This window comes from Equus przewalskii, chromosome 14 (genome assembly GCF_037783145.1).
Source record: "Equus przewalskii isolate Varuska chromosome 14, EquPr2, whole genome shotgun sequence".
Lineage (NCBI taxonomy): Eukaryota > Metazoa > Chordata > Mammalia > Perissodactyla > Equidae > Equus > Equus przewalskii.
Window position 1 is genome coordinate 55,078,904 of NC_091844.1, and position 124,341 is coordinate 55,203,244.

The 124,341-nt window shown below is 48.9% G+C and overlaps 3 protein-coding genes, 3 long non-coding RNA genes and 1 other non-coding gene across 9 annotated transcripts; 3 read left to right on the forward strand and 4 right to left on the reverse strand.

Annotated features, from left to right (window-relative positions):
• Nucleotides 1-35,238: 35,238 nt before the first annotated feature.
• Nucleotides 35,239-37,852, reverse strand: LOC103558401 (uncharacterized). The gene is made up of 2 exons (XR_011526572.1): nt 36,939-37,852; nt 35,239-35,629 (listed from the first exon to the last, which is right to left on the reverse strand). It is a non-coding gene; the product is annotated as an uncharacterized lncRNA (long non-coding RNA).
• A 1,065-nt stretch (nt 37,853-38,917) lies between these two features.
• LOC139073338 (proline-rich protein 2-like) lies at nt 38,918-85,079 on the reverse strand. 2 transcript variants are annotated; one of them, XM_070574022.1, is made up of 4 exons: nt 83,958-85,079; nt 69,596-69,891; nt 69,314-69,497; nt 38,918-39,720 (listed from the first exon to the last, which is right to left on the reverse strand). In XM_070574022.1, exon 1 carries the CDS (start codon nt 84,830-84,832, stop codon nt 84,092-84,094), a length of 741 nt encoding a protein of 246 aa, XP_070430123.1. In that variant the 5' UTR covers nt 84,833-85,079; the 3' UTR covers nt 38,918-39,720; nt 69,314-69,497; nt 69,596-69,891; nt 83,958-84,091. The 2 variants fall into 2 exon arrangements, 1 of the variants encoding a protein (XP_070430123.1); XR_011526570.1 differs by lacking the exon at nt 83,958-85,079 and adding an exon at nt 75,345-75,487 and having other exon boundaries at nt 39,007-41,144.
• On the forward strand, nt 82,865-90,296 carry LOC139075783 (uncharacterized). The gene is made up of 2 exons (XR_011526571.1): nt 82,865-83,977; nt 89,596-90,296. It is a non-coding gene; the product is annotated as an uncharacterized lncRNA (long non-coding RNA).
• Nucleotides 83,970-84,062, reverse strand: TRNAI-UAU (transfer RNA isoleucine (anticodon UAU)). The gene is given in 2 exon segments: nt 83,970-84,005; nt 84,025-84,062. It is a non-coding gene; the product is annotated as a tRNA-Ile (tRNA).
• A 7,349-nt stretch (nt 90,297-97,645) lies between the features above and the next one.
• Nucleotides 97,646-101,574, reverse strand: LOC139075784 (uncharacterized). The gene is made up of 2 exons (XR_011526573.1): nt 101,453-101,574; nt 97,646-98,128 (listed from the first exon to the last, which is right to left on the reverse strand). It is a non-coding gene; the product is annotated as an uncharacterized lncRNA (long non-coding RNA).
• Nucleotides 101,051-116,487, forward strand: HAAO (3-hydroxyanthranilate 3,4-dioxygenase). The gene is made up of 10 exons (XM_008531373.2): nt 101,051-101,408; nt 104,105-104,183; nt 109,746-109,829; nt 110,169-110,275; nt 112,927-113,016; nt 113,339-113,382; nt 113,658-113,803; nt 115,619-115,687; nt 115,875-115,957; nt 116,063-116,487. The coding sequence occupies exons 1-10, from the start codon at nt 101,242-101,244 to the stop codon at nt 116,139-116,141; spliced, it is 948 nt and encodes a 315-aa protein (XP_008529595.2). The 5' UTR covers nt 101,051-101,241; the 3' UTR covers nt 116,142-116,487.
• Nucleotides 116,488-117,854: 1,367 nt separating this feature from the next.
• OXER1 (oxoeicosanoid receptor 1) lies at nt 117,855-119,545 on the forward strand. Of its 2 annotated transcripts, XM_070574021.1 has the most exons (2): nt 117,855-118,459; nt 118,597-119,545. In XM_070574021.1, the coding sequence occupies exons 1-2, from the start codon at nt 117,998-118,000 to the stop codon at nt 119,068-119,070; spliced, it is 936 nt and encodes a 311-aa protein (XP_070430122.1). In that variant the 5' UTR covers nt 117,855-117,997; the 3' UTR covers nt 119,071-119,545. The 2 variants fall into 2 exon arrangements, with proteins under 2 accessions (XP_070430122.1, XP_070430121.1); XM_070574020.1 differs by having other exon boundaries at nt 117,855-119,545.
• Nucleotides 119,546-124,341: the final 4,796 nt, after the last annotated feature.

Genomic DNA, 124,341 nt, shown 5'->3' on the forward strand with positions numbered 1-124,341 from the left:
ATTCCATTTGTTCTTTCCACTTTGCCTGAAGATTGGGCAACAGAGAAAGTTTTGAGTAAGCAGCAATGTCTTGCAGAACTCTTTGATGATCTTCTCAGTAAAATAAGGATAGTCATCACTAGAGCAGAAGATTGGGGCTCCTCTAGTAGGAAACACAAAACTGAATGGCTTGTTTTGATGCTCTTCAACAAGGAAAGTCTTCACCAAACTGAAAACAAACATGCAAAAAAAGCCAACAACAAACAAAAACAAAAACAGCAGAACGTATTCATATTCCATCACAGGGGATAATTGTATAACATTCATTGGGAGGTTTTCCAATGGGCCTTGAGGTCTTGATTCCCATCCAGGCCCCACCTTTACTGTTTTGCCAAGATTATGTTGTTGGCAGGTGAGGTATGTACTAGAGCAGGGTTCAGTAAACTACAGCCCACAGGTTACTTCTGGCCCGTGGACTTTTTTCGTAAATAAGATTTTGCTGGAACATAGTTATACCCATTTGTTTATGTACTGTCTATCGCTGCTTTTGCACCCCAATGGCAGAGTCGAGTAGTTGTAACAGAGACCGTGTAGCCCACAGAGCCTAAAATATTGACTATCTGGCCCTTTACAGAAAAAGTTTGGTGATCCTAGTCTAAGGTACCACTAAGATGGGCCATTTTGGTCATACTGAAAGTTCCCCAAGCTGGCCACGATATTTCCAGACCATTCTTGGTGGAGTTGTGCCATTTTGTAAAATATGGACAAGAATTTGGGTTACAATGAGGATCCTACAAAGGGCCTCCAGCCTGGTGGAGGGGTAGACTTGGACTAAGATGACCCCATACAAGTTGACAATAGTTGGCCAAATGTGTTGCTTCTGCATCTCCCGTCTTGGACTTTCAACCAGAGATTGACTATCTCCAACTGCAGTCCTCGGCCAAAGGGGTTTTTGGAAATTTTGTTTCCCAAATCAATTATCAGGGACTTAAAATCAGGATTGTGGGAAAACAGAGCTTGGAACATTTTCAGATGGTAATCCAAGATAAAAAGTTCATCCTCTAAAGCCTGCCACCCTCGCAAGAACTTAAACTTATTGGTCCTTGGGGCTGGTTTTGGCCATGGACTTATTGGTACTCATCTGTTGACAATTCTATGACCATCTTTGCCCCCTTATAGACAAACAAGTTTACAACAAAACAGAAAACAAAGGCAAGCTTAGATGAGTAACAATTAAATTGCTCAATTAGAAAAAGCTGTTATGATAGAAGTAAAACTGACTTTTATTGACTTAGTGCAGCAAGGGAGAACACTAACTGGACAATTCTTAAATAACTTCTTGTTAGGAGAAATGAGCACATTTTATTTTATTCCTGTGTAGGGCTCAGAAGTTCTCAGGCTAGGATGTCAGAACAAGACAAGCACTTAGACTAGCTAATTTCTTAAGGCAAAGGTGGGTGTATGAGAAGCAAGGTTTGACACAAAAAGGAAGTCTTGTACAAGTCACAAGGCATTCTGCTCTTGTTACAGCACAACTGATGGGGCACTTGTTCTGGCTCTCACTCCCTCATCATTCTAGAATAATAATGGCTGTCACTTATTGGGCCAGGAATTGTAGACGATTTATCTCTGTGTTCCTCTGTGCCAGGCATTGTGCACACTTCATCTCATTTAATCTTGCAACAACGCTATCAAGTTGGCATTATTCTTTTTTTCCATTTGACAGAGGTGGAAATTGAGGCACAGGCTCAAAATGTGGCAGCTAGAAAGTGCCTGAGCCAAAGCTGGCTGTTACCCTGCATCAGCATCTTGCTGCCTCTACTGTTGGTGTGACTCCACGAACACTGAAGCCCTCACTCCCAGGACTCCCCTTCTATTTGGTCCTCAGGTAGCAGAGATGCACCTCTCAAACACTCCCACACTCAACAGTCACACACCTTCATGCTCAGAAGGCCTCTTCCCATTTCTCTCACTCTTTGGTCAAAGTTAAAAGATAAAGCCATGTAAGTGACAAATAATCATAGGAAAAGGTGCTGAATTCCACTAGTCAATCAGGAAAGGCAAATGAAAAGCAAACCATAACGACATACTGTTACACACCCACCAGACAGGATAGCTCAAATTAAAAGTCCTGATAATAGCAAGTGTCAGCAAGAATTTGGAGCAACTGGAACTCATACATTGGTGGGAACGTAAGTTGGTATGACCGCTTTGGAAACTGTTTTGTAGTACCTACTAAAACTAAGTATATATCATCCCTGTTACCCAGCAATTCCACTCCCAGATATATATCCCACAGAACTGCATACATGTTCAAAATGCTCATTTTAGCACTAGTTGTGATAGCTGAAAACTAGATATTATCCAAAATACCCATCAACAGTAAAACGGATGAATAAATTACAGTATTTTCACAAAACAGAATACTATACAGCAATAGAATGAAGGAACCACAACTCACACAACAATGTGGATGAATCTCAAATGTAATTTTGAACTCAGATTCACATACAAGAATATATATGATATGGTTCCATTTATAGTAAGTATCCAAATAGCCAAAACTGTATTGGCACCTGAGCTAACATGTTACCAATCTTTTTGGTTGTTGTTTTTTGTTTTTTTCTTCTTCTTCCCAAAGCCCCCAGTACATAGTTGTATATCCTAGTTGTGGTCCTTCTAGTTCTGCTATGTGGGTCACCACCTCAGCATGGCCTGATGAGCAGTGCCATGTCCGTGCCCAGGATCCGAACTGGGGAAACCCTGGGCTGCCGAAGTAGAGTGCATGAATTTAACCACTTGGCCATGGTGTCGGCCTTCCAAAACTGTTTTGATCAGGATAATGCTTACTCTTGGCAGGAGGATATAAAGGCTGGAAGGGGACAGGAAGGGGGCTTTTGGGGTACCAGTAATGTTCTGTTTCTTGATCTGAGTGCTGAACATAGGTGTGTTCCCTTTATGAGAATTAATTGAGCTGCACTTTACAATTCGTGCACTATTCTGAATGCATATCATACTTAAAAATAAAAGTTTTAAAAAGATAAAGGCACATAGTCTCTCCTTTCCACTCTACCCCATGCCTACTCGGTAAAGTCCATTTTCAAGGAGAAGGAATTACAAATCCAGAGGGCCTGTGTGTGAACTGCCATATTCCTCAGTCTCTAGGATAGAGCCTCCTGGTGTCTGGCCACCCTACCCAGTCTCGCACACACTCTGCAGTGCATGCCTTTGTCTTGCACCATCAAAGTGAGAGACTGAAAGTAACGGGGTTTTAGAGTCAGACAGATCCCGGCTCTGCTACTCATCTACTGTGGGACATTGGGCAAGTCACTTCATCTCTCCAACTCCCATTTCCTTATCTTCAAACAAAATAGTAGCACATGCTGTTTGTTGTCTACCCCCAAGTCATTCCTTCCCACCTCTTTGCTTCCCAGTACAGCTGAGCACGCCAGTTGTGTGACTTCCCAGCCTCTCAGGTTGCTAGAACATGGGCATGTGACCCTTCGAGATGCTAAAGATGGGAAAACAGAAGCATGGGAGGGCACTTGTGTCCTTCGTGACATTGTTGTGCCAACCCTAGAACCCTGACTCTAGACAACTGGAGGGAGAGAGAAGACTTGGGTGGCCTCTCCTGAGAGGCTCGAGGGGTTTGGCTCCTCAACTCCCCCTGTTAAGATTGAGAGATGAGAGAGCTTCTTCTAGGCTGAGGGCAAGTCCCCGGGGGAGGATAAGGAATCAGGCGTATTGGATCCAACTGTGAGTTGTTCAGAAGTGCCTTCATGTGTCATTTTCAACAGGTACTTGTTCAGTGCCTACGAGTGCCAGGTACCACGCTGTGTGCTGTGGACACAGTGGTGGACAAGACAAATAGGAGCCCTGCCTATCGAACGGCTGCAGTTCAAGAAAACTCAGGTGCTATCAGCTTTCTAAGTCACTGTGTGCATATGCCCAACTCTGTATTTTGAAATCCATCAATAATCCAAGGGCACTCCTAGAGCCCCCGGTTTGAGGCTGCCCAAGATGAATTGTTTTGAAGGAAAGCAAATATTTATTGAGTGTCTTGTACATGTAAGACTTGGGTATACAAACACGGGGCCCATTTTCACCCCTTGGGGAGCTTAAATTCTGGAATGGTTGGCACAGGACCAATGTTTGATCTGAGCAGTACATGTTATCATGCCTGAGGGAACCACAGGGAGGGCCCAGAGCAGCTGAGTCCACTTTGGGGATAAGGTGACCCTAAAGGTGGTGGGATTCTGTCAGACATAAAGGACAGGAGATGGCCCACAAGGACAAGTTAAGCAGCACTGCCCAAATGGGGAAGAATGCAAGCTGAGGATGGGGATAGGAGATGAATTTGAGTAAGACTATGCAAATCCTGCTGTGGAAGACCCTTGGTTGCCCAATATCCATTTCCTTTTTAACAAAATCTTGAGTTTGTCTGGGGCAGAAAAATTCCCTGTTAAAAATATTCACCTCCTCTATATCTAGTTAAAGATGTCCATGTAATTCATTTCTGGCCAATGAGGTATATAAAGAATTTTTTAGTGGGGCTTCTGGAAATGTACTGTTTTCTTGACAAAAAGACATAGGTTCAACCAGAACAAACTTTTTTCCCTACCCACTTCTTCCAGTCTGAAACTCAGATGTGATGCCTAAAAGTGGCACAGCCATTTGTGACCACAAGGACTAAAGTTACAAGTCAAGGACGACAGAACAGAAAGATAGCAGGAGTCTTGATTCTTTTTTTTTTTAAACATTTGCAGCTGAGCTAACAACGGATGCCAATCTTTTTTTTTTTTTCTGCTGCTTTTTCTCCCCAAATCCCCCTAGTACACAGTTGCATATTTTAGTTGTGGGTCCTTCTTACTGTGGCGTGTGGGACGCTGCCTCAACATGGCCTGATGAGCAGTGCCATGTCCACGCCCAGGATCTGAAGCAGCAAAACCCTGGGCAGCTGAAGCAGAGGGCACTAACTTAACCACTCGGCCACGGGGCCGACCCCAGGAGTCTTGATTCTTAATGACTCCTTTGAACAGCTGTACCAACATGGACTGCCTAACTCCAGATTTCCTATATGTGAGAAGAATAACCCCTTACTTGTTTATGGTTCATCTTAAGTAGCCAAGTATAATTCCTAACTCATGTACATGGCAACCCTGAATACCTCAGTTTCTCCCTCTTTCCCTGATCTTTCAGCTTGGCCCAGGATTGTGCATCTGCTATGTGCTTTTCAGAGGCAGCCCACAAGAACAGCTGAAGAGGCCCTCAGTCTGTGCCACCCACTTGGTACCAACTCTTTCAACATTGTAGGGCACCCCTGGCTTGCCTGAATCCTCCAGGGACCAGGAGGCAATGCTAGCTGGGACAACCCCTGGGTACCAGAACTCCAGCTCTGAATCCAAGGAGAGAGTCCCAGACCAGCAGTCAGGAGTCCTGGGATCCTGGACCACGTTAGCTCCTAATCAGGGCATGGCCTTGACCCCGTCATTCTCCACTCCCCTGGGCCTCAGTCACCCCATCTTTGGAAGGTGAGCATTGACCTGGGCCAAAGTTTTCACATTTATCAATTAGTTTACATTTAGCTGTAAATAATAAAAGCAAGCCAACAAACAACAAAAATCAAAAACAAAAAACTAAAAATAGCATATTCAAACCAACTTAAACAATAAGGAAATTTACCATCTGATAAAGTCCAGAGACAGGATCACTCCAGGGGTGGTATGGTCAGCTGCTCAGCAATGTCATCAGGCACTCAGCAATTCTCCATGGATTAGCTCTGTCCTCCTTCTGGCTTCCCTCGGGGGCACAGCGTGGGTACCACAGTACCATGCATCACAACCAGGCACACTCCCAGCCAAGAGAGAAGAGAATCCATCTTTCTTGTGTTTCATTTTTAGCATCAGGAAACTTTTCCCACAAACCCCTATCAGACTCCCTTTTACCTCTCATTGGCCAGAAATGCCTATTTCCAACCAATCACTGAAAAGGAAAGTAGGATGGCCATCTTGTGTGAACATACATTGGAGAGCCAACCGTGACCCTCCTTTCTAAAGAAATATCACATGACTCCATGATATGGAACAGATAAAAGGAGAGTTCCTTGGGCTGAAGTTAGAGATGGGAAGAAGGCTGGGGCCCACACCTGCTGTCCTCAGAGTCCTAGACACAGAACCCTGGAACTCTTTACCAGTTTGAAAGCCACTGGGCTTGATCTCTAAGGCAGCTTCCCGCTCCAACACCCCATGGGTCTCCGCTTCTAAGATGAACAGCTCTGGCAGAATAGGGTCAATATGAAAAGGAAAACTATCCACATCCATCAAAGTCACCCTGAAGATAGAACCAGCCACAGGCCTAGGGGCTTCCTCCAGGCTTGCTACAGGTAGGGAAACCATATGGATTTTTCCATACGCTACCCCCGTAATAGCAACACACATTTATACAACATTTTCCTGTTTGCCAGGCTCTTGGGCACACACGACCTCAGCCAGTTTAAGAAGCAGCCCTATAAGTAGCATAAGGCCCAGATGGCTCTACACTAGAGGCATAGAGATGGAGAAACCAAGGCACAAAACAAGGAGGTATTTGTTACACAAAGCCAGGGCCTGGAAGAGCCCAGCCTGGACCACAGGCTGCCAATTTGGCCTAAGAATGAGTAACGCTGCTGGGAAGCTGGGGGTCCAAGGAAAAAAGGCATAGGTATGACATGAGGCTCAGATCATTGTTGTGAAGGCATAGGCTTGCTACCTGGGTGACATGGGTCTCTCAATCTCTCTGAGCCCCACTCCCCCCATCTGTCGAGTGCACCCCCTCAGTGTCATTGGGAGGACTCGGAGAACCCTGTGAAGGCCCCCAGGCTGTTTAAAAGGGCTGTGGAGTCTTCCTGGCTGAGACTGCAGACAGCTTGGGCAGGACGAGTTCTGTTTCCTCCTCATCAGACTATACCAGAAGGAAGACTGGGCCCAAAAAGCCCACTGCCACCCTGTGCCTGGCCACTGCCTACTCCTGGGCGGCCTAGGAGAGGCAGTGGCCCTCGCCCAGCACCTCCCCCACTCCCTGGAGGCAGGCGGCTGCTAATGGCTCTCCCCACAAGCTGGTTCATTAAAGATTTGTTCTGTTGAGTTGCAATCAAAATAAACAGACCAGCCTGAAAGCCAGGGAACTAAAAACCAATTAAGAGGGAATGGAGATGGAAAGAGAGGTGGGGGCAAGGGGGGAAAAGGCCGGGGGGCTTTCCAAAGATTCAGTTCCCATGGCAGCCAGCTTCCAAAATAGTCTGGGAATGAAAAATAATGAAAACCACTGTGGAGAGCAAAGCGATCCTGGCAGGAGAGTCCCGACCTTGGGATTGGCTAAATCCCCTTGCTCGTGGCTCCCAGAGGGTCCCTCCGTGGATGAGAGCACTGGTGGACGACCTGTCCCTCCCCCGACCCTACCCATTCTTATTTCCCTCCCAAGGCTGTGAATGGTTCAGACCCTCTGCAGGGGCCTGCTGCCAGGGCTTCAAGGTGAAGGAGCCACACTCAACCCCTTCCTCATGAGGAAACCAGAGAAATATGATGGAGGCCAGGAGGGTAGGGACAAGACTGGAAGGGGAAGTTCAGGGCACCATGAGGCCCCTAATCCAGCTTCAGAGGGCTTCCTGGAGGAAGTGACATTTGGACTGATATCTAAAATATGAGCTGGCCAGAAATGAACAGAAGGAAGGCCGCTTCAGGAAGAGAGAAGATGAATTGCAAAAACCCAGGGGCCAGAGGAGGGGGACCAGAAGTTCAGTAAGGCTGACAACGATCAAGCTAGACACACTCTGTGCCAAGCTTGGTGCATCCTGAGAGGCAGGGACCCCGGCAGGCCGAGACTCCCAGATGGAACGGTGGTGGAGCCAGGGTCCCAGCTCAAATCTGTGAACCCTGCACCCTCCTCCTTTCCCCTCTGCCTGGACCAGACTTTCTGGGGAGCCCCCAGTTCCCTGCCCCTTCCTTCACCCTGGTGACAGGGGAGCCCAGTGTGGCATTCCTAGCAGTCATTTCCTACTGATCTCTCCGAAGAGGCCCTGCGGCCCACCAGGAGGCATCACCGGTTAACCATCTCCAGACCCCCTTGTGGTCTGGTTTCTGTTTCATTGGTGAGGCAACAGGAAAGCTGAGATCCTATTAAGCTGACTTGCAGATGCCAAAAAGGAATAACAGCCAAAATTAAGTTAACCCTTTCACACCATCCCCGCTTCCCAGGCCACAGAAATAAGAACATCGAACCACACTACCATCAAGGAAGGGCCCCGGGGGAATGGGCTCCCAGGTCAGAAGGACACCTGGCCTCCCCAGCTGGTCTGACGGGTTGGGAGCCGGACCTGCACACACCATGGAAGCAACGGTGCGACAACGGGGCAGTGCCCAGCCCGAAAGCACTTGCCGAGTGGAAGGGCTTCTAGACGGGAAGCAGGAAGCTGCTAACCAGTTCTTCCAAACAGAAGGGGCAAGGCGAAGGCCATGGAGCTAAGCTGCCCCAGTGGCAGCTCTCAGGGCTCTGACTTTTCACTGGCCCGTCTTTCCAAGAAGGGTTCCCAGCACCGACTGGGAACCCACTGGAAATGGGATGTCCAGAGAAGGCAAAAGCACAGCCATCAGCTGCTAACTTAGTGTCCTCTGAAGCCTCTGGGCAGAATGATGGGAATATGGGCCCAGGAAAGAGCACTGGACTGGGAGTCCAGAAGGCTGGCCTTGAGCAGGACCCTTGTCCCATCCTCGGGGTGGGCAGAATGAGCATAGGTTTGCAAGCTGATCTCCCTAGGTATCAATGCCAGCTCCACCTCTGGGAGCTGTGTGACCACAGGCAAGTTACTCCTCTCTGAGCCTCGGTCTTCTCAATAGTAAACGGGTACAAAAACGCTGACCCCACAGAGCCTCTATAAGGATGAAACAAGACACCAGAGTGCCCAGAGCAAGCCGAGCACGCAGTAGGAACTGACTAGCATTCCCTCCTCTAGGCCTCAGCTTCGTCAGCTGTAAAATGGGTGCCAACTATCCTGGGGTAAGTGTGTGAAGCACTTGGCAAACTGCAAAGGCCTATGGATGCATGTAATAGGTGTCCGGTGGGGAGGACATCGAGAAGTCGCTCCCTCTCCAGCAGCCTCTACCCTTAGCGTTTCTCTCAGATGCCATCAGCCATAAGGCCTCCCTCCCCCTGCACAGCCTCTTCCTGGGTGGCCTTGAGGAGTCTCTGTGGCCACAGAGATAAAATGGGATTTGTGGGGCAAGTATAAAGAACTCACAGCGAGTATGAGAAACTGGAATTATGATGCCCCCCCACACCACTCTGACCCTTATAGTTGAAGGAAATGAGGCCCAGGCACAGAGGTGACCCACCTGAGTCACAGCTTGTAAGTGTCTGGGTTTGGAACCCCAGGGCTGCCCACTCCAAGGCCACTGCTCCTGCCCCTGCCGTATCCCCTGCCCCCAGTTCACCAGCAGAATGATTCCCAGGCCTAAGGGGACTCTCCAAGGCCAGCATGAGGAGGCTTCTGAGACCTGGGGTGGGTCTCTCTTCCTGTGGGCGCTGAGAGAGTGGTCACCTCTCTGCCAATGAGAGGAAGTGATACACTGAGTTACCACCAGCTTCCTTGCTGGCCGAGGGCTGCCTGGAAGGAGCCGACAAGGCGGTGGGGAGGGCAGCCTGCCAGGAAGTGGAGATGCTCAGCCCTGGTTTTGAATCTGGGCTCAATTGTGTCAACTTGGACAAGTTCCCCATCCTCTCAGGCTCTCAGTCACCTCATCCGTAAATCCATCCATCCAGGAAGAACACTCCTCCCATCTCACAGGCTGTCAGGAGATTCAAATAAGATGACGGATATGTGTTGAAAACCGTCAAACCTTGTTATCATCAGTAATTAGCACACTCATTATTTGCTGGTGTTTCTAAGCAGCAGATTTGCTAAGTGGGTTAAACAGCTTCTCGCTCCTTGGGCCTCCCCTCCTGTTGACACTTGTCCTGCTTTGTTCACAGACAGTGACAAGGTAAGTCCATGCCCGGCCATCAGAACAGCCCCACATCCTGGGCGAGCACCCGCAGGGATACTGAGCATCAACCGTTTATCTCACGTGCTGGTGGTGTTGGCCTCAGACCAACTGAGCAAAGGGAGGCCAGCGTGGCAGGTGCTTTCTTCCTTTTGATGCTCATAAATGAATAAACCAACACATTAGATCAACAGCCACCTGAGACACTCTTCTGGAGCAGTTACCATGTGTCAGGCACTGTGTTCACCCCTCACGAACAGAATCCCAGGGGCCTCACATCGCACCTCCATCTTCTCCTGTGATGGAGAAGGGACTAACTTCTTTCCTTTCTTCCTTCCCTCAGATTTCCACTTTTGATACCAAAAGCCACATTTCTGGGCAGTCCAGGGCAGTGCCAGGAGAGGGAGAACGACTGGCTTCAGGGTCCCCGTCTTGGGCTGGAGGGAAGGGCCCGGCCATCTGCGAGGACCCAAGGGACGTGACCCAGTCAGAGCAGCAAAAGGGAAGGGGCAAGAGCAGAGATCCTGGGCCCAGGGGAGGGCATTTGCTTGGAGATTTGAGGCACTGGCCTGAGCAGGGAAAACCTTCTCCCTGGGTGTCCAAGGAGTGTTTCCCAACCAGACACCCCAGATCGACACCTCTAAAGCTAATGCCAGAGGCTCCCACGGCAAGGTCTGGAGCACTATAGGCACACAGTAAAGGAGTACCGAATCCAACTAACTGGGAAAGCAGACGAAGTGGGGCTTCCTCCTACATCTGAGGAAAGCAGGAGAAGCCCCTGGATAGCTGGGCCAGGGCTGGAGGAAGGAGCAGGGCAATCAGAGAGAGCCCAGAGCAGCTGAGAGGAAGAGGAGCTCGATTCAGGAGCTGAGGAGAAGCCCCTAATCCTGGGGGCTCTGAGGGAGGCGTGTCTCCTGAGCTGTAGGCAGCTGCACTCCTGAGTTTCCGGGTTCCACAGGGAGATGTAGTTGGCCACGGGGCTCAAGGGGACAGTGTTTTTCTCAAGGGTCATCCATTCAACCCTCACAGCCACCCCCATGAGGCTGGAATTATCACACCCAGTTAAATCTAAAGAACCTGCAGCTCAGAGAGCTTAAATAACTCACTCTGGGTCACACTGTGTCCTCGTCAGGGTCATTTGGCCGCAAAGAATCTACATACTTTTTGTTCGATGGGATAAAATCATTAACCAGTGGTTGTTCCAAGCCTTCCCCTCCCCTTTCCTGCTTCTGACCCAGCTCTTTGCTTCTCCTTCCTACCCTTGAAGATGTTCCTGCCCTACAAGGTGGTTCTTTGGGACTTTGACAAGCAGAACTGGAAGTAAAGGGGAAAGGAGAGAAAGGTCCAAGAGGCACTGGGCTGGCACTGGGGTAGCTTTGAGGTGGAGTCATGTGGTGAGGGGAAAGAATTGTGCCCTGGGGAGGCACAGAGGCCAAGAGAGAAATGAAGGGTGGGCGAGGACGTATCCCCTTTCATGACTGAGCCATGCAGGAAAATAACTGAAGTTATAAGGATGTAACATTTGGCTTCTGAACTCTGTTCTTTTGAACCAACACCCTGAGACAGGAACACGCGAGTCCCAGCTTTGCAGGCCACACATTTGTAAGGACAGATAAGGAGAGGAATGGGACCGGGGGCTGAGGCAAAGCGGAGACCAGCGTCCTGCTCGCAGCATCTTTGCTTTTCCTTGGGTGATGTTCTCTCTGCACTCGCTCCTTGCTTTGTTCACTCTTCGTTTCTGCTTCTTTATGACTGGCTAGCACATGGCCTACCGTGGCCACCTGCAGCCTCACTCTGGCCCTTTTCTAGAATGATGACAATTCTGCTTGAGTTCCCACTGTGAACTGTCTCATTGTATTTATGTTTCCTGGTTCAAAAGTTATTTTCCCACAATTAAGTCTCTTCTGGCAAGTCTTGTTTATCTTTAAAGCTTAGGCATAAGCTGCTCTTGACTCTTCATTGTGGTCTCACTTCTGTGGCTCCATTATCAAATCAAGGGCTTATGAATCTATAGAACGGAATGCTGATCCTTCAAGAATTCGCAAATGTAACTGTGAAGGTTTATTGAAGAGTCTCAGCTTAGTAGGAAATAAATATGAAAATGGTTTTTTCACAACTAGAAGGACCGGCAACTAAGATATACAACTGTGTACATGGGGGGTTGGGGAAATAAAGCAGGGGAAAAAAAAAGAAAGAAAGAAAATGGTTTTATGTCTTCTTTTTAAGTATGCTTTTTGGTGAGGAAGATTGGCCCTGAGCTAACATCTGTTTCTGATCTTCCTCTTTTTTTTTCTTCCCCAAAGCCCCAGTACATAGTGGTATATCCTAGTTGTAAGTCTCTCTAGTTCTTCTATGTGGGACGCCACCACAGCCCGGTTGGTGAGTGGTGTGTATGTCCGCACCCAGGATCCGAACCTGCGAACCCCCAGCCACCAAAGCAGAGTGCACGAACTTAACCACCCAGGCACAGGGCTGGCCCCAACAAATTCCTTTTCCATTGATTAAAGACTCCTTTAACTATAACCTGGTCTAATCCATACTTTTCAATTTCCTTGAATTTCCAGGACAGTCTGGTTCTGTTAATTAAGTCTCAGTTCTGCCTGTTTGTTTGTTTCTTCTCCTCCCCTTCCCAGGAGAGGCCAGCGCTGTGGCTCCAGTTACTTGAGATGGAAAAGAGATCTGATCTGATCTTTCCCCCACCTCTCCTAGGTCCAGGTCATCTGGTGTTTGGGACAAAGAAGAGGGCGAGGGAGAAAGGCACACATCTTCTAACTCAGGGTAAAGTCCTCTCCAGGTTGGTTGCCCTGTGCATTATTTAGTTAAGCCCAATGACCTTTGGTGCCCTCGGTGGAGCATGTGTCCTCTGGCTGGCTTTCCCATGGGATGCATGTCTGGGCTTTTTAGAAGGAACTGCAAGTACCAAAGGCAGTCAACTCTAGGGCCTTTTGCTACTGGTGCTTCTCATTCAACAGGCAGCCTGCTGGGGAGATTGGAAGGGATAGGAAGAAGGAAGGAAGAGGAAGGGAGGAGGGGGTAACCGCAAGGGGACTCAAGTCTAGCTGCCTTATCTGGCATCCACTCAACCACAGGAAGCTCAGGAACCCTGGCTTGACCAAAAGGTGGGAGAGCTGCTGTTCCTTCTCCACTCTTCCAGCTTCCTCGAGTCTTCCTCTCTTCTGCTCAGGTCACACAGGGCAGACCAGAAATTCCACTCTCCCATTTTGTAGCCCCCTTCAAAATATAAAAAGCATTTTTCAGGCACCTGCAAAAGATTTTTTTTTAACTTTCTGAAAAGAGATTTAAATGTGGGAAAGTGATTTTTGAACCATCCAGGATACATGGATTATTAAAAATGGGTGTCTTGGTGTCCCCCTCCATTGGCTTTAAGGAAGACCTCTGTCTTTATGAGAATTGCCCACTCCCCAAAAGGCCACCAACTCCCAGCTCTCCCCAGTCCTCTGATATTGACCGACAGGGTGGGACTTCCATCCAGGAGCCAAGACAACAGCAGGCAGCTCCATTTGTACCCATGGTGAATGTGCCTACACAAGGCACGGCGCATGAGACAAGACTTCCAACCACGTGTGCAGGGCAGGTAGACCTGCCCAAGGAGGTATGTGCTGAATCCCACTGGCATTTTAAACTGGCAGGCCAATTATCTGTTCCTGTCTGGACAGAATGTGCCTTCACGAGGGGCTGTAGATAACTGTGATCACATGAAACCGTCAGACGAGCTGATCTGGACAACCTGGGGCAGGTCAGAGTGAATTATCATGCTTCCAAGTACTTTTGAAGAAAGGCAGCTTTACTGCTTTCAAGTAGATACAGTAACGGGAACCAGGTGTGACCAGGAGCGGTCCTTGGGGAACTGCTTCAAGGACTAGCTAAGAATGAGTTGTACCCAGCAAAGCGGTTGTTTATATGTGGATGGGGAAGCTTCAAATGTGATTCTACATGTCTTGCTTGAATGTCTCTCCTACCATCGTTTTCCCTTTATCTTTTTGTACTTCCATGAAGAATGGGTCGGCTAAGCAAAGGCTAACTTCCAGCCACATTCAAATTATCCCAAAGCTTAAATGACCTTGTCCCCACAATCAAAGACGTTTGCCTGAGTTAATGGTTCGTGAGGAAGCTGGCATTTCACAGCAGGAAGAGGAGTTTAGCCAAAATTTCCACAAGGAGACAACCTTGTTCCCACCCCTAACCCATCTCAAAGTGAGTATCTCCAGACATAGGTGCTCAAAAATACTGGATGAACTTAGCTGAGTTGAAATACTCGGGGGAGAAAGAGGGAAAGCTGAAGGCTCCCCTGTGGGACTGGACCTGTACCAGATCCAGAAAACAGGTACAGAAATCATGAATAATTCAATTCAGTGAGTACTGTGAACCTGATTCTATGAACAAGCCATGGTCCATGTCCTCCAGGAAAACTGAATCTCATAGTTGGGAAGGGACATCTGTACTAACGATGGCACAAGGCAAAGTGAAGGTAATGCAACAGGACAGAAATAAACAGCATTGCACAGTGGGGCAAGAGACCCACAAGAGGCTCTATGAAGACGACTTTTGAGGTAAGCTTTACACCCAAGTTTAAATCAAACATTACACTGATAATGGATATATAAATGAGCGTATTTAGAGGACAGTTATTTGGAGAACAGTTTGGCAATACCTCCCATGGTTGAAGACATGCGTTCCATCACCCAGCAATTACACATCCAGGTATATATGGTGGAAAACTTTCATATGTGAACTAGAGGAGACATGCACAAAGACATTCAATGCCACTTTCTATGTAATGTCAAAAAATTAGCAATGACTTAAATGTCCACTGATACATAAAAAGATGAATAAATTGAGGTATATTCATACAGTGGAATACTATACATAGGTTGAAGTAAATGTACTAGAGTTTCATGTATCAACATGGAAAAACCTAGAAAGCTTTGTCAAAGCATTTAAGGAAATCTCTGACTAATCATTAGTTGACCACTAGGCTGGCCAAGCAGACTTCAATGACACAACTACAGGGAAGACAGACTTTACAGAATTAGTCCAACAAAGTTACTAAACAAATAGCAACAGCACAACAACAAAATCTTTAAGGAGGGAGAATCTGATTTCCAGTCTTGCCACCTTATATTATCTACGTTTACACACATCATAGTCAAAGTGTCAAAAGACAAAGAGAGAATCTTGAAAGCAGCAAGAGAAAAACAACTCATCATATACAAGAGTCTGTCAACCAAGAATTCAATATCCAGCAGGACTAGCCTTCAAAAATGAAGCAATTAAGACATTCCCAGATAAACAAATACAACAGAAGTCACAATAAATGTACATGAGCCAATGTAGCCAGAGATTGTTAAATTGGATGTTTTAAATCTAGCTATATGCTATTTATGAGACACACTAAAATATATGGACCCAGAAAGAGTGAGGAGACGGAATTAGATATAACAGAAAAAAATAACACCCGAAAGAAAGCTGGTAGAATAATACCAATATCAGATAAAATAGATTTTAAGGCAAAAGCCATCATTAGGGATAGAGTTAACACATAATAATTAAAGGAAATTCAGTGGGAAGATATAAAAAATTTTAATGTGTAGACACCTAATAACATGACTTCAAAATATATCAAGTTTGACAGAATCACAAAAAAGGAACTGACAGTTTCATGATCATAGCAGATCTCTTTATACTTGAGAGATCAAGGAGACACTATTAGTAATTATTTAAATTAACAATCTTACACATGTGTATGGTGACAAATAACAGCTAGAATTTTCACAGTGAACATGATGCAGTCTATATAGAAGTTGAAATATTATGATGTACACCTGAAATTTATATAATGTTGTAAACTTATGTTACCTCAATTAAAAAGAATATATATACATACATATATATATAAACTAACAATTTTAGTCTAATGAGCAAATACAGAATGCTTTACTCAGTCATTGTAGTATTCATATTTTTCCCTTCGAACATTTATAAACACTATGTATAATGCATAAAGTAGAAATTAGAAATTGATAGCAAAAAGTAACTTTTAAACATTTTGTAAATTTATTAACACATTCCTAAATGACTCAGTGTTAAAGAAGAAATTATAACAGAAATGAGAAAATATGTAGAACCTAACAATAATTAAAAATAAACTTTCTCAATATCTTGATGCAGCTACAGGGATGTTAGAGAGAAAACTGCATTTTCATTTATGGCTTATGTAAGAAAAGAAGTAAAGGCTACAACTTCAAGAGTTAAGTGTCCAGCTCAAGAAGTTAGGGAGGAGGGAAACCACAAAGTAAACCCAAATAAAGTAGAAGGAAAGAAATACTAAAGATGAGGACAGAGATTAATGAAATAGGAAACAGGCACGGCAAGCACCAACAAAACCAAGACCTGGTTCTTGGAAAAGACTGATAAAGTAGACAAGTCTGTGGCGAAGCTGATCAATGTGAAAAGGGTGAAGGGACAAATGAACACTTTGGTAGCCCCAAGTTGCCACACCAGCCGTGGCCCCCCATCTCCAGAATGTTTTGCGTGAAAGACATAGCCTTCTATCTTGTTTCAGCCATTGTCACTTTGGGGTCTGTTTCTTGCACTCAACCCCAACCCTAACCAACACAGAGGGCTGGGCCAGGCCTGGGCTGGCTCTGGGTATCCTAACTAGGCCAGGCAAGATGGATGGTGGGAGATAGTAAGCAGAGCCTATAACACAGATGATCAGGTGAAAGGGCCCCTGAGAAGCAGAGGTGACAGGTGAGGCCGTAGCAAGGCTGGGCTGAAGTGGCAGCTGGGACAGTGGCCAGCAGGACAAACAGTGACCACTGTAAGTGGCAGACAGCCATGCCTGCTTTCAACAATCTTCTGGCTTCCCAGGTGGGCTCATTCCAGGACTGCCCCTTGAGGGCTAGACCCACTGGGCAGGTCTGGTTCCTCTAGAACAGGGGATGTGTACCAATCTTTTATTTGCAAGTCTCAAGAAGCCCAGTTCAAACCGGTTTAAACAATAAAGACAGTGTATTTGTTCTTCTAGCTTAGCTCGATTGAACAGCTCAAACTATGGTTCCAAAGACCCAGCATGTTGGCCCCACATGGTGCCATGCTACCCTGCCTCCAACAGCTCTAGATTCTTCTCTGGTGAGATAAAAATGGTTTAAGCAGTTCCAGACCTCCCATCCTCACCCCACATCATCCTGGGTGAAAACCAGTTGCCTTCCCAGGACCTCCCTTAAAGTCTAGTGATTAGTGCTCTCTTATTGGCCAAAATTAGGTCATGTGCCTGTCTCTAAACCAATCAACATGCTGATTGATTTCAGCCAATCAGGACCCTCCCCTGGAGCCACGGCTAAATCGAGTGAGTTGGACAGATTACTGAGCCTCCCTCTTCTCATGTATTATAGAGGATGTTAATAATACCTAAGGTAATATTTCCAGAGTACAAATAAAATTTGTATTTAGTCACTTAGCACACTGCCTGGCACATTCTGCATTTGATTAATGGTAACCATTAATAGCTGTTAGCACTAACACTAAAAACTGGGGCTCCGTTCTCATGCCTGGAGTGAGAAAGCAGGGCTGGGGCTGTCAGTTTGAAATGAGTATCAGTCTAGGGCTACTTCCTGAGAAGGAGAGGTATCAACATAAAACTTGACCCCCAGCCCTAGAAGGTAGACTGAGGCAATATGCCCACAATATAGCTGAAAGCACAGGACCCAGGGAGGTTAAGAGTTCCTCCTAATCACCCAGCAAACTCAAAGATAAAGAGGCAGAGGTGACTCTGCCCAAACCTGACTTTCCTAACGGGATCCCTCCCCATTTTGTGACCTCCCCAGGGATCATGCCTGGGCCCCTGGAGTGGGGCTGTCCCATTAAATGGCCACATTCAAAGTAAGAGGAGCAGAAAGGCTGTGGAGTACCCCTCTGGCTCGGCTCACGGCGGGTGACGGGGTCATATGCCCTGACAGGCCTTTACCCATGGAGAAAAATCTTTCTAATAGCCCAGAAGAATGCCCTAATCTGACATCTCGTTTAGCAGATTACTGGACCTGGCTTTGATCTCTACTGGGCATAATGAGCGCGCCTCTTGGGCCAATCAGCAGTCATTAATTAGCAGAACGGCCAGCAGCTGGGCCTGCCCAGGAATGGGGCCCTCTGCTTGCGAATTGGGAGTTGAAGGTGGAGATGTTTGTGAGCAAGTCAGACCCAGAGTGAAGCTGTGGGATGTATCAGGATCTCTCTGGGAAAGTGCTCTAAGCCGGAGCCTTCACATGACACATGTGACATACAATGCCACCCAGGGACTGGGCAGTGAGCAATGGCCTTCACTCCCTGCAGCACATCACCCAACAGTGAGAAATCAGCATGGACCAACACGTAGCAAACAGTGCATGGCACCACGACACAGAGCACCACGATGTGCAGGCAGACAGCAGAAACCGCTCTGTTCTGCATCTGGCCCTCTCCTGGAAGGCCCGACCCTGCCTCTCCGACTTATTGGCTCTTGACTCCCATTTCTCCCTCTTCTTGGGCTCCAGCATCCCCCCATGTGGCTCTTTGGGTCCCTGAGAGCTGATGGACAAGAGAGAGTACGTATTGGGTCCTGTGGTTTCATCATCTCTTAGAGCAGTGGGACCCAGCCTCGCAGTCCTGCATTACGGTTGGGGTTTCAACAGGGACGTGACCAGGGACACAGATGAGAGACCGCACTGGTGTTCCTGGGTCGGAGGAGCCTGAGGCAGTGCAGGGTGGGGACACATGCTATAGACTTAGCACAGGAAGAGCTGGATTTATATGCCATCCTCTGCCACTCACTAAATAGCCATGTGACCTTGGGGTAAGTCCCCTTAACTTCTCCTTGGCATCAGGACAGGGTTATTTTCCATACAGCGATTGCTATGCGGGCTGTACTTAGTTTTTATATAACACTGAAACACAGAGTTAATACATGTATTTTAAGTGTTCAAAATTATTAATCAATTTTTAAGTCAGTGAAACTAAACATCAAATTTATTTTAATTTCAAAAGTTAGTAGACAGATAAAACATTAAGTAAAACATTTGTTTGTAGAAATATAAACATTAAATTTAATATCTCAAAACAAATCATTGAGAAAAAATTTTTAGATAAATTATTATTCAAATAGTTATTCACATGAATTATTATTCAAAAGATAAGAAAATGTAATCAAGTGTGAAAATTAAACATTATTTGATCTTTTTTAGTACAATCCTAAAAAAGATTAAAGATGTCCTTGTCAAGCCAAGGACATGTGTGTGCACATTTTCCCCACTGCTATAAAAGTTCTTTCTGACTCGACACCATTCAGGGGAATAGCACGGAGAGAGTTATAAACCAACACCAAATATCTTCTTTTGATACCATCACATGGGGAAAAAAAAATCTATCTTTTGTTTAATATTTGAGAAAAGTTTTTTAAATTTTTTTTCTGGCAGAGGTGGGCAGAGACTGAAACCTTTTTATTGACAGTAAACATTCATTTTTGTTTGTTTAATAAAAGCCTTCTTTACTCTCATCAGATATTGACAGAGACCCCACACTGTTGTGTATCCATTTCAATACTTGGAAGTAGAACTCGAACTGCCCGAGAAGCTCTGCTGCCTTGATTACCATTTTTTCCTCCTATCGAGAATTACAAAAATGTTAAAAAAAAAAAAAAAAAAAGCTTTCTAAGTTAGTGTCCCTTTGTTCTATTTGGAATTTTAATGTAGCATGTTACTCTCTGGGTGGTTTCAAAACAAATTACTCTGATTTTAGATTTTTTTAAAATATGAACTAATAGTGTTACACTAAAAAACAATTTATGTGTGATACTTTAAAAACACACTCAGAGAGACTAGTAAAAACTGGCTTTGCAATGACTTGTTCTAAATATGTGGTTTCCAACTCTGTTCTACTTTGGGGACTTTTTATTGAGGGACCTGAATGTGGAAAACCAGCCAAAAGCAGGGAAGGGTCCTTGAACCAAGTGGGTGGAAGGGCTCAGAGCCCTGCTCTCCTCCCTCACCGACCCCCCCCGCCACACACACACTCACGCACACTCACACTCACAGTCACACACATTAACATGGGATGGGGGGCAGTGATGCCCGGGATGCCACCAGGGAGAGTAACTGAACATTTCAGGTGAACCCTAAGCTCTTTCTGCCTCTGAACTTGGAGGTCAGGCATGTCCCGACTCATTCACTCCAGCCAGATGGCTGATACCATCTTTTTCAAGACCTCACAGTTCTTCCTGGTTTCCAGGGTTTGGGTTCAGATTTCATGAGAACTGCTAGTTCTCTTATCTTCCTCATCACCTCAACTTCTCTTTCTACCTCTACCACTGTCATCACCTCCACCACACCTTACCCCCGCAACCTTCTCGTTGACCACAATGGCATAGATGTCCCTAAGAAGGACACATCTATGGACACACGTACACGCTCAGACACACACACATATACACGATCTACAAGTCTGGAGAGGGGCTTCTTGGGCTCATGACTTAGAGATGAGAGAATGGCCTGGCAGCCCTGCCTGGCTCCCTCCATCTACCCTCGTGCGTTTATTTATTTATCCCATTCATTCTTTTGATAAGGGTTTATTGAGCACTATTTTATGCCAGCTGCTGTGCTAGGTTCTGGGATTACAGTGGTGAGTGAGACAAACAGGATTTCCGTCCTCCGGGAGCTTGCAGTCTAGCAGGGCAGAAGAACATTAAAGAAATAATCATTTGATAGAAATACTTGATGACAACGCTGTAAGAGTGCCTCTCCACTCTCTGTGGCCTTCCTGTGCTGCCCGCAAACACACACAGAGATTTAAGGGCCTTGAGGATACCAGCACACCCAGCTGCTACCTTCAGGAAGCTCTGACAGCCCGAGGGGCCTTGCAAAGGAGCCCAGCTGTCCCAGCAGGGCCTCCCTGGCCACATGGAGCATGTGGACAGTGGCCAAGTCCCCTAGGCCCCTCCCCAGCCCTGCTCCCTGACTGGGGGTACCCTCAGGGAATCTCAAGCAACTTCCTCTCCCTCACCCCATCGCCACAGACATACGTCAGCAGCACCAAGGTGGGTCAAAGTTTTGTGGGGCATGAAACCTATACAACTTAGGGGGCCCTCTTTAAGAAACCAAACACAGAATTACGAAATTAGGTTAAAAAGTGAATATTTCTTTCTTTAAAATGCTTGAGAATTCTTTTCTGTAAGTCACATCAACTCATTCATTTCTAAAAGCTGACAAATATACAAAAGCTAGGGAAATAATATTTTAATAAATTAACTTGCTGACACACCTTTATAATACTCTACATTTTTGGCTGCGTGTTCTCTTGGGCTGCCTTATTCTATGCCAATGATTTTGTAATATTGTTGTCTATAGAGTATAGAATGGTCTTTTCTCTAACATCGTTGATCAAAATATGTACTTCATAGGGCCCGCCCGGTGGCACAGCAGTTAAGTTCATGTTCTGCTTCGACGGCCCAGGGTTTGCTGGTTTGGATCCCGGGTGCAGACATGGTACTGCTTGGCAAGCCATGCTGTGGTAGGTGTCCCACATATAAAGTAGAGGAAGATGGGCATGATGTTAGCTCAGGGCCAGTCTTCCTCAGCAAAAAGAGGAGGATTGCCTGCAGTTAGCTCAGGGCTAATCTTCCTAAAAAAAAAAATGTACTTTGTTATTCAGAGTTTAGAAAAGTTTACGTCAGCGGCTCAACTAACTTCATGTGAATTTTTGGGGTTGTTGTCAGGGGTAAATCCTTAACAAGTCTCACATACAAGCTGTAAGATTAAAAGAACTTTCCACAGACTAGCTTCTGGCTCTGCACTTTTCAAATCTTGTTTCTCTACCACTTCCCCCGTACTTCCTGTCCTGAGAGCCACAGGACACGTTCATGCTGCATCACACCAGGTGAGTCAGCACCGTGGCTAGTAGGATTCCTGGAGCCCATTCCTCCCCCCATAAGGATATACAGAAGTGACCAAGAGCCATGTTCATGAACTATTACATATGTACACTGCATCCCACATAAGTATATCCCACTCACCCACACTACATGCATCCCCAACTCAAGTTTCCTAAGCTGGATCCCACAAATGTCCACAGTCATTCCAATACCACCCAAAGCGGGGGGAAATGTGGCAGAGGGAAAGTCAGGGTGAAAAGAAACAGCAGACTTCAATGATTATGGTGGAAATAATGTACTTTTTGCAAGTTTTACAAAAACATGAGATGATGTGAAAGCATTGCCAGGGCCCCTCCCAAGGCCTTGGAGGGAACCAAGTAAGTGAGGGGCCCCCGAGAGGCTGTGCAAAGGGGCGTAGCCCTTCGAGATGAAAGAGGCGAGGAGAAGGTAATTACTCGGGGGGGGGGGGGGCCTTGGGGCTGCGGCCTCCGGCACAATTATCTTAACAAGTTAAATTAGCCCCAGATAAACCTATGCCTAATAAACCTGGAGCTTGTGCCTGGAGCCCTTCCGAGGAAAGAAGACTTCAAAGCCTCAAGGCTGGGTCGTCAGAGGTGGTTGTCTCTCCCTCCAGGCCCTAGACCTGTCCCTGGGCTGCAGGCCAAGGCAGGGCCCCAATCTCACCTCTCAAGAGCCCCAGCACTCGGCTCACACAGGAGCACACACACTGACTCATGTTGCCAGACACACCTTTTCCCCCACAGAGCCCTTTCGTCCCGAGCACCTTGTCTGACAGAACACACGCACGCACACCCTTAAGAGCCATTCCCACACTCATGACCAGGGTCTCCCGACCTCAGCAGGGGAGGCGCCCTCCTGTAGGGGTGGGGTGAGCAGGTGACGAAATGGAGAAGGTCCTTCTCTCCTATTGCCCACTCAGGGGGCGGGAGTCACAGTGGAGAACGCTGGCTGCCGCCGTTCTTTTATTTTTTAACTTTATTGAGGAATAATTGACAAATATAATTGTACATATTGAAAGCACAAAATGTGATGATTTGATATGCATATACCTTGTGGAATGATTACCAAGATGAAGATAATTAACACCTCCATCACCTCACGGGGTTGACATAGTTCACTCTGTGTGTGTGTGGCGAGAATGCTTAGGCTCTGCTCTCAGCAACTTTCAAGTACATGGCACCATATTATTAACTACAGTCACCACGCTGTACGTTAGATCTCAGACCTTACTCTTTATAACTGAAAGTTGGTACCCTTTGACCTACATCACCTCATTCCCCCCCTCCCCCCACCCTGCAGTAGAATGGAAACCACCATTCTATTCTCTGTTTCTGTGAAATCCTGCCTTGTTTAAGGCTCCTGCCAGCACCGGGGTCCAAGGCTTTGCAGACCTGGAATGCCCTCTTGCTCTTCCTCTTCTTTCATCCCGCATCTCTCTTCCATCCAAGAAGCAGGGGAGAGCCCTGGAGCAGACAGTGGGACAAGACGCTGACTCTGTTTCTGAGCAGAGTTATACACTGAGCACCAGAACATGCCGACCTCACATGATGCAGGCTGACCCAGCCTCCACCCCAGAAGAGGTGGGGACCAGTGTGGGGGGGAGGTGTGGGGGAGGTTTAAGAGCTTGGAAGTTTCCATGGCTGCAGGGTTCGCCAAAGGTTTGGCTTGTGTCTCTCTGGCCCTGGGGCCCAGAGGCCTGCCCTGTAGCCCTGGCTTCTAGGTTCCAGGACTGCACAAACCCTCAGGTTTTGCCAAGGAGCTTGGCTGATGAGCAAAGGGTCTTCAAAGAACACCAAAGTGGGAGTCAAGACCCTGGGTTCGAATTCCAGGTCTTGAGAGTTTGGGGAGAGTGAGGGAAGATAATGGCCAGAAAAATCCTTGGATGGGTGGGTGAGGGGCTTCATTATCCTGAGTAACAAGAGCCCTGAGCAGGCAGATCGGCCAGAACTAGCTGGTAGTGGGCCAGGTCTTTGAGGCTCTTCCGCTCAGGAAAACCCTGTTCTCTGTCCTAAGCCAGAGGGGGAAGGAAAACAGGAAACACATGTTCTGTAGGGGAGGCTGAGCACCCAGCCCCAAGAAGCCCCCAGGGAGGATCTGCTCCCGAGGTGAGAGTTTCCCAGCCCCACCTGGGGACTAGCTCTGACCAGCCTTGAGAGAGAAACATGCTCATAAATCTTGTACAAAGAACCCAGAGCCGGTAGGCCGACATCTGTGTTCTCACTCACAAACTCCTGTGTAACCTTGGGCCAGGAGCTCAGCCTCTCTGGGCCTCTGCTTCTTCCCCTATCAAATGGAGGTGATTTTCTCTCTCTCCCTCTCTGCCTTGCCTACCTAGCTGACTCTGGAAATGATAAAGCACCACACTCAGGAGAACACTGTTGGGAATCCCAAAGGGTTTCCTCTCTCCCCATCCTTCAAGTCTCAGCCTCCAGGAAGCCTTCACTGATTGCCTGATCAGTGAAAGACTGATTCACTCATGCAAGCCCTCTGGTCTTCACCATTTACCCCTCTTTGAGGTGCCTGACACACACCTGCATCATACAGAAGTTCTGACATCTGATCAACCTATTCACAAAATCATGAGCATGAGCACCTTGAGGCCCAGCGGCCTTGTTATTCTTTGTGTCCTCGCCAGCGGCCAGCAGGTATGTAAGAAGCCCAGGTTGGAGGTACAAGGCCTGGATTAGAGAAGTCATGTCCTACCCTCAATCCCATCCACACATCTCCCCCTTGCTCCAGCCCTGACCCAGGGGGACTTGGGATTTTGCCAGCACAGTAACCGGAGCACTGGGGGAAAGCAGCCCAGAAGACCCCAGGAGATTCCTCTGAGACCCCTCCCAGCTGCCTTTGGCCAGGCCAGGAGGTGCTCTAGGAAACCTTTGCTGGCCCTGCGTCCATCTGCCCACATGCTCCTCAGACCCAAACTTGCAGGCCTGCCTTGGTTCACTGAGCTCTGCGTCTCTAGGAGGCCAGAGCCTGTGTGTGGTTTGAGGGATCTGCGGAGGCCTTTGGAAGCCGGCAGGGCTGCTGACGTGCATGCCCATGGTGTGTGCACCATCTCTTCGAGGGCATCCACCTGTGTCATTCCCTAGACGGTGTCCATGTTCTTTCCCTCTGTTCCTCTTTGGGAGCCCTCTTAGAATCTGGCAGGTGGCATAGGGAAGAGTTGGGGGCCTGGAGGGGAGAAAGGAGGCCAGGCCGCTGGGTCAGCTCTCTGCACAGAGTGGGGACTGGCAGAGACAGCCACCAGAAATTAGTGCTCTCCCTTCCATCATGTCAAGTTGTCATTTCCCGGCCACTCTTGCCTCTGGGTGGGGCCACATGACTCATTCTCATGGCTAGAATGTGAGCAAGAGTGATGGTGGTCACATCCAGGCCAAGGTGGTTAAACAAGTCTGTGTCTTCACCCGTTCTTCCCTGTCTTCCTGCTGATGCAGAGGGTGCTGAGGCCACAAGGGAAGGGAGAGCCATCAGATGCAAGGAGCCTGGATCCCTGAATCACCTCATGGAAGGTTTCCTGCTGGCCAGGAACACCCATCCCAGACTGTTGTGAGTGAGAATTAAAGTCTACTGCATTCAGCCACTGACATTTTGGGATTTATTTGTTTTAGCAACAAGCATTGCCCTAATTCAGTTGCCTTATAGGAGCAAGACTACAAGGAAAAAATGGCTTCAACACCCCAGATCTGCCCATCTAGCCCCAAGTGAGGACTTGGAACATGATCCAGGCCTACCCCTCAGCCTTGCCCAGTAGTTGGGCCCCAGTTGGGGAGATGCTTTGCATTCCAACAGCTGAGAGCAGAATTATCCACTCCCCACTCATCTCCTAGCTCCCCAGCCACCCTCCAGCGAGGACCTCCAGTCTGGCATCCTGACGGGACACCTTTCTGGATCCCAACCTTTGGCACTATGTCCTGGCTAGTACGAGGTCTCTCCACTTGCCTTTGATTTTCCCCAGGATCACACTTCCCACACTTACCTGGTACCTTGGTCCTGCCCCTCCTTTCCTCAGAGGTTGCTGAGCCCTGTGAAAGTCCGGGGGCCAGATCATGCCCATGGCTGTCTGCAGCAGGCTCGCGGTGGAGCTAATGCTTCTGTGCTAAGAGCTTTCTGTGCCTCATTCTAATCCATCCTCACAACGAGCCTGTGAGGTAAACACCCGGATCACCATCCTTTCTGTACTTGGGTGTTGTAATTTCCATTTTACAGATGGGAAGACTAAGGCACGAAGTGGGAAGTCACTCATTCAAGGGCACTAGCTCCTAAGTGGTAGGTCCAGGCCTAGAATCCAGATTGTATAGATTCTGGAGGCTGCACTCTCATGTCACTATGCTACATCGCCTCACAACTAGGTGTTCCAGAAATGCGTGTTGGATGAAGACACAAGGCAGACAGATCATCAGTGGCCAAACAAAGGCCCCTGGGTTGGTAATGTCAGGCGGCCTTGGGACATTCCAAGGAGTCTTCCTGGAGAAGGTGGCATTTGGGGTTGAGTCACATGATCTTACTGGGCCTGGTTTTCCTTCTAAGGTTCTGTCAGTCACCCAGGGATGTGTGTGTGCATGTGTGTGTGTGTGTGTGTGTGAAATTCACATAGACTTGGACATGCAAATACCACAAGGAGATGCTTTAGAGCCGTGCTGTCGGATAGAAATATGACACAGGCCACAAATGCCTTTGTACATCATTTTAAATCTTCTAGTAGCTACATTAAAAAAAGGAAAAAGAACGTGAAATTAACTTTAATAATATATTTTATTTTTATCCATTATATAAGTAATATTATCATTTTGACACATAACCAATGTGAAAAATTATTAATGAGATCTCTTACATTCTTTTTTTCATACTAAGCCTTCAAAATCTGGTATGTATCCTGCACGAACAACACAATTCAGGCTAGCCAGATTTCAAGCGGTCAAGAGCCACAAGTGGCTAGTGGCCACTGTATTGGAGACGGTCTGGGCTTATGAGGTCAGGCTGACCCTGGGAACAAGGCTTAGGTTATGGTGGGCCTCCCAGACCCTGGAGGGCACAAATACTTGGGCCTGGCTTACCAGAGAACTACACAAGTCTGTAAGTAGCATACAAGGTAATAAATGCTGCGTAAACACAAACCACTATGTGTTAAGACTCAGGAAAAGCTGCGGATGGTTTTAATTTGCTGCAAAGTTAGCATGTGTTTATACTTTCCTATTTACAGTAGGCCCTATAAGGAGGCTTATAAACAGCTCAAGGAACATCAAGGAGCCCAGCACTCAATGCAGCTGTTCTGTGTTCCCTGATTACCCCAGACCCCTGGGTTACAAGCAAGCACAGATTAAACCAGAATGTTTTCACGACCGAGGAGCACTGTCTGTGAAATGCGACAAGAAAGAAATCTGAGCAAAGAGCCAGGTTGGGAAATTGTTGCCAGCTGTGGTGTGTGGGAGCCAAGAATGGGGGTAGGACCCCAGAAGGAAGCCTTGAGTCCTGCGGTGGATCATCTGGGGTCTGTGTCTAGACCTGGAGGCATCATCTAAGAGAAGTTTCAAGAACTTAAATTGGCCTGCAGAATGACAGTGATCTTATCTGCCAGAATCACATACTATCTGTGACCTATGTAGTCACACCTGGTCCCTCACTTGGAAGGGTCTGTGCTCGGAAGGGCCCCACTCTTGCTTTAATGCTCCACTGTTGCCTTCTTGAAATTCTTAACAGTTTTTGAACCAGGGATCCCACAAATTATGGGGCTGGTCCTGAGTGGAGGCCACTGCAGGCAACAAGAAGCCCCTTCTGCCCAAGGTCCCCTACTGGGAGAGGGCTCAGCATCTAAGTGGCCTTTCCAGGACCAGTCCCCTTGTCCAGCCCCTTCAAACAGCACAAGGAGGGACCATCTGGAGGAAAGGCCAGAGCCAGCCGGACAAGCACTGCCTGCGACCGCCCTGGAGAACAGCACCAGGATGTCGTGTGTTTTCCAAAGTTTCACTCACAATGGTCTCTTTTCATTTAAAGAAAATACCGCAACCATTTCCTAGCAAAGGTTAAGTCTTTACACTTAAAAAAAAAAATGTTTTTTAACCTGCCAAGGAATGTGCTTTTTTAAGCTGGCTTCCTACCCTTCCTGAAGCCAAGGTTCCCTCCCCCTGCTCACAAGGACAGCCTTGGGGTCCTATGAGAGTGGCAAGTGGCGGAGTGGTCACTGTCCCCAAAAGCAGATCAGGAACACAGTAGAGGGAAGAGGAGCAGAGACCCAGGACCCAGTGGCCATCCCCTTGATTTACCCGGAATCAGCCAATCAGGACAGGAGCTCCTGATGGCAGAAATCCACAGAAAACACCCCAAAGCCCATTTCAGGCTGGGACCTCCACCTCCTGACTGGCTATAAATGTCTCCAGCGCCTTGCCCAAAGGGCACCGGCCTGGCCACTAACTCCTACCTTCGGATCCCTGTCCACCCTTCAGGAAGCAGAGAATCCATTTAATCCACGAACTAGACTGGGAGTGAGAGAGTGTGGGCGTGGGTACCCCGAGTAGGAGGAGGCCTGAGCAACTGTAAAAGAGACACCTCGAGGAGGACTGAGCCTGTGAGCTCCCCACTTCCCCTCCCCATCCTGTCTGCTCCCCTGGGTGGACTGTCTGCCCCTGGAACCTGCCCTCTATGCCTGCAATACATCCCACTCCTTCCCTACTCATGGATGTCACTCCTGTGGTTCTTGCCTCTCCCTCCAGCATCATCAATGCTCTCCTCTTTATTGCATTATCCTCATCAGCATACAAGCATATCTTAATGCCAAAAAAAAATTGAAAAGAAAAAAAATTGCTCTTGACCACTCCCTTCTCATTTTTCCCTTGGGAGCAACACTTTCTGGAAAGAGCTGTCTATACTTCCTATCTCCAGATCACTTTCCCCTGTTTTTTCTCCCTTTTTAATTTTTTATGTAAGCTCAATGGATTTCACAAAGTGGCTGTACCATGTGACCAATGCCTCGATGAAGAAATAAAATGCGGGCAGTACAAACACTCTCCAAGCCCTTTGCAATCAATATCCCCTTCCTCCTTCCCAAGTGTCACCACCATCCTGACCTCTAGCACTGTATATTAATTTTGCCTGGTTTTGAACATTATCTAAACAGAATCACGCAGTGTATACTCTTTTGTGTCTAACCTATTTGCTCAATATTACGTTTGTGGGTTTCATTCATATTGTTGGGTATAGTATATTAATTCCCATTGTGAATAGCATCATTGTATGAGTATGCTAGCATTGGTTTATCCATTTTGCTGACGATGGACATTTGGCTTGTTTCTGATTTAGGGCTACCACATAAAGCTCCTAAGGACATTGTCATGCATGACTTTTGGTGTCATATGAGTGCATTTCTATGGGGTATATACCCAGGAGTGGACTTGCTGGGTCAGAGGAGATGCAGGTGTTCATATAGTTTTCAACTCACGCGGCCACTAGCAATGTGTAAGAATTCTAGCTGCTTCGCATCCTTGCCAAGGCGTGGCATTACTAGTCATGAGGCAACATCAGCTCTTCCCTGGGTCTCCAGCTGCTGGTCTACTTTGCAGATTTTGGACTTGCCCATCTCCATAATTGCATGGGCCAATGGACCAATTTCTTAAAATCTCTCTCTCTCTCTCTCCTCTTTTTTTCAGCCTTTCTTTTCTAATATAAGTGTTTGAGGCTATAAATTTCCTTCTAAGTCTGGCTTTAACTGCATCCTACGTGTTTTGCAATGTAGTCTTTTTGTTGTCATTCAGTTCAACATTTTCTAATTTCTATTGTGATTTCTTCTTTGACCATCAGTTATTTAGAAAAATATTGCTTAATTTCCAAACATTTGAGCATTTTCTAATTGTCTTTTTGTTGCTGATTTTAAGCTTAATTCCAGTGTACTCAGTGAGCATATCCATTTCAATCTTTTGAAACTTGTTGACAGTTGCTTTATGGCCTTCACATAGGGTCAATTTTTGTAAATGTTCCATCTGCACTTACAAAGAATGCACTTGTAAATATGCATTTGACGTTGTTGGAAGCTATGTTCACTGTATATCAATTAATTCAAATTTGGTAATCATCTTGTTCAAATCTTCTGTATCCTTCCTGGGTATTTTTCTGCTTGATCCTTCAGTAACTGAGAGAGGTGTGTAAAAAATCTCCCACCTATGTGATTGTGAATTTTGTATTTCTCCTTTTAGTTCTATAATTTTTCCTTTGTTTACTTTGTGGTGATATTATTAGATTCATTCAACTTTAGAATTGTTTTAGCTTCCTGGTTAACTGAACCTTGTATCATTATGAAGTATCACTAACTCTAGTAACTTTTTTTTGCCTTAAAATCTCTTTCATTTGATATAAATATAGCTACCCCAACTTTCTTTGTACAGTATTTTTTATCATTTTTTCTTCCAGTCTTTCTATATACTTATATTTAAAGCTTGTTTCTTGTAAGCAGAATGTAGTTAGGTTTTGTTCTATTTGCTCTGACAATATTTTAAGTAGACTGTTTAACCCTTCTATATTTATTGTAATTATTGTTATATTGGGTTTTAATCTACCATCTTATTTGCTTTATACTTGGCCTGCCTGTACTATGATCCTTTCTCACTTCCTTTTGGAGTGATTCAAAATTTTTATCGTGCCATTTGACTCACTCTTTTGAGAGTCATACACTTTTGTGTTTCTGCCTTTTTTCCCCCCAATAGTTGCAACATGTACTTTGACTTATCAAAGTCAGATACAGATAAATACTTCTGCCACTTCTTGGATAATGCAAGGAACTTGGACTGCTTTAACTCTTTCTACTGCCCTACTCTAACATATGCTATTATTGTCAGATATTTTAATTCACTATACATTTAAAATCCCACAAGATATCATTGTTGTTGTATATGTAGTCAATGCTTATTTACACTCACACACATATTTACCTTTTCTATTGCTTTCCGTTCCTTCCTGTGTCTCCTAGATTACATGTAAGCTTATTTTCCTTCTGCCTGAAGAACACTCTGGTATTTCCTTTGGCACAGGTCAGCTTGTGATGAGATTTATAAAATTTTGTTCTTCTAAAAGTGTCTTTATTTCCTCTTTATTTTGGAAGGACATTTGTGCTTCCACAGACTTCTGCCTGCTAGTTATTCCTTCAGAGCTCTGAAGATACCATCTCATTGTCTCCTGACTTCCATTGTTCCACTTGAGAAGTCAGTTGTCAGTCTTTTGCATCTTTTCTCTCTGCTTGCTTTTAAGAGTTTATCTTTGTTGTTTGCTCTTCAACATAAAGTCAATTTCCCCAAAAGGGATGAGAAGAAATCTGAGAGGTACGTAGGCAGGGATGCTTCTGTGCCTCAGATCCAAAGATCTCCTTCATATAGGCCAAGGGAAACCCCAAGAGACAGTCACCATATACCTGGGAGCCCTAGGGTGGTGGCCACCAAAACTTGGGGTCTTCTCCAAGGAAGGTCTTGGGTCTGACCACTGAAGATCAGGATAATAACTCCAGGTTAGGGTAGAAGATAATGGAAAGAAGGAAGGGACAGGGAGAGAAGACCCTACCTGAGCCATTTACAACCAACCACAGTGATGAAGTTAATCTTGAAGCCTAAACTCTACAGCCAATGAATGGAGTTGCACACAGCACTAGAAATTCATTTCCATGGGGGCAGTTGTTTTATTCATTGCTGAATCCCCAAAACCTCGAAGAGTGCCTAGTATGTAGCAAGCACTCAGTAAATGTTTTTCAAATGAATTAAAATGGAATGAATCCTGGGTTCTGCCTCAGTGGGCTCCTCTCCCTACCCCACCAGGTAGGTGATGTGTTTGCCAGCAACACTTCTCCATCCCCCAGTGAATTCCCAAGCCCCTTAATCAAAACCCTCTAACTGTGTGATCAGTGTTTCTGAATCCTCCCTGGTAACCCTCTACCCAGCCCTTATGACACGTGCTAAGAGAGAATTCAGTAGCCTTCAATTTCACCTCATATCTGGCCTTTGGGTGAGTATGTTACAGCAACACATGTGGGCATATGTACAGATAGCTGGTAGTGAATGGCATACAGTAATTAGTTAGAAGATTTTTTATTGTAAAATAGAGGAAAACCCTTTGATATGATATTCAGAGGTTGTGCCCTTCCTGTCAAAATCTAAGGCTGCTAGTAGAATTGCACCTACCACAGTGGTGGCAGAAAGAAGGCTCTTGGCACAGCTGGCTTATTTAGCAGAATGTCCCCTGGCTGAGAGACCCACCCATTGTTTCCAGTCTCCAGACAAGCCTGTGGTATGGCAAACAGCAAAGAAATAGAGCTATGAAAATACGCCTGCTGAACTCTGTATTCTAAATCTAAACCTGGGAAATCAGAGAAGCTAAGAGTTCCTAGGCTGTATGCCCTAAGAAGAAAAGGAGAGCTGGCATGGAACCACGGGGGACTCAAAATGGTTTGGATCAAGAGGAGGAACAGAAGACAGGGCAGAACCTGAACACTGCCAGAAACCTGGGCTACAACATGGCCTGGAACATTCCTTCCTCAATCCCCTGTTGAGGAGGAATTGGTAGTTAACACCAGACACAACCTTCTATTGTCTGAGATTGCTGTGGCTATGGCTGTACCTAACCGTTTAGAAAAACATACGTCATTCATCTGTACTAAGGTTAGGTTCTTCCCAACAAACTCCTTGGCTGCCATTACCGAGTTCTGGATAAAGACCTCCCTCAGACACGGTTGAGGAGACGTAGATGAACAAGTGGGCCAACCTAAGCATCTTGGGTGAAGACCCTGGGTCTGGAGTGGGAAGGCACATCAACAGCCACCACCTCACAGCAGAGGGCCAGAACCAGGCCTGCCTGCTCCTATCCGGGGTCGCCTGGCTGTCCCACACAACATGTGCACTGTGGGTTTGTTTCCTCTCTGAAACTGGTCTTTCCCTGTTTTTAGACAAGGATAAACACACCCTGAAAACTCATCTGCTGATTTTTAGAGGGGAAAAAAGAAATTTACAAGATTCTGAACTCCATTTTGCAAATAGCCAGAAAGGTGTCAGTTGAAATGAATAAATATTTCTGGCGAAGAGGACAGGGTACGTTTCTCTGGCATGTCCAGATGGTTGCTCGGTGCTCTCAGGCAGTGATAGCCTAGCCTGACAGAGCTGGGCTGAGATCAGAGCCCCACATTTCAAAGCACTACCAGCATTGGCCTCTGAACAGATGACAAGCGCCGGCCAGGATGCTCCTGGTGGCCCTTGCAGGGCAGTGAGGACTCTGGAAGGCCCCAGCCAAATCCAGGCCTCCAGCAACATCCTCTCCTCTTGGCCTCAGAGAGCAGAAGGGCAGCCGAGGGGAAGCAGAAAAGAGCTTTTGGTTTTTCTGCAACTGCTTTGATTTTTTGTTTTTCAAGAAGAAAACACTCAGCCCGAATCCCAGGGGAAGCGGGGAGGATAGAAGCGAAGGCTATTTCTGAGCCTGCTGCCTCCCCAAAAGGAAGGGTGTGAACAGTGCAGAGAGAGTCCAGCCCTCGCTTCCTGGAATTGAGCCTGTGGGCAGCCTTTTGCAGTTTGCAACTATTCTTCAAGCACATTCTCTCATTTTTGGTCCTCACAGGAATCCTGGTGGATGAGAGTGGACAGGGGTGTTATCCCCGCATTACTAGTGAGCAAGCAGAGGCTCAGAGGCATTAACTACCTTCCGAGGAAGAGACAGTGTTCGGCTCCTAAGGCAGGTCCTCTGATTCCGGACCTCCTGCCTTATCCACCCTCTCCACGCGCCTCCCTGGGCTTCACCCTTTCCACACTCCTGTGCCCAGGCAGAGTCTCTGCAGGCCAGCATTATGGAAAAGACCCAGCTTAGAGTGAAACGCACCAACATCCTGTCCCAGCTCTGCCGCCATCTGGCTGGGTGGCCTTGGACACATCCCTGATCTCTCTGGGCCTCAGTTTCTTCATTTGCAAGTGTTGATAACAGTCCTTTTCTTGACTACCTTTATCAATTGATGGGAGGATCAAATAAGGTACCATATGTGAAATGACTTTGAAAATTCCAGCATATTCTACCAAATATCGGGGCTGACTAGTATTACCTTCACGGTGGGAGTGAGCAAAAAGGCTCCCGGCATCAGGCTGTTCCCCTCCCCTCCCTTCCACTGACAATCCAGCCTCTAGTGAGTCTTTTCTCTTTATCAAAGGGCAGATCCTCCAGGAAGGGCTATGTTTCTAACTAACCATGATCAGTCATGAGTTCCTCAGAGTAAACGAGTTGATCAGCCATCCAGGGCTCAGGGGAAAGCCACAGCAGAGGGTGTCCAGCGCCTAAATTAATAAAAACCACATGACATCTCACAAAAGAGATGGTCAAAATGGTGTCTCCAGGTGCAGGGAGCTTTCCTTTCAGTTCTGCACCCTGAGGGTTCTGAGAATGGGGCCAACTCACAATAGGGAAGAATTCTCTTCCTCCTCAACACCCGCTGACTCACCCATCCCATACAGAGATGCCCAGGCCTCAGCCAGGGCAGGAAGTGTTCCTGGGACCAGGGCCCTCCTCCTTGACCACCCCACCCCCAACAAGGACACCTTATGGGGGCAGGGCAATATGTGACCACTCAGATCCCACCCTTGCACAAGGGCCCACGTAGGAGGAAGGAGACCCAGCGTGTCCCCCAGGTGCTCCCATTCCTCTCCTCCATCCGCCCAGGGACACAAGCCAGACTGATTCGTCCATGTGCCCACTCTGGGCTGCGCCCTCTTCTGCTGCAACTGTAGGGAGCAGCCAACGCCAGCGAGAGACGAAAGCAGAGTTGGTCTCCCCGCTGGGTCCCTCTCACTGCCCCTCTGTGTGCCCTCATCCCACCTCTGAGAACCTCTCCCCATGTTCCAAAGTCCCCAGTCCCTCCCTGCAGCCCTGGCTCTGGTGGTCACAAGGGACAGCTTCAGATGGGACCTTCCCGACATTGGTGTGAGGCCCAAAGGCATGGGGTCCCACTGGTGGAACAGTGTGCACCGCGGAAGGGAGCTGAGGATGGTATGGTGGGGCTACAGGAATGGGGAACGAGGCCTCCGAGGCCCCTCATGGCCACCAACTGTGGCCACCTGCACCTGCCGTGAAATCAGCCCGGCCCAGTGGCCCCAGGACCTGAGAACTGAGTGCCCTGCAGCTTATAAACTAACAAAATTGGCTGAGCAAGAACTTGCCTGAAGGGTTGGGCAGGGGGTGTCCGAGCTCTGGGTGGACGTGGGGCACCTTGTCACTAATTCGTAGCTCGGTCACTTAGGTTCACCCACTGCAGCCCCAACCTACAGCCCGACCCACCCAAAGGAGGAAGAAATAAGAGGGCAAGTGTGAGGAAAGCATTTTACAGCTCTTTAATAACTGTTTTGCTAGGTTCTGTTTCTTCTGTTCAAAGTATGTTATAAAAATATTCTGCAATTAAAGAAAGAAAAAAAAAACAGGAAAGTCCTTTTAAAAACAGGTTTGAGGTAAAGAACAGGTTGATCCTATCAGCTCGGGGAAAACACCTCCCGCAGCAAAAGTCCGTGACCAGCTGTGTTTGCACTCGCTGGGGAGAGGGAGGGGGCAGCGAGGTCACGGGGGATGGCGCCCCGAGGTCTGAGGGCAGCTCTCTGTCCTGTCCCTCCAGCGCTGTCGCTAGGAGCCAGAGTCACTCACACCACAGCTTCCATCCTCCGTGATCTGGTCTGCACAAGCACTCCATCCTGCAGTTAGTCCAGCCCTGCAAACGGAGCCCGAGTCAGGACGGACCCAACCTGGCCTTTCAGGACCCGGCCTCTGCAGGTAAATCCTGCCTTTCACCTCCTGCCACCCTTCTCCAAGATGTCTGTGGGACATGGCTACTGCGAACTCCTGTTGGAGGAGAAATGGCCTAGACATACAGGGGATTCTGTTCTTATCCTCAACTCCTCTCTCCCAACTCCTGAAAGAGGGTGATGGTCCCTGCACAGAGCCCTGGGACCTGCAGTGACTTCTCTGGAGGAGTATCCTTCCCCACCACACTGATTTGGCCACCCAGTGACTTGCCTAGGGCAGCGGCAGGTGGGAGCAGGTGCGTTCAGAGCCAGCGTTGGTTCCTGCCAGCTCTCTCATTCTTTTCCCTTCCCTGAGAAAGGCATGACCCACACTGGGGCTGCTCTCTCAGTCAGGGGCCCAGACTGAGAAGACATGTGGGGCAGAGCCCAGAGGACCACAGCCACCAACATGTAACACACCTGCGGGATAAACTGCTATGTTTTAAGACGCAGAGATGAGGGGCGGTTTGTTCCTGCGGCCTTAACTAGCAAAAGCTGACGGACATAGGCCTTGTCCTCCTCCGAGTCCTCCACAGTAATGTCTCTTCTCCGCTTGCCTCAAGCCTGTAGCCAGAGAATCCTGCTCTGCTCCCCTTGTTTTGGGCAGAGTCCTCGCTTTACCTGCGATCCCGCTCAGGTCCAACTGTGAGTCTTGTCTGTTGCCCAGCTTGGGTGGTCTAGCCTGTGACCCTCAGCAATAGGGCAATTTACCCCTGTAAACCCCACAGCCCCTCAGATAAACTACCCAGTCACACCGTTGGCTAATTTCCCACCTCCCTTGGGCTCATGTGGACACTCCTGGAGCCCATGCACACAGCAGAGACTCCAGGGCAGCTGGAGAAACTGACCTAACACCTTCTTCAGGCTCCACATTTCTTCTGATGTGGCCACCCATAGGCTGGTGCTGGAGTAGACTTCAAGGTGACCGCTCACCCCCCAGGAGGTGGAGCAAGAACCCTCCACCCTCAGCATCCCCTCAGCCAGAGCAGCACGTGGGCCCGGAGAGAAGGAATCCGAGCACACGCCTCTCACCCCCTGCCACCCTTACCCTGCTTCCTCCATGGTCCCTCGTGGGGAAGGAGTGGCTCTGCACTTCCTGTTTGCCATTACCTGAGCCCTTGCCACCTGGGGAGTGATAAACTTTGTGATCTCATCAGCCAAGCCTGGACTTCCATATGCTACCGGAGGATCTCTGTCAACAATCCCCCTATTTCCGCAAAGCCTGGACTTCCATACCATCATCTCCATAAAGAGGTCAAAAAAGTCAGCTTGGAGTCCCGAGGATGACCACTTCCCACCCCTTCCCTGTGGCAATGTCTGATGGCTCATCCTCTGAGACGGCAGCTGCAAGAAAACGTGAATGAAAGGGTGATTTTAAAAAGGAATCCGTTCAAATAGTTAAGATGGTAAATTTTGCTATGTGTTTTTACCACAATTTAAAAAAAAAGAAACCAGTTCAAATTCAATATATTTTGCCAGTTGGTTTCCCCCTCACGTCACCTAAACCCATCTGCAGGGAAGATGCGAAGCAGGGTGGGGGCACCAGTTAGCACCTAAGTATTCTCTTCTCTTCAGGGTCGCTCCTGTGGTGTTCCTGTTTTTCCTTTTTCAAGATTCTCAGAGCTACTACTATCTGCGTTCTCCTGAGGAGGGGAAGGGCGCTTCACTCTACCCAGCCTACTGGGAGAGGGCTTAAGAGTGGCCCTGTCCATCTCATGTGACCTTCTGGCCCCAGACCCCAATAAAATCCTCAAATATTCTCCTTGCCACGGATACATGGAGTTCAAGAGCCTTGACATATACACTAATGTGCTCAGTGTCATTCAGGAACCAGGTTGGCTGCATAGAACAGAAAAACCAAATAACAGTGGCTTAAACAAAATAGGAGCTCATTTGTCTCACATAATGAGGAGATCAAACATTAAAAATTCAGGGCAGTCTAGCATCCCCATGACGTTCTCCAGGTCCCAGGCTCATTCTAGCTTTCTCCTCTGCTACTATAGGATGTTGACTTTAAATTCACGGTCACAAAATAGTTGCTGGAGTCAGCACCATCACACCCACAGTCCAGGCAAGAGGGAGGGCCAAGGGCTTTTGTGTACACACTGGCTGAATGTCCCCACCCTTTCAAGGAGTTTTCATGGAAGCCCAATCTAACTTCTGCATATACCTCATTGTCCAGAACTGCATCATGTGGCTGCCCCTAGCTTCAGATGGGGCTGGGAAATGTAGCATTTTAGCTGGGCCAATTGCCAACCCCCAAGAAAGTCAAGATTCTATGTAGTAAGGAAGAAGGGGAGAGGGGAGAGCTGGTCAGGAATTGGCAGCCCCGTCACTCATTCCTAATACCAAAGGTTCCATTAGAAATCCTGAGGCTGGCGGCTCCACACTTGGTCTTCCCTCTCTCCTGTCTCACTTGTGTCTGGCTCCCCTTCCCCCCCCCCCCCCCCCCCGCCATGATAAACCCCTCTGCAAATAGAGATAGCATTTTATTGCTGTTTTTGCTGCTCTCTCTTCTCCTGCTCCAACCTTCCAATCCTGCTGTGCCAGCTCAATAAATATACCTAAAAAAGAAAAGAAATTGCTCTGGCTATTGGCCACGTAAGCCTGTGACAAGTTTCCCATTCCTTCCTTGAATCCCTATTCTAACCAGGGGTTGTCATTTCACATTTCACAAACGTTTCTAGTAACTCCTTCACTCAGTTGTAACCTCCTGAGAGTCTGGCAGCGCCCCATCTGGTGACCTTCACCAGGGATCACTTAAATGAATTGGGGAGTCTATCTGACCCGGGTTCCAGTGGTTATCAGTAACCACAACAATAGTAATTTGATCTCTGTGATGCTGGAGAGTTTCCATAAGCTCCTTCAGCCACGTTATCTCACTTGGTCTTCTAAATAAGTCTTTTAAGTAAGTGAGCTGCTGTAATTATGCCTTTTTTACAGATGATGAAATGGACGCTCAGTGAAGGTACACGACTTGCCCAAAGGCAGGCGATGAATGTTTGGACTGGCACTGAAATGGAGGTCTTTTGACTTCAAGTCTAGACTTTTCCATTCAACTTTAGGCCTCAATTCCCTCACTTTCAAAATGAAGAAATGAATTTGGATGATTTCTAATGAAGTGCTGTCCAGTAGAAACAGAATCCGTGCCCCATATGTAATTTTACGTTTTCCAGTCTTCACTTTTTTCAAAAAGGAGAAAGCAACAGGTGAAATTGATTTTAATAATAAGATCTTATTTAACTCAAAATATTATAATTTCAACATGCAATCATGATAAAAATTATTAATAAGATATTTCACATTCTTTTTTTCTTTTTTTTTTTTTTGCCTTTGCATTCAGTGTGTTTATCACACTTCGGCACATCTCAATTCAGACCAACCACATTTCAGGTGCTCAAAAACCACATGTGGCCAGTGGCCACCCTATTGGAAAGTTCAGCTTTAATGTTTGAAAGGAAAATTTAGCTTTAAAATTAAGCTCTGAAATTATTTCATGACCAATAATTTTAGAAATTATCTAAAATAACTAACTATTTTCTACACATTCTTGCAGCAAAGAACTGTCTCCAGCGACCATCCCCAGTAGAAAAGTGGTTTTTGCTTCGATCCATCACAAAGCACCACTGCCATCTGGTGGCAGGATCTTGAATTGCAAGCAAATTCCCCAAGATTAAATACGCTCTAGGAAAGTGATTCTCAAAGCGTGTTCTACTGATAGCCTCCAATTTACCATGCGAGCTTCTTTAAAATGCACATTGCTGGGTCCCATTGAATCTGAATCTCCAGGATAGACTACAAACACCCACATTTCAAATAAATTTCCCAAGTGATCTTCATGCATACTCAAATTTGAAAATCATTGATCTAAAGAACATGCCTACATGGTGCAACCACAGAAAACTCGGAGACAGTCAGTATCAAGGGCGGACTCATTTTTCTGTGATGCTGCTCTGATATTTTGAAGACTGCTGCTTTCTCTTTGTAGTCTGATGGGTTCTATGGAGTTGTGTTGTTTCTAAATAGGAAAAAAAAACAACATGCCGTCCACTTAACACACACGGAAGGTTGAAAAACATCCATAAGCCACTTTAAAAAGACTTAAAGAAAGTTTGCATGCCCCCCACATTGAACTCTGTTAATAGATAGACAGATGACAGATGATAGATATCTCACGGCCACACGTGATCCAGCCTTGGTGGCCCCTCCAGCACCTTCTCTCACCCCCACTCCCTTCACACCCTGTGATCCAGCTCGCAGCCCTCCCCTGCCTCTGAGAGTTGACGATGCCATTCCCTCCGTCTGGAACACACTCCCCAGCCTCTGCCCCCCATGACAACTCTCCCCTCAGGATGCAGCATCATCGATTTAGGAACCCACCTGGGGAGCCCTCTAGGCTCAACTAGGTACCCTCACTTTTCCTCCCCAAGTGCCCCTCATAGCAACTGTCTGTTTAGTGTCTGACTTTCCCACATAACTATAAGCTGCTAGAGAGCAAGAGGGTGTCTCTTTTCTCTGTATCTCCACGACCGAGCAAAAACTCTGCCACAAAGCAGGCATTTTTAAGTATTTGCTGAGTGGATAAATGTTTTCTAAGGCAACAAGTAGTCTGATTTTTAAATTCATAATAATAGTGCTAATGCATCTGGAAGAGACCAACAAAGGTAGCCCTCCACAGTGTATGCATCTACCACATTCAAAGGCATGGCAGCTTCACCTGACAGCTGTAATGGTGGCACTTTGGGCCTGTGACTGGCTGAGCAGGAGCCTTGGGGTGGAGTGGTAAGGGGGCAGTGGTTTGGACACTACGAGGGGAGTGAGGCAGGGAGGGGTGCAGGCAGAGGGTAGGAACAGAGCAACCTGGGAATGTCCTCACCACCTCCCAGGAATGGAGCCATTTCCCCAGAGGACAGAGGCCTGTCACATCTCGCCCGGCTAATCTGACAGAAGCCAGCTGCAGCGCTCACTGGGGCTGCCCCCGGGAAGGCATGCTCAGGCTGGGGACCACATGCTGCTGTTTGCCCCCAGGGACAGGGGCACGGGGGGGACGGTAATTGACTTGTCTCCCAAATTTATTTACTAATCCCTAGCTGCACCATTTGATGTGGTTTTCAGGAGGCACGCCGTTGAAATCTGCCTGCTCCCCCCGCCCCAGGCGTGAACATTTGCGCGTGCTCTGTGCTGCCTCCAAGGAGGTGGATGGGCCAGGGCTCCACAGCAGCCCCAAGGAAGACTGCACGCTGGCAGGGGCCTGGAAAGGTGCCCAGCGCACAGGCAAGCAGCCAACTGAGGAGCGGGCTCCCGGCAGAGGGGCTGGCTGCCCCCAGCTCAGGCAGCCAGTGTGTGAGAAGCCCGTGGGACAGCTTGCTCAGGAAGCCTGAGGTCCCAGCCACGTCCTGGGATGATGCAGGGTACACATCGCGACCAGTCTCGGCTTCCCAGCTGTGAAAAGGAGAAGAAGGCGACTGCTGATGGCAGTTCACAAGGCTGTGCAAGAAGATCAAGTGTGACAAGGGGCAGGAAAATGCTGTCACAAAAAGGCTACCCATGACCCGGGGAACTCACACGCAGAGGGGTATTCCTAATGGGCAGTGGTGCGGATCTCAGAGGGCTGGGTTGAAGCCACTGAGATGCTCTACGTTATGCTTTCCCAATTTTCCATGTTTCTTACAATTTAGCATAAGTGAGTTTATAACCTGGGAAACAGTACAATAAACAAAAGATGGGAGGTTCATGGACCAGAGATGGAACATGTGCCTAAACTTGCATCCTGCAGGAGGCAAGCCCTTGTGACTGAATCCCAACAAGCAGGGTGGTTACAGGGTGGAGGGAGGCAGGGGGTCCTCCTTCTACCTTGATGGAGCCAGAAGGGAGCCCCCAAATGGAGGGACAGGGTAGTCTTCAGGGTAAGGAAGGGTAGGGTTGCTCACTCGGACCCCAGCCAGAAGAAACGGGAGTCAGGCCCCCACCATTCTCCGTCATTAACCCACCTTCAGCCTTTGCAGGATCAACACAGGTGACCTCTATTTATCTGGTGTGCAGGGAGCAGTGCGGCTCCCAATCCCCCAGACCCTCTCCAAGGAGAGACTCCACCCCGTTCCAAGACGGAGGAGGGAGGAAGGAGTGACAGCCCCAGAAGAGGGGAGTCGACTGCAGAGGTCAGGCATCCTTGAAGCTCCTTCATACCCACCTGCCCTGGCCCTAGGAATGTGTCTGTGTGCAGCCCAGGCAGGGTTCAGAGCTGAGGATGCAGGCTGGGCCCAGCCGCCCCTGATCCCAAGGAGGCAGGAACAGCTGCTCCAGAGCAGCACGTGCTATCCAGGCCCCAGGCCAGCTGCCCTGGCCCCTCACCACAACCTTGGCTCCCCCGCTCACTCCCATCGCCCCTCTGGAGAGAGAGCTAATAAGGAAGGAAATGTTCAAAGTTCTCAAAGTGGAAGGCAAGCCAGGGTCCTGGGAATCCTCAAACTGAGAAGAGACAGATGCACACGCACAGACACTTGCCCTTTGAAATCTTAGGCGAACTGGCCCAAATCCTGTGCTTAAACTTTCCCTACATGTCTTTGCCTCTGAACGCTGGCTCCCACTGAAGAGTTCAGTGGGCAGATCCGAGGCCCCAGTTCCCCACGGAATCCACCGCTTTCCTCCACTCACCCACCAAAGGACCACTCACACAAGGCAGCTCTGCGTGGAGCAGACCCCGCTGAAGGTCGGGCTGACGGAGGGCTCTGCAGCCCCCTTGGCTCTGCCATCTGCAGCCTTTCAAAGCCTCCCGGCTTCCCATTTTTCAGTCCCATCCCCTCAAGGCTGCCTCCAGAGAAATGGATTCTTTTCACTTTGTTTCCCAGATGACTTTTTTCTTCCTCCATCCCAACTCTGCTTCCTGCATCTCTGTCCACCTTCAAAGTCCACTCTCCTGCTGCGCTAAAGCGTGGGCTGGGCCCTCTCCCCCAGGCCCTGCCCCTCAGCTCCACGGAGACATTAGCAGAAGCTCTGAGACTGCTAAGTCTACCTCTTTCCCCCGCCTCCTCCCACACACCCACACCCGTCAGACTCCGCAAGCCCCTCGGAAGGGAAGAATTCCAGTCAATTTCCAATCATAAGACATTCCAGGCCCACACCAAGGAATCTTTTCTTTTTACATTCACCTCAGGTGCAAAATTCAAGGGACGTCCAGACAAGGACGTCAATGCAGGCAAGACAAATCATATTTTAATGCAATATTTTTAAAAGTCAAAACTAATGTAAAATGTCCATGATGGACGGGTGAAATATCCAATTTTTAAATAAAGATAGGATCAGTATTGCTCATTTTTCCTTTTGCCTCAGGCTCCAAAATGGTGGAGCCCAGCACGGCATTGACTCCACTCCAAGAGGAAATCATCCCAGGCAGGAAGGCACTCCTCGAAAGTGCCAGGAGGATGAAGTAATGCACAGCCCAGAGCAGATCGAAGAAGACTCTGCCACCAGCCACATGATGATTTTTGCAGGGGCTTGAGCAGTCTGTGCCTGGCCATCCAGGGCAGTGGTACTCGTGAAGGAAAGAGCTCGGGTTCCCTCATCAGCCCAGAAAGCATCTAGAATCTGGAACGCCATAGGCCACGTGGCCAGATGAGGGGTGTACACTCCCGCTTCCATGGGCACCCGGAGAGGGAGAGGCAGCAGGCTAGGGGAATGAAAACGGAGGCTGAGGAAGGGGACAGGGAGGGAGAGAATCAGGAGGCAGGGCAGGCAGCAGCTGCCTTTCCTCCCTGCACACCTGCCTGCAGAACCCAGCTGGGCTGGGGCAAATAAGACACTGAGGACTCATGTCAACTGCCAGTGCCACCTCCATTCCCCCAGGGCCATCAGGATGCCTCGGGGAAAGGACACCTGGCTCTGGAGACCATGTTACAGAAGGGGTAGGCACCAGAGGCTGAGCAAGCCATCAGTTAAGGGGACCATGGCTAAGGAGCCCCCACAGTCTGGCCCATGTGGCAGGCTAGGGCCCAGGAGGACAGGAGCCCAGCTCCTGGCCCACATGATTCAGTGAGTCTCAGGCTCCTGCATGCACGGCCTCCCAGGGATCCTATCATCACACCTGCCAGAGAGGTTCACCTTCCCCAGCTTGGAAAAATCCAAGCCAGCTCCTGACTCTGCCTCTCACAGACTGAAATCATCTTTGTCTCTAGAAGGGAAGCCTGTGTCTGCTCAGCCAGACCAGAGAAGAGGCTGGACTCCTGCCCCCCTCACCCCGGGACTTTCCCAAGGGCAAGAGCTGCCCCCATCTCCAGGCCAGGGTCATTTTCCAGGATGTTCTCTCTGCCGTCCCTCACAATTTCAGGCAGCACTGAGGTCAGAAGGGGTCAAGGGGGCTGCAGTTCCAGCCTGCAGAACCCAGGAGACAGTGGAGAGAGATAAGGTGGAGTCATGGCCCCAGCCCCAACCACACTCCAACAGGGCTGCACGGGGTGTGTGGGGGCTTGGGGGGACAGCCAAGCCAGTGTCCACCCAGCCCTACCCCAGCTGATGCGGTCCTCTGGTGAGGACAGTTTCAGCTGGCTATGCAACTGTTTCTGGAGTTCTGTCTGCACCTGAGCTGTGCCTACATTCACATTTATTCACTCAACAACATAGGCGCCCACCACATGCCAGGCCCCAGGCCCATGCAAGCCGGGCTGTGTGCACACTCACACTGGTTATACATACACAGACCACATTGTGCACACCCAGGCTGAGTGGTGTCCCGCATCCCTTTACATGACTGCCCAGAGCTCACACTCACGTTCATGCCCAGCCTGGGCCACATAGACATTCACATACTCACCTAGACTGGCTGTGTTCACACTCAAGGTCTCCCTTGGTCTCCCGCTCTGTCGCTTGGGGTAACACCCACTCCCTGTGACAAATACCACTTTTGGGTACCAGTAGATGAGATACCCAGAGGCCCACTGCAGAGGCCAGGGCCACTCTGGGCAGGGTGGCAAGGGAAGGGCTGGCCCTGGGCTGGGTTGAGTCCTAGCCTCTGTACCCCAGGCCCATCTGCTTCCACTGGCCTGTGGTTGAGGAGCTGTCTCAGGCTGGCAGTGTTCCCAGGTCAGCAGAATCCAAACACAGAAACAAGACCTCAAGAATGGACGAGTGTCACAAAATGCGAAGTCGATTCAGTTCTGCCCCCTTCGCTCCCCAGGCCTCAGCCACTTACCCACTCATAGCCCCAGGCTTCCTCACCCCAATCACCTCCGCCTCCACTCTCTTCTGGTCTCGCAGCCTCTGTCCTCACCCACCTTATGACCTGATCACCTGGGCCCCAAACCCTAAAACTCTCACTTGTATCAGGTCACCCCCCACCCCAAGGATCTTCAATAGCTCCCCACTGCCTAAGGATGAACTCTGGCGGGCATTCAAAGCCACCTTGGACAGGAGCTCACTGCTTCATCTCCCTCTTCTCCCTTCCCAAATTCCCGCTGGACCAGCGTTGGCACTGTCATTCCGTAAAGGCCATACCCTTTTCCATATCTGCATCTTTTACAAAACTTCTCCTCTTCTCAGAATGTCCTGTTTCCCTCCAAATCTTCCCCCCGCTTCGGGGCCCAGTTAAACCTCCGCCTCCTCCAAGAAGCCTTTCCTGATGGCCACAGTCCCCAGGGATCGCTCCTCTCTGCACTATATGCTTCCCCCACGCCCCGTCACCATGATACACTCTCCTTCTTGTCCCCCGTTGGGGATTTGCCCTTCCCTGATAGATTCCAAGCTCCTCTGGGGTCATATCTGGGCCACTTCCTCTTCCCTGCTTGTTGCCCCCTTCTCCCCGGCACAGAGCTGGGCACACCGGCCCGGAGGCTCTGAGGAAGGGCTCTGTCAGCCCTAGCCCACTCCAGTCACACGAGTTGGTGTGATTTTCTGTCCCTGGAATGGTTTGTCCCTGGCCAGCCAAGCTCCCTCTTCCAAAGGCAGCCACTGCCGGCCAGGTCTTCACGGCTCCCTGTCAGGCCAGGGCCTGCTCTGCTGGGCGGGAACCGAGCACATTCCTTCAGAATTAAACAAGGTCCCACGGGCTCCAGGCTCCCCAGCATGATGATGATCCTGTTTGCTTTTGGAAGTAGTTTCCGCCCTGCCCCGGGAGCGAGGCCCACTTGGTTCCAAAGGAAAGTTCTCTGGTCTCCGGGGGCAGAGACCTTGACAGCCACAGGGGAGGGTGAAGGGTCACATCTGGGGCCATATGGAAGCCTGATTCAAGGCCCGAGACTCTACCCTAAGCCACCTCATGCGCAGTGTGCATCCTGCCATTTGTCTGGAGTGCACAGATGTGCACAGACACAAACACACACAAACACACAGGCATAAACACACACACGTGCACAGACATGCAGGTAAACACACATGCAAACACACATGATTCCAGACACAAACTTGCGTGTTAACACGTACCAGACATGAATCGTGCATATGTACACATATGCACAGGCACAAATACATGTGTAGACACAGAGGGGCATATGCGCACAAACGCATGTATAAATACAGACCTGCACAGACACATACACAAGCACACACTGGCAAATATTCTCACACACCTGCTGCGGCCCCAACGGACCCAGAGGTGAGCTGGGTGGCCTGCCCTCCCCTACCCTCGCAGGCAGGGCTGAATCTCCAGCAAAGACTCCTGTCTCCACTCCCAGAACAGTGTCAGGAAGGGGCGAAGACATGATCTGAAGCACAGCAAGACCATTTTCCACAGTTCACCTTCAAACAGCCTCGGCCCCTCTTTAGCAAAGACAACACAAAAGTGTTCCAGGCCTGCTGCGCCCACCTATGGCCCAGTGTAGCGAGAGAAACAGCGGGGGAGGGAGGGAGGGAAGGATAGAGAGGCCCAGCTGCCGCACATCTCCGGGCTTCTGGAACATGGTGACCGCAGCTGTCCTTGTCTGCTAGTTGGATGGCAATGTGGGAAGGCCTTCAAAAGTGTCCCCCCCAAAAATGTGCTCAATACTTGGATGCTGTCTGCCTGCCAGTCTGGGAACTGAGAACGTCAGTGTCCTGCCTTCTGGAACAGTGGGAGGGGGCAGAAGTAGAGGAGAGGTCAGGGGAAGCTCTCATCTACCATCCTGCAGCCCAGCAGGGCCAGCAGGGTCTAGGGTGTAAAGCAAGTAGCCACAGGACAGAGCGACAAGCTCGGGCAGCCACACTCATTGTGTACTCCCTGTGCAGAGCCAAGCAAACAGCCTTACTCTCAGTTTTCAAGTCACATGGGCTTGGTTCCAATCTTGCTTTGCCACTTACCAGCCACAGGACTTGGGGCAAGTCACTTAACCCAGGCCTGTGTTTGCATATCCCTGAAACGAGAGTGACAGTATTTGCCTCACAGGCAAGCTGTGGGGACTGAAGGTGGTGGGCTGGGCAAGGGAGCCTGGCACGAGCATGCATTTCAGCCTAAATTTGATTGAGTCAGAACTTTGGCATCTGGGGAACCATGACTTGGGAGTTAAAAATTCAGCCCTGGGAGACTGCAGGGGAATGGCATCTCTCTGTTTCTAGGTCGTGGGTCCTAAGTGATTCATGTGCTCCTCTGGGACAATCTGAGGTGGCTGAGGAGCCTTGTTAGCTCTCTGCTCTCCCACTACAGGGCCTAGTTCTCAGAAGCCCCCATGGGTCTCACAGGGGAAACAGACAAGCCACGAGGACACTGCCATGCTCTTAGCTCCCAGTGCTCACCCACAGGCTGCAGGTCAGCTCTGGGAGGAAAGGCAGAGTCCCCTTCTCAGCCCCAGCCAGAAGCCCTGACCCCCATGGCCCCAGTGGCCCCTCTGCAACTCTCCTGGCCTCACTGACTCCCCTCCCTCTTACTTCTCTTCACCCAACCTCCCCTGTGCCAGCCGGCCCCTGAATTTGGGGATATCAGGAACCCAGATGGCCCTGTGCACAGACCAATGAGATAGGCAACGAGATAGAGCTCTCTAGCAGAGGTCGTGGGTTCCAGAAGTGTCTTGGGTAGGGAGGAAGATGGGGTGGTCATGCCAGCTTTGGCCTTAGGGCTCCCAGGCTGTTTCTGGGTGATCAGAACAGAAACAGACCACTCGTCCTATTTCCTTCATAGACTGGGCAAGCTTTAAGAGTAGGTTCTATCAATGTTTGAAGGAACATGGTCATTACAAGACCAAGAGAGGCCATAGTCACATGACTAGCCCAGTCTGCAAGGCTGTTGGAGTCACATGACCCCCCTCCCTAAACTCAGTCCACCAAATTATGACAGTCACGTGACCCTGCTAACCCAGGTCACATGCCCCATCCAAGCCAGACCTGAGCCCTGGACAGTCACGTGGCCAGCCACTGCCAGGCCAAATATATGGCGCCTGTGTAGAAAAAGATGTTCCTTTCTTGAGATACTTTCTTTCCTTCAGTCAGGAAATTATCCTAAGATAGTGTTAGAATAAGAACTTTATACTGCCATCTGCAGGAAGTCTGCCATAAGAAATGCACAAATTGCCCACCTTTGGAGTCAACAAAATTGTTATAAAAATACGAAAAAGATTTCCAAATAATAAAAGTACCTATGATATGAATAGCACCTCTTTCAGGGTGGTGCCCTTGTGCAATCCTGTGCGGCCCCACATGTGGCCTCCATCACCCTTGTTACGGGCTGAATTGGGTCCCCTAAAATTCATACGTTGGAGCCCTAACCCCCACCACCTTAGAAAATGACTGGATTTGAAGACAGGGTCTTTAAAAAGGTAATTAAGCTAAAATGCGGCCCTTTGGGTGGGGCCTAACCCAATCCAACTGGTGTCCTTGTGAGAAGAGCTTTGGACCCAGAGAGTCACCAGGGATGCACACGCACAGAGAGGTGACCATGAGAAGAGGCAGCACGAGGCTGGCCACCTGCAAGCCAAGGAGAGAGGCCTCAGAGAAACCAAACCTCTTGGGTGGCACCTTGATCTTGGACTGCTAGCTTCTAGAATCAGGAGAAAATACAGTTCTGCTGTTTAAGCCACCTAGTCAGTGGTACTTTGCTGTGGCAGCCCGAGCTGACTAAGGCAGCCCCTTCCTCAGTACTGTAATTGCCCCATTCCCTCATCTCCAAGACAGACACAGGGCCTCCCTCAAAATAACCCCCTGGGAGAGAGGACCATTGATGGCACATGGAGGGATCATACCTTCATGTTGGACAAGCACTGGGGCGCGTCCCACAGGCCACAGTCCTCTAACAATCCTGGCACAGGGTGATCTGGAAACGTGCGGGGTCCTCCAGGGACAGCTCCCCACCACCCACCTAACACGGAACAATGGCCCCGTGAAGGATGTGCCCCGTGCCTCCAAGCTGGGCCCCGTGCAGAGCAACTCCGGCTGCCCTCCACCTCCAGGAGGCAGGCCATGCACGCAAAGCCTCCATTCACTTGGCCCCCAGGCCCCTGTGATGGGAGGAGAGGCCCACGGAGTCTGAGGCTGAGCGAGGCCATGTCCACCTCCCCTTCAATCAAGCAGGGAAGGTGTCCTGGAGGAGAGAGGGGTCGCAATCTCGGTAAAGGGAGGGTGTGAGAGGCTGCGTGGCAGCCATTAGGGCCATCTTCTCCATCAGCCCCAGCAGGCACAGGGCCCAGGGCCCACGGTTCTTTAAGGGGCTCCCCAAAATGTTTTCATTTCTTTTTAAATGAGAAGATAAAAACAAATATAATAATATAATGAATATATAATAATAAATCCAGCCTCGATTACATTCCTCTTTATACCAGCACAGTCATAAAGCAAGATTTTTAATATTTTTTTATGGAGGAAGAGTCCCACAAAAGCAAAAGTTCCTAGGCCCCCAAAAGTCAGAATGCAGCCCCGGGCACTCAGGGTGCAGCGGGGCATCCAGTGCTGGGGTCTGGACTAGAGTAGGGGCACGCTGTCTCTCTCTTCAAGGGTCTGAAATGTAAGCCTCTCAGGACAGGCTGCCTTCAGCAGGTCCCAGAACCTCACTGCCCCTCCCAAAGCTGGAACGACAACAGCCCTACATTCAGCAAAACCCACCCTGGAGGCCACTGGGCCAAGCAACAGAGAGGTGGGTGGGCCTCAAGCCAGGGTCAATGCAGGGGCTTGGCTAGGGGCTGCGGCTGCCCCAAGTGTCTCCCCTTGGTGCTGGAGAAGGTCTTGCTGGCGTGTCCCTTTCGGAGACTCATGTCCATCTGGAGCGCACAACTCCTTCCTTCCAGGCCAGCCAGTCTGCACTCAGCTGGTTGCAATTGCAGCCCCTTGGGCTGGGGTTTCACTTTCAACGGTTACTTATGGGAAACACAAGGTGGCCTGAAATCCACTCAAATTCCTCCTTCGTGAAGCAATGGTTCTGGGAGGGAGGGGAGGACCCTGGCACCCTAAAGAGGGGTGGGGGAGATGAAGGTGGAGAGCATCCACAGAACCAGAGCCATCCTTGCACAAGAGAGTACCCTCAGTGAGCACAGCCACCCTCTCAGGGGGCCGTGAGGAGCCCTCCTTGGAGAGATGACACAGTCATGCAATGGAATTCTATGCAGCGTCGAAAATAAATGAGCCAGAGTAACACATGTCCACACCCTGGACTCCCATAAACATGTCAAGAGGAAAAAAACTAATTGCACAAGAATACAAATTAGAATTACACTATTTCTACAGTTTAAAAGCATGCAAAACAGCTCTGTAAACACTTCAAGAAAACTTTCATATATAGTAAAAAGTTAAAGCAATTCATGAGATTGAAAAATATCAAGTATAGGACAGCGGTTACCCATGGGAGGGGGTGGGGTGCAGGGGAAGCAAGGTGCTCACGGAGGGCTTTGATGGGATTTGTCATTTTATTTCTCAAATGGTTTGTGTTCATCATATCACTCTTTGTTTCTGCATATCGAATGAGTTTATAATAATAGTATTTTTAGGAGAATGAGAGCTGAAGAGTGTGAAAGATTTCAGAAAATTTTCCAGCTTCACCTCCAGTATGCCCCAGCTCCAAAGTCTTCAAGGAGCTTTCCGATGACTCGGGGGCTCTTGGAGCAACACCCATGGGGAGAGAAAAGCCCCTACAGCCGAGCCTGGGCCCCTCACCTCCCCCTATTGCACGCGGGGATGAGGGTGGGAAGGGCTGGCGAGGCACCCCAGGACACCTCTCGCTGCCCCAGAGCAGGGCTTGGCACTCAGTGAGGGTGACAGCAAGCACCTATGAAGTCTCCACTGTGCTTGAGGCTGGAGTGAGGGGATGTACCCCGAGATTTCTGCCTGAGATCCCAGAGCTCTACTGTCACCCTATAGACAGCCAGCCCAATCCTCACACACCCCAGACCGTCCTTCCCTCCATACAGGTCTCACAGATAAACGAGGGGCTCCATACATCTCTGCTGGCCCAGAACCCAGGCGTGGACCACAGCTACAGCCACAAACCACAAAGCCACCCAGAGTGGGCCAGGGCACAGCCATCGCCTGCTTCTGCTCCAACTCCTCCGAGAACTAGGAGTCTAGGCCTAGGCCCCGCTCCTTTCCTGCCTCCAGCAGCAGAAGTGGTTCCTCAGAGCGGCCTGCTGAAGACTCATTCTCCAACATGCCAGCCTGGCCTGGCCTGGAGCCCAGCTGCTCCCCACAACATCTCCAAAGGTCTGCATTTTTAAAACTTTAAGCATTCAGAGATATCGGGGGACTTATGTTGTCACTGTGGGCAGTTCTGCGAGAAGGTGGGGCAGGACCAGGGGTGGGGGCAGGATTCCAACAGCCCAGCCAACGGCACCCATGAGCCAGGCTATAGAAGATTCTAGGCTAGGAGATGGGCTCCAGCCTCAAGGCTTGAGTGGCCCTTGGCCTGCAGTGCCCTGCCTCTCACCTGCCACCAGAAGCTGGGATGAAGGTACAGCAAGAGTTTCCTTTGCCCCAGGGGTCTTCTGCCTGCCTGGTTCCCTGCTGCCAGGGATTTGGTCTCGCTCATTCATTCAACAAACGTATATTAAACACCTGCTATGTGCCTTGTGCCTTGCCAGTCACCGGGGAGCTGGTAGTGAAGCAACAGTCCCATCCTTGCTCTAAAAGATGTGTCAAACTGAGCTATGGCAGCAGCCAGCAGCAGAGTCATTGTCAGAGAACCTGGAGGCCACTTAGAGGCTAGAGATCAACTGGCCAGACCCTTCTACAGACAAGGGACTGACACCCAGGAGGTGACATCATTGCCTAAGGTCACATGCTAATAAAGTGCAGAGCTGAGATGCAAGCTCTTTCCACATGACTAGATGATCCCTGAAGCCCCAGCCACCCTGAGACCATTGTGAGTGTCCCCCCTGAGCTTGGCGATCATTGCCAGGCTGTCCTTGGGGAGCCAGGCTGAGCCCAGAATCCCAGTGCCACCTGGAGGCTACACATGGGGAGAAGCTGAGCCCATACTCACCATGCCATGTCCCAGGCCCAAAGCTGTGCACCCCCTCCTTCCAGCCTGGGAAAACAGGGCAAACCCCGAGATTTCATGATCTTCCCCCAAAACTCAATGACTCTCTTGTATCCCCTCTCTCTGTGGAGGCCCCACATCCCCGCATTGCACAAACAAGAAACCTGGAAGCTGTCCTGGACATCCATCCATCACCTGCCTGGATAAGGCGCCCTGACCCAGGGCGGCCACTGCCTGTCCTCCCTGGCCAGGCTGCCCGAGGCCAAGAGGCCATCCAGAGGACCATGCTCAGTGAAAGAACAGGGGTATGTGTCCCTCCCTGGAGAAAAAGCAAATCTATGCTACTCCACGACAAGTTAGGCTAAACACCCAGCTATCAGGAAATGGGCTAGGTGTTCGACTTGTTAGCACAGGGGTGAGCCCGCACAGCACCTGATGCACGGATTCCTAAATTTGTTCAGGGCTGAGGGCCCGGAAGTCTTGGTGCACATCTCCAAACATGCAGAACGACAGCTCCACCACATTTCACAACAGCAGAGGAGCAAACTAGCCACAACGGGCCAGCACACATGTTTTGCTTGGCCCACAGCATGTTTTAAATTGGAATTTGTTGCCAACACGTAACATTAGGAGAGTTCACAGAAAAGTCCAGATTTGAAAATAGAAAAACTGGCTTCTCTGGGCTGGCATTCCCCTATTGCAACCCCTTCCTGCCGAGAAGGGGGTCGCCCCTGTGGATGGGATGGAGCACGTGCTCTCCCATAGCCGTGGTCCCCACCACTCCACACTGCTCCCCAACCCTGCAGCCCAGTGCCACTTTCCATCTCTCCTGGGTTCGGCCTCTTCTCTCCTTACATGATGTTCCGGGTCTCTGTGGACAGTGGAGTTTGTGAATCCTCAATTTAGGACCTGAGAACAATTTTGCCAGTGAGAAAATTTGGCTCCATGATGTGTGTGCTCAGCAGGATGGCCCTTTCCCCGGCCTGCAGCAGCCAAGGTGGGAGGTGAGAGCAACATCCTTAGAAAAGAGAGCTTGGGTGTGGAGATAACCCCAAGGCCACAGCGAGAGAAGACTGCTTCGTACAACTTACAGTCAAGCGGGAGGGAAAGGCTATGGGAGCCTAATGTTCAGACAGCTCTGCTGGTTAGAGACGGAGGCAATTGATCATTGAAGCTAGTGAGGGCTGTGAGCTGGCGTTTCTCTTTTTAGACTCTAAAGTAAGTCTCTTTCCATAGTACAAGATCATCCCCTCGGTTCTTCTGTCCCAACCCCCGGACTCAAAGCTGCCCCCTTCTCCCTATTCACAGTGCCACAGGAGAGGGAAGGAATGGCTTGGACTTATGACCCACACGACGACTGAGCCTGCCCCAAAGATTTCCAAGCAGACCTGGCTGGGAGGCTCACTCACCACTGAGGGACAGGACGGCCACCAGCCTAGAAACAAATTCAACTGCAAGAAGGAGTTTGAAAGGCCAGGGTGTCCAGAGGGAGGGAAGAAAGTGGAAAGAGGAGGAACGGAGGGGCTCTGGGGGTGGAGGCCAAGGAAACACCACTCCCAGGCTTGATCTGAATACAGGGCATTCGAAGGAGATCATTAGATCTAAGGGGCAAATCTCGACCTTTCAAATGCCTCTCCTCTCCACCACCCCTGGCTCTGCCCAGTTTGAATTCCCTCACTGGACACCAGAGTATAGAACTGATTGACATCCTCATGCTCATCACCTTCCTCCCACTTGCACACACCCCAGCCAAAGAGAAAAGCAGGCCCCTAGGTCAATTCACTTAGGTCACAGGGAGACAAAGGGTTGACCATGAATGTCACCTGGCCAGAGAAACCTTGAGATTGATGGACGGATGGCTTCCCCTGACTGCCCCACCTCACAGCCAGGTTATGGATGCCCGACAAAATCACCATCTCAATAGCTCCAGTCCATAAACACAAGCTTTCAAGAAAGCACAATTGTCTATTTATCTCTGTTTACACAAATGTCAACTTATAGTTCGGCAGGCAACAATGGCTTAATGAAATCCAGTTGGAGGAAAACTGAAGATGGAGAAACCAAACTCTGAATGTTATCCTGCAAATTGAGACAACGCAGCCAAGATTTGGACTGAGCTCTGTGAAGACATCTTGTTTCAGCTAATAAGTGCCACTGTCCCTCAGGCACTTGGCTTGGGAGCCACCGCCCTAATATGCCATTACTACTGCTGGGCCATTTAGGTATGATAAGAAAGACATCTGCCATCAGGGCTGTCCCCTCCATGCCAGTTGGCCACGGGCACCCGGAGCTTTTCCAACAGTGGGAGGGGTCTGATGGAGGCTTCCAGACTCTCCTGTTCAGCCCAGATTGGTTCATTGACTGGCCAGGGTCAGAGTGACAATCTATGGGGTGAGACTGAGTACCACAGAGACCACCAGGCACTTCCCCAGCCCATCAGGGCCTCTTTTTGCTTCTGGCAGACCCCAAGCACTCAGCCTGACTCCTGACCCCCCTTCCCACCCCCCACTTCTTGGTTCCTTTTCTCAGAAATCTGGTTGTGCAGCAGGAAATGTCTTCTCAGACTCCCGCCTTTCTTACAGCATCCCGAAACAAGCCCACAGAGCATCCTTTTCACTCCAAAGGTTTACTGCCAGTACTGAAGGAAAACAGAGCGGGAACGATAAAATTAACAAGCGCGGACGGGCCGGCTGTGTAGGCAGCCTTCCTCCGCCGGTTTTCAGTTACAGTCCCCGGGCCAGGGCTAAGCCTCCCATTGCCCTGAAGCCAATCACCCCCCTTTTAACCTTTGCCCTCCTCCCCTGCTTCCTCAAATCTCCTCCTCCAGGCCTTTAACTGCCAACAACCTACTTTCCCAACTTTGATTTATCTCCATCAGAGGGAATGCAAAGTTAATCCAGGCCCACCCCCAAGACCTTTTGAAAAAGTAACCCAAACACACCCAGGCAGAACTCTTAGATTCTGGGGCAAACACTTGAACCCACACAGTCTCAGACAGACAGGGGCACAAAGACACACATCCACACACTCAGAGACAAAGCAAGGGCCCACACCAGACACTCTGCACACTCCCTCACACTCAGACAGACCCACTGACCTGTTCAGGCGCACACGCCAGAAGCCTGCCGTGCACCGCGAGCCATTTGGAGTTTCTTTTGAGGAAAGACACTTTGCTCCAAAGAAGGCTCCTGACAGGGCCATTTTTTCAGAGTAGCTGGATAAATTGCTTTTGTGCAAAAATAAACACAAGTGAACTGCATTAGCTGAGCGAGTGACACATTAGTTACAGATGCGGGGCCTGTCAGAACATTGAGGGAACAGCTTTTATTGGGGAAGGGCTGAGAGACTCATAAATAACCGGCTGGCAATCTCACATAAACATTTGTGCGTTCACATAAACACCGCCTACCACAAACGCTGGCCTGGCTGCCAGCACGGCCTGGAAGAGCCCTCTCCCCCTGTCCCCAGAGAGCCAGGGAGGCGGGGGAAGGGTCACAGGCGTCTTTTCTCCCATAGTCCCAACTCCCTGGACTCGTGCTTGCTCGCTAGCTCATGCGCTGTGGGGTGGAGGGAAAGGTCCAGGCTCCATCCTAAACGTCTGCCAGAGAACGAGACTCGAGGTCTAGCCCCAATGGGATGACTGGTTCACTTTCCTTCTTTGACATAGAAAAGGAGAACAGGAGAGAATCGGGGATGTAACTGCACTGGGGGCTGGGTTATTGAATTAAGCCAAGTAAGGAATTTTACAAGAGCTTGGAAATGCCTCCTGGATACAACTCCACTGGTCCCCATCGGAATCATGGGAAAAGTGGGATGAGGGCAGCGCCACCTTCACTCCAAGGACAAAGGCTACAGAAAGTGGCACCAGCCTTGTCCATCTATCCAGGGCACAGGGAGGCTGGGCTTCCTCCCATTGGCTCTTGGGGATGCCCTTGCCTTGAGCTCTGGGATTCTGTCCTCTGAGTCAAACACCTCAGAGCCACATCTAGCTGGTCCCATAAAGAAGGGTAAAGCAGGCGTGTGAGCCGACCCAAGTCTGTCCCCTCTGCTTCTCCTATGGTACCCGCCAAGCTAACAAGAACCTGGTACCCTCATCCGCCAAATCTCTCCCAAGCAAAATCCACTCTCTAGAAAGGATCTGACGCACTTATTTGCCCTGAGGTATTAGAAATAGTGGCAGTATGTGTTTCGTTCTTATCGCTCTTCTTCCTCTCTGTCACAAATGCTTAAGGCCCAGAGACAAAGTATGAAGTGGCAGGATTTAAAGCAAATGGCTAACGCTCAAAACTTTTGTCGAATTTTCGGATCAGCAAAGAGGAGGTAAAAGTTGAGATCATTTCAGAGAAAAGAGTATGGAGAGAAAGGAGAGAATGTTTGCTGGTCCCAAGATCGCATTACGATCATCAGTTTCATAACCAGCTCCATCTCCCACAGCTCAACAACTTTCCATTGGCCTCCACGTTCCACCATACAAAAGGCCAAAATCCTTAAACTGAGTGGCCTTTTCCTATACCCATCATATTTCTTGATCTAGTCCCACTCACCCTTCACCCTGATTTCCCTCACTGCCCCTCAGGCACCTTAGGGTCCATGCACAACGAACTCATTTTTCTCCTGCTCATCCATGCGTTACAATGTTGCACTTTCCCTCACACCAACTCCTCTTCTGAGAAGGCCTTTTCCTTCCCGTTCTGCAGGTCCACATCTAACCCATGCTGCTAGACCCAATTCAAAAACCATTTCATCTCTCCCTCCTTTGAACTCTGGGAGAACTTTTCAGTACTTTGCTGCTGACTTCCCTTCTTGTTCCAAGTTACTTGTATATCTGGTCCATCTCCCTAGAGATTTTAAGCTCTCAGATCTATGTCATGTTAATCTTTCAGGTTCTCCTCCCTCCCAAACCCTAGCCAATATGTGGGAAATGGTAGGTGTGTTGAATCCACAAAGGAAGATGGTGATGGTGTCTGAATTCATGGTTGTGATCGTGGTAAGGACATAGTGGTGGGATGGTGAGGAGGGAGATGGTGGCAGTGGTGGAAACTGGCCAACAAATGTTCCCCTGGGCAGCCTCCCTTTTAGCTTTCACTTTGCAGTTCCACAATAAGCAGAGCTGTTGTTGGTTTGGAAGAGAAATTAAGATGCCAGGCAGGTACAGCCAGCCAAGCACCATAGCTCTATTGAATCAAACTCGGCCGTCTGGGCCCTTGTTTCCCGTCAACAAATGAAACGCTTTAGGAAAAAATACAAAGCACAGCCCTAGATAGAAATATTGAAGGCTCTTTGGCCAGGACATCCCTCAGGAGGGAACACAATGTAGCCATAATTTATTGCATTCGATATTTTCACTTCCAATCTTATTTTTATAGACATTATTTCATAGGCTGCAGCTTAAACACAGACGGAAAAGATTCTGGCTTTGTAATAAGAGAAGGTTTACAGCGGGCCAGCCCAATGCTCTGTGTCTGTGTGTGAGTAAATGCACACTAGCATGTCCTTAGCTGGGGGCAGGGAGATGCCTTTATTATGTGTTTGGACTTTGATCCAACAGTTCTGCCTTCATCTCTCCCCTTGGCCAGGGCCACCGGATGTTCCCAAGGGGAGGAAGTGACAAAGACCATAGTGGGCCAAGGCGGAGGAGCGATGGGCCAGCCTCTGAAATGCATTCCTGGCTCTGGCTGAATCTGCCATTCCTTGGGTCTGCAAAGGGCCTTGACCCAGGGCTAGGGTCTCAACCCCAAAGGGCAGAGTCGAAAGGAAGTGGACACTATTTTGGGGACGGGGGTGAGGGGTGGGAGGAGGAGGCTAGAAACTGAGCTCATACAGCCTGTAAGGCCTTTTGATCTCTCTTCCCTCCACGAAGTATCACAGGTAGTTTCACGTCAATAAACATTCTTAAAAACATGACCTGGCTTTTGATGTTCACAATCTGGATGTACTAAGGTTTGTTTAACCAACCTCATTTAGGTTAGGGAGAGAGAGAGTGTGCGTGTAGGAGTGGAGAGGAGGGGAGAGGGCTATGGAGAGATCTAAGAGGAAAAGGAGAAAGCGAGAGAGAGACAGCGAAGAAGGATGGGAGGAAGCATTGCCCAGACCAGAACAGAGGATCAGCCATGTCTTGGCCCAAGGTGTGGCCCCCACACATCCATAGACTCACTGCGGGTGGGCAGCAGGCCCAGTGGAGCTTGGGGAGGCAGCCTTGAAGACATGCCGTCCTGCCTCCCTCTTCTTGCCTCTTAGGGTTAGTTTTCAGCAGACTCTAAGAAGCCTTGGGAACGTGTGTCAGGACATAGTGGGGACTTGGGCTGATGGGGGAGCGGGAAGAAGGAGCAGCAGCTACATTCAGCGGGGAAGGTCAGTGGAAAGTGAATGCAGGAAGCAGAGAACTGGAGTGGGGCTCCTGTGGGACCTTGGGAAGGTAATCTGTCCTACTTGCCAAGCTTCTGGGGGATTCCACGTGGAGGAGCAGCTGTGTAAAGTGAAATGTTATGAGAGGCCATCCACAGGGGTCCCCAACCACGAAGAGCCTGCCAGTAGAGCTCTGGGGGAGGGGGCTGGCCCCTCTCATTGCCTGGTGGAAATAGTGTCTTTGATGTTTATTGTGCAGACATTTCTATTGTGCCCAATCGCAGTGGTATGATCCTGGGGGAGCTGTCCTTGGGGGATCCCTGAGTGTTCAAATAGACCCGAGAAAATGGTGATCTGCACCTAGAAAGAATTCTGCCTTCATTGGGCCCAATCATTTCTGCCCTGCTGCTGATTGTCACACCTGCACCAGGGTCTTGGCAAGGGACTGAAGGTTTTGAAACAGGAGTGGGTGAAGAATCTGCATCAGGCAGCGGCCAGGATCAGGAAGATAGTGCCTGCCACCTGGGCTGCTTGAGAAATCCGGCCCAGGTGCCCAGCACAATAAACTACGAAACTGAATTTTGCGAAAGGTTGTAACTTGGGGTGGAGGGCATGTTGTGTTCTGGCCACCTCCCTTCCTTGGGGGGACCATGCATGCTTCCCCCACCCCCAAACTCTAGGAGTCCTGGTGGGCCATCTGTCAATCACAAGGATCCCCAACCGTCACCCCTAAAAACAAAGTTTGAGCCTTATATCTCTGCCCTTGGACTTCCCAGTCGTGGGAGCCAATATATTCCCTTTTTGCTTAAGTCTGTTTGAATTGGTCTTCCATCACTTGTAGCTGACAATGTCTCAATGGATACACCAGGCTAACAACCGAGTGAAATATATTTCAAACCAAAGAACTAAATCAGAGTGAGAATGAGTCTTCCAAGGGTCAGAGTTCCGTAGAACTTCAGGAAAGAGGCCTCTGCCAGGTCTGTAAGGACAGCTGGAAACAGTAACGCCCTTAGAAGTAGGCAAGCGGGGCCCCTGCTCTGAGCCCCACACTTTAGACAACCCATGTTTCACACCCACACGCACACGCATGCACATGCACAATTAAAGAACACAAGGATACCTCTGGCCTTCAGCGCTCAGCACTAGCGCATCCACTCTCCCGGGTAACACCAGTCAGAGCCCAAGGAAACGCTTCTCCACAACGTTCATGTCATGTCTTTGAATCAAAAGGAGACTGTGTCTAAACACTATAAAAACTTGTGGATTGTCCCGCTACTGACATCAGAGATGGGCCCTGCTCTGGAGTGTAGTAAGGACTGAGTCGTGGAAGCACGTAGGGAAGAGAAAAGACAGACTAATTAATCAAATTCTTCCTGTCAGCAAGAATGCAACAGAAGTGGCATGTCCCAATAGTGGCCAACACGTACTTTCAGGCTTATCTTTATGGTTCTAGAAGTACTCACAAATTAGCCAAGTAGTTGCTACAATTGTACATGGGAGCTGAGGAACATTTTCCAGTATAAACAATTTATAATTCTCCTACATTTGCACATGTGCAGGTCAAGAGGTAACATGCATGAAGTAGGATACTGATTCTTTAGAGTGGCAACTAGACAGACACGACATAATGCTAGAACTGTGAATGATTTTATTTTTATAAAAATTTTTACTAAGATTTAATTAAATTTTCAAAACAAGTTAAAAATTCAGCATTATGTAAATTTTTTTTGAGGAAGATTGGCCCTGAGCTAACATCTGTTGCCAATCTTCCTCTTTTTGCTTGAGGAAGATTGTCGCTGAGCTAACATCTGTGCCAGTCTTCCTCTACTCTATGTGGGATGCTGCTACAGAGTGGCTTGACAAATGGGCTAGGTCCCCGCCCGGGATCCCAACCTGTGAACGCTGGGCCCCCAAGGCAGAGCGCATAAACTTCACCGCTACGCCACTGGGTGGGCCCTGATTTAAATTTTGTATGTATTAGATACAAAGTATTAGTTATACTGTTAGTTATATTTGCCTTTTAATTTTAAGAGATAATTTAAAATATTTGAAAGAAAAATAAGTTGTTAATTTATATAAAAAGTAATTTGAAATGTTTACCTTTTATAATTTAATTTGCATTTTTTATTAAAATAAATGTAATTTTTGTACTGTTTCAGTTATCTGTTGCTGCATAATAGATCCCAAAACTTAGTGGCTTAAAATAGATTGTTTTTCTCTCTCACAGTTCTGTGGATTGACTGGCTGGGTGGATTGATGTGGTTGGGGTCGGGGGGCTCTCTTGTATGGCTGCAGCTAAATGCTGTCAAGGTCTAGAGTCAAATGCAAGTTTAGCTGGACTGTCCATCCAAGATGGCAGCATCCATGCTTTCACATCTGGTGCTCAGCTGGGACGGCTGGAACAGGTGAAGTCTGGCTGACTGTATTGCTTTCTCCTGTGAGTTTTCCACATGGCTAGCTTGGCCCCCTCATAGCATGGCAGTCTCAAAAGGAGTCAGACTCCTTACACGATGGCTGGCTTTGTATTGGCCAAAAGTGAGTCACAGGGACAGCCCCGACCCAAGAGACAAGACTGTGCCAGGTCATGAATACCGGGAGATGTGGTTCACTGGGGGCTAACTTTGAAGACTAGCTACCATAGTTCTGCCCACTGGCCCCCAATGAATCACGTCCCTCACACCTTCAAAATACACCCACCCTCCAAGACCCCCAAAATCTCATCCGTGAAGTCATCAGGCTTAGGCTCCAAATCTAGGACCCCAACATCTACACCAGATCCCATGCAGAGGAGGCCTCTGAGTGATGGGTGCTTGGAGATGGTTCCTCTCGATTTGAAGACCTGTGGACTAAAGAGACAACTTATCTTCCCACCAAACCCAACACACCACCAGGAGGTAGGCACTGGATAACTGTAATAGACACTCTCACCCAAAAAGGAGGAGAAACATGTGCAAACTAATTCTGAAATCAAGCCAATTCTTTTATTACAGCCTGGTCCTGCTCTCTGGGAGTGGCTGTCCATGGCTGTTGGCTCCACAGTCTGAGTCATCCTTCCTTTTCCAGAAGAAATGGTCAGTGTTTGCAACCAAACTGACTTCTCAGCCTGCTTCTTCATTTTGAACTGTCTCTGTCCCTTTCAACCCAAACTAAAAAAAAATTCCTTAAAAAATTTGTGGGTTTCTTATATATCAAGTTATAATCTATTCCATTAGACAAAAGCCATACCCCCATCTATTTCCAAAAATGTCCTTCTCTCCTTACACCACCTTTGGGGTTGCTGTGGGAGCCTTAGTTCTGTTGTCCAGCAGAGAGGATCCAAGAGGTACACCTTGCACATTCTTATAAGCTCTGTTGTCTATACAAAGGGTCTATGGGGCCGGCCTGGTGGTGCAGTGGTTAAGTGCACACATTCCGCTTCGGCAGCCGGGGGTTCACTTGGCAAGCCATGCTGTGGTAGGCATCCCACATATAAAGGAGAGGAAGATGGGCATGGATGTTAGCTCAGGGCCAGTCTTCCTCAGCAAAAAGAGGAGGATTGGCAGCAGGTGTTAGCTCAGGGCTAATCTTCCTCAAAAAAAAAAAATAGTCTAAAGACATGCCCTTAAATTTTTCCGAGGTCTTAACAAAGGGTCTTACAGCCACACCCTTGACTATACCTGAAACCATATTTTACTGGCAGCCCTGGATTTTATCTTTGCCTTGAGGCCATTTCTTACTTTGAGTCTTCTGCTGGCTGGAACAGGAGACCTGGGCTCTTTAGATTTTCTAAATTCTGCTCCAAACAGACCTGGGCTCCTTAGATTTTCAAAATTCTGCTCCAAACCTTCTTTAGTTCATCTCTCTCTTTCCCTATTTTATCAGAGTCATCTGGAAGAAGCCAATTAGCACTTTCAGCATTCTGCCTGAAAATTGCCTTAGCCAGATCACAGCTTCATTAGGCACCCTATCTATTTTCCCCATTACTGTAGGGGATGGTCTCATACTACTCTTCTTCTTCTGAATATCTCAGGTCCCCTTTCTTTCCAGCCTCCAATGATAGTTTCCTCGCTGTGTTTCAAGCCTGTAGGAATATTCTCTTCAAGGTTCTTCAGCTCACGCCCTCCAATTGTCTCAAAACAAACACCACTGGTTTTCAGTTTTTCTTACAACACTCGCTTCCAGCACCATGGTACTTGGTCTCCAAAGAAGGCCCCAGTGAACAAGACCTCCTGGTATTTCTGCTCTGTGTGGTCCCCCCACACTGAATCTGGGCTGGCCTATGACTCATGCTCACACCTGGAACACAGTGGGTGTGTGTTGCTTAAGTTTTGGATGTAGGCTTTTAAGACAACTGGCAGCTTCCTCTTCCTCCTTTTTGGAGTACTCACTTGTGGGAGTCCTGAGCTTCCATGTAGAAGTCCAGCTACCCTGCCCCATGGAGAGACCATGTGGAGAGAGAGAGGTCCAGAGAGCTTATGGAAAGAAGGAAAGGACCAGCTGGCCCAGCATCCCAGCTGAGCCTCTTGATGGCTCACCAGTCCTCTCACAACACATGAGAATTCCCAAGCAAAGCAGCAGAAGAGATGCTTAGCTCAACCCGGTTGACCCACAGAACCACGACAGACAATAAAATAGTGATTGTTTTACACTACTACGCTTTGGAGTGTTTTGTTACTCAGCAACAGATAACTGAAACAACTCTGAATACAACTGCATTTTATTTTTGATCATTACTGTCAATAGAACACAAATTACAAGTTCTCTATTATAAAAGCACAATTACTAATTTTGCTGAACATAAAGCAAGGAAATAAGTTTTAAAGAATAAGTATATGCTAACATGAATTATAAATGTCTTAATTTTATTATTCATTTAAACATCACTGGCCCCTCAGCAGAACCCCTGATGTCCTCAGTAAGAGTCAATTCAGTTGCCTTCACTATTTTGCAGAACTTCAGTCATATAAAAATCATAACTTTATATGTATTTTCACCTTTATTATTTTGAAGGTAAACTTGTCGGGGTTGAAGAATAGAACATACTTTAACATTTTGTTAACTTGACTTATAACTTTTAAATATTAGACATATGGTCTGTGGGCCTCCATTCATACCCTCCCCGGGAGTGGATTTCACTAGAACTGATAAAATAGGTGCCTGCCCAAGGCAGCCCTGCAGTGGCTGGAAGAGAAGTTGGAGACTCATCAGGGCCAGAAGGAACGCCTGAGGGACAACACCAGACAAGACCAGAGAGGAATTCAGAAGTGGGGTGGGATGCTGAAAAGCCCACCTTCCCCATGGGCAGAGCCAATCACTGCTCCATTGGCCAAATCCAAATGGTCTGGCCTAGGACCAGGAGAGAGATCACAGCAGAGCTAGACTCATCCCCAGAGGCATCCTAATACCTGCCTCATGCTGGAGAGCATCACATCCTTCTGAGGCCACAGGTCCGGCCCAGGGCTTAGTGCGAGGCTGGGAAGGGTCCACAGTCAACCAGAATCAGAGTTTGCTACTGATGAGTATCTGAGATCTATGCTTTCCACATTTATCCATTTCTACAGTTTCAAATGTGCTTCCTTTCCCCATAGTTTCTTCTAAGTATTATTTATGAAAAGTCCTAATCTTTTCTTTGTAAAGTTGAGGTGAAAAGGATCTGTTCACACTTCCGTCAAAAGTGTAGAGTGGGCAGAAGAGAAAGGAGGATGGGGAGGTTGAGTTGAGGAGATGGCAGCTCCCCGAAGACCAGGAAAGCTGGGATGTGTGTGTGGCCAGGATCACATGGATGTCTCAATTCTGCAAGGCTGTGCAGGCAGATGATCTGGATCCTGAGATGGGACATGTCTGGGGCCCATGTGCAACTCTCTGCCTGCCTGGGCTCTCTCCGTACTGGTCACCGTGGCTGAGACTCTCAGAACTTTCTAGGGGAACAGACTGGGATGATGGCTGACCCTTATGCTCAGAGCTCCGGCGTGGAGGGTGCATTGCCTGGATTTGAATCCTCACTCTGCCCCTTTCTAACCTGGGGGCCTCAGACAAGTTGCCTGATCCCTTTGTACCTCAATTTCCTAATCAAAAAAGTGGGGGTGATGATGGTGATGATGATGACGATGGTGCCTGTCCCATTGGACTGTTGGGAGGATTAAATGAGTAACTCAAAGTGCTCAGAACAGAGCCTGGCACGTAGGAAGTGCCAATGCTAATGTCTGCCAGTAGAGAGAACGGACCAGGAGAAAGATGGGGCAAAATGCAGACTCATGCGAGGTCTGTTTCTCAGTTAAATGCAAACACATTAAGGAGGAGTCTTCAGATCTTTTCAGGCCAGAAGTCTTCATGTGGCTCAGAGGATGGGCCTTGGTCAGGAGCAAAGGTGTCTCCTGTGTCACACACATGCAACAGCTAAAGTCCTTTTAAAAAGATCTCCGTGAGTCTGGATTAAAATTTTAGTCAGCCACCCAGGGCAAGGAACTGTGACCTTGGATGCCTGTGTGTCTGGTATGTCCTGAATTTCCATAACCTGTGCACTTAGGAAGCCTTTGTCTCCCCCACGGAGCCAACACACTGAACGTTGGACTCAGAGTTCAGACTTGAGGTTGAAGATTCGCAGAGTGACCTCAGGCACAGCCCTTCCCATCTCAGAGACTCAGCTTTCTAGCCTATAAAACGAGGGGCTGCACTAGATGGTCTCAAAGGCCCCAGCTCGCTCTACCATTCTGAGACCATGATTCCTTGCCATTCACCCAAGCCTGGCCCTGATTAAAGCCCACATCCAGCGCAATGTCCACACAGTCAGGGGCCATGGTGGGCCATCTAGGAAGCCCCTCCAGCTTGGTTGAGCCCCCTTGCCCTGCCCTTTGTGCAGAGACCTCTCCCCCAGGCCCCAGGAAGCCCAGAAGACTTCCCATTTGGGTCCACCTCAAAGCCTCTAGGTGGGGGACTCCTGGTCCTGGGATGGAGGTGAGGAACAAAACCAGGCTTAGGCAAGCACCAACAAGTTAAGACCACGACTACTGGGCAGTATCCTGCACTCACAAAGGACAAGGGAGTGGGAAGAGGCCAGGGATCCTGAGATCTCAGACAAGGCCAAACTCGATTTAGCTTCTGGAGGTGAAGACAAGTCTAGCCTCCTCCTCAAAACCATGCTAAGCCACCCAAAAGAGCAGGGGCTGTGAACCCAACATCCACTACAACAGGCGTAGGACTGGAGCCATTTGAAAGCGCACTCACTGAGAACAAACACGATCGCATTATGCCAGTTAGTCTGAAGGTGTGATTCAGCACGAATGTGGTGGGGACTCCATGCCTTGTGACGTGTCTTATGACTGTGGAAGTGCATCCACTTGTATGTAGACAGTTTCTTCACTTCTGTGTGAAGATCTGTGATGGAGCCCGTGTGCAAGACCATGGGTGTCTGAGAGGAAGACAGCAGAATAGCTGGTGGTTACATGTGCCGGCTCTGAGGCCAGACTGCCTGGGCTTGAATCTCAAGTTTACCAATTACCAGCTTTGTGGCCTTGAGCTGTCACCTCTACGTGACTCAATTCACCTATCTATTAATCGGGATAAATAACAATACCTACTTCATGAAGTCGTTGTAAGGATTCAAGTGCTCGATCCTCTCGTATAGTGTTAGAACAATGCCTGCCGTGTAGTAAATTTCCAATAGGTGTTAGTTATAACTACTATGTGTGACTGCGTTTCCACATCTGTATGTCTTTGAGTATGAGAATGCACACATCTGGGTGTCTGTGTCTCTCGATGTGTGTTTAGGTGTGTTTAGATCTTTCTGTGCATCCAATGATAATAACAACAGGCTTTATTGCATGCTTACCATGTCAGGCGCGACTCTAAGAGTTGTGTAGGTCGAGCGTGCGTCCAGCCACATGTGCCAGGGAGTACCTGTGAGCTGGCCAGTCAGCCCTACCTGGTGAGACCCGCTTCCTGAGTCAGCTGTGTAAAAGATGAAGACTCACCTGCCTGCCCACAGCACTGAAGGGGGGCAGTGAATTATACTCACCCCCTCTCACCCCCTTTCCCAGGCTCCCGGTTAGCTTGAATTGCCTGGGTCCTCTTTTCTCCAATAGGAGAGGGCAAATGAGGAGCCTGAAGAGGAGCCCACCAATCACAGCCTTCCTTTCATCCTCTGACAGCCTCGGTCTTGCCGAGGTTGCTCAGGCTGGATTCCTGGGCTGGGCCATCTTTTGACCCTATGTGCCAATTTTTTGCTCAGTGGCATCTACTTCTGACACACTATGTGTCCTCCTGGAAGGACAGAGTCTAAGACAAGGAAGATAGTGAATTCTCCTCGTGGATAAAGCCTTTACATTTTACCTGCTATGTTTCCTTTGCTTCCATTATTCAATGTTAGGAACACTTCAAGCAGGAAAGGATGATATTTGAAAATGTATGAATGTGCTTCTCTTTCTTGCCTTTGTGAGTACATGACCTTCATGGCCCTTGGCCCTAGGCAGCCATCTCTGCCTGAGGAGAGCCTAGGATGAAGGTCTGACTCAGACAGAATGCACAGAAGAAAAAATGCGGTAATATTTGGCATCTGACACACAAAACAGGATTATGCTGCAGGTCTAAAGTCTTCTAAACCAGGCTATTCTCTTGAGAGCATATTTCCTGGATGCTTTCACCTCTCTCCTGGGGCGTGACTGTGGAGTTTTATGTAACAGATGCCCATGCAAGAAGAGGACATGCTTCGGTACTCTCCTTCCTGCCCAGGGGACAGTGGGAAGGGACTAGAAGGACAGCAACAAGGGGAACTCAGCAGTCGGATCTGGTTTTGCTGCAGAGAGGGAGCCCCGGAGGGAGGGCTCCTGTCCCAGTCTCGTGTCTGGAACCCCGGGAGAAAGTGGCATCGTAGGCTACTCCAGACCAACTGAACCAAACCAGCCTCTGCCTCTGACTACAGTGCTCCGGGGTAAGGCGAGGAGCCTCAGAAGTTCAGATTCACAAGCCAACTCTAATTCCCACAGGCCTGGCTGCCACGTCGTGAGCCAGCAGGGCAGCCGGGGCCACAGCGGTCCAATGAGGAGACCCACAGGAAAGGAGGAGGCACGACTGGGTCGGGGGGAGACCCTCTGGGAGGCAGCCAGGAAGAACCTAGGTACAGTGGGCTGGTCAGCCGCGGGCACCGCGGGAGCTCTGGTCAGAGCAGGAGACCAGACCATGAGTTACACAAACTCAGCTTCAAGTACAATTCGTGGCCAATGGGACAAGGGACCTTGCCAGAAAACCAGAGGACACCACATCCCAGGATCCCAATTCCTTGCTCCTGCCAGATGTCACATAAGCTGCCCTTGTCTGTCCAAATACCTCAACACCACCTTAGTGGGAGACACTGGGGAAAGCAATCTGAGAATTGAGCACTTTTATCCAAGAGAAACTAAACATCACTTAACAGGCTAAACTGTCAGGTCCCGCGACATTCAATTCAAGTAGAACATTTCATTGTTTTTCTCACTAATCATCAGGTAGGGGTTAGAGAAAGGCCGGATTAGTTATAGACTAACACGCAAGGAAATCACTTTTTTCTGCACAGATGAATCAAAGTGTGAGTTAAATTTTCAACCATGTTACACACACAAAAATAGAGGACCCACCCTTGCCCCCACCAAAATGCCGGCTGGCCTTTTCAACTAAAGATAATGACCCTAGCAGTGGACAAGTCCTGGTCTCTGGATCCCAAACTGCCGTCTCCAGGTGGTGTGGGACAGGTCGTGGCAGAGCAGCACACGGTCTCTGCCGTCCAGGCACTCACATCGGCCTTCTTGGGCTCGTGCATACAGGGTCCCTAACTCCTGGCTTATCTGTGCTTTCTTTGAGGGAAAGAATGATGTTTTAATTCTCTTTCCAGGCCCTTCCCATCCAGGGCATTCTGGCTCCCAGCCCTGGACGCTGTCTCAGAGGCCGTTCAGATCCCTCCTTCCCCTGGCAGGTGGGAATGTAGGTTGTGAACTGACTGAGGTCCAAAGTGCTACACACTGTGTGTCTGGGAGGAGGGCTGGGGTGGAGATCAGCACATGCAGAGGGCGATGCTACCACCTGCTGGAGGCCCAGGGAGACACAGCCCAGGTGGGGAACCATGTTCCACTGGCCTTGGGTGCAACCACTTCACAACCTTGCACTCAAATGATTTACTTTCTTTTTCCAGAACAGCATCTCACTATTCCTTCATTTGGTCATCTGGTTTGCTGGTTGGAGAAAGATCATCATCCCATTCTATAGATGAAGAAACTGATACCCAAGAGCTGAATGCTGTCTAAAGTCAAATGACCAGGGATGGCTTGAAGGCAACATTTAGTCTGTTGCCTCCCAGGGAAAGAGATGCGGCCCTCCTCAGTACTCAGACTAGGGTATCCTGGGAAACAACAGGGACCTCCTTACGAACAAGGTTGATAGGGCCATCCCCAATATCCAGGGAGATGGTGTGAGGGGCAGAGGGGGCATCTACATCCTCTTGCTGGGACTGAGGCACCAAGTGGTACTAATGACCCTGTAGCTGGCTCAGGGCCTGATATAGGTCCACAGTGACTTTGTCTCCTAAGGTTTCACCCACAGTACCACATAGGCCATTTCAGTCCCTTGGGTGCCATTTTCTGAAATGCCACAGGGCAGGTTGGCTGCCAGGGAGACCCTGACCAATGCCTGTCCTGAGTCACTGGGCTCCGTCATGACCCAGAGACCTACCACACCCAGGGCCACCTTGGTCTCTGTTCAGAGTTCTCAGTCTTATGGCCTCCTGGTTCCCCAGTCCCCAGGGTCTGTCTTCCAGCTCTGCGTCAGGGTCTGGAGGGCAGGACTCCCCACGTCACTCCCCACTGTCCTCCAGAATTGCCCAGATTCCCCACATTCAGTTCCTCTATGCCCTGGGCCACCTGCATCTTGGACCAGCTGACAAGTCTGCTCCATGCCCATCCCAGGTCCCTACCTCAGGGTGGGTCTCCAGGCCCTCTTCTCCAGAAGGATGGTCCACTTCCAGAGGCTGGTGCCCCTTGGCCTGCTTGTCCTGCCATGAATAACTGCCAGATGGTTCAGAGCAGGGGCTGGGGACTGAGGCCAAGTGGCATCCCAGAGCTGCACCCTCAGGTAGCTACACCAGTCCTCGGCTCCGTCTGGGAATCACATCACCAATAGAAACATCTCTGAGGCACATTAGAGAGCAAACCATGAAGCCACGAAAACCACTGAAGAAGAAGACTGTTTAACTGACCTCAGGATGGGCAATGGCTTTCCAGGCAGCGAAGAGATCATTCAGGGAAAAATACGGCTTAGTAAAGTTGAAACTTCTGTGCATCAAAAACATCTCAAAATGACAGGCAAGCAGGTCTCAGTGGAAGAGTTTTTATAACACTAAGGGTGACATTCTTAACACATTTTTTTCCACAAATTGCCTTTTCATGTCCTTGCTGCTTTTCTGTCGGGAGCATGAGGTTGTTTGTTTACATATTGAACAGGAAAGGTTGTTTATTTTTAAGGCTTTGAATTTTGAACACGTGAGTGTATTACCTGTTGAATAAAAAAAGAAAAAAATGACATTTTAAATACAAATCAGACGAAATATTTTAATTGATTCTATGTGAACAGTTGATGAATGAAAATGTAATATAAAAAAAGGTTTTCTCAGGGCCAGCCCCATGGCTGAGTGGTTAAGTTCGCGCACTCCTCTTTGGCGGCCCAGGGTTTCGATGGTTCGCATCCTGGGGGCGGACATGGCACCACTCATCAGGCCATGTTGAGGCGGCGTCCCACATAGCACAACTAGAAGGACCCACAACTAAACTATACAACTATGTGCCTGGGGGCTTTGGGGAGAAAAAGCAAAAAAAAAATAAAGAAGATTGGCAACAGTTGTTAGCTCAGGCACCAATCTTAGGAAAGAAAAAAGAAGTTTTCTATGGGGAATTTCTGCCACAGGCCCCAGCCCAGAGACCAGGGAAAGGCAGGATTGGAAAGCTGACTGAGTTTGTCTCCAGCAAGCCCATCCTCTGCTTTCTGCTTCCCCATCCCACTTCGAAGCACCAGTCTTTCCCAAAGCCCTCCTCCTCTGTCCCTCCCCGCCCCCCCCATCACACTCTGCTCTCAGATGGGCTTTGCTAAGAGGCTGAGGAGGGCTCGAGAGCTGCCCCCTTGAGGAGCATCAAGGAGCAGGAGCAAAGCCGTAGCCTTCAAGCTCAGATACCATTTTGTATTCTGCATCAACACTGCTGGCCAAGCCTGCTGTTAAGTAGGTGATACCTAGCAAGTCACGATGTGGTGCTGGCATGGGCTTTGAAGAAGAGTTAAAAGTTTGTTCTTGGTGATGTTGTTGTTGGGTGAGAATCTGGAAGGCCCGAGTCCTAGGGCCTCAGATGAGTTCTTACATACAAAACAAGAGGTAACAGAACCAACTCCCAAGGGCCAGCATCCTTGGAGCCATTTTCCCAAACAGCAGGGGAAGCAGGAGTATGGAGGGGGATCTATTCTGTGGCTCCCGCTGAGGATGCTGTGTGGTAAGCAGGGGGCAGACAGGCAGATGACTGGGGGCCGTCTCCTCCCCTGCTTGGGACACCCAGGACTCTTGACTCTCCTCTTTGCCTCCTGGTTCTTCCAGCCCAGGCCTTCACCTGGCCAAAACAGTCTGTAGGACAGACTGTTCCCTGCCCAAGCCCCTTCGCACTGACACCCACTATGGGGAGCAAGGCCACTTTTCCTGATGCATTCTGCGCATGCTTGGAGATGATTTGGGTCAGTGTTATAAGCCCATTATTCCAAGGACAGCAGTCCCTTCCCCTCCTTTTGACAGCTGCCCTCTGCAGTCACCCTCATTGCCAGGACTCTGCATTGGCCCAAGCCTCCTCCTCTCCAGACCTCCTGCCCTTCTCTCTTCTCGGCCTGGCAGAGTTCAGGAAAGGTAGAAAGCTATGGACAGGCCCCAGGTTGATCTGCAGGCTGCAGATAAAATAAGGCTCAATGGCTGGTGCCATGGCTGGCCCTGCACGACTCCAGTGCGGACGAGCCTTCTAAGGCAGAGCCACAGCGCCACCTCGCGGTACAGGGCCATCTGTGCAGCCAGGCCAGAGCCAACCCAAGAAACCACCTGGGTGCCCCTTCCTTAACTATTTCACTGTGTAGCCACTAGGGTCTTCCCTAGATCCCAGGAGAGGCCGTCCCCCAGGGACTGAGGGAAACTGTCAAGCTGAGGTCCCAGCCACATCTCTGACCCCTGCTCCCCAACTATGCCCCCCCATCCCCACCACCGCCAGCAAAACATCTAGAAAAGACCTGGGCTTCTGTGTCAGGTGGGCTTTGTCACTCCCATCTCCTCTGTTTGGCAGATGTCTGAGCCTGTGCCATTACATAACTTATGAGCCTCGGCGTCCTGCCTCTAAAATGGGAGCAATAAAAAGGCTGCTGAAGAACAGATTGAGTAACAAAGGCCCTAGAGCAGTGGCTGGCTCATTGCAGGTGTTCGAGAAACAGTGGTTTCCTTCCCCTTCTGTCTGGTCCAGGTGCCTAAGAAACCCAGACGTACTCCAAGGCAGGGCCGAGGGGACAGTCAAAACCCAGAGCCTAGCATGGGAAACATTTCTACCTCAGCCCCTCCAAGAACCCATTCCAAGCTACTTCATCCGCCTGCCGTCTGCCTCTTTGAACCCCTTCGGTTTAGGGTGACCAACTCACCCTGTTTGCCAGGGACTGAGGGATTTTCAGGGAGTGAGGGGCCATCAGTGCTAAAACTAGGCTGTCCCAGGACAACCCGGATGAGTTGGTCACCCAGTTCTTGCCTTTCCTCACAGTCTGGTTCTAGGACTTCACAGAATCGCTGGGCCCAGGAATATGCATTCTAACACTCCCCAGGTGATTGTTATAGACACCCAGTCCCTGCCCCACACCCTCTGTTTGTGTTTTCTCATTGGCTTCTGATGGGAGCACTGCTCTTCAACTAGGCAAGAAGCCACCTGGGCACCTCACACACTCAGTGATGTGACCTTGGAAAGACTCTGAAGGACTTTCTAAAAACCAGGCTCCAGACCTGAATCTACAAAGCAAACCAGCAGCATCAGGCACATGTTCTCTCTTCAGCTTTAGAGTTTGTGCCCATGTGTTGCTGCTCTATCTTTCTTCCATTCATTTAAGAAGTATTTGCTGAGCACCTATTGGCTTGGCACAGTTGGAATTTATATCCTAATGATGGGAGATAAACAATTGTCACTTGTATAAGCATGATAATTTTAGATAGTAGTAAATACCACTATACTACGTGCAAAGACATCTCTAAAGAGGTGATATTTGACCAAGCCCTGAAGGTTGAGGAGCCAGCCACCCTAAGATTTGGGCAAGGCTGTTCCAGGAGAAAGAATGGCCATTGCAAAGGCCCCAAAGCAGAAACAAAGAATAGAAAGACTACAGCGGCTGGTGCATAGCAAACCAGGACAGAGTGACAGGAGCTGAGGTTGGAGAGGTGGGCAGAGGCTACTGCAATAGTCCAAGCAGGAGGGGACAGAAACTGCAGAAGAAAAGAAGTGCCAGGATTCAGGATACATCCTGGAGGGCATCACAGGATTTGCTGATGGATTAGATGTAGGGGGAGCAAAAGGGTACAATAGAGGCTGCCTGCCAAGCTTTTCACTTAGAACTAAGCGAACGGATGAAAGGACCATTTTGTGGGATGGGAAAGACTAGGGGGGGAGCAGGTTTGGGAGGGGAAAAAAGTCAAGTGTTTTGCTTTGAAAGAGTCCTCCAAGCGGAGATGGCAAGTATGCTGAGGGAGAGGGCTGGGCTTCATAAAAAGGCACAGGGGAGTGTCTAGTATCTTTATCCCCAGGCCAGTTTAATAGTTTGAAAGTTTACAGTAATTTTTAGTTTGGCCAGAAATGGATGCTGCCTTTTCCTTCTGAAAGGAATTCTCATTAAGAAATTTGAAAAATTGGTCATCAGAGTAAAATGATGTTTTGTACAATAACAATTGCATTAGTCAAGACCCCTGTTGATTAGTGACAGAAACCCAAGTCTAACTGGCTAAGGCAAAAGGACACTTCTTTGGCTCACATTATCAGACCACACAAAGAGAATTTGTGAGGCTAGTCTTAAGAATCAGAGACTCACACACTTTCAGACCTCTCTCTCTTGTGCCTGCTTCTCACTAAATGTAGCCTTCATTCTCCCCGGCCACATAGCTCAACTAGAAAGATACGTGCTAGAAAGATACGTGCTGGAAGCTGCAGGAAGCTCTAAATTTATATTCTTTATGTTTCTAAACAGAAAGAAGAAAGAATTCTTCCCAGATAGCTCAAGATAGAAACATCTCATGGAAGGACTCTGGTTAATTTTGAGTCACATGCCCATCTCTGAACAAACAGTGTGTAGTGTGGGCAGGAGGACGATGTGGTGTGACCGCCCTGGGCTGGTCCTGTGCTCCCAGCCTTCAGAGGGGCCTAGTATGTTACCAGAAGAAAGGGGAAATAGAGACTGGGAAGATCATGGCAACATCTGTGGCACAATGTTACTTTTCTGCAAACAGAACGAAGAATCTTACAGCTAAAAGAGATCTTAGAAGCCTCACCAACCTCCCAACCAACACAAGATTCTCTTCTACAATATCCCGGCTTCTGCTCCATCACTTTTAAAGCCGGGAAATATACTCTTTCACCAGTCAGCTCATCCCCTGTCTCAACAGCACTAATCATTTACAAAATAAATTTGCTTCCTTGTCGTCATCACCCACGGGCTCTAGTTCTAAGTTCATGTTCTTTCCTCTAGGTCAACACTGAATACGTCTACTCCTTTCACAAACATCTGAAAGCAGCTCATAGATCCCTCTTTAGCCCACTCTTCTCCAGGATCCATATTCCTTGTAGTTTCTCAACTGTAGTCTCCATGGATGGTGTATTGTTATGGAAAGTAGTGGGGCATCTAGTCCCGTGGACCGTTAAGGTCAGGGTTGTAGTATCAAGGACTAAGTGTGAAAAGGCAAGGAACCAGTGGAAGGAGGAAAACTTCCCCACGTCCCACCCCCCAGGCTTTCCCACAGCATGGACTCCACCCCAGCCGGCGGCCTGTGCTCCCAGAGGGCCAACCAGCCAGCAGGGAGCATAAAAACACTTCAAGAGGATTCAGTTTTACAGTTTAAGTTAAAAAGAAGAAGAAAATAGACAAGACAAAAATAAATTTAGAAGAAAAAGTTAAAAGAAGGCTAAGAGGAAATAAATGAAAAGACTAAGGAGCGAGGAAAAGGTGTAATGAAAGTTTTAAAGGGAAAGAATATACTCATTAACAAAAGAGTGTTTAAAGGAATGAAATGGTTGAGACAACAAAATTTTAAAAAAATAAGTATAATTAGGAAGTATTCAGATAATTAAATAATAATCAGTTAAATAAAATTAAAAGATTCTTTAAACGACTTTAAACATGATAAAACTAAAAAATAAAACAGAAATAGGTTAAGCTGAAGGCAGCAGAGCAGAGCCCAAGGGCCAGAAGCGCCAGGCAGGGCTGCGTGGGGAGCCTCCTGGGCTTTTTCTAAGCCTGGGGTACTCTTCAGGGCTGAGATCCTCAGCCAGCCACGCCTGTGTCAGAGCCTCCAGTAAGTCCTTCCTTAAATATCTCTCCAGAAAAGGCATCAGTGGTGCCTCCCCAGGAACTGGAGGACATGTCATGCCCCATCCAGCATCAGTCAGCCCAGACTCCTCAACCGTGGCTCTTATGATGTGGATTCCAGAGGCCTCATGCTCATGGATTATCACATCAGAAACCCTCTTTAGAGGTGATTTCACACACCTGGAAAATTTCATATATATATAATATTTATATTATATGTTATATATAACGTTATATATATAACGTTATATATGTTATATGTAACATTATAGTTAATATAAACTATTATATACATAATTATATATAATTATATATATTTTGTAGATATGTATCCATCCCGTGGACCAGGAATCCCACATCTAGAATCTATCTCAAAGACATACCAGCAAAATATTCAAAACGAGGGGCCGGCTCTGTGGCCTAGGGGTTAAGTTTGGCTTGCTCCACTTCGGTGGCCGGGGTTTGGTTCCCAGGTGCAGACCTACACCACTCATCAACGGCCATGCCGGGGCAGCAACTCACATACAAAATAGAGGGAGACTGGCACAGATGCTAGCTCAGGGCAAATCTTCCTCAGGAAAACAAAATGACGTGAACAAATTTGCTGCACTATCTACAAAACCAGAAGACTGGAAATAATCCAAGTGTCCCTCAGGAGAAGGATGGTTGACTAAACGGTGGTACACCCACACGACACCCACACGAACAGACTACTCGCAGCTGCGATAAGAAGCGAGGGAGAGCTCCATCTGCGACTTTGAAACAATCTTCAGAACATACTGTGAGTGAAATCAGCAAGGAAGAGAACAACTTTTGGATAAGAAGGAGAGGAAGTGGAATACACACGTGTGTATTCGTGTATATTTTTTAAGATAAACAATAGAAGGATAAACTGAAAAAAGTAATTTTTAAATTATTACCTGTAGAGAGAAGGAGGAAGCGGGATTAGCGGACAAGGATACAAACTGGACTTCTCTGAATAAACCTTGTTTATAGTTTTCACTTAGGAAGCATGTAAATATTTTAAATAAATAAATCAAAAAGAAAAAAAAGGAATCCCTAAAAATGTGAAACAAACTGAATCAAATGACATTCATTGTGTATCGTTGGTAACACAGCCATACATAGAAAAATTACTTTGACTTTAAAACAATACTTTGAATACTGCATTTTGAATATAAACTTAAGAACAAAAGCGATCACAAAGAAATCTTAAACTGCAATCAATAATCTTACTGTTAGAAATAATAATGATGTTATTTTGAAACTATTGTGTGTATAGTAGAATAAATCAAATAAGTTATTAAATAATTATATAAGAATTGTAAAGAACTAGTATTTTTAGAGCAAGAGAAAAGAGATCCAAATGTAAAATTGAAGGGCATGAATTTTGTAATCTTAAATTTGAATTGGAAATATCACTATAAACTCAGGCTTTATTTTTCTCTTTTTGAAAAATATGCATTTCCTAGTTCTGTCCACTGGAAAATCCTTGAAAATATGACAACCACAGAGCAGCAGTAAGAAACTCTATCACACAGATTGTGTTCTCCTAAATAACATTTCCCAAAAAAAAGAACCAGGCTCCTGGGAGAAATGGCTGACTCCAGGGTCAAAGGAAGAAAAGTACAAAGCACATTTTGGAATATCTTGTCTTGCTGGGAACAAGGAGAATATCAAAGATCTAAAATTATGTCAAAATGACCCCAGAGCCAACTTGATGGAACTTTCCCTGGCCAAACACGGGACAAATCGAGCATCAGCAACGATAACAGGATCCAATGAATCAAGAGAACATAACAGTCCCAAACATGTATACAGCCAATAACAGAACTTCAAACTACGTGAAGCAGAAAAAGGTAGAACTAAAAGGAGAAATAGAAAAATCTACCATTGTAGATGGTTATTTTCATACTCTTCTCTCAATGATAGATAGAACAAGTAGGCATAAAATCAAAGATACAGAAGACTTGAACAACGCTATAAACCACCTTGATATAACTGACATTGACAAAACACTCTGCCTGACAACAGCACAGTACGCATTCTCCTTAAGTGCATCAGAATCAAATGGAAAGTGGGAAAACAATAGAGAAAACCAATGAAACCAAAAACTGGATATTTGAAAAGATAGATAAAAGTGAAAAACCTCTTATCAGATTGATCAGGAAAAAAAAAAGAGAAAAGACACAAATTACCAACATCAGAAATTAGACGGGACATCACTATGGATCCTAAAGACAAGAAGGGACTATCACGAATAACTTCATGCCAATAAATTCAACAAATTTAATGAAACAGGCAAATTTCTTGAAAGACACAAAATACCAAAGCTCAGAATACACAGGTAACCTGAATAGCCCAATATCTGTTCAAGAAATTGAAGCTGTAGGGTTTAGAAAAAAATCTTCCCACACAGTGCCTCACTTGTGAATTCTGCCAAATATTTAAGGAAGAAACAGTATGAAACTTATACACTGAAAACTACAAAACATTGCTGAAAGAAATTAAAGGGCTAAGTAAGTGGAGAGACATACCTTGTTTATAGAATGAGAAGTCTCAGAATTGTTAAGGAAGCAATTCTCCTCAAATTGATCAATAAATTCAACAGAATTCTTATAAGCCCAGAATGTTTTTATAGAAATTGGCAAGCTGATCCTAAAGTTTATATGGAAATGTAAAGGACCTAAAATGGCCAAAATAGTTTTGAAAAAGAACAAAGTTGGAGGATTTACACTATCTGATTTCCAGACTTACAGTAATCAACACAGTATGGTGCTGGCATAACACCACACTGCCATACAGGTCAATAAAATAGAAAGAGAGTCCAGCAAAAGACCGACACATTTATGGTCAATTCATTTTTTTTTTTATTGAGTTATTGATAGGTTACAATCTTGTGAAATTTCAATTGTACATTAATGTTTGTCAGTCATGTTGTAGGTGCACCACTTCACCCTTTGTGCCCACCCCCCACCCCACCTTTCCCCTGGTATCCACTAAACTGTTCTTGGTCCATAGTTTTAAATTCCTCATATGAGTGGAGTCATACACAGATTATCTTTCTCTCGCTGGCTTATTTCACTTAACATAATTCTCTCAAGATCCATCCACGTTATTGCAAATGGAATGATTTTGTTCTGTTTTGCAGCTGAGTAGTATTCCATTGTATACATGTACCACATCTTCTTTATCCATTCGTCTGTTGATGGGCACTTAGGTTGCTTCCACGTCTTGGCTATTGTAAACAGTGCTGCAATAAACATTGGGGTGCACAGGACTTTTGGGATTGCTGACTTCAAGCTCTTTGGATAAACACCCAGTAGTGGGATGGCTGGATCGTATGGTAGTTCTATTTTTAGTTTTTTGAGGAATCTCCATACTGTTTTCCATAGTGGCTGCACCAGTTTGCATTCCCACCAGCAGTGTATGAGGGTTCCTTTTTCTCCGCAACCTCTCCAACATTCGTTGCTATTAGTTTTAGATATTTTTGTCATTCTAACGGGTGTAAGGTGATATCTTAGTGTAGTTTTGATTTGCATTTCCCTGATGATCAGCGATGATGAGCATCTTTTCATGTGCCTATTGGCCATCAGTATATCTTCTTTGGAGAAATGTCTGTTCATGTCTCCAGCCCATTTTTTGATTGGGTTGTTTGATGTTTTGTGGTTGAGTTGCGAGAGTTCTTTATATATTAAGGATATTAAGCCTTTGTCAGATATATGACTTGCAAATATTTTTTCCCAGTTAGTGGGTTGTTTTTTTGTTTCAATCCTGTTTTCATTTGCCTTGAAGAAGCTCTTTAATCTGATGAAGTCCCATTTGTTTATTCTTTCTATTGTTTCCCTTCTCTGAGAAGGCATGGTGTCCGAAAAGATCCTTTTAATACTGATGTCAAAGAATGTACTGCCTACGTTTTCTTCCAGAAGCCTATGGTTTCAGGTCTCACCTTTAGGTCTTTGATCCATTTTGAGTTTATTTTGGTGAATGGTGAAAAAGAATGGTCAATTTTCATTCTTTTACATGTGGCTTTCCAGTTTTCCCAGCACCATTTGTTGAAAAGTATGGTCAATTCATTCTTGACAAGGTGTCAAGACAATGCAATCAGGAAAGGATACGCTTTTCAACAAATGGTGCCAGAACTGGATATCCATACACATACATAAAAGTAAGATCTCTACTCCCATCATACACAAAAATTAACTCCTAAATGAGAGAGCTAAAACATAGACTAAAATCATGGTGACTTTGGATTAGGCAAAGATTTCTTAGATATGGCATCAAAGATATTATCCATAAAAGAAAAAAATTATTGATAAATTGAACTTGATCAAAATTTTAAAAGTTTTTTCTTCAACAGACACCATTAAGAAAATGAAAAAGCAAGCCACAAACTGGGAGAAATTATTTACAGAACATATATCCAACAAAGCAATTGTGCATAGAATAAACAAAACTCTTACAACTCAATAATGAAAAGACAAACCACCCAATAAAAAAAAGGTAAAAGATTTGAATGGATAATTCACCAAAGAAGATATATGAATATCTAATAAGCATTCAAAAAGCTACTCAACATCATTGATGCAATTCGTTGTATGTCAACTATAATTCAAAAAAATGTGAAAAATAAAATTAATTGATCACCTTTGGGAGTTGTAAGGGCATCAACTCATCATTCTAAAAATTAGTAGAAAACAAAAAAAGTCAAGCAACATTGTCCAGGCTTTTCTATGTGAATTGTGCTTTAGGAAAACCAAATAGTCAATGGAATAATAGAATTAGAAAACCACTATTGTGTAATCCTTAATAAAATAACAAATCTAACAAAGAGCCTCAATGGCTGCTAAAACCATCAGGTTAGAGGCTGATGTGGAATTTCATAACGGATGTATTAGGCTGACCACATCTGAAATCACCAGTAAAATGAATATCACTAAATGTGGAACAACCAGACACATACTTCCTCTTGTGATGCAATGGTACATAGTACCACCGATAATATATTTTTGGGAAAAAAAACTTTTAATCTGAATTTTATCAAGTTTCTAGATCTAATTGTCAGAGGGGATTGAAGAACATGTTAAAGGATGCCTTGAGGATGCAATTAGCTAAATTATGTGGGAAATTCTACAGATCAACAAATAAATATCATAAAAAGGAGTTGGGAAAAAGGGAACGGGTACAAATTAAAAAGCAACGAAAGCTGTATCGATCAACCGCAATGTGTGGGCCTTGTCTGGATCTGGATTCAAACAAACCAACTGTAAAAATACCTTTCAGAGGTAAGTGTGGAAATTTGAGTACAGACTAGATATTAGATGATGCAGAGGCAATGTTATTAATCTTTTTAAGTGTAATGATGCATGGTTATGCTTTTTTAAAAAGTAGTTACCTGTTGGGTATACATACTGAAGTATTTACAAGTTAGGTTAAACTATATCTGGAACTTCCTTTAAAATATTCCAGTGATGGCGCAGGGGTAGGGGAGAATGCTGTGGGAATGATATCGATGAAACAATGTTGACAATTCTTGAAAATCGTGATGGATGGATACATGGGGGTTAAATATACTATTTTCTCTACTTTGGGGTACGTTTGAAATTTTCCATAATACAGAACTGGGGTTTTGTTTGCTGAATTTTAAGTGGGCTGTGTTCTGACCTGCCAGAGCTCAATAGGAGTATTCCCTCCCTTTAACCACCTAGAGGCCAAGCGCTCAATATCTGCGGGGCGCGCATGCGAGAAATGAGTCAGATTAAGAAAACAGCAAAGCAAGCTGGTGAAGCAGTTGCAGCGGGCACCCGCCTCTGTGTTGGGGATTAACGGAGAGTTGTGGAACAGAAGATCACATGCCCATCCAAACAGGGTAGCCAATGTTGCCATGTGGGAATAAGGGCCCCAGAGGACCAAATCTTCTAATTTTTCATTAGAAACTTGAAATCTGGGCATTTCAGTAAAATCTCCCCATATGTGGGCAAATGATTACAAATTTTTCACACACTTTGCAAGTCAGTGCTAGAAAGCTAAACAAAACCTGTCTAGAGGCTAGATTTGTTCCACAGACTGCTGTGTTGTGATCCCTGACACTACACCATGTAATGCATTTTATAGTAATGCATTAATAATTGGTTGACATTCCTAGCAATTGGGTCATATGGCTGGACAACTGAGGTTGCATCCATCTGAAGTCCCCAAACCCTTTACAAGCAAACAGCTGTCAAGCCAGGCATCCCCCACACTGAACTCTGAACTGAACACAGGCTCACAATCATCTCTATCAAATTGCATCTTGTCGTGTGTCACAAACACTTGTCTCTGGATTGACTCTACTCTTCCTCCAAATTCTACTGAATCTGCACTCCCTTCTGGCTTTGTATCACACAGTGTTCACAGCCATTCTTCATCCACGCCATCTACAAAGCTAACATCCACCTGGGGTGTCAGACTTCTCTCCTGCCAGGTATCTGCAGCTACTCAGCTATAACTTCACCCATCCTTCCAAGTTCGTCCACCTCATGTTTACCCACCTTCCTCCTTGAAGCCACCATACATTATAGACAGGCCTAATCCACGAATCTTGTGGTGACAATAATGCCACCTTACATCTGTATGGTACTTTATGGTTTTTAAAACATTTTTCAAAAATTTTCTGACTTGATCTTTATCACCCATCACAACCTTAAAAAAATCCTATCAATATCACATTGTTAAAATCTGCCAGTAGTCTGTTTGTTTATTTGTAACTCACTAATAATTTCCTAGCTGGGGATTTCTAGATTATGTAGACAAAGGGCAACTAAGTTAGCTTCCTTCCTTCCTATCTCACCATTCCACAAGAAAAATAGTTCTCCAAACCACCACCATTCCAGCAACAGCCAACAGGGACAGAAACAAGATTGAAGAGGAAGAATGTTCTAACTGTGAGAGTTGACAGAAAATGGAATGGTTTGCCTTGTGAAGAAATGAGGTTTTGATGCTGGAAGTTTTCAACTAGGAGCTGGGGTTTTGTAGAAGGGATTCCAACGTGGATAGGCAGTTGGGCAGATGATCTCTCATTCATTTGTTTCCATCCATGTGGGGAAGCTGCTCTGTGCTCAGCTCTCAGGAGTACCTGACCAGTTCTTGTAGTGAGCAGACTCTGAAGGGCAGAAGCCTACACTTGGTGAGGTTTTATTGCTTTGTACATTTTAAAATTAATTCCCTTTTTAAAAGCAGTTCTCAGCAAATTTTCTTTTAAAAATGCCAAACTTTTCTCCATTGTTCAAGAAGAGAGAGAATCCATACAATGGAATATGGTTCAGCCATAAAAAGAAACGAAGTACTGATACCAGGTAGGATATGGGTGAATCTTGAAAACTCAAAGACGCCAGTCACAAAAGACCACGTATTATATGATTCCATTCATATGAAAGTCCAGAATAGGGAAATGTATAGAGACAGAAAGTAGATTAGTGGTTACTTAGGGCTGGGGTGGGGGGCCAGAGGGGTGATAGCTAAATGATACAGGGTTTGTTACTGAGGTGATAAAAATGCTCTAACACTGACTGTGGTGATGGTTGCGCGTATCTGTGGATATGCTAAACTCCATTGAATTGTACACTTTACATGGGCTAATTGTATGGTATGTGAATTATATCTCAATAAAGCTGTTTTTTTTTTTTAATTAAGCGAACTTTTAAAAAATTGGATAGATTTTTGTTCCAGGCTTTGGCTAGATTTCTAAAGGGAGCTCTCCCTGCTGAGGATAAGCCTGTGCGAGAGGCTCTGGTCGGGGGAGGAACTGGCCGCCAGGTTAGGGGAGGGGGGTGGAGTTTCTCACATTTCAGTCGCCTTGAGGCCCCCCCATTCTGAATCCGGGGCTGGGGTTAGTAGCCAAGGGGACAGACAAGGCTCCACCCTCAGCCCACTTTCTCTGAGCTTTCTAGGTCTTGCTTCTCACCACTCCTGGTAGTATTTCCACCCCAGGTTTTAACTACTAGCACTTCCATAAAAACAGCTGAAACCACTCTTTTGGGAGAACACGCCCGGGAGGCCTCTCACCCCAACTAAACTGGTTCCCTGCTTCGTCCACACCTCCTGGGGATGTGATGCACCCCCTCATCCTTGTCAACGCAGCCCCCGCGTCTCCGAGGGGTGTTCCTGTGCTGGCTTCAAAAACCAGCTGGCCACACGGGGGGAGGGAGATTTTCTGGCCCCGGGAGGTCTTCTGAACCTGGGATTTGAGGCATGCATGAAACGACACCCGCCACTCGAACATCACTAGAAGACGTCTGCTCTCCGTTTTGCCAGCGAATTCCACCACTCCAGACTGACACCGGGAGAAGAGGCGCGAAATGGGGAGGGGAAACGCCCTAGGCAATTTCTCAAACTCTGCAAATCCGCCCAGGGAGGCCCGGGTGTCTGGGTATGGGAGAAGGGGGTCTAGGGGTCTCTGCAGATCTGAGGGAGGGGGTAATGACTAGTTATTACTAGTTTAGGAAGGGAGCGGCTGCTGCACTAGCGCCCCCGCGCCGGGCCTCGGGCCCCAAATCCCGCGAGTGGTCGACCGCCCAGCTCGGGCCCCGCCACCCAGCGCGCGCCGCGCTGCACCCTGCCCTGGGCAAGGGGCAGCGACCGGGAACCCGGGCCTGGTCGCGGCGCCAGGAGCTCGGACACGCCCGGTGTTTTCGATTTCGATGCCCAAGCAGGGCCCCATCACCGCTGCAGCGTCTTGGGACCTCCCGTCCGCATCCCCGGGACTGGGTGTCGTTAAAGGAAACGCCTAGGAGGAGAACTAGGAGGGAGCAGTAGGCAAACGTCCGGGTTCGACCGGCTGGATGGTGCGAGAGAGCAACAAGTCGCTTGGAAAGTGGGTAAGAGGCTCCACTGCGAGCTGCTTCCTGCCTGCGGCGGAGCGGGACGTGCGCGCAGAGAACTCAGAGACAGGAACTGAGAAGGCTAAAGAGAGACTAACTCGGTCCCTTGGGCAAGGAGATAAAAGGAAGGTCCGGTACCCAAAAGGGACGTGCTCCAGGTGAGGCTCGAACTCACAACCTCGGCATTGCTCTGCATGTACTGCTGTATAAGTACCGCGCGCTAACCGATTGCGCCACTGGAGCTCCGCTTAGCCGGCCTCGCGATGGTTCTATCAGGGTTCACGCAGGCCCGGTGCGGGCCTTCGCGGAGCATGCGCACCCGTGGCTCCGGGCTCGGCGGGAACGAGCTCCGGCCTCCAGCCTCCTACAGCTTCCAGCCCGGCGGCCCATGCCGAGTGAGCCCGGGCATCCTGCGCGGTCTCTTCGGGGATGGGGGTCCGGCTGGCAGGGCCGTGACAGGCGGGCCACTGGGGCCTTGGAGGAAACGCAGCCCGCCTCCCCGGCAGCGCGGGAGGGGCAGCCCCGGCCGCCCCGTCTGCAGCCGCCTCCGCGTCCTCCGTGGAGCTTCGCCTCCCGGGCGCGGGCCCCGCGAGGAGGGGGCCTGGCCAAGGGACCGGGCGGCGGCCAGCGGGCGGGCTTCGCTGCGGGGGTGCCGCGGGCCGGAGGGTGGGGCCGGGCGGGGCGGCCTCGGCTCTCCGGCCGCAGATGCCACCGCGGGTCCAGGAAGCGGGAGGACGCGGCCCGCACGCCCCGCGCCGCCCTGCAAGTCGGCGGGAGCGGGAAACCCCTCGAATGAGCGAATCCGGCGCCTGCCAATGGGGCGGCCGGGGAGCGCCCGGCCGGGGGCGGACCGAGGGCGGCGACCGAGCTCCACGACCGGACAGGGCGGGGGTTTCAGCAGCAGAGCCTTGCGTACCCCCGTTTTTCCGCGGCCCTTCTTCCGTCGTGAGCGGGGTGCCCGGAGCCCTCCAGGCGGGAGGGGTGTCCCCAAAACCGCGCCAAGCCCCGGGCATTCCGGGGACATCTCGATCGCCCGACCCTTGGGAAGGTTGCAGGCTAAGCCCCTGCGCGTTTTGTTGGGCCACATCGTGTTTGTTTTAATTTTAAAACTAGTTCCTAGTATTTAAAATCAAGAGGTCTCATACAAGTATCTGGATATCCATCTCTTTTTTTATAAACCAGAAAATATAAACACGGTACCCGGGGCCGAATCATGACTGTCCTGTGCTCTAGGCACTTTGTTTTCGTGGGCACCTTCCTCCATTTAAAAAAAAAAAAAATCGTTTTCGTTATATTTTACTACTGCCAAATAAAGGCAGATATAATCCAGGCTGGATTTATTGTTACATTCATTATTACTATATTCATTTTTTCTCCTGATTTGAAAAGAATTTAAAATGTAAACATTTTTGCAGGCTCTAGGCACTGTACTCCCTGTACCTAACTGATAACTCTCCCGGGAGCCTGCATCCCCTGGGAGGGTAGCTGCGGCCACCTCCACACAGTGCCCGCGGCCCCCTCGGTCTCTTCCTCCAGGGTTGCCTCACTCGGTTGTCTCAGGGGCCTCTGTTGGCATGTTGGTCACCCTGTTTGGTGACCTCTGCTTTCCTGGGAGAGCCAGAAGAGCAAATAACAGAACACTGGTAATAGATTAGGGGAACTGGCATGAGCAAGCGATGGGTGCAGAATAAAGATTATGTAGGTAGTCACCTATCCGATGGGCACTTGTCCACAGTAACAGGTTGTGTTAGGGTGACTGGCAGTAGCATTGCAAAAAGCCTTGAAATTTGAGCAGAAAAGATTAGAGTGATGAGGCGGACCATGAGGAGCCAGCGACAGGTTCTGTGTAAGGCAGGGGCCTCCTGAGGGTGGTGTTTTTAGGAAACTCAATGCCACATACAGATTGGGGTTATCCACCCAGCAAAAAGAGGTCCGTGAGATTTTCCGGATGATTTTGTAAACTATGAGAGACACACATCCAGAGCAAGAGTTCAGAAAGAGGATGGTCAACACTCCTGCAAGATCCCATCAGGCACCACCAGCCAGGTGGTGGATGCAGAGCTGTTTACAACCGTGCTAGCACTGGGGCTCCTTGGAACATGCGTGGGTGAGTCCAGGGTAAATCAAGGGCAGCAGAGAGTGAGCCTTTGAAATAAGTCCCTCCCAAAAGTTGGAACCTTTACCTGTAAAGGTAAATGCATGGTTTTCCCCCCTAAATTGAAAGGAGTTAATTTCCTGATAAACAAGAAAGTAAGTTGTGGACCCATACACAGTGTCTTCTCACTCCCAGTAGCATTTGCAGAGTCTGCTCTTCCTCCCTCCTGAGCCCCTCAGGTAGAACCCACCTGGTGAACTATGAGCAGCAAAGTTGGCCCCTGGTGGTCCAGCTTCCTTTCACACTTCCCGCATTCATGGATCTACTCCTTTATTAATTCAGCAGATATTGACTGATCCCTGGTTTCATGGCAGGGGAAGGCAGCACCTCATGAAGCCTTTGGGAACTAAAATAGCTTAGTCCTCAAGGAAATTGGGGCTCTAAAGGAGGAACCTAGTGCGAGCAATGCTCAAGGTGGAGGGGGGCCATGTCAGAACCTCTGCCACCAGAGAGATGTTCCAGCCAAGGAGAAGTCTCCTGAGACCTTCAAATCACAACTTCATATAGACTGACTTCATATAGAGCAGTGAATTAAGAGTCTGAGCTGTGGCCCTCCCTGGCTGTGTGACCTTAAGTAAGTCTCTTACCCTCTCTGGGCCTCAGTGGCCTCATTTATAAATTGAGGGATCTAGACCAGATAAGAGCTTTCTAGCCTATCTCAACTGGAGAGCTCCTTTCACCATGTACACTCTTGCCAACACCTTGAGATTATTTAATCACTTAATAATTTGTGTGATCTGTAATACAGAAGTGATTTTTAAAATAAAAAACTTTAGATACATGTATAATTTTAAAACAATCTTGAGTAATACCCATAATATAAGAAGACTAGCCTCAACCTTTTTCCATTTACCATGTAATGCAAAATGTTTAATTTACTGTAAATTAATTGTGTAGAGGAAAAGCATGCTTTGTTAAATAACTTTTAAAAAAACATATATCATATTTGGTATTGGGACAAATGTATATTAAAATGTATGAAATTTAATGATTCATTGTAGCATCAAAAATAGACAAAAACTGCTTTCCTAAGTGAATGTTTGGAATTTTTGCACTTTGAAAAAAAACCAGTTTATTTTTATTACTCTCATGTTCTTGTGTCTAAATGATAAAACAGAGTTCAGGCTGCTATATGAAGGCACCGTTCTGCAAATAACATCAAGTGGGAATGGCTGGTCTCTAGTCTTATTAATGAAAGGCTGCATTGGACATAATGGTCGCTGTATTTTGTCTTTTTAGCTTTGGTTTCTGACATACAAGAGACATCAGGGTGAGCCAGATGAACATTTTGATTAGCTGAATGCAATTTGCACATCTAGTGACTGATCATCTTGAGTCAAATTTGTAGAATTTTCATTTTATGGTCTTCCTTTACTTCATTTCAGCAAACATTTTATATTTTCTATCTCTAGCCAGCATTCCATTATGGGTACATATTAAGCAGTATATGGCTAAAAAATGTTGCTATAGAGCAGTCAAAACCCACATAGGAACCACCTGAGCAGCTGAGTCACACACGTGCGCGCGCACGCGCGCACACACACACACACACCCCCCCCTGTGTTCAGGGACTGCGGCAGATGCTGGTCAACATGCAGTCAGACACTCCCAGAGTGATCCTATTTTAATGGGCAAGAGGTTGTCTGAAGAATTATCTTAATTATTATTTTTCTAAATAGAAGTCTAAAAGATGTCACTGCCACCTGTAGCAGTTCAGACCATCTTGAATGCCTCTCAAAACCCCTGGGATTAAGCAGCGTCTAAGATCCCTTCCTACCCTAATAAACCACGATCCTCGCCAGCCCCATGTGGGGAAATGATCCTTTATTTTCCCTTAGGAGGAGAAAGATGTGTGGGTCCCAAGGTCCAAGTTCTAGGGAAGTGTGATGCAGATTTGAACCAATTACACCTGAGAGGAGAGCATGATAATAACTCTGGGAAGCACAGGTCCCTTCGCTCTCGACTGAAGCTGAAATGAAGACATGCCGAGAGCCTATCAGATGTGAAAAAATGTTAAAAATCGGTAACATCCAACGTCGGTAAGATGTGTGGGGAAATGAACACTGTTCATTTTTGTTTTGTTTTTAAGACAGTTTAGCAGAATCTATCAAATGCATATATCCTTTGATCCAGCAGTTCCCTTTCCAGGAATCTCTCCTATAGAGACACTCACACATGTGAACGAATATACCATATTTCATCAAATCTAAGACGCCTGAAGCCGTAAAATGTACTGTTACTTTCTGTACCCTTAAGAAAGAAAAAATGCTGCCATTTTAACTATGACACCATGCTTTCATATCACTTAGACTTTTCATTTGATACTTATTAAAAGACCTCTTTTAGACAGAGACATACTCTTTTTTTTTTTTTTTTAATCATATGTTACCCTTGAAAACTACTACTTTCTGCTCAGTTTTTCAGCCTCTCAGTTTCTTCCACTTATAAACCAGCCGGTGCCTCAAGGAGGGGAGGAGCTCAGCGGGTCCGCCTCACCGCCACGCATGTCTCTCTCCCTGGAATCTTGGCCGCTCAGCCCCTGGACTGTCCGGGGAGCTCTTTCTTTCCTTCAGGCAGATCGGTGCGTCTGTATATACTGTATTTCTAGCTACCATCAGTGGGAGAAGTTTGATAGAAAATGAAACGTCAAGAGCTAGCGTGATCACGTAATTCATCCTCCAAATCTGAACATTTCTGAGGGTGATAGGGGTATGGTTAATAATACTGCATCCATGAGCCTAACTTGTGACTGTCACAGACAGCCAGGAACACATGGCCTCCCTAATCATCACCCCCTTTGTACTGCTATAAATACATAAAACAGAAACAGGACAGATTCCCCATTAAATCTTTTTTAATTATGAGAACATGGATGGAGTGTGTGCCAGTTATTAATTGAGTGCTTCTCTGCTCCAAATACAGCCTTCTTTGCCCTGCTCTGTGATCCCGTCGGCTAGTGCCAACGGTTAGGCCTTGTCGGTGGAAGGTGCTAGAGGAACTCTGAAGAGGCTTCTCTTTGGGCGCTTCCAGCACAGCTGCCAGTGGGCGGCTTCCCTGTGAGATTTCGCCATCACCCAGCACAGTTCTGTGCTTGCCAACCCCAGCCTGCAGCCCCTCAGCAAACTTCTTGGCCATCCGGTGGGCCACCACCACGCCCTCACTGAGGAGTTCTGAGTCTCAGCTTGGGCGGGGAAGGAGGGCCTTTTCCAAGTTTATTCCTTCCGTGGGTTTTCTGTGTCATCTCTGGAGGTAGTGCTGCTCCCTTTATCCGTTATTCCTGTATTCGTTAGCGTTCCATTTACCCTACTTAGTAGTTAAGCCCGTTTACTAGTTTCTAGTTCTTTATACTGAATTTTCCCTGTTCAAATTACTGGTGTGGTTTCTGCCTCCTGACTGGATCCTGGCGGATACAGGATGCATTAATTATTTCTTTTACTTGTCATTTGAGAGCAAAATCTTTCAAAGAATATGGAGAACATGGTGGTAGGTGGGTAAAAATAACACACTTAGACAGTGCTTACCGTGTGCTGGGCACTGTTCTAGGAACTTTACGTCCTACTAACTAATTGAATCCTCGTGTCCACCCTATGAAGTAAGTAGCATTATTATTTCCTTTTACAGGTGAGCGAACTGCGGCAGAGCTGAGGTTACCTAAGTAAGCGGTAGAGCTGGGAGTTCTCCATGCCCGCCACTCTATACAGAGTCGAGTGCTCAATTTGCCACTGGAGAAGGAGACCCTGGAGAATGCCTGGCATTTAGACTGTGCCTCTCATGGGTTACCCTCAAGAGAGGCACTAGTCAGGCTCACTTGCATGATGGTGGCCAAAGGGCCTTAACTTGAAACCTGGGAAAGACCGGACAGAACTAGGACCAGGAGGGAGAGGTGAAAACCAGCACCCAGGTATGGTGGGCACCTGAATGCCCGAAGCCCTCCCGCTGAGAAGATGGGGTAGTTCCTGTGTCTCTTAAGGCAAGCGTTGAACCTGAACCTACTGGACCAGGTACAGGATGGCAGGTCTTAGAGACGAAGCACGGAAAATGATGGGGTCTCCCTTTAAGAGGAGGAAGGAAGAGTCTTAACGGAGACAGCCATGGAACTCTGGGGTTTCAGTGACACTCAGGGCGTTCTTTGGGTCAAAATTTTAGTGTGAGTAAGACAGGTCACCTTTGATCATGTCTCTGTTCAGCCAACAACTGACTGAGTGGCTTCAATAATATTCCTTTGCACGGACACACCACAGTTAATTTAGTCGTTCTCCTATTAATGGACATCTTGGATTATTTCTTGTTTGGAGCTATTATAAATACAACTGCTAAGAGCATTCTTGCACAAGTGTTTTTGTTTTTTTTTACAGTAAATACAGGAGTGGAATTGCTGGTCATAAGGTAGGTTGGTGTATAGTTTTTTTTAAGTGTTTTTTATTGTGGTAAAATATACATAAAATAAATTTACTACTTTAACCATTTTAAGTGTACAATTCAGTGGCATTAGGTACATTTACATTATTGTGCAACCATCACTGCTACCCATCTCTAGAACTTTTTCATCACCCCAAACTGAAAATCTGTACCCATTAAACACTAACTCCCAACCCCCCCTCCCCCAGACCCAGATAACCACTATTCTACTTTCTGTCTCTACAGATTTGACTATTCTAGCTGCCTCATATAAGTGGACTCATACAATATTTGTCCTCTTGTGTCTGGCTTATTTAAGTTAGCATAAAGTTTTCAAGGTTTATCCGTGTTATAGCATGTGTCAAAATCTCGTTCCTTTTTAAGGTTGAATAATATTCCATTGTATGTACATACCACATTTTGTTTATTCATTCATCAGTCAGTGGACACTTAGGTTGCTTACGTCTTTTGGCTCTTATGAATAGTGCTGCTATGAACGTGAGTGTACAAATATCTGTTCGAGTTCCTGCTTTCACTTCTTTTGGATATATACCCAGAAGTGGAATTGCTGGATCATGTGAAATTCTGTTTAATTTTTTGAGGAACCACCATACTGTTTTTCACAGCAGCTGCACCATTTTACATTCCCCCCAGTAATGTGCAAGGATTCCAGTTTCTCCCCATCTTCACCAACACTTGTTTCTATTTGTTTGGGGGGTTTTTTTTGTAGTAATAGTCATCCTAATGAGTGTGAGGTAGTATCCCATTGTGGTTTTGATTTGCATTTCCCTAATAATTAGTGATGTTGAACATCTTTTCATGTGGTTATTGGCCGTTTGTTTATCTTCTTTGGAGAAATGTCTATTCAGATCCTTTGCCCATTTTTTAATTAGGTTGTTTGGTTGTTTTGTTGTTGAGTTTTAGGAGTGCTTCATATAATCTGGATATTAATCCCTTATTAGATATGTGATTTGCAAATATTTTCTCCCATTTGGTGAGTTGCCTTTTCACTCTCTTGATAGTGTCCTTTGATGATCAAAATTTTTTAATGTTAGAGAAGTTCTATGTTTAGTTTTATAAGAAACTGCTAAACCTTTATTTCCAAACTAGTTGTGTCATTTTATACTCCTGCCAGCAATGTTGAGTGTTCCAATTGCTCTACATCCTTGTTAACGCTTGGTGTTGTCAGCCTTTTTAATCGTAGCCATTATACTGGTTAAACCAGGGTGTGTAATAGCATCTCATTGTAGATTTAATTTGTATATCCCTGATGACTAATGGTATCGAGCATTTTTTGACATACTTATCGGCTATTTGTACGTCTTTATGAAATGTTTGTTCAAATCTTTCACCCATCATTTGGTTGCTTTTTTCAGTTTGTTTTGTCTTTTTTGTTTTTGGGGTTTTGGTCACTTTTTTTTTTACTAACTTGTAGGAATGGCTGATATTTCTCAGTTTCCTCATCTGTAGATAGCAGGTATGAATTCCTTCATGACACCTGGGTTATAAGAAAAGCCAAGCTCGGCCGCTGTCCACAGTGCCCTGGCCTCATAAGAGCCCACATATGTCCACTCCCATCTGAGGAATGTGGGATCCATGCCAGGAAGAATGAGGGGAATGTCACAGGATGTTGGGGGTTGGGCATGGGGAGCATCTAACACAGAATGATTTGAAGGGCGGTAGTGTTCAGTGGCTCCTGGCAAAGAGAGGAAAGAGGACCAGCGAGCAATAGACTATGTCCTCAGGAGGAAGGAGAGAAGAAAGGGAGCGAGCAAGAGCCCCCTGGTCCTGGAGCCAGAGAAAACGGAAATGCAGCAGATGTATAAACTCAACTGAAAGCTCATAGCAGAGCTGGCCCGTGAATGTCTCCCGGAGGACCTTCCATCTGTGAGGTGACAGGGAGACACAAACTTCCTGTTCTATTCATTTCTATTCAGAGTTCTAGAGAGCCCTGAAAAGCTGGCAGTGACCGCAGTGCAGACGAAGGGCTTTCTCCTCGCTGCCCTGCCCTGTCCCATCGGGTCTTAGCTGAGGTTGCAGGCTCCATCCCAGGACCAACAACCACCTTGGATCACGTTAGAGAGGCCATGTATTGGAGGGCTGACCACTTTTATTATTTGATGCCCCGATCTTAGAACCTAACCCTCCCTGAGTTGCAAATCACAACTATCAACACATCTTTTAATGTACAGAATTAAGCTTTAAAACGTATGTCAGTCAGGAGATGGAAACCATGCCAGCTATTTAACAAAGAGAGTATAATACAGAGAACTGTTAACCAGGTTTAAAGTTGTTAACTAGGTAACTGAAAAAAAAACTTTTGCAGTATCACAGAAGTAGCAACGGTAAGAAGCAGCTACCACCTCTAGGGCAGAGGGGAGCAGAGGAGAAACTGAATTACTAAAACTTGGAAGTTGGAGGACGACTCCTGCAGCATTGAAATGGAAACGCAGACCTCTGAGAGGGCACGCCACCTTCTGGTATTGGTATCTCTGATGGGGTCACTTTAAAGCTGATTTTTGCAAGACCTGGGAAAACTGCAAATTGGATTTAGAAATTGCTAAGGGAAGAGGCCAAGCTGATTAGCCCAGGAACCACAGGGGACAGACAGGAAGCAATCAGGAAGGAGCGAGTCCCTTCTTCCTCTGCCATCCTTGCCATCTCCCTCCATTACCTCCATTTTGCAGGATCTAATAGAACCAGCTGGCAAAGCATAAATGGAGTTTGCAGAATCCCAGCCCCTGCATCATATTGCAGAGTGTAGAAAGTGAGTTTGGAGCTGAGAGACAATAACTTCAAAACTGGCACAAGGGGATAATATCATACAGAATGCAGTAACCCTGCAGGCACACAGGAGTGTTTTGAGAATAACCTACTCATCCTCTATTCACCCAGAAACGTGAGAGATATCTGAGAGCAGAATAGACCAAATGTCCAAGAATTTGCCATGTGGACTTTTCTTTTGTTACTTCCTTTGGTCGTTCTAGCTCAGCGGTTCCCAAGCTTTCATGTCTAAGAATTGTTGCTTTATAAGTGAAATAAAGAATTTTCTAATTTGACTTGAACTATATGCAACTTTTGCCTTACTAACTTTAGGACCAGTCCCTAGCCCCCAACACCGCCATACACTGCAACCCCACTGGACTCAACGGGGGCAGAATTCTTTAAGAAGAAAAACTGTATCAGTAGGAAAAGCACAGGCCTTGATGCCAGTCCCGCACAAGGTGTTGATATTCTGGTGCCACTACTTACCAGCTCTAGACCCTTGGGGGCGCCAGTTAATACTCTGAGCTTTAGTTTCTGTTTGCTAATCTGTAAATGGAGATTAAATAAGAAAGCGTGTGGCGAGTAGCAGAGTGGGCCACGGAATCATTCAGTAAGTGGTAACCAGAGAGGGTGTTATTGCTGTTGTTGCAATTAGTTAGGCTCCTCAGACCTCACACCGCACTCGGATCCCGGGCAGAAATTGTTTCTCGCTGATTACTTGAAGGGGGCACTGGCGAAGGGAAGCAGTGGTCAGTAGCAGCAGGTCCAAATGGCGACAGTTTCTCAAGTTTCCACTGAGTTCCCAGAGAAGGGAGTATGGGATTGAGAGTATAAGAGTGCTGGGGCCCAAAAAGGGAGACAAGAGCAAATGCTGGTGAGGCTGCGGAGAAAGCAGAACCCTCACACGCTGTTCATGGGAATGTAAAATGGTGCAGCCACTTTGGGAAACAGTCGAGCAGTTTTTCGAAATGTTAAACACCAAATCTAGCAAATGAAAGATATAAATATAAAATAAATAAATACAGTAAATATGCTAAAACACCGGAAAAGGACCTCTCAATACACTTGAAACTGAACCTGCAAGGAATGACTAAAAGAGGGCAAAATTAGACTGAAGAAGGAAACCTCAGCCCATGGTGCGTAGGGGAGCCAAGAGGAGATTCTCTCAGGCTACTGGGAGCAGCCATATGGATGATTCAGACCCAAGAGGGATGAAGATGTGGGAGGAAATCCAGGGGCCACTGCTGGGGTAATTTGTTGGGACACTGAAGCAGGAGCAAGCAGCATAGTGACTCCCACGCACCCCTGTCATAGTCTGTGATGGGAGGTGTTTTCTAGGTGGGAGAGAGCAAGGGATGAGAGAGTTTACAACAGAGAGACAGCGCAGTACCTGAGGTGGCTGGGATACCCCAGGAGAAAGTGGGAGTGCCTAAGCCCAGAAGACCAGCTGCTGAGATGCCTTACCTGGTGGCAGATCTTGCCTCTCCCCTGCTCTCAATAGCACCCAGTGAGATTCTTGCCTCTTCCCCCCAGTGGGCTGTGCAAACAGAGACAGCCAATGGTCTAATGGAGAATGTCAGCCATAAAAGTGACTTGCACAAGGATCACTAAACATTTGAGAAAAGTCAGTATCATCAAAGAGAGACAAGCTAGAACCTTTCCCAGACTCCCTTGAGGTTAGGTGAGACGACTGACTGAGTTTCAGCCAGTGGAATGTGAACAGAAGTGTGCACACCACTTTTAGCTAGGTCTGGCCTCCACTCTCTCTTTTCCTCTTTCTGCCAGCTGGATTTCAATGCCCAGCATGATACTGGAAGTTACATAATGAGGGAAACAAGATCCTGTGTCAAGTTCTGTGAAATCATGTCCCTAAATTTGCACTTTGTAAAAATGAGAAGTGAACTTCCATTGTATTAAACCACTGAGTTTGGAGTGGGGTGGTTTTTTTTTCCTGTTACATCAGCTAATATTACCTTCCCTGATAAACAGTTTACATTTTAAAACAGTTTCCTTGAAGAAATAAGGGAGTGTATCACATCCATGAAATGAAGAAAGCCAGTTGTAGAAGGGAACCAATTAAACACTTTGTAAATAAAAATATGAAACCATTGAAATTTAAAACTCAGTAGATGAGCTGAATAGTAGAATACATCAACTAAACAGAAAAAGAGTAAAATGGAAGACCAGGCAGAAGAATATTCCCAGAATGCAGAACAAAGGAAGATGGGGGATAAGAAAGTTAAATGACATGCAGAGAAGATCTAAAAATTGTAACATTCATTGAAAAAAATTCTGGAAGTTGATAATAGAGAGAATAGATGAGAAACAACTTTTTTTCTTTTTGAGGAAGATTAGCCCTGAGCTAACTACTGCCAGTCCCTCTCTTTTTGCTGAGGAAGCCTGGCCCTGAGCTAACATCCGTGCCCATCTTCCTCTACTTTATATGTGGGACACCTACCACAGCATGGTGTGCCAAGCAGTGCCATGTCCGCACCCGAGATTCGAACTGGTGAACCCCGGGCCACCAAGAAGCGGAACATGCGCACTTAACCACTGTGCCACCGGGCTGGCCCCACAATTTTTTTTTTAAAGTCAAGAATTTTCCAGATCTGACGAAAGATAGACACACACACATATACACGAATACACAAATGATTCCAGAAAAAAGTATGGAATATAAGAAGCAATAGCAAGTTAATACATTAGGAAAACGTATTAAGACATCTAAGTATTGCCTGTATAAAATTTTAAAATAATAATCTAAAAAATATCAACACAGAAGTTGTCAATAGGGAATTCCAGAAGGAAGTTAAAGCTTGCCCAAATTCCTTTGTTCTTGCCTTGTTCTAGGGGTGGATATCGATGCTGATTAACTATACACATTATTAGAAATCTACAAGTTTAAATATGTATGTATTTAAAGAATAACCACTAGACACATAGGAATAGAATGTAGAAGGGGAAATGGATCAAAGAAAACTTAATCAAAAGCCAGGTGTAGTGGGCATGGTTGACTACCTCCCAAGCATCGTTTCCCACCTCCAGGCAGGAGCCAGAGTTTCCTGTGAGTATCGCAGCGCCCCCCCCTGCCCCCCCCCCACCTCATGGCCACTGACCTTGGGGAAGCCGACTCCATCTCCGGCTTCAGGTACAAATCTTAATTTGACTAAATCAATCAGAGTATCCCACTCCCTTTGCCCCAGTAATTGTTTTGGGTGTGGGCATGTGAGCCTCATATTGCCAGGAAACACACCTGGTTCTCACCTGGGGGTACTTTTGCCCCCTAGGGACATTTAGCAATGTCTGGAGACACTTTTGGTTGTCCCAGCTGAGGGAAAGCTACTGGCATCTAGTGGAGAGAAGCCATGGATGTGCTAAACATCCTACAATGCAAAGGACAGCCCCCCCACAACAATTATCCAGCCCAAAATGTCAGTGGTGGCAAGTTTGAGAACCTCTGGTCTAAAGGAAAAGCTGTGGACAGTATACATGCCTTGATCCCTCAGGGATCCAGCCTTGAGGTGAAGCTGATGCTGCAGATGGCAGATCTGAAGGATGGAAAGAACCAGGGTCCATGATGACACTACTGGGACACAGGCTCATTCTCCCTCTGGGTATACAGTTACATGACCTTTTAACTTTAACTTTCTCTTGGCTAGGCCACTGTTTACCTGGGGTCTCCGTTACTTGCAGCCATGAGCATCCTGATAAACTAGGAAAGAGAGAAAGAGAAACAAAAGAAAAAACAAGAAGGTGTATGTGGTAGACAATGTCCCATTCTCCCATCCACTCCCCCTACCAAAGACCCCCATGTGCTAATCCCCAGAATCTGACAGTATGTCACCTTACATGATGAAAAGGACTTTTGCAGATGTGATTACATTAAGGAGTTTGAGATGGAGAGATTATCCTGGATTATCTGAGTGGGTCCAATGTTCTCACAAAGGCTTTTATGAGGAAAAGAGGGAAGCAGGAGAGTCACAGAAAGAGGAGAGCAGAGGTGGGAGTGATGCTCTTCAGCAATGGAGGAAGGGGCCCTGAGCCAAGGAATGCAGGTGACTTCTAGAAGATGGGAAGGGCAAGGATACAGGTTCTCTCCTAGAGCCCCAGAAAAAATGCAGCTCTGACAATAGTTTGAATTTAGCCCGTAAGACCCATTCAGACTTCTGACCTCTAGAACTATAAGAGACTAAAGGTGTGTCATTTTAAGACATTAAGTTTGTAATAATTTGTAAGAGCAGCAATGGGAAACAAACACAGCATGGAGATTAGAAAACCCAAAACAAGATGTCAGGAGTAAGTACAAACATACCAATAATCACACAAATATGAAAGAGTTGAATCCACCTGTTAAGTAATGGAGGCTCTCGGATTCTATATTTTTAAACTCCTGCTATGTGCTATTCATGAGCAGTATACCTAAAAGAAAATGACAGAAAACGACACAAATAACTTGGTGTCTCAGTTATCTACTGCAGTCTAACCACCACCCCCAAAATTTAATGACTTGAAATAACGACCATTTTATTTGCTCTGTGGGTCTGTAATTTGACCTGTGCTCAGCTAGTCAGGTCCTCTGCTGGTCTCCTCTGGGATCACTCATGCAGCTGCCATCATCCAGCAGCTCAAGTCAGGCTGGAGGGTCGAAAATGGTGTCACGCAGATGGGGCTGCCTGTTGGCCGACCCCACTCTCCACTCAGCCTCTCACCCTCAAGGAGGCCAGCCCAGGCTTCTGCGTGTGGTGGCAGTGGCATTCAGGTGATGAGCGCAGCTGCTGCGAGACCTAGCGAGGACTCCACTCAGATGTCCCAAAGCATCAGTTCTGCGGCCTTCTATATTCAAAGCAGGTCACAATGGCAACCATGAATCAAACATGTGGGGAAACAGACTCCACCTTAGATGGGAAGAATGGCAAAGTCACATTGCAAGAGGTATGGTTTCGAGAAGGGAAGGAGTTATTCTGGCATCTTTTCAATCAACTTACCATGCCTGGAAAATACACAAACACACAAAAGCAGGTATAGCAATATCAGTATCAGACAAAGATGACAAGAAACTAAGAGGAAGTATTTCATATTGATAAAAGAAACACTACAACAAGAAAATAAAATAGTCATGAGCCTTTTTACATCTAACAACATAGACTCAAAATATGTAAAGCAAAATCTGCTCAAAGCATTAGGAGAAACTGACCAAAAATTACAATGGGAGACTTTAACATGCTTCTCTCAGAAACTAAAATATTAAGCAATTAGAAAAATAAGGATAATGATTACTAGGGTAACCTAACAGGTTGATCTAATAGAAGCATTTAGAAATGTATTCTCAGCGGAGAATACACATTCACAAAAAATGACCATAGGCTCAGCTGTGAAGGAAATCTTAACACATCCTCCCACCCCAAAATAATACACAGACCATCTTCACTCACCACAATGCAATAAAATTAGAAGTGAAAAACAAATGATGGCCTAAACCCCCCCCCCCAAAAATAAATCAATTATGTATTTAGAAATTTTAAAACAGACTTGTAAATAACCCCAGTTAAAAAGATAGCAGGCCCAGAACCCAGATTCCCAAATAACCAATACAGTTCATGATCTAGCCCTTTTATTCACATAAAGCTATTTATTCTTAAGTATTTACTGAATTATGTGAAAAGGTGGGAAAGTGGGAGAGGCAGAGAGGCAGAGAGAGGCCAAGGTGGGCTGGAAAACGGATTGGCCGGAGCAACTAGTTCTGTCCACTGAGAGACTGAAGGGATGTGGCAGTTATCACCAGCCAGGTTCAGCAAAGCTTAGGAGCATCTACTGGACTCAGTGGCCTGGGCGGGCACACACCATGCAGGGGAGCCAGAGCAATGCCCCAGCAAGTGGGACAGGCTCTGATGATCTCTGATCCCAGGCAGATGCTGTTTGCTTCTGATTCCGCAGTGCAAATCAGCTCCTGTGTACAGTGGGGAAGGGTGGCTACTTCGAGCAGGTAAGATCCAAAATCTAGAAGGAGCCCACAGGTCAATACCCAGAAGGATTCTGGATGGCTGTGACTACATGATGCCAGACCACCCAGAGAAAATGGGAACTGTCAGTTTTCTGAACATTGGAGTTAAATGGTGCCCAATATCCAAGCTAGGCAGGCAGCTTACCAATGGAATAGACATGGTGTTTTCTCCACACAGCACAAACCAGAGAGAACAGATTATTTAGCCTGTGTTTAGGATTCATCTGGATAATTCAGATCCCAAACATTCTACTTGTGGCCTCAATTATTCATGTTAACTATATAGATTAAAATACAAGGTAACTATCATTGTTTCCTTTTTAGTAGTAACAGAACATCTGTTAGAATGAAATCATTTTTTTCCTATTGGTGTGAATTCATTCATGCCTAATCCACCCACCCAGTCATCCATCCATCCGTTTAACAAACATCCAAAGCAAACCTAACACATCATAGATCCTTGGTGTTTATGTGTCACTGTTTACATCTCCTCTGATTACTTGTAGATGAGAAAGATAAAGAATATGGTTTGAGTTATTTTGGTGCCAAACAATATTCTAGAAGGAAATGCTCAGCAAAAAAGTTCTACATAAATAATTAAAAAGAAAAAGGAGGGAGAAAGGGAAAAAAAAGGGGGTGGAGGTGGAGAAGGAACAGGAGGGTTCCAGCGGAGGTGGGTGGGAATTTTTTTTCCTTTCTGACTGGGTTTTGATTTGCATAGGGGAGTCTCTGTGTCTGAAGGTGCTGAGAAAACCAGCCCACTCTAGGCAGCAGGGAGGGGGCAAGACGGCCGGGAGGCAGGAGCCGCAAGGGAGAGTTCTGACTTTCTTACACCCTATACCCTCTCTGGATTCTGGTGTCAGAGCCTGAGCTATTTTCCTTCTCCCCCACCTTCCACCTCCCCACTCCACCCTCCTCCAACACACACCCCCAATTTTCCTAAGAATTCTGAGTCCGGAAGAAAGAAAGAGAAAAGCAGGTGTCCAATTGTCCTTACCCTCCTCCGAATCCCCACCCACACACAGAGGTACCAAGTCTCCCCAGCGCCCCCGAGGATGACTGGGTGAGAGCCTGCCACACCGGGCTGTAATATTAGCACAGGTTTGCCCGCCCTCCCCACCCCCAGGCCCCGAGATTCCTGAGGGCTAGGACACCGAGTGTCCAATTCTTCATCTGTAAAACTCCGCATATGATTGTCACGTGACTTGAGCATGTCCCTAAGACTTGGAGTGTGCTCAGAACAGTGCTGGGCTCTTGACGTGCTCTACCTCCTCGGGCGAACGCAGCGGAGGAGACAGCGCCCTCCAGCCCGGGTCCTGCGGATCCCTATCGTGCGCCGGGGGCTCGAGAGCATCGCGCCCGCAGGCGCTCCTCCCATCCTTTCCCGGACGGCTTCCCTCCCCCAGCCAAAGGCAGCGCCCAGCGAGCGGCACTAAGTAAATCTGGGGACTCTGGCCTGACCTCCGTCCTCGCGAGAGACAAAAAACTAACATGACGTTGGGCCTGTGGTGGCCGCTGTGCAACCCGGAGAGGGCTGTGTAGGCATTCCCATTTTCCAGATGAGAAAGTGAGGCTTCAATCCAGTGCTAGCGCCCCTGTATCAGGCGCTCGGATTTCCAAACCCGCCTCCTCCCCATTACAGTATTTCTTTCGGCCTCCCTGGGGCCCAAGAGGAAAGTCTGGGGACAAGGGACCAGGAAGGTTCTAGATCGTATGTCTTCTGCCTGTATCAGGCTCCCAGCCCCGCGCGGGTGTGCGGGGAGCCCAGGATGTGCGGCCCAGGCCAAGCCGGTGCCTGCAGGGACGCAGGGGAGGCGCGTGGCGGTGTCCCCCTATCCCCCCCCACCTCCCCCACCTCCCCCACCTCCCCCACCTCCCCCACCTCCCCCACCTCCCCCACCTCCATCTCCCACACCCGCCACTCCACCCCCGCGCGGAGGCTGCAGGGCTTGGCAAGGGCAGGCCAGGGGCGGCGCGGAGGGCAGGCGAGCTCCAGACCAAAGTCCGAGAGGGGCCAGAGCACTAGACCCCTGCCCCAGCCACAGAGGTATCCTGGGGAAAGGGGGAGTTGCCCCGCCCTTTGACCCCCGGGATGCTGATTAATGAGGCGGCCCATAGGCGGCTGGGCGGAGCCGCGCCCCTCCGACGGTGCTAGGCACACGCTCCAGAGCGCGGCTCCCCGGGCGGCCATGGAGCGTCTGGTGAGAGTGAAAACTTGGGTGGAGGAGAACCGGGCCTCCTTCCTGCCCCCGGTCTGCAACAAGCTCCTGTGAGTCCCAGGCACGCCCCGGTGCTCCTGCCCTCTGTCCTCACCTCCTCCTCCATCTGCACCCCTCATCTCTCACCCTCCAGCTCCACGTTTCCTGACCCAGAAGCCTGCAGAAAGGGGACTGTCATCCTCACGGTGCCTTCAGGGGAGGGTGAGGGCTGGCTGTTCCGGGTTCCCCTACCCTCCTCTGTTCCTCTTTCTGGTTACTCTGCGTGCAGATTGTGACTTTGCCTTCTGAGGATGGTTGGGTGACTCTAAGGCTAGGAGAGATGCAGGTGGCAGGTCCCAGCCCTGACCCCCAGGGCTGAGAAACAGCTCTCCAACCCCCAGTGGCTCTCAGTTTGGGGAGGGAGGTTTTCAATGCTCTAGAATTACAGCAGAGCCCAGGTCTGGGGACAGCCCAATCATACACCCCACTCTGTCCTGGAAGCCACAGGCAGAGATGAAATCAGGGGATCCACTCCTGTAGGAGGATCTTGATATATTTGCTCTTCCCAGGTCTCCTCTTTGCGGGCAGCACACACACTCCCACCAGGCCCTCCCTAGCCACCTCTGCCCACAGCACCCAACAGGGCTGATCACCGTCCCCTGTGGACCCTTCACCCCACTCCCCTTCACTCAGCTCTGCGGCCTAGCCTGGTGTGCTCCCCAGCTCCAGGCTCACAGTCTCATGTTTGCTGTGTCCACAGAACATCTCCAACAGGGTGGCCCCTCAAACCACACAGCTACAATCACTAACACTTTGACAAGCCAGACACCGTACCAAGTGTTTTTACCTCATCTCGTTTAGTTCTCACAGTAGCCCCATGAGATTTTAATAAGTAACTTTCCGAATGTCACAGAGCTAGTGCAGGACAGGGTCCAGACTCAAGCCCACAGAAGAGTTTGACTCCAAAGTCCACACTCTTGGTCACTGTGCAATACCGCCACGGTTAACAGTCAATATCTCCCCCAAAAGCCTCGTCTCTTCTACCACTGTTGTCGCCTTCAGCTCTTTCCTCCACTTCATGCCCGGCCACAGTCTCATTCTCAGTCCTCCAGTTTCTCTCCTAACGGTGTTTCAGATCCGTCTGCTCTTCTCCAGCCCTATAAGAGTACTGCTCTGGTTCTACCCTTGTCACCTCCAGCCTGGGCAGTAACGGGCTGCTTCTGCCTCCCAGCCCGTTTCAGGCTCCCAGCCCCGCGTGGGCCCTCCCCAGGCAGCCCCCCACCCAGCCCTCCAGTGCTGCCCCGATATTAACAATCACAAAATGCAAACCCTCCCTTTGTTCATTCAGTACATGGCCACTGAGCACCTGCTCCATCCCAGGCACTGTTCGGGACGCTGGAGATACAGCAGGAAACCGCTTGACCGAAGTCCCTTCCTCAGGGGGCTGACCTTGCAGTGGGAGGAGGCAGCAAAGAGAAGCCAGCAGGAGGTGGGAGCAGGCAGGCAGACATGGCAGCCACAGGGCAAAGGAGGGCTGTGACTTTTCCCCCTTTGGCTGTGAGGGCTGTGAGCCAGAGTCTGCTTCTGGCCTCTCCCAGCTCCTGCGGGTTTGGTGGCAATCTCTGCATTCCTTGGCGTCTGCTGCGTCACCTCCGTCTCTGCCTCACCCTCACGGGGCATTCTCCCTGTGAGTGTGTCTGTGTCTGAGTCTCCCCGTTCCATAAGGACACCGGTTGTACTGGACTAGGGGCCACCCTACGCCAGTATGACCTCAGCATAGCTTAACTGATTACATCTGCAATGACCCTATTTCCAAAAGAGGTCACATTCCGAGGTACAGGGGGGTTAGGACTTCAATATATGGATTTGGAGTTGGGGGGGGACATATGAAGCTGCTGGAGGGTTTTGAGCAGAGGAAGGACGTGGTCTGGCTTACGCATTTTGACTGATGGGTTGAAATAGTTCTTGAGTGGGCTCATTCAAGAACTTTCTGTATGTACCTAAATTCTATCTTAGTAAAGTTGATTTAAAGAAAAAAAAAAATTCCGAGGCTCCCTGGCTCTCCTCAGGCCAAGACCAAACTGCTTGGCTGAGCTCTTGAGGCCTTGGGTGGCCTGGTCCCCCATCCAGATCCAGCCTTCTCACCACCGCTCCCCAGGACCCCTCACACACCACCAGGACACCAGTGCTGGCAGTCTCGGGGCTCTGCACCTCCACTTCCTTCCCCAAGTCCTCACAGCTTTAAGCCCAGCAGTTTTGGGGGCACGGAGAGCCTCATAATCAGACAGCTCTAGGGGGTGGGGGAGAGAAAGGTCATTTTACCCCTGCACTGCCCCCAGCCCCAGGAGGTCGGGCCTCCAGTTTGCTCTCCTGTATTTGGAGATCTTGAGCACAGCGCAGGAATCCCAGTTGATGAAGAGATAGATCCACCACCACGCTGTTCCCCCTCCTGGGTCAGACGATGTGGGGGACACATGCACACACACACAAATACACCGAGACACAGAAACAGAGAGACACAGGCGTGCACACAGTTGCAGACAGACACATAGACACACAGACTCTTGGATGTACACAGGCACACTGGGATGAGACTGGAGGGGGTCCACGTCAGAGACTGGCAGGGACAGTGGACAGTGATGCAGAAACAGCCCTGTTACCTCTCCCAGGTGTACCCAGGCTCCCTCCGGCCCCCCCACAGGCCCTGCACCCCTCCTGTCGTCTCCCACCAGCTGGTTCAGGACCTCTCCCTGCTCATCCATTGCAGGCACCAGAAACAGCTCAAAATCATGTTCGTCGGGGGCCCCAACACGAGGAAGGACTACCACATCGAGGAGGGTGAGGAGGTAGGCCTGCGGACTGCCCCCTCCCAGACCCAGCCCTGGGGGTAGGGGACACTTCCCATGCAAGGGCTAGAGCCTGTGGACAGGAGCTGGGGGTGGTCAGATGGCTGAGGGGTGAAGGAGCACAACCGAAATCACGGGGCAGCACTGCTGCCTGGAAGCTGTGGGCACACAGTGACAGCTTTGACAGCTCCCTGCTCCAAGGAACTCTGCTGGGGGAGCCCCAGGAAAGAGCCCAGACTCTGTGGTGTGAGAGGCTCTAGCTGTTGGGCATCGCCCCCTGGACACAGGGGCCATCCATGCTCCAGGTGGAGTGTCCTGGTCCCCTCCCCCCAAAACCCAAATATGCAAGATTGGCCTCCAAAATGAAACCCAAATGCTGAGAGGGACCTGGACACTATACTCTGGTCCCAGGAGCTAAGTTCTCCAGGAAGGGTGGGGGCTGGGAGGCCCCCTCCTTATCTAGAGGCACAAGGCACCCCAGTCACTTAGGAGCTGTTTGATGGGCAGTGGGATTTGCACTGAATACCCTTTTGTACCTTGACTTTTGAACTGTGTTTCTGCACTACCTACCCCAAAGTAAATAAACAAAAGTAAAAGAAAAAGATTGGCCCCCTTAAGGAGGGACACAGCTGGGTTCCCAGCTATCAGAATCTCTGGAGGCAAAGGATCAGTATGCCCCCCCCATCATCCTGGGGAGCCTGACGCTGGGGTTCGAGGTCCAGAGTCCATCTTGGTTACCAGCCTCCACCCCCATCACTGGCATCTCAGTCACAGCTGGGCACTGGGGGGAGCACAGGAGAATCACTCACTCAACAAATATTTACTGAGCACCCGATATGGGGGCGGGGGGCAGAGCGGGTGAGGACCCCCGGCCAGCACGGAGCTGCCTGGGCAGAGCAGAGCTGCCAACCCCTCACCTCTCCCACTTCCAGGGCCCCACACCTCTCCAGGCCGCCCGCTTCTCACAACCCACCTCACTGGAGACCGTTTTCCTCTGTGGGAAAAATCAGCAGGAAAATCCAAAATGACAGAGAGAAGACAGGATTGGATTGGGAATGGCCGCAGTAGGGGAGACAAGGCTGGTTGCAGGGTCTCTACTGCCTGTCTCAGTCAGCCTCAGGGCCCCATCTGTCTTCCGGAGGCTTCTACTCTGTTTGCCCTGGTCTCAGTGCCCACAGCTCCTGTCTCCCTCCCTCCTTCCTTCCCTTCTTGCCCCCTACCACCTCTGCCCCATGACCCTCCTCAGGATCTCCCCAAGCTGCTCTGTTGGTGGGGTGTCCACTTAGGGCCCAGGCTAAGCCCTGACTCAGCTGGGTGGCTGACAGATGAGGAGGTCTGGCCTGAGCAGATGTCCCCACTCTGGAGGGACACGCAGGTGGTTGGGAGAAATTTGGCTAGAGGGAGGTAGTGACAGCTTGGTACCACCCTGAGGTAGAGAAGAGTACCAGCCTCAGGCCCTGAGAAGACACAAGGCTGAGGGTCAGCATCCTCTCTGCCTCTACCTGTCGTCACTCAGCTGGAGCCTGGGGACACTTCAGGCTGGGGGTCGGAGCCGCCCTAGCCCCAGGGTCCAGGCTCTTCTCTGGTGAGAGAAGGGGAGTCACTGAGCCCGATTTTCCTCCTGGCTGGGCTCAGGCCTCTGCAACAGCCCTTCCGGTGCCCGGCTCCACCCACCACACACACTCCACTTGCCCCACTCCTTCCCTTGGGGGGCACAGGTGCCAGGGGGCCTGGGCTGGGAGCCAGCGGGATCTGGGTTGGAGTCTCTGCCTCTTACTAAGCGTGTGATCTTGGACAGGTCCCATCAGATCACCTCTTGGAGCCTGTCTCTTTACCCTGCCTGGTGGAAGGATTAAATGTGTGTAGAGTATGTGCACAGAGCTGGTGCAGAGTAGGGCCTAACATGCATTGGTTCTCTGCACCACCAGCCCCCTCTGGCCTTTCCTGCCCGGCAGGCCTTTCCAGGCTGAGGAGGCCAGATTCAATTCAATATCTGCCTGAGCCGTACAGTTAATCCTCTAGCTAGCCCCAGGCTCCAAACGTCATTTACTTCCAAACAGAACATAATTCTTTTTGGATTGCCCGTGGCTGTTTGGGATTTTCTGCTGTTCAGGATCTGGACCTCTGCTCCAGGCCAGGCCTGTCCCTCATCACGGGGAAGGCCTCTGGGCAGAGAGACAAGACTGAAGAAAAACCATTCCTTTCTCTGGTTTTGTTTGATGGCCACTCATACCTTATGGCCTGCCCAGAAAGGGTTTGAATTTGGCCCAGACCATCACTCCAGACCCTGCTCCCGCCCCAGCTCTCCCGGGTTATTTTCAGGGCCTAAGGACTGTGGCCCCCTCCCTAGAAATCTCTAGGCCCTTCCTCCTCTCTCCCCAACCATGGAAGGAACCCTGCCACCACCACCAACACACACACCCAGGGACTTCCTCCCAGCTAGGGGAGGGGATGGGGTGGGTTTGCAGAATTACTCCCTGGTAAGTTTTTTCTTACTTGTTTTAAATAACTTGCATGGGTTATTTATTCATTTTTGATGAGGAAGATTGCCCCTGAGCTAACGTCTGTGTCAGTCTTCCTCTATTTTGTATGTGGGACACTGCCACAGCATGGCTTGATGAGTGGTGCATAGGTCCACACCTGGGATCTGAACCCTTGAACCCTGGGCTGCTGAAGCAGAGCACTAGAACCTAACCACTAAGCCACCAGGCCAGCCCAATGTATGCATTATTTTTAATAATAAAAGTAAATATTGTTTATTGTAGAAAACATGAGAAATATAGAAAAGACAAATGTATACCTCATTCATAATCCCACCACTCAGGGGAACCACTGTGAACACTGCTTGTATTTATACACGTGTCGCTATGTGATTAGAATCCTCCTGGTGTAGTTTTGAAGCTTGCTGTAACATGATAATCACAAACATAGTTTTTAATGGCTGCATAATGTTCCATATTTACCCCATCATAAAAGTGACATTTTCCCTATTATTATTATTAGGGTTATTTTTGCTATTCCTCTTATCACTAATATTAGTTGCTAGGGGTTTATTCAGTGCTGACTATGTGCTGGGTACGTTAATGTACAGCATCCCAGACAGACTTCACAGCAACGTTCTTAGTAGATACTGTCATTTTATAGATGAGGAAATGGAAGAACAGAAAGGCTGAGTTAACCAAGGGTGCATGGCCACTTGGCCGATGCTGGAATCTATGCTTTTAACTACCATGTGCTATGATAAACACCCATTCATGGGCACCACGAGGCAGGTGCATTTCTTTCTTTCTTTTTTTTTTTCTTTTGAGGAAGATTAGCCCTGAGCTAACTGCTGCCAATCCTCCTCTTTTTGCTGAGGAAGACTGGCCCTGAGCTCACATCCATGCCCATTCTCCTCTACTTTATATGTGGGACGCCTGCCACAGCATGGCTTGCTGAGCACTGCCATGTCTGCACCCAGGATCCGAACAGGTGAAGCCCGGGCTGCTGAAGCGGAACATGTGCACTTAACTGTTGCACCACTGGGCCGGCCCTGGTGCATTTCTGATTCACTGCAGCCACCTTCCTAGAGATGGAATTACTAGTCAAGAGTGTAAGGTAGCCAACTGTCCTGGTCTGCCCTGGACTTCCCTGGTTTCAGCACTGAAGATCCTGCATCCCAAGAAAGCCCTCAGGCCGTCCTGCAGGGGTGTGAGCTGTGAAGGCTCTGCCTGCCCACTGCCAAATTGCCCTTCAGAGGGGCTGTGTCAACTTGCCCTTCATGGCAGACTGTAAGGCCACATTTCTCTAGTTTCTCTGAGCTCAGCTTGATTTCTGTTAGTACGTACAGTCATGCATCACTTACTGATGGGGATTTGTTCTGAGAAACGCGTCATTAGACAATTTTGTGATTGTGCGAACATTCTAGAGTGAAATGAAGGGGAATAAAATTTGCCACCCCAAAATGTGTCTCTTCAACCTGAGAATTATTTTAGGCTGATTATTTTTAAGAAAAGAAAGACAAAGTTTTTCTTATTATTTCTCCCTTAACTGCTTAAAAAAATTCAGATGAAAAAACCTGTCTCAGGAAGCAAGCTATCACCTTTGCATAACATGAGCTAGGTGGTAGACAGGAGGAACCTAGAAAAGCCTGTTTGCTGGGCTCCCCTCTGTGTTCTTCTGTTTCTGTGTGGCCAAACAAACACTTGTTTTCCAAACATTTGCTCCTTTTCACCTACGTGTGAATTGCCTTCTTTACCTTTGAAGTCCCTGACTCTCCCCATCCCCGTCTTCTTTTGTCTTTAGCTGAGGATGGTATTTAAGGTGAGGGCTTCAGCCATTCTGGCAAGTTACTCGGTTTTCCTGGGCTTCTCCCATGTATACATGTTATTAAACTTTTGTTTGTTTTTCTCCTGTTAATCTGTCTCATGTCAATTTAATTCTTAGACCAGCCAGAAGAATCTAGAAGAGTAGAGGAAAATTTCTTTCTTACACAGTACTTCTTTCTACGGTGTTTACTTACACAAACCTAGATGGTATAGCCTGCTATAGACCTAGGCTATATGGTACTAATCTCATGGGACCATGGGTCTGACATGATTGAAACGTCGTTTTGTGGTGCATGACTGTAGATGCTGTGACAAGAACCTCTATCTCTAACTCCTTACATGATAATGATAATTATTATTATTAATAACACTCCTTCAATTATTTGGCTGGGGCTTTTAATACCCAGGCAATGTGTGACTGGTGGAGAGAACAATGTGTCTGCCTCCTTGGCCTCCCAGCTCCATGGAGTGATCTCAGTAAACATGTAAACACATTAATTAGGGACTTAAGATGCAATAGGAAAAACGCAGTAGGGGCCCCACCCAACCCCACCCTAGGGAGATAGCAGGAGGCAAGGGCTGCCATCCTTCACAGCCCTCAGGCCACCCCAGCTTCCAGCATCGAGTCCACCATTTACTGGCTGACCTCCAAAGGGATTTGGACAGGCGCAGCCCCACCCCATGCCAGGGCGTCACCGTGGCCAGAGGAGCCAGCACAGGCTCCAGAGCTACACACAGACTCGGGCCCAAACTGCAGCTCTAGGACTAACTAAATGTGTGACCTTGAACAAGTTGCTTTACTCTCTGAGCCTCAGTCTTCATTTTTGCTTTTTGCAGAATGAGGCTAATAATACCTTTGGAGGTTGTTGTAAAGACTTCTGACCATGTATAAGAAAGTGCCTGCATAGCCCCTGAGACACAACAAATGGGTGATTCTCCTTACCTGGCTGAAGGGTCACTGGATTCTCCAGTGAGCATCTCAGCCAGCCTCCTGCCCCTAAGCCAGACACCAACTTTTGTGTCCTGGGTACCTTGGTCATCACTTATGCGTCAAGATGCGATCCTTGTGTGTCCCCAGCCCTCCTGTCTGTAGCATGTATCAGAGGAGGCTGGGGCCTCAGGGCAGGAGTGACGGAGCTGCTAATACACTCTGAGGCATCCAGGAATTTTCTCAGGTTTCCTGGTCAGAATTCAGGCCAAGGACCTGGAAGAGGGAGTTCGGAGAGTCCGAGCTTGTCTCCTGTCCTGTTCACAGGTGTTTTACCAGTTGGAGGGTGACATGGTTCTCCGAGTCCTGGAGCGAGGGAAGCACCGGGATGTGATCATTCGGCAGGGAGAGGTGAGGAGCAGGGGGCCCCAGGGGTGGGGGCAAAGGGCCACCAGAGAGGAATCCACTGTGTCCACTCATCCTGGCTTTGGTGGAGGCCTTGTCCTCCCCGCTTTTCCCTGCCCTCCTGCCCCCCCAGCCTGCCCTGGCCCCATCCTTGGGCACTGCCTCCTCTAGGCTGCCCATCCTCACACAGCCCGACCTTCCCTGCAGTTCCGGGGATGGAGGCTGGGCAGAGAGGTGGGCTGGAGGGGATCCTGTGGGTCAGCTGGGGAGGCCCAGGACGCTGCAGGCACTGAGGTCTCTGTCAAGGATTACAGCGTTGCTGGCATCTGTCCCCACCCACTGCAGATATTCCTCTTGCCTGCCAGGGTCCCCCACTCTCCACAGAGGTTTGCCAACACCGTGGGGCTGGTGATTGAGCGGAAGCGGCTGAAAACGGAGTTAGATGGGCTCAGGTAAATGAGCCTTGTCTGGGGGTCTGGGGCAGAGAGACAGGGGCAAACAGTGGAGGGACGGATCCAAGATACACCCAAGAAAGTGCTTCCTGGCCACTGAAAGGGTTGGAGGCAATGGAAATCCTGTATTTGCTGGCTGATGGGGAGGGGTTAGGGTAGGTGGTGGAGTTGGTTTGATGGTGGGGGTGGCGAGGATGTTCTTTGTGAGCCCTTGGGAGCCCACTCATCCTAAAGACCTTCTGGCTGGGACCAGAACCTATGCTTTCCACACTGAGGTCTGCTGGGGGGTGTGGGTGGAGCCAAAGTCAGATGTTCCTGGCCTAGGGCAGCGGGGGACACTCCTGCTCCCCCAGCCTCCAACCCTAGAGCTTATTCAGTCTCCGCCAGCGCACGCCTCTGCTTGTTTCCCTTCTCCAGCTCACTCAACCAGCACTAACATTTGTATAACACTTGCTGTGTGCCGGGATGGGCTAAGCGCATTGTGCGTATTTATTCATTCCATCCTCAACATGATCCTTTGGGGTAGGTACTGTTTTCATCTGTGCTTTACAGATGAAGAAATTGGACACAGGGAAGTTGAGTTTGCCAGAAAGTGGCAGAGCTGGCATTGCAGAGAAACATGAAGTTGGGGCCAGGACAGTCTCGTTAGGAGAGTGAGTCCGCACCAGGGAGGGGACGAACACTGGGGCAGAGACAGCGCTCTGTTCTGTAGCTGAGTCCCTATTTGCTTCCAATCAGTCACCTGATTTTCATCCCCGAAAGGAGGATGCAGCCTGTGGCTCAGGGGGACACAGATTTTTCCAAAAGCTAAACTATTTTTAAGAAAATTAAAATTTCCCAACAAGTTACTGGGGTCAGGATACTCTGCCTCACATCTTCTGTTATGATGGACATTTTTTAATGCTTCCCTTTTTTCTAATTACCAAGGTCATACACATTCAGTCTTGAAATCTGGAAAAGTACAAGAAAGCAAAATGAACAAAATTAAAATGATTTGTCAGGAAAAGGGTGAATTTTATGGTACGAATATGATAGCTCAATAAAACGAAATAAACAATAATAAAGAGAAAAAAATTGTCGTTCCCACCAATTAAACCTAACGAAACACTTTAACTTGCATCTTGTCTTTTTCCTGTGCATATCTATGCCTTATAGCATTGCAGTCTTATTGCAAGTATGGATTTGAGTTCTGCTTTTTTAATATTAAAAACTCATGAGTAATTCTTATACTATAAATCCTTTTCAAAAAATACAATGTTAGGGGCTCCACTTCGGCAGCCTGGGGTTCGCCAGTTCAGATCCCAGGTGCGGACATGGCACCGCTTGGCAAGCCATGCTGTGGTAGGCATGCCACATATAAAGTAGAGGAAGATGGGCACAGATCTTAGCTCAGGGCCAGTCTTCCTCAGCAAAAAGAGGAGGACTGGCGGCAGATGTTAGCTCAGGGCTAATCTTCTTCTTCAAAATAAATGTTAATGACTATATACTCATCTACTGCATAATAGTTTATTGTAGAGACAGTTGCTTGGCCTTAAATTCTAAAAGAAATTTTTCACATGGGGTTTTATAGGGAGAGTCTTTAATGATGGAGAGGAAGGAGTCCTCAATAACATTTTTATAGTAAATTCAATAACAGATTTTGTCTGGCTGCTCTTGACCTTTAATAAAAGCCAGGACTCGACATTAAAATGCCACTCTGAGGGCAATTCCTAGAGGACACTGCCTTCCAGTTATGAAGCTTTCTGGTGGCCTGCTCCATCCCAGGATAGGACTTAGGATGCCAGGCAGGGTGGATGCACTGTGTGTGTGTGTAAACCATCTTCCATAAGCAGGACCACTTCTCTTTTTGGGGAGGAGTTGAAGAGCAGACAGAGCTGGCCTGGCCCCTGGAGCTGAGCCCGGGGATTAGGTGTTCAGTCAGCAGATGTGCTGCACACACTGGGGCCTGAGGCATGGCCCAGTCTGCCAGGCACTCCTCGGACCAGAGGAGGAGCTCACAGAGTCGCGCTGGGGGTTTGGGAATCTACTAGAAGCTTATGTGTACATGCATAGGGACCTTCCTCCAGAGAAGATGCCCAGCGCTTTGCTCCAGTCTCAAAGGTACCCATGACCCTGAAGGGAGAAGGACCCCTCATCTGGGGGCGTCTTTCCCAGGTTGGTTCCTTAGGGTTGCACATGTTTTGACCTGGCAGAGCCTAGCTGCAGGTGCTGGATTCAGACTCAGCCTTGGCTTCCCCTTTGGGAAAAATAAAGACGCTTGTCATTGATGCTGTCTACGCTTCTCAGACTGTCTCGACTCTATCCTGCTTCTGCCACTCACAGGCTGTGTAATTCCTCCCAAGTTGCCCGGCTTCCCTGCGCCTCAGAGTTCCATCCCCTTTGTAAGTGGTCAAGTTTCAGGAACCAGGAAGCACCGTGCCGATGGAGTCAATGATAGCCTTCCCACCTTGGGGGCACACCTGTGCTTCTGGGAGAGCCAGGAGTGGCTGTGCCGGCACTGACCACTAGGTTGCGCTAACAGGGGGAAGCAGGCAGCCAGCCCTGCGGGGCTGGCCAGGGCCCAGCCGTCCACAAGCAGAGCCAGGCCTGAGCCAGGCTGCTCTGAGGCCGCCCAGGTGGGGAGCTGGGTTGCCCGTGCTTTGCTCTGACAGGTACTACGTGGGGGACACCACAGACGTCCTGTTTGAGAAGTGGTTCTACTGCGAGGACCTTGGCACACAGTTGGCTCCCATCATCCAGGAGTGAGCCCCCAGCCCAGCCCCTGCCCCTGCCCCTCGCTCTCCTGAGGCCCCATGCTCTGGCCGGGGAGGGTAGACCCATCCCAGCAGTGTTTCACAGCAGCACCTGCTGCAAACCATCACACTTGGGATTTAGGGAGAAAGTCTGCCCCTCCCTGAGTGGGAGGGTCCCGGCTGGAGTGCCCCTGGGGAGGATCTGGGAGGGAGGGGATGACACATATACAATGAATCATGTGTGGGCCCCATCTCTGTGTGTGTGTGTGTCTCACTAGCCGCTCATTTGGGAATGCTGGCCACTCCTCCTCCTCCCCATTTGTCCCTGCAGGTTCTTCAGCTCTGAGCAGCACAGAACGGGAAAGCCAAACCCCGGTAAGGGCACTGGGAACCATGTCTCCCCCTCTTTCCCTCCTTTCCCAGAGTAGGATGAGTCTTGGCCCAGAGTACTCTGCCCAGTACTCAGGGTACAAGAAAATGCCACCAAATAGTACCCCGCCCCCACCCCACACTCCCTATGGCTGCATGGTCCTTGAGCTGGATCCAGAGCCCATTCTGGTGATTGAGAGCTGGGGCCCCTGGGAACTGGGCCCGCTGGGGCTGGGCAGGCTGGGCCAGAGGACACTGACCGTGCTGTGCTCTGGGTGCAGACCAGCTGCTCAAGGAACCGCCGTTCTCGCTGAGCACACGATCCGTCATGGAGCCCATGTCCCTGGAGGCCTGGCTGGATGGCCACCACAGGGAGCTGCAGGCTGGCACACCCCTCAGCCTGTTTGGGGACACCTATGAGACCCAGGTAATGCAGCCCTGGGCCACCACGGGCATCCACCCAGAAGCCCCAGGAAATGGGAACTAATCACGCACGCGTGCAAACACACACACCAGTTTCAGAGGTTGTGGATGTGGACGTAGGTCTTCCTGCTTCCTCCCTGACTCAGAGAATGATGACTTCACTATGAGTGGAAGCACGTGTCCCAAGCGATCTTTTTGCCTTCAGAGTAGGGGGTTGCCCCTCCACTGACAGGTTCCTGACGGTCTGGGATTATCCCTTTGCTAGGAATTCCTGGGCTTTTGGCTAGTCACAGCCTTGGGAGCTGGAAGAGAGAGGTGTTTGGGGTGAGGGTTGGGTGGAGAGGTGCCCAGAGAGAGACTCAAACAAAGCCAGCCCTCTTCCATTCGACATTTATTGAGTGCCTATTATGTTTCAGGCTCTGGTAGGAAAATAAGATAGAGTCACTGCCTCAAAGAATGTAAGGTTTAGTAAACCGACAAGTTAATCAACAGTCACAATCATGTGATATCTTATTTGGTAGAGAAGCTTTAGGAAGCTGTAGGAGGATAAAGGAGGAACACAGCCTGGGAGGGAAGTCAGGGAAGGCTTCCTGGAGGAGGTGATGTGTAAGATGCCTTTTAAGGTGAACGTAGGAGTTTGCAAAAGGAAGAAAGGGCGATGGAGACAGCATTGTAGGTGAGGGACAAGCATAAGCAAAGGCATGGAAGCTTGAGACAGCCTGGAAGTACAAGTAGCTGAGGTTGGCTGGAGCCAGGGCACGCAAGTAGGGCAGCAGGTACAATTGCTAGAAGGCCAGAGTGGCAGGCAGAGTCCAGGTCCTGGTGGGTCTCCTGCGCTCGGCAAGGTGCAAGGACTTATCCTGAAGACAGCAGAGCTTCACCCAAGCATTGAAGCAGTAGCATGAGGAGGCCAGAGTGGTGTTTCAGAAAGATCAGTGTACTGTGTGTGGGGACGGGATCAGGAGGGCAAGGAGACCTGCCAGGAGGCTCGTGTTCTCTTGTGCTTTTGTGTTCTCTTGTGCTTTACAGTTTGTCACTGGCACATCCCTTGTAGTCTGAATTCGACACTCCCATGAAGGGATGCTCACTGGATACAGACCCACCCTTAGAGGCCCGACCAGCAGACCCCGAGAGCTTTCACAGGGCTGTGAGAGCTGGCACACACCACAAAGCCCCTCCCACCCCATCAGGCAACGTCATTCAGCACCCAGCTGGCCTCATGTCCCTGCCTTCCACCTCCTTCACACCCCTGCTCCTACCTGCTTCAGTTTACACCCACGACTCTCTACTGAGTCCCACTCTGGGCCAGCGGGAGCGCGGCCTGCACAGTAGCTGTGGGCTTCTGGGCTGACGCAGGTCAGAGAGGGACAGCCTCCCTCTTGCTCATCCCCTCCCATCTCCCTTCTCCTCCTCCTTAGACCAGAATCTCACAGAGGAAGGGGGTGGCACCCTTTGGGGAAACGCGTGTGTGCACTACATGGAGCTGCACTATGCCGTGTACACATGTGTGTGTGTGTCCCTGGTGTGCCCCTGGCAGGCATGCCTTCATACGGGTCAGCAACAGTTGTGACATGTGTAAGATGCATGTGCAGTTGTGACGTGTAACAGATGTGCACATGCATATGAAGGGCAGGCACCTGTGATCCCGAAGGCAGGTGGGCAGCCCCCGTCGTGATGAAGGCAGCTTTCCTCTCCAAGTCCTGGTTGCGTTGCGGGCCCCACCCTGCCTCACATAGGCCTGGTGACTGGGGGCCAGGTTCAAGGCCATCTCCTACGTGGGGCACGAAGCACCAGGAAGATCTGTGTCACTTCCTACCAGGTGATCGTCCACGGACAAGGCAGCAGCAAAGACCTGAGACAGGACGTGGACGTGTGGCTGTGGCAGCTGGCAAGTGGGGCCTGTGGCAGAGGGTGGCACAACCTCCTGCGCACGGGGACCGGGCTGCTCCTGGGCCTTGGACTCCCATAGCCCACACTGGCCCCCAGGGCCTCCTTGCCAAGGCAGACTCAGGGATGCTTGGACAGGTGCTGAGGACCAACAGCCTCCATTGGATTCCCTTGCTCCTCTTTCCCAGGAGGGCTCCTCTGTGGTGACAATAAGGGGACAACACCTGAGCCTGACCCCCGATGATAGCCTCCTGGTGCCAGCCGGGACTGTGTGCGTACACGGGGAGGACTTTCCCCCAGCAGTGGGACCACCCTCCTTTCCCTGGGGTCCTCAGGGCCAGCCTTGTCTGAGCCCTGCCCACCTGTGTCTCCACAGGTATGCCTGGGAACGAGGGCAAGGCTCTGCAGCCCTGGCCGTGACCCAGGACCCTGCCTGCAAGAAACCCCTGGGGTGACCCTCTTTCTGTGGGCCCAACGCAGCCACAGGGTGTGCCCAAGGACCACCCTTGCCAAATAAGTCTCCCAACCCCACTGCTTCTACCTGTACTGCTGCTGAGCGACTCAGCATCCTACACGCTGGGCCCTGGACATCATTGTCACCCATTCTCCTCCTGTTCCTCTGAGTTGACAGGTTCCTGGGGGGCTGGTTGCTCCCCTCCCCCTCTAACAGCCTTCTTCCCTGAACGGTTCTGCCTGGTGGTCTGCCCCCTGAGGCTGGGCTGCCTCTCCATCCCTCTTTTGCCAGCACGGCACTTGCCTGCCACCAAAAATTCCCTCAATAAAGGCTTCCTGGTGGATGAACACCTTTGGGTCTGATGCATACAGGCTGTCGCCGATGGCAGCCCCCATGTGCCTATGACTGTGTGTGTCTGGGGTGCCAGGGGCACTGGGTGACCGTGGACGTGTGGAGGGTCTGTTCTTCGGGGGTGCCTGCTTGTGGAGGGGCTCTCATCACTGTGTTTTTACGTACGTTATCTCATTTAATCCTCACGACTCTCCAGCAGGTGGTAGCACCCCATTTTACAGATGAGGCTCAGAGAGGGTTGGAAAGCAGGCAGCTGTGTTTCCAACCCAGGTCTGTCTGCATTCAAACTGCAGGCTGGTGGTCTTACCACCCTGCACCCTGTGATCGCAGCCTATCTGCCCTCAGCCTTGGCCAGATGGGAGCCCAAGGCAGAGAAAAGACCTGGAGATCTGTGGGAGAGGGGCCAACGGCCACGTGCCTGAAACCCAGAGGCCTAGGCAGAGTTGGAAGCACAGGGCACACTGCTGACCACAGCCAGATGGCAAGGGGTGGGCGTCAGGTCCTGGAGCTTGGAGCCACGGCCTCTCTTGGTACTGTCCTAGCTATCAGAAGCCGAGGCCCTCACCTCTGCCCACAAGCCTGGCCCCATGGGCTCATGAGAACACCACACAATGGGAGAGCAGGACTTGTACCTCGTCTGAAGCCAGCCCCAGCCCCCTGCTCCCCTCTCTGCGGTGAATACAGGGTGATGGCAGGCTGGGGTGGACAGTGGCAGGGAGACTTGAGGATTCTCAGGATGGTATTGTCTGGGGGAGAAGCCCCCAGGTCCCCAGGTCATGGCAGTAGAAACTTGGCAAGGGAGCCCTCTGCCTGTGGGCTATACTTCATCATGTACGTGGACTTGGGACCATCACAGACTTTGGAACCATCAGGAATGTGGGAGTAAGTACAGGAGCCTGGTGGTCAAGGTGTTGACTGGACTCCCCACCTCCCTCTCCACAGTCCCAGTTGCCAGAGCTGGTGGGAGCAGGGAGGCAGCCACCCAGCCTGTATATAGAATGGAGGGCGGGGGGTGGCGGGGGTGTCCAGGGTGGTCTGTGTGATCCTGAGAGCTGTGGGTTGCCAGGACCAGCTCCTGCCTTCAGGCAAACAAATGTCTGATGACTTAGGGCTGCAAACACTCTCCCCCACCTCACCCCAGCTGGGCCTTCCTCCCACTTCAGGGTCTCTCTGGGCCTCCATCTCACCCCTTCTGCGGGGGGGGGGCAGGCGCGGCCAGATTGCACAGATTGCATCCCCCAGGCTGGGTTCAGAGACCTCATGGGCAGGTTGCTCAGTACCTGAGGGAGGCGAGGAGGTGGGGAGGAACGAGGGCAGGCTGTAGGCTTCCCCTTGGCGTGCAAACAGGAACACTGGTGTTTCTCAGTGGCTGTGAGCATGCTGATGAAAACCCCAGGATATTGAGTCATTGTGGTGGCCAGCTGATTGTGAGCACTCATCCCTGAACACTCATGCAGGGGCAAAAGACTCTAGAAACTTGTCTCAGGTCTCCGGCCCAAGCAGTCCATGGAATTTCATAACCTGAGCTCTCCCTCTCTCCTTCCTCCTCTCTCTCTCTCTACTCTCCCTCCATCCCCCTCCCCCTCTGCCTTCACCACTGCCTTGGGGTCACCTGGAGAGCCCTCGAAGGCCCCGTGCCACCCAGCCTCTTCCCCTACAGTGTCTGCCTTCCTGGCTCCCATCCTGTGCGTGGAGTTTGTCCTGGGCCTGGTGGGGAACAGCTTGGCACTCTTCATCTTCTGCTGCCGAACGCGGCCCTGGACGTCCAACACGGTGTTCCTGGTCAGCCTGGTCATCGCGGACTTTCTCCTGATCATCAACCTGCCCCTCCGCGTGGACTACTACTTCCGCCACGAGATTTGGCGCTTTAAGGCCGCTGCCTGCAAAATCAACCTCTTCATGCTGTCCACCAACCGCACAGCCAGCGTGGTCTTCCTCACGGCCATCGCGCTCAACCGCTACCTGAAGGTGGTGCGGCCCCACCACCCGCTGAGCCGGGCCTCAGTGCAGGCGGCCGCCTGGGTGGCGGGAGGACTCTGGGGGGGCATCCTGCTCCTCAACGGGCACCTGCTCCTGACCACCTATTCCAACTCCTCCTGCCTTAGTTACCGGCTGGGCACGAGCCCCTCGGCCTCACTCCGCTGGCACCAGGCGCTGTATGTGTTGGAATTCTTCCTGCCGCTGGCGCTCATCCTCTTTGCCATCGTGAGCATCGGGCTCACCATCCGGCGCCGCAGCCTGGGAGGGCAGGCGGGCCCGCGGAGGGCCATGCGCGTGCTGGCCGTGGTGGTGGCCGTCTACACCATCTGCTTCTTGCCCAGCGTCATCTTTGGCTTGGCTTCCATGGTGGCCTTCCGCCTGCGTGCCTGCTCCACCCTCGACATCTGCTCGCAGCTCTTCCACAGCTCCCTGGCCTTCACCTACCTCAACAGCGTCCTGGACCCGGTCCTCTACTGCTTCTCCAGCCCCAAATTCCTCCGCCAGGCTCGCGCCCTGCTGGGCCTCTCCCAGAGCCGGGAGGACCCAGCCAAAGACGAGAGCTCCTACGAGCCGTCCACCCGGCGCCGGACGACCGCTAGGAAGGTGGGGACCGCAGGAAAGCTACAGAAGGAGGTCTCGTTGGAGGTCTCCCTGGAGTAAGGAGGACCCCTTGCAGGCCTGCTGCAGTGCCACGGGAGTGAGGACGCCAGGCCCTGGGCTGGAGGGACAAGGTCACTCCCTGCACTGTTGCCAGCACAGGTACCTCAACCAACTGGGCAAGGGACGTCTGCAGGAGCCAGGTGGGTGGCAGGGAGAGAAAAGAGTCTTGGGTTTACAGAGTAGTGTGCCCAGGACTATGTCCCCAGAGCACCGGAAAGAGCATGAGGGCAGCAGAGACAGGCAGGGGCTGTGGGGGCTCCAGCTCAGACAAGGGGCCACACAGCTGCCCAGTCCCGGGGCCAGAGCGTGGTTACTGTGAAATCAGAAGTCTTGCTTTAGAAATCAACAGCCGCATTTTCTGTGATCTCCAGTTTGCCCCTTTCAATACTAATAAACTTCCTTTTGAAAATGCAAGCCTATCTCAGCTGTTCTAAGGAAAACCAAACAAATGACTTTGGATCCTTCCAGCCCTGATGTCATAGGGTTCAAAGTGAGGGTCCCAAGATGAAGGGACACTCTGAGGACAGAGTGAGTGGGGGAGCTGTCAAAGGCACCGTCCTCCCACATTGCTCCCGGAGCCCTGGAGTGTCCTTAAGGAGGCAGAACGCCTCCCTGGGTGAAGTCCTCAGGCTCAAGGGATGGGTGGCCTGCCTGAATCCCTGGGAGGCGCCTGCTCCTCTCTGGCCTTCAGCTCCCCTTCTGCAGTCCCCCCAAGGTCCTGCCCAAGGCACCAAGGACCCTGCCCTGCTCTTGCCTGGGACGACGGGGGGATCTTCAGCCTTGGTGGTTACTGCTTCCATCCAGTTCAGGCTCCTGGCTCAGCTCGGCTCCCTCCAATAGCTTCCCTCTGCCCCAAGTATCCTTCCCTGACCCTGGAACCAGGACAGGGCCCTCAGGGTCACCAGAGCTGGCTCATAGCCCTCCCTCAGGACTAAAGCCATCGTGCTCGCCTCTACTCCCTTCTGTTCTTTCCAGTGTGCCTCTGGTCAGTGTCTGAGACTGCTGGGCTAACCCACCCATTGACAGGAGTCAGGGGTTTCTTTTGGTGTGGGGGTGGGGTAGTGTTGGCCCTACTGTCCATAGGGGAAGTCATGGCGGGGCAGGGAGTGTAGCCTTCAAGGCTTCCAAAGGGCTAGCGGTCACTAAAGTCCCAAACATGCACCTCCTGAACCCTGTGTATCCCCAGCCCTAGCCACCTCGAGGGAATGAACACCTCCCCCCAACTCACACGCCCCTCCCTGCTGGGGAGACAGAAGGGGCTGGGACTGGTTCTCCACTCATCACCCCAGCCACGGGCCTCTAGGCCTCAGGTACAGGGTGTGATGATGGGGACCAAATCCCCTTTCCCTAATTCCCTTCGGAGTTTTAATCCTCTTAGTCCAACCCTCTCATGTCATGGATGGGGATCCTGTCCCTCTCTTGAAAGTCCTCAGGAATGGAGGCCAAAGCCCAGGAGAGTCACCCACACCCCGGGAGGGAGGCATCCAGGAGCAGTGTGGATGTTAGGGTGGGAGATGGAGAAAACATATCAGGCGGAGGGGTATGACCTGGGGGACAAAAGGTTAGGTGGATATTGGAACCCATCTCCCCTGTGTGTCTCTAGCCCTTTTCTCTTTTCTGAAAACACACCAGCTGCTCTCAGAAACCCACAGAGATACTGAGAAGCCAAACCAAGTGGCAGAAAGCCGTGTGCTGCCTGGGCCTCTCCAAGGTGGCCCCACTTCGTTCCTCCCTCTGTTGCCGCCTTTTGCACCTGGTAGAGCCATTCCTGAGGACTCCTCACCTCTCCACCTTCTGCCACCAGGCCTGGGCCAGCCCAACCTCAGCCGGAGATTTGTCATTTCCAAGTCAGACATTTTTATGAGGCCCAAACACTCCTGGAGGCTGGGGACCGAGCACTTTCTCATGGAGCCCTCACCGCTGCAGTGCTAACATGTGGTGGGTGCTGATCACCAGGCACCTTCTATCCGGTATCATCTCTTCCCACGTTTGAACCCGCCTGGGTTCTACGGGCAAATGGCGCTCCATGTGCCATTTCCTCGGTCTTCTGTTCCCTGGACCCTCCTCCCCAACACCACCGTCAGGTACTCCCACCCCTCTCAGCAACTGGGCTCACTCTCCCCCTGCCTGATGTGAAGGAAATGACCAGACAGCCCCCTGGCTTATATGCACTGCTGTTTCTCCCCTGAGGAGCCTCTGGGTAGATGCTGGTCATAGGGAGCAAGCTGACGCTCCTAACCTACCCTGGGTCCTCCTTACCCCTCATCTTGAAGTTAAGGACTGCTCCCTCACAGACAAGCAAGGCCACACCATCCTTCATAAGGCCCTCTCTAAAGGGGGTCTAGGTGTCCCCTCATGGGAGAGAAGCAGGCTTCAGGCTGCCTCCACACTCTCCCCACATGGAGGGACTCTCTGGTCCTAACCTTGGCCCCAACCCACTGTACTTGTCTCTGGACTCAGTTCTCCATCTGTGAAATGGGAACAGTGATCCTGGCCCTTGCCTAACTCCAGGGGTTGGAGATGGAAATAACTGATACGCCAGAGCACTGAGTGAGGAAGGTAGTTTTATGTGGGTGGGGGGAGTGAGAAGGGATGGGGTGGGGGAGGAGGAGGAGAAAGCAAACTGGGTGAAGTGCAGGGTTTTCTACAGATGGAGGGTAGTGCCCGTGGTGGTATAAGGTGAGTTGGAAGCAAGCTGAGTAAAGACCCCATCTTCTACATTTGGGTTCCAAATAGCATTTTGGTCCCTGGGGTGGGCTGCACTACTCAATGTAAATGTTAGGCAGCAGCTTCTCTCTTGTCTTTCTCCTAATGTAACCCGCTGTCACCAGGGACTCCTGTGTGGGGTGAGCAGGCAGGGCTGGGCTGATGGGCCCAGAGTCGCTAATCATCTAGTTTACTGGGCACCCACCAGGGGCCAGACATTAAGCAACAAAGGCAGATAATACAACTCTGACCTTATGCCCCTCTAGGCCAAGCCTGGGACAGGCAAACCTGCAATGAATCAAATGCAACCCAAGCCAGTGTAATCCAAGGTTTTCAAGGAAGCAATGCACCCCTGAGAGCACAGAAGGTCGGAAGGGCTAACTCTGCCTGGGTGTCAGCGAGGTGATGCATGTAAGCTGAATCGTGGAGGATGAGGAAAGTGGCAAAGGGAACGGGACCTCTGGCATAGGGAAGAGCATGAACAAGGGCACAGAGCTGTGAGAAGACTCGGGGTGCAGGGGAGGGCTGAGGAGATCACGGAGGCAAGAGAGGAGGAGGCTGAGGCACAGAGGTAGGAGACAGGCGGGAAACGCAGGCGGGACCCTGCAGGTTCAGGGGCCTGGGCTGGTCCTGCAGACAACCCTCTATGGCAGAAAAGGGAGTGAGCATGAGATTTTTAAGAAGTCAAAGATGATCAGTTTTGCATTTTGTTCAGTTATTCTGGTAACCATGTACACAGACTAGTGAGGGGGTGTGGGAGATGACCTAAGTAGGAAACAGTCTGTATTCCAAGCAAGGGTCTGAATAAAGGCAGCAGCAGAGAGCATGAAGGGACAGGTGGACAGGCACAGCCCAGGGGAAGAAGAGAGGTGACTGCATGGATGATGGGTGGATGTGACACATTGAGGATACAGGTGATAGAGCAGGTTTGGAGGAGAAGATACAAAGTTAAGACAAATTGGAGGGCTTTGGAGAACCTCCTGGTAAACAGGTACATTAGCACACTTCAGGCTGGAGATAGGATTCCAGAATCTTCCACTTACTGATGGGAGTTGAGGTTATGGGAATGGACAGGGTCACCTGGGGAGAGAGTGAAGAGGACCAGGAACCATTCTTTTAAAAATCCCTACAAGGGACACACAAAGGAAGACTCAGTGAAATGCCCAGAAGAGGCCTTTAAGTAAGAAGAAAACCAGGAAGGCAGCAATAAAAAAGAGCCTGAAAAGCAGCCAAGGCAATCTCTCTGCCCAAGGAAAGAGATTGCCCATGATAAAGAGCAGAACCGAGCCAGCTTTTATGAGGGGAAAAGCCAAACATAAAATACCCAGACAGGCTGCAGAGTGCCTCGTGCAAGAATAAAGCCTTTTCAAAAGTTTCCTAATTGCATGCTGAAGAAAGCGGATTTGAAAACCAAAGTGTGTGTCTGACACTGTCTGGCCGAGCATCTTGGATCGACACCCTGGATTAACGATGCATTGTCTGGTACTATTTAAAAAAAAGCTTTTGAAGAAGTGATAGGTTGTCGTTTGTATAAAATTTAATAATATGCAAAACATGTACTATATTGGTTATGGATTCATCCATATGTATTGATTGTATAAAATCATGCATTGGGATGATAAACACCAAATCAAAGAGTGTGCTTACTTCTGAAAAGAAGGAAAGTGAAAAGGGGGTATACAGGTGATGACCATTATATCTGAAATTATCTTTGTAAAAAAACCTGAAAAAATGGCCAATATCTGAATGTTACTTAGCATCGCTCTGGGTAGAGAATAAAGGGGTCAGTGTAACAACCAAAAAAAAAAAAAAAAGAATACGATGACGACAGCTTCAAATGCTCAAGAAAGCTTAAATAGGGTAACTAAAAATAGTATTGGATTTGGCAATTAGGAGGTCACTAGTGACTTTATCGACCACATCAGCGAGTGGCTGGGGGTGGGGCAGAATGGAAGCCATAAATCCTATGATGGGTTGAGGAATTAATGAGATATGAAGTAACAGACAACTCTTCCCTCTTTCAATAAACTTGCCAGTAAAGGGAGGTAATAGCTTCAGGACAGACGTTTTGGTGGTTTGACTGTTCTGTTGTTTTGTTGACTGGATGGAGAAATTTAAATATATATAGCAGTAGGAGGAGAAGGGAGAGAATGATGGTGGAGCAGTAATAAACACCCTGTCCTAGGCCCTGTGCTAAGCACTTTACATATGCTAATTTATTTAATCCTTTCAGGTAGAGACTATTATCCCATTTTACAGATGAAAAAATTGAGGCACAGAGAGGTTAACTCGCCCAAGGTCATACAGCTAGTAAGTGGAAGTCTGGTTTGAGTTAGGATGTTCTACTGCAAGGCCCTAAAGGGAGTGGGGAGAATGGATCCAACATGTAGTGCCAGGAGGGTCCTCCAGAGGCCGAGGGGGCACCTCCTTGGGCGGGTGCACAGGCACTATTACAGTAGGTCTTGGGGCAGAAGGGAAGAAGGGTGAAGGGATTCTTAGAAGGC

Bases quoted from the DNA above. Each gene is read 5' to 3' on its own strand.
- LOC139073338 (XM_070574022.1), bottom strand. From the start codon at position 84,832: ATGCCCGGGGCTTGGCGCGGTTTTGGGGACACCCCTCCCGCCTGGAGG.
- HAAO (XM_008531373.2), top strand. From the start codon at position 101,242: ATGAGGCGGCCCATAGGCGGCTGGGCGGAGCCGCGCCCCTCCGACGGT. The intron at 101,409-104,104 runs GTGAGTCCCAGG...CATCCATTGCAG, and splicing joins CCGGTCTGCAACAAGCTCCT to GCACCAGAAACAGCTCAAAA. The intron at 113,017-113,338 runs GTGAGCCCCCAG...TTGTCCCTGCAG, and splicing joins TTGGCTCCCATCATCCAGGA to GTTCTTCAGCTCTGAGCAGC.
- OXER1 (XM_070574020.1), top strand. From the start codon at position 117,998: ATGGAATTTCATAACCTGAGCTCTCCCTCTCTCCTTCCTCCTCTCTCT.